This window comes from Saccoglossus kowalevskii, chromosome 7 (assembly GCF_978046115.1).
Source record: "Saccoglossus kowalevskii chromosome 7, keSacKowa6.1, whole genome shotgun sequence".
NCBI lineage: Eukaryota > Metazoa > Hemichordata > Enteropneusta > Harrimaniidae > Saccoglossus > Saccoglossus kowalevskii.
In genome coordinates, this window is record NC_140647.1 from 34,117,630 (window position 1) to 34,249,905 (window position 132,276).

At 35.2% G+C, this 132,276-nt stretch overlaps 2 protein-coding genes and 1 long non-coding RNA gene across 3 annotated transcripts in view; 2 read left to right on the top strand and 1 right to left on the bottom strand.

Moving 5' to 3' along the window:
- LOC144352811 (uncharacterized) overlaps positions 1-353 on the top strand; it is a 551-nt gene extending 198 nt beyond the window's left edge. The window contains exon 2 of the long non-coding RNA XR_013420683.1: positions 223-353. This is a non-coding gene — a long non-coding RNA (uncharacterized LOC144352811). The remainder of the gene's footprint in view (positions 1-222) is intronic.
- A 4,442-nt stretch (positions 354-4,795) lies between these two features.
- On the bottom strand, positions 4,796-22,125 carry LOC102804777 (SH3 domain-containing YSC84-like protein 1). The gene is made up of 8 exons (XM_085501503.1): positions 21,982-22,125; positions 21,538-21,651; positions 19,925-20,044; positions 18,684-18,748; positions 18,177-18,418; positions 16,222-16,460; positions 7,260-7,439; positions 4,796-7,139 (listed from the first exon to the last, which is right to left on the bottom strand). Coding segments are annotated over exons 1-8 (1,170 nt in total). The 5' UTR covers positions 21,983-22,125; the 3' UTR covers positions 4,796-6,930.
- Positions 22,126-25,899: 3,774 nt separating this feature from the next.
- LOC100374274 (uncharacterized) lies at positions 25,900-72,334 on the top strand. Its single transcript, XM_006817117.3, has 24 exons — positions 25,900-25,978; positions 49,640-49,797; positions 50,299-50,516; positions 50,959-51,036; positions 52,832-53,023; positions 53,543-53,636; positions 53,838-53,901; positions 54,637-54,752; positions 55,055-55,194; positions 55,848-55,977; positions 56,371-56,540; positions 56,994-57,042; positions 57,188-57,284; positions 57,739-58,025; positions 58,243-58,333; positions 58,596-58,759; positions 59,057-59,215; positions 59,789-64,005; positions 64,137-64,280; positions 64,670-64,821; positions 64,937-65,116; positions 68,084-68,278; positions 69,165-69,332; positions 69,747-72,334. The coding sequence occupies exons 2-24, from the start codon at positions 49,758-49,760 to the stop codon at positions 69,901-69,903; spliced, it is 7,302 nt and encodes a 2,433-aa protein (XP_006817180.2). The 5' UTR covers positions 25,900-25,978; positions 49,640-49,757; the 3' UTR covers positions 69,904-72,334.
- Positions 72,335-132,276: the final 59,942 nt, after the last annotated feature.

A 132,276-nucleotide genomic window follows, 5' to 3' on the forward strand; every position in this document is an offset into this window, starting at 1 on the left:
GTAGTTACATGTGTTGCCAAGTCTGGCGGGGGGGAGGGGTACTCATAGATTTTTTTTTTCACGATGGGCTAATCAATTATTGCATCATAAATCAAAGACAGTGCAAACCACTCTTCTGTGAATGCCATCTCAACCTGTGCTTTTTCGGTCCAAGACCAGTTAACTTGGAAAACAATTTTATAAAGTAGTGTATTCTAAAATCTCACCTTTTATTTTTTTCAGGTTTGTGCCATCGGTAGAGACAGTTGTTGTTGGATGTACATGTTTGATCGATACCAGTTAGAGCGGTTTTCACAACGCTAAGTTATGGCTACAAAAAAAATGCAAATGTTGCACCAACATTTTGATGATAAGGAATATTGTCTTAATTCATTATTAGTACTTCTGTCCAGAAGAAAAAACAAATGTTGCCGATACAACTACACATAATGTGAAATACCACGTATTCAAATATTGTAATTTTCGACATTCGAAAAAAGTATATATTTTATATCATGTTTAATATAGTTATTTTTTGTCTTCTCTCTATTTTTTGGTGTATTTTTCTTAACTAAGTTTGTTCATGGAATAAAAAAAGCTATTGTTAATTGCAGTAGAAGTGTAGTGAATAGGTAGAAATCAAAATAACACTAGGATGAAATGGTTATGGACAAAACATCACTCTGCAATCAAGATAATGGGTGCTTTGTTTATTGTTCAAACACCGCCACCCCGTACGATTTGGTATCTGGACCTATATCCATACTTCACCGATATCCAAAAATAGAATGGCAGAAATGCCTAAGTTCATCATTAAAATGCATGTGCACACGCTTGCTATATGATATACATGTATATGCAAAGTTTAATCGTTAAGGCTCCAGAACCGACTTTCTTAAAACAAAATGACGTGCACAAAATGTTTGAACAATATCTGTCAATGCATGAACAAGATTTGCTTGAAATGACAAAAACGCATGATTTGGATGTATTTTTGACTCTCAAGTGGTGTGCTTATCACAAAATAGAAGTCCTTGAAATTGGTCATATAGTTGTCAACTTATAAAACAGAGTTGTCAACTTATTATAAATTCATCTCGATGTCAATGTACATGTATTATGAATTAATATAAACAAATGTTTGCCGACACCTTAGTCAACTAATTATTAATAGTCAAAATCACTGCCAAAAATAACAAATAAAAATTATGTGGAGGGGGGCATTTAGCTTGATACCAGTAGTAGTATGTGTGTGTGTCTGTTCCATCAATATCTCAACGAATGCTCATCAAACTTCAATGATAGGTGCCCAGGACAATGCACACAGCCTAGTAGTTTTTGCTTGAAATGATGCATATTTATAACCTAATTTTCATAATAATTAGCTAATTTGCAGGGTTTCCAACAATATCTCAAATCACTTGACATATTTCAATGAGAGTTAGCATTAATATGCCCTGGGACAAGGCACATGCCTTCTTAGTTTTGGGTTGAAATTGATGCATATTAATTACCTAATTTACATAGTATAGTATAGTATAGTATAGTATAGTATAGTATAGTATAGTATAGTATAGTATAGTATAGTATAGTATAGTATAGTATAGTATAGTATAGTATAGTATATTTTATTTGACACTAAATAATATATTTTGTTACATTATCTGTGGTCAAAAGACATTAAATATAAACATAGTTGAACTCTGGTGACCTTGCCCTTTGTTATATAATATAATTCCCTTTAACATAGTTTGTTTCAATATAAATATACATTGTCATAATTAATTTTGAATACAAAAAAGTTTTGGGGTTGAACTAACAGTGGGGAATCAGTCTACCGAATGTCCTTTAAAGATGTAAATATCTTACAAAAACATTGGTGCCTTATTTGTTTAATTATTTTAAGGGACATAATTTCCAGCTTTATTCAAAGTAATTCAGATATTTTAGTATAAAAACAAATGCCTCATTGCAAAAAAAAAGTGCTGCATTTAGACGTGAATAGATTCATAAAACATGCAAGATAACAGAAAATCTTAGCTGGCTTTTGTCCAAGTATTTTGTACAGGTGTCTGTCAAAAATTAATGATTCACTGAGACAAATATGAACTGCCTCATTGTGTGACTACTGTATTATATGAAAAGTAAAAAAAAAAACACCCTTTATGAATAGCTATCATGTTGCAAGCTCTGCTTTAAATAGTTAGTTGGTGTCCAGTGGAGGGAGAAGTCAACAGTACTGTTGCCTCCTGAGAACCTACATCTTCAAACACTGTTTGAAGTGAGTTTTTAAACTAGTATTATAAAAACTCTATCATTCTGTTCTAATAGCTGAAACATATTCCTGTGAGTTTTCATTTGTCGAATGAACTGTTTGTCAAATACAGAATACATATATTTTAGAACAATTTTCTTTTTAAAATGTGGATGAAATGTTTTGCTTTTTATGTATTTTTTATGTATTGTTTTTGATTTGATAACTTTGAACTAAACAGATTTTCTATTAGCTTCAGATCTTGATCAAAGTTTGGCACCCAGTTCATAGCAGTGCTTATATTGATTTTCTGACATCTTGTTTTCTGTAAAGATTTATTGGTAGGTTTGCAAATGTGTATCAGACTGTGCAATCTCTCCATGAGTTGGTTTTGAAACCCAGTAAGGGATTCTGAGATACATTACCAAGGATATTATTACAAGATAAATCATTTGCTTCATTGAACACATACAACAATGCATATTTCCACTGAGATCAGTGACCTTTGATGTGTATCACCAGTGATCAGTCAAGTAGAAACAGTCGAAATATTTTATCAGTTTTTCTCAAATTTTGCATGATATTTTCATACAGGACATCTGTTGTTCAAACTCAGGGAAGACTTTATACTGATGAACAAGGTGACCAAGTTTGATGAAGTTTGGAATAGAATTAGTAAAGTTATCATGCACACAATAACAATTATTAACGACGACAACGACGACGACGACGACAACGCCGGACAAAATCTTTCCTTTAATATACCTTTCCCTTCCATCTTTGATGGTACGGGCAAGGTAATAAAACACAAGTACACACACAAGACAAAGAAAATACATAAATAACTAAAGTCTAAGTAAAATTACTTATAGTAAAATAGTATGCTGTCAATAAATTTGCTAGCACTATTGGCAATGAACCCATCTCTCGAACTTAAAATTTTTGTAAACATTTGTTGTTTTGATAGTTTAAGGATACTTTCATTATAAATGCTAACTACATTCAGAAATTCAGTACGAGCATTTGTTATTACAGTATGGTTACAGTCTAAAAGTGCATGGATTTCATTGCCAATAGCCCCATTGTTACAAAGTTGGCACTTTCTTTCCTCTGGAGGTATCCCTTGATATCTAAGTTTTTCAATTGGTAGGGTATGTGCAGATATCCTAAATTTGGTGAAGCTGGTTCTATGTTGTGCATTTTTTACTTGATTCAAATATGGTTCAAATTTATATGTAGGTTTGAACTGAGTGTATGTACGTAATTTATTGTTTTGGGTTGTCTGGACTGTTGGTAGCCAAACTTTTTCAACATAGATTTCTTTTAATTTTGACTTAAGCAGAGTATTGTCATCAGCATCACCAGTTTTAGTTATCTCCTGTAATTTATTTACAAATGTTGCCCATGTATTACCTTTGATTTTGGTTTCTGAGATGTAAGCACAATGTACTAAGTGACTGCAATTGCTGGTGTTGTTTTCAATTCTTTTCTTGTATTTAAATAATTGTGCACATATTTCAGTAATAACAGGATAACTTCCAAGTTCAGCTCTAGAAGCAATATTACTTGAACGTCTGTGCACTCCTAATACACTCTTACAGAACTTAATGTGAAGTTGCTCAAATTGTGATCTGTCATTAAAGAGATTATTAACAAATCTTTTTGTATCAATTTGATCATCCTGTTTAGATTTGTAAATCTTGAAGGTAAAAGCCCCCCAAATTTCTGAGCCATACATTAAGATCGGTAAGACTGTACTTTTAAAAAGCTGTAAAGCATTACTAATAGAAAGAGTTTGGTTATGTAAAGTGATAGTTTGCCTAAGAATACCTAATGCACGTTGTGCTTTCATCACCAGATTTTCAATGGCAAGTTTAAAATTACCATTACTTTGAAAAATGATACCAAGATAGTTATATGATGTAACTACTTGGATTTTGTTATCATTTAGGTAGAAATCCATTTCAATTAGCCTACCTAATTTATTAAATACAATAATTTTTGTCTTATTGATATTGACTTGAAGTTTCCACTTTTTGCAGTACTGTTCAAGTTTATCAAGACTATTTTGCATTCCTGCACTTGTATCTGAGAGTATCACAACATCATCAGCAAAGAGTAATGAATTGATTGATACACCTTCCAGATTCACAGGATTTGAATAAATATTTTTAGAAAGATCATTAATAAAAATGTTAAACAGGAGTGGGCTTAGATTGCACCCCTGTTTTACACCAGTTGATGATAGAAATCTATCAGTGCAACCATGTGTTGTTTTGATTGCATATTTTGTGGTAGAGTACATTGATCTTATCAAGTGGAAAAATTTACATATATATCTCAATTACCATATTGAACTAAACTCAAGGACACACCTTTATTACCCAATATGCATCTGGTTTAAATTTGTTTTAATTTTAAATATTCTATATTTGCACTCAAATATAGGCTTAGCACGTAGAAGTTGTTTTTAAGTTTTTTTTGAATAGTTTTAAAATAGTCATGGGGCAGCCATCTGGAATTTAATCATGAAGCAAGTGCATATTAAAGGGACACAAGATGTATATATGAATATATTTAATTAAACGGAATTGAATCTACTATTGTCATGTTTGGATTTTGTACATAGAAATAACTAATTTGATTTGACTGTGAAATAACACTGACATTCCCCATATGCATAGCGAGTTAAATCAAGGCATTTATAAGTACTATCAAATAATCAGTACAGCAGAAATAAAATGTAATATTTATTAATTACATTTAATATATCATTAATTTTTAATTACATTTTGAAAAAAGAAAAAAATATGTTCTTATTTGCATATTCAAAATACTTTGCAAAAGTTGCTGAAGACTTTCAAAATGGCAAGTTTTTGTTTACATATATACACATTAATTCACATATTGTTAATATTTCAGGTGTCAGAATAGAAAATCAAAGATTTTATCAAATCTGCAGTGACTACAAAATATAGATTGTGTATCAACAATCAAAATTGCAAAATAATACCAAAGCCTGGGTGTAAGAGTATACAGGTGCCAGGCTATTATAGCAATCAGTCAATTATGATTAAACATGTTTTATTTTTTTAATTTAACAGCTTTTAACTTGAATAGGAAAAGAGACCACATCATAATACTGACATATGTTTTCGGTATATACATCTTCTAAAAGGAAGTATGTATGCAGCAGCCATTTTGAATCATAGATTTGGTATGATGACATCACAGATTATAGTGCGCAACTTGAGGCACAATAAATCTGAAATATTTCACATTTGTAAAAAAAAAATTGTAAATTACCAAAAACGTATTGATTTATTCATTGGTATTTAATTTCACTATTTTGACAGCTTGAGCAAATTCATTGTGTTTTAAATTCATGTATTTTCCAGTGAAACAATTATCAGGAATTTAACATCTGAATATTAATACAGAAGTAGCATGAATAAGTTACAAAGAAGGCTAAAAAATACTTTTCTAGTTAATTTGTTTAAAATTGTTGTACATGAGCAGCTTTTTTATTCTGAAATTGTCATTAAAAAATTGTAACACGCATATGGTTTCCGCTGACAAATGCAGTGACCAGAAACAAACAAATATTTTTGAGAGGGTCTAATCCATCAACATTCATATATGAAAACATTTATTCATTTAGTATTTACATCCACATAGTTGCCATAACGATATTCCAATATAAAAGAATATATTGAAATTTATTCATAAATAATTACATAAAAAACTTATGTATGCAAACAATTTTCCAATTTTTTTTATAAAAAAAGAAATAGCCTTGGTGTATATATGATGCAATATTTGTCTAATTAGTAGAGCATACACTTACAAAAATGAGTTATGTCTATGGTCAAAACAGAATGATTCAGTTTACAATACACATACAACTGGTTTTATACATGCTGTATTTATTGGAATTGCTCTTCTAATGGAGCAAATACAGCATTGTTTGATATGACTGCCTTTTATTGAAACCAAAATGGCTGCCACACATTAGTGCAACTTACAGCCATTCTGAGAATTATTTGGACAGTCAGCTAGCGACTTGCAACTTGGCGACACACTTTAGATTTTGTCCATTACATTGACATGCCCATAGTTTAGGTCATTCAATTATCATACTACGTGAGGGTAAAGTGCAGTTTTTCAAAATGAAAAAATATTCATTAAAAAAAAAGAAACAGGTTATTATGAAGTGTTTTTAATATTTTTCCTGAATTACGTACAATGTAGCTGCATAAGAAATGAAGAATAATTATTGAATATGTACACCAAGTTTTCAAATCATAATATTGATCACCCTATGGAGTAGTGAATCATTCACAGAGCGCCATCTGTCAAGTCTAGAACAAAGCAAACGTCTAAGTGTTTTGAAAAGTTGCATGTTATCTTGGTATCTGACTGTCCGAATAATTTTGAGAAAGGCTGTAAATGTGAATATCTTGAGAACAACAGTTAATACCTGTAAATGCAGATACAATTTTAACAAAAATGAAATTTAATTCTTTGAAACAATGAGTTATGGCTTTCTCCACAGCATAATATTCTACTCATTTTGAATCTAAAAACTAGTTCTGTTTCATTTTTCAGACTTCCAAAAATGGAATAACTTTCTAGAAATACCTTTATCAAAAATGTAGTACCTGCGTTGAATATTTTTCAACTTAATATACAAGACCCTAGAGAAGTTTGACGTAGTTGGCTGGAAATATGCCAGTTTTACCATGTATAGTGCCTTCCCACCAGTCATTCTGTGTAGAGGTTCTGGTCAGTATAGTGATGACGTTGCCTTTCTTGAAAGTCAAATCACATGGCAGCAGTGCTACAAAATCAAACATGGCAATGCAAGTAGGTGGACTGTTCCAATCGGTTTCTGTCAGGGCAGCACCTGAAATATCAGAATTCAAGTTTGACATCAATCAAATATTTTTAAATTAGTATTTTACATATTTGTCTGAAATAAACAAACTCATGAATAATGATGAGGTGATGAAACACATGTACAAACCTAGCGAAGTTCGGTTACTTCTAGATGCACCCGGAGCCGCCATTGCTGATCTTGTCGAGTAAGTACGTGAAAAATTATCTTGTGATTTTCTTTTTTCTGGTGATGAGGGCGCACTGCCTGTTGATGCACCTGAACCTCGCCTTGACACCTCAGGTTTCTTTTGTTTGTCTCCAGAGCTTCCTATTGATTAAATAAATATTCATGAATATTTAACACATCGCTTGGCCTCCATGGATAATCAAAATAACTGTTGAGGGGGGGGGGAGTCTACTAATGAAGTCAAATAAGTTGTACATTAACCCCAGTAACATTCACCTTTTCACATGATATGAAGATCCAATGGGAACCATACAATATATATGTGTAAAATTTTATTTTCAAATGGACAGTTTTTCTGCTTCCTACGCTGCGTGCCGAGACTGACTGCAAATCATTTTTCAAGGGCATAAACCAAATTTTTTTCAGTGGTACTGTAATGCATTAATTGTTCAGTAGGATTTAATTTTGTTGTTTTCACTGATAAAAACTCACTAACTAAAATAACTCATCGTTTCACTGACAACCTGAAAGTATAAACAAAGAAAGCTTAGAAAGAACTCCTGTGTGCTAAGAGTATTGAAGACACATTAAAAATTAATTCAAAATTACTTGTACTTGAGATATTGATGGAATAGCTGAAAACTAATTATGTAAATCAGGTAACTGATATGAACAGATTTGAGTGTAAGACTAAATAGGCCTGAGTAATGTAATATCTATGTACCAAGTTTTATTGAAATGTGATTAGAACAAAAAAACTATGAATTATTATTAGAGAATTAATATGAACAAATTTCAACCTAAAATTAATCAGGCCTGTTTATTGTCCTAAAGCATTTATGTACCAAATTTTATTCAAATGTGATGATCAGTAATTGAGATATCAGTGTTAATTAATTATTTTGATTAGGTGATTAATGAACATAAATATTTACCAAAAACTAATTGGGTCTCTGCTTAGCCCTAGGTTCATTGAAATGTGATGATGAATACTCATTAAAAGTTTTATTAAAATCCAATTAGTGGTTCTTTATATATCAGTGGAACATTCATGGAAAAAAATAACTAATTATGCAAATTAGGTAATTAATATGCACAAATATTTACCCCAAAACAAATCAGGTCTCTGCACAGTCCTAAAGTAACTATGTATCACATTTCATTGAAATGTGATGATTACTACTTGAAATATCAAAAGCTGAAATTAATTAATTATGCAAATTAGGTAATTAATATGTACTGATATTACCCTAAAAACTATCAGGTCTGTGCAGTGTCCTATGACATCTATGTACCAAGTTTCATTGAAATGTGATGATTACTACTTGAAATATCAAAAGCTGAAATTAATTAGTTATGCAAATTAGGTAATTAATATGTACTGATATTACACTAAAACTATCAGGTATGTGCAGTGTCCTATGACATCTATGTACCAAGTTTTATTGAAATTGTGATGATTAGTACTTGAGATATCAGTGGAAAAGCCAAAAATTGATTAATCATTATGCTAATTAGGTAATTAATATTGCACAGATTTTTACCCAAAACTAATCAAATCTGCACATTAGTTCAGAGCATCTATGTGCCAAGTTTCATCAAAATCCAATGAGTGGTTCTTTAGATATCAGTGGAACAGTAATGGAACAGCTAAAAATCAGCTAATTGTCATGCAAATTAGGTAATTAACATGCATGAATTTTTACCTAAACCTAATCAAATCTGCGCATTGGCCCAGAGCATCTATGCACCAAGTTTCATCAAAAATCAATGTATGGTTCTTGAGATATCAGTGGAACAGACACACAGACACACACACAGACACACTACCGGTAACTGCAAAGACTCCCTTCTTGTGCTTCGCACATGGGATTCAAAAACCATTCATTGGATATAAAACAATGAAATTAAATCAAAGAAAGCTTAGAAAGAATTCTCAGGTGCTGAAGGTATTATAGGCATTAAGTACAAATAATGAATACTATATTTACTATATTAGAAGCACATTTTCAATACACATATCAAAAGTTGTATTTAATGCATGCAAAATAATTTAAGTAGGTCTTTTTTTGAACACAGACTTGCTTCTGTCATTAACATTTGAGCAGATGTGATTCTAACAGAGCAAATACAGCATTTAAAAATATAACTGTAAGGAACGATCAATGTGGTTCCAAGTATCTATGGTTTAACAATTACTAATTAGTATAACAATTAGTATAAATATTTAATGAAATAATGACTTGATATTATATATTGTTTGACAACACAATTATAGCCCTAGCTGCATGTCCATATCTGCAACAGTACTTAAGATATTACAGTTATGAATATAAATGAGGTCACATGACCACACATTAGTCAAGAAATATCATAAGTATACTAAGTAATAAAGGAAAATAGCCTCGACTAGTTTTTCTTTAGCTAACTGCTGTTTCCCAGCCATGTACATGTATGTTAATACTGCTATTTACCGTAGTCACTCATTTAGCTGTTTGTTTATTTATGTACTTATTTATTTGTATTTAGCAATCAGTTTTATTTGCCCAATTTATTTATTGATTTACATCTGTTATTTTCTCTGTTACTGCATATATATACATTATTCTTATTAAGTCATATCTTTTGTCTGATGTCCTCACTATAGCACTGAATGCATTTTACTGACTGTAACGGTCACATGACCATATATGATCTTCTGATATGCTAGTAATATCTCTTGTCAAATGCCTCAACTATGGCACTAGTTGTATATCTTTATCTGCAACAATGCTTGAGTGATCAAATGTATGCATAATTTATTCTTAATACTTTTAATATACCAACTAGTGCAATGCATGTGTTAACAACAACTGCCTTGATACCCAGTGAGTTTGCCTTGATACCCAGTGAGTTTGCCTTGATACCCAGTGAGTTTGCCTTGATACCCAGTGAGTTTGCCTTGATACCAGTGAGTTTGCCTTGATACCCAGTGAGTTTGCCTTGGTGCCCTCTGATATTCCCTATATGCCATATTCAAGACCATTTTATAAATTTTAGTCTTAAATATGGGTGTCCTCTTAACTTCAAAGTTCAACCCCTTGTAATGGAACAACAAAAAATACAGCATGCTGAAGGCGAAATTGTTTTCCACTTTTTGCATGAGAGAAATTAACTTAAACAAATGTGTTTTATATCTACATCAGAGAATTCAAGAGAAAATACATAATAATTAAATAATTAAAAAAAAACAATAAACATAGTAAAACATTGTAAATCTTACTCATTGATAGTTTGGAAAGTTTGAACACATTCAAACCTTTCAAGGATTGGAGCAGAAAATTAGATAACTTACTCAACAATTTTTGTTTTGACTAAAGGAAATAAACTATTATGTACACTGTTCAGTCCAGTAAAAGCCTATAAACTTATTCAAAATATAGTTTTCTTTGGAAATGACTAGTACGAAGAGTAATATTTGAATTGAAGGAATCTTCTTTAGTCAGAACCAAAGTAGTTGGCGAATTAGTGAGTAAGTTTGCCAATGTTTCCCAGACTAGCTGAGTAATGACAAGAACAAGAATATTAATAACAAGACCAACAAGATATAAAAATTCCCAGCAAAAAAAAATCATCACAATCACTGCACTATTGCTTTGAAAAAATGGACCAGCAGAAAGTAATTAAAAATCACTACTGATAAGTTCTGAGCTTCTAGTGAGCAGAGCGTTTTATCTTTTTTGACCTTGAAAAAAAACAAAAAAACTCTTCTGGTGGAAATTCCAAAATGTGAATACTATATTTTGTTAAAATCTAAAGACCAAGTCATATTGTAAAATACTTTATTTTCACTGAAGGAAGTATTCAATGGAAAAAAAATCAGCGAATATACCTTTTTTCTTACATTTTACATTTCGTACAGCCAAAATTTCTTTACAGCAAAAAATTAATTTCAGGTAAAATAAAGTATTTTACAGTAGTACAAAAGAGAATCAATAAGAACTTCTACATTAGTATTGGTAACAATAGGATAGGTACTGGAGACAAAATAAGATGGTATGTAAATTATGCAAACATGTAAATATAGAGAAAAGGCAATAGCATACCTGCATTAAAAATGGTCGCAGCTCATTTTGCTAAATTCAATCAAAAGAAAAAATTGGGGTACGAAAACTAGTTGTTTGGAATTGTGAACCTCAATTGTACACATTTTGCCAATTTTTGCCAAAGTGAAGTTAAACGCTATAGAAAAATCACACAGCCATTGTTTCTATAGAAATGTGTTTGGTTACCCCACGGTTATTAAAATAAGATTTTAGTAACCACGGTTACACCAGATTTTCATTTCACTCAGCAAAATATCAAGTTTCATGGCGCTTTTAAAATGTTCACATTTGTTATTACTAATTTACAGCCACGTCAATCCTTAAATAAGGCAAGAAAGACCAAAAGACACTGTTGCATCATGGGAATGTGCATGAAATAAAACACCACTAGAGAAGGTGCTTTCAACAAAACACACCACTGAGGGCGCTTTACAAAGTAAACTAGCATGCCACAGTTGTGATCTGTTGAAAACAGTAGAAGTCTAATCTACAACAAGTATTCAGAAATCTAACCAAGAGTGCTAAAATTCTTGAAATGTTTTTAAAAAAAAGACGAAGACATGCTTAGATTGATGCAGGAAGAGAAACCCACCGTGCGGACGTATATCCTCCATATACAGCTGAGTGACATGTACCAAGCCAACAGCTGGGTCAGCAAAAAATGAAGAAAGACAATGAAAACAAAGACATGACAATCAGTGAAGACAAGCAAGATGAATAAACAAAAATAGGAGAAAATTAGAAGCAAGAGGATGGACCAGCTGCAAAGATGAAAAGTTGACAGGGAACTGATTTCAAATCTAAAGCTTCTGGTTTGACTCTCACTACAAACTAATGTAGCGCAAAGATGAAGATGAACCACACTATTAGAAACATGTAGCATTGCTTTGCAGGAAAAATGTAGTTCTGAATTACGAGTTTTTAAATAACATAAAAAAATGATAAACAAATTTTCTGATCATTATGTACCTCTCAGCATAAAAATAAAATTTTCAGGAAAATCAAAACAAAAGAACAATTCTTATATAAATAAAAAAAACTGAGCATGTACATAGATTCTGGAAAACAAATTGACCTAATTGTTTACAGGATAAATACAATGATAATGTAATACAGAATGAGTCTTGATTATATTATTAGACTTGTTACATAATAGTCATTATGTGTAGTTTCATGTAGATATGGCATTCTGTTTGGGTGAATTTTAATATTGGCATGGTGTTTGAACACACTACAAAATTCAGCAGACACTAACATTGTATAACAAATCATCCTGTAAAAACCACGCCTTAACAAATTTTTAACATTTTTTCATAGGTTTTATAGAATTCCTGCTACATGAAAAGTACAGTATTAGATTAACATGTATTAATAATACAATGGTGAACCAATAGTATTGTTGAAATTAATTCACCGTTCAATGATTGGCCCTAAAATGAATAAAATCACATCAATCGGTACTGTTTTATCATTCAGAACAGCTGGAGACTGAAGTTAGAAAAGGGGTTACCAGTATTTTAAACATGCACAAATAAAGTAAAATGCAAAATAACATGCAAACAAGTAATTGTTAAGGATATAGCCCATCAGTTTTTAAGAGTCAAGTAAGAAATCTGTGAATAAGCTTAAAATCAAAGAAAGCTTAGAAAGAACTCCCATGTGCTGAGAGTATTGGAGACACATTAAATATAATTTGAAATTACTTAGCTGAAAACTAATTATGCAAATCAGAAAATTAACATGAACAGATTTGATTGTAAAACTAATGAGGTCTGCGCAATGTAACAAAAACTCTATGTACCAAGTTTAATTGAAATGTGATTAGAACCAAAAAATTATGAATTATTATGCTAATTAGGGAAATAATATGAGTTTTACCCCAAACTAATTAGGTTTGTACATTGTCCTAGAGCATCTTTGTACTAAGTTTCATTAAAATGGAAATTAGTACTTTAGATATCAGTGTGAAAGCTTAAAATTGGTTAATTATGCAAATTGGGTGATTAATATGTACAGATTTTAACCCACAATTATCCAGGTCTGCCTATTGTCCTACAGCATCCATGTATAAACATTCATTGATATGTGATGATTAGTACCCGAGATATCAGTGTGAAAGTTGGAAATTGGTTAATTATGCAAATTAGGTGATTAATATGCACAAATATTTACCAAAAAACTAAATGGGTCTCTGCATAATTCTAGATTCATTGAAATGTGATGATTAGTACTTTAGATATCAGTAGAAAAGCTGAAAATTAATTATGCAAATTAGGTAATTAATATGCACAATTATTTACCCTGAAACTAATCAGGTCTCTGCATAGTCCTAAAGGATCTATGTACCAAGTTTCATTGAAATGCGATGATTAGTACTTGAGATACCCGTGGAAAAGCTGAAAATTAACTAATTATGCAAATTAGGTGATTAATATGCACAAATATTTATCCGAAACAATCAATCTCTGCATAGTCCTTGAGTATGTAAGTACCAAGTTTCATTGAAATGTAATGCTCACTACTTATATCAAAAGCTGAAAATTAATTAATTATGCAAATTAGGTAATTATATGTACTGATATTACCATAAAAACTAATAGGTCTGTGCAGTGTCATATGACATCTATGTACCAAGTTTCATTGAAATGTGATGATTAGTACTTGAGATATCAGTGGAAAAACCGAAAATTGACTAATCATTATGCAAATTAGGTAATTAGTATCCACGGATTATTACCAAAAACTAATCAAGACCTAGCATTAGTTCAGAGCATCTATGTACCAAGTTTCATCAAAATCCAATGAGTGGTTGTTTAGATATCAGTGGAACAGTCATGGAACCACTAAAAAATAGCTAATTATCATGCAAATTAGGTAATTAATATGCACGGATTTTTACCAAAAACTAATCAAATCTGCGCATATGTTCAGAGCATCTATGTACCAAGTTTCATCAAAATCCAATGAGTGGTTCTTTAGATATCAGTGGAAAAGTCATAGAACAGCTAAAAATTAGCTAATTGTCATGCAAATTAGGTAATTAACGAGCATGGATTTTTACCAAAACCTAATCAAATCTGCGCATTGGCCCAGAGCATCTATGCACCAAGTTTCATCAAAAACTGATGTATGGTTCTTGAGATAGCAGTGGAACAGTCGGACACACATACACACATACACACACACACACACATACAGACACACTAACTGCAAAGACTCCCATTTTGTGCTTCGCACATGGGAGTCAATAATAACAAGCAGCCTCTTGGCTGAGATAGCTCCGCTGTTTAGCAATGCACATTTCAATTAAAGAACAGAAGATATCATTAGAAAATGAACAATATGTATAGTATCAAAGCAATGGGACTTGCTGTTTTCAACAAGAATTCAAAAATATCATTTTTCACCATAAATGATTGTGGTTTTTAACAAGAAGAAAATATCACTTTTTACCAAAAATAATAAAAATATTCATCAAAATTAGAGAATTTAAAATATCATGAAATAAACAAATTTGAGAGTGGTCCACATGTAGTACCTATATATGTAATATCAAAGCAATTGGACTTGCGCTTTTTAACAAGTCGAAAATATCACTTTTTACCAAAAATGACAAAAATATTCACCAAAATTAGAGAATTGAAGATATCATTACAAAATGAACAAATCTGAGAGAGATCCACATGTAGTACCTATATATGTAATATCAAAGCAATTGGACTTGGAGTTTTTAACAAGAAGTCGAAAATATCACTTTTTACCAAAAATGACAAAAATATTCACCAAAATTAGAGAATTGAAGATATCATCATGAAATGAACAAATCTGATAGAGGTCTACCTAAGGTACATATACACCAAGTATCAAAACATTCAGGCTTGTAGTTTTCAAGAAGAAGTTGAAAAAGTAAAACATTGACGTGGACGATGGACGACGGACGCCGACGAACGAACAATCACTCATATGATAAGCTCCGCTCGACAAAGTCGACAGCGGAGCTAAAAATAAAACAAACTGATTTAAATATCCAATGTTTAATCTTTGGTGCTTTTTGGAACAAAACAGCCATGACATGGTCAAGCATCAACAAAATGAAACGTAAAACAAATCAATGTGCATTTGTGTTATGATTTGTCTTTCAACCTTGAACTAAATTGGTTCAGGCATGTCTGAGAAATGACATTGGATGGATAGACAAACATTAAAACACAAATCCCAGTTTTGGACTTCGTCTAACCACAGTCTCTCTATCATTGTGGTCTAACATGGACTAAAATAAGCTGCTTATTATACAAGAACTTGAAGTGAAAATTGTTATCAGCTTCACCTCTCAGTGTACTAGGTTATATGAATAAGTTCTTAAGATAACAATACACATAAAGTAAAGGCAAAGCTGGAGCTTTGCTTATAAATTTATTTATAGAAACTTGTACCGATCATCAGCTTTCATTCAAATATTTATTAACAATTGGCTCAAGAGATAAACATTGTTTACAACCATTATGCATGTGCATGTCTTCATGTGACATAGCAACTGTGAACGACTTATTCAAAATGAGGCTCTTGCTGATGGGATAATGTTGAAGTAACTCATTAATATTAACTAGATTTAAATGATGATGTCACAGTACCATTTCTGGATTGGTCAACTTGAACATCCATTTTGAATCATAAAAATGAATATTAATAAAAAAATTTTATAACAACCCCAGCTTTATACCCTCCACTGTATTGACCTAGCTCTAGTAAAGAGAACATATTCATTGTTATCTACCCTAAAACTATTTTGAAAATATTGTACATGAAAACTCACTTGCATATAAATGATGAAAACTCACCTTTACTTCTGAAACTCATACTCTTCCAACGTGAGAACCCACTGCCACCACCTCCTGCTTCCAATTTCTGCATTTGTTTAGCTGTTTCTTTTCTGGCCTCCCTTTCAGCCATTTTAAGAGCCGCTTTCTTACCAGCTGAGATGTGTGAATTCAAAGCATCATAGAGAACATCTGCCTCAGGTGGTGGTGCGATTTTTCCTCCTAATATGTCTACAGCACGAATGTCCGTACCATACAGTCTGCCCAAACAAGCAATAATAAACATGTTAGTCACACCAAAATTTACATTTTGAATGTATCCAGTTAAGAAGATGATCAGATAAAAATTATTGCAACTTTAAGCTATCCACATTTTCACCATTATTCAAACCATAATTAAGCTTGGTCAAGACTCCATATAACCAAGTTTGAATACAAATTGTTTGAGTAATTACAACCACAAGAAAATAGTTGACAACAACACCCCCCCACCCGACCCCCCACCCCCCCACCCCCGCTGATATACATTTCTTTCAAGTCAGTAACAAGTAAGCTTTTGCTTTTTTAATCTGATTTAATTAACCCTTCACTGCTTGTTCATTTTGTTCAAATTATTCAAAATTCGCTACTTTTTCAATTGAGAATCTAGATTGAATAAAAAATGGATGGGATATACACAAACTATACATTTTATCCCATATCTTGAAAATTGCAAGTTACACCAAAATTTGTTAAAATTCTCAAATTCAAGATGATCAGATCAAAATGTTTACTTAACCAAAGAAAAAAACAATTCTTGTGAAATTTATCCAATATATTACAACAAGCAGCCTGTTGGCTGAGATAGCTCCACTGTTAGCAATGCACATTTCAATTAAGAACTGAAGATATCATTAGAAAACAAACAATATGTATAGTATCAAAGCAACCAGTTTTCAACAAGAAGGCAAAAATATCACTTTTTACCAAAAATTACAAAAATATTCATCAAAATTAGAGAATTGAAGATATCATCATGAGATGAACAAATCTGAGAGAGGTACACCTATAGTACCTATATAAGTAATATCAAAGCAATTGGACTTGTGTTTTTTAACAAAAAGTTGAAAATATCACTTTTTACCAAAAATGACAAAAATATTCATTAAAAATTAGAGAATTGAAGATATCACCATGAAATGAACAAATCTAAGAGAGGTCTACTCAAGGTACATATACACCAAGTATCAAAGCATTCAGGCTGGTAGTTTTCAAGAAGAAGTTGAAAAAGTAAAACATTGATACGAACGACGGACAATCACGCATACGATAAGCTCCGCTCGACAAAGTCGACAGCAGAGCTAAAAATATATAGAACACAAAACATGATCTCAAACTGGTTAACATAATATCCAAGTTTGAAAGAAATCAGCTAACAAGTTTAGGATGGAGTTGACAACAATGACAACAAAAATGAGGACAGACAGTTTCCCCTCAACCCCTCATATCCTTGACTTTCATCTATGATCATGGTATGGTCAAGGTAAAAATACAGACAAATGTGTTCAAAGCATTAAAATTACATAATGGATGTACTGTTGATACTGTGGAAAATTATTAGTTGGGTTTTATTTTCACATTGAAACTCAAGTGAAAATTCAAATTTAATGTACAGTTTCCTTCACAAACCAAAGAATTTAAAATATAGTGAAAATCCCAGCAACATGAAATCTTAGAAGATTAAACCTTGTAAATATGTCTCACCTAGCTTTTCACCACCAGAGTTTCTTGCACAAATCTTTCTGCATTTTTTTTTATATTCTTCAACATTTCTGAAAATGAATTCTAATTTTGGAGCCAACAGACATAATTTGAGTCAATTTTCAGTTTTTACTCAAACTCTTTGGCTATTTTTGTTTTGCAGACTATAAACGAGACTATTTTGTGAATTTGAGATGTAAAGAGGGAACTGGTGGTGAAAATATTAAAGTACTTACTTAGCATTGGAGGCTTTTCTTTCTATAAGACCTGCCCCTTCAACTGAGATGCCAGCGTACAATCCTTTGGTTTTACTGTATGTGTAGATGGCAGCAGTACTTCTAGCTGAAACATCCCCCTCAACGCTTCTACCCATTGGGCCTGCTGCCACTGAAAAATTGGCTCCCAAAGTGACATTGCTACCTTTGGAGAAAGCATCAACCGAGCTTTGGGTATTGAGAACGAAGATAAAATCAGTCACCTACAAAGAAGAGATTTATATGCATCAATTAGTTGCCCAGGGTAAGGGTCAATTCCTTTTTTATTTTTCATGTTCAGTTCAAGGCAGGATTTGAATTTGAGACCAAACAATCATGGGGCCAGTGAAACAAACACTACATCATCTGTGCTCATCTATGCATCAATTGTTAGTCTTACTACAAACAGTTATTACTAAATCAAATAATTCCAAGCAAAGTTGAAAGAAAGTAAAAATAGTGACTGATTGTATTGATTTTTTTTCTCACCTCAGCTCCAAATTCCAATCCTCCACCAATACCAACCAATCCAATGGCAGACGGAGCAGACCATCCTGTAGAATTTTCAAGAATAAACAGAATAAATACATTTGTTATATGCATATGACTGTCACATTTTAAATGGCAGCGGTCCTTTCAACGTGTCATGCTCCATACTTGTCCAATGAGATGCATATAATAATCGTTTACTCAGAACTTGAATGCATATTGCATGAAGGCCACAGCCCTTTAATTTCTGTCATAAAAACCTATTGAGTACAGTACCCCCACAACTCCAAAAATGTTGTTTTAAGGCTTTCTGATTATAAAGGTCACTTTCACAGGTGTTGACAACACCTTCCATGACATATTCAATGTTATGTCAGAAATAATTTTTTTCCTGCCAAAATTTTGATGGCAAATTTTTATTTACATTTATTTACATTTTTATTTTTAAATAATATTGTCGTTAATTTTAGATTAATCAAAAGTTATGTTGGTCTACTTTGTTAATGGTATCGAAAAATGAATTTTTGTGTGCAAAGAATTAACCCAAATATAGAAACAAATGTGAAATTAATTTTCGCTACATTCACCAAAGAAATGATTCAGTGAAAATAAAATCCAGCGAATTTACCCTTTTACCTATATTTTACATTCAACTGGTCAAAAATCAGTGAAAATAAAATACAAAACAAACACCCAAAAAGCCTTTTTTAGCGAAAATTAATTCCAGTATTGTAAATATAGAAGGTCATGTGTATTATTGGATCTGAATCATATTGCTGTGATGATAAAAATGGCATGAGGTGAACTGTTTCAAAATATGTAAAATCCTGAAATTTTAGCATGGAGATCCTGATATCAATCATATAAATAACAGGTGAGACATTTTACACTAAATGTCACAACCATTGTCATGTTAAGAAAAATACAGGTATTTAGACCATTTCACTGCAAGATCCTGTGTTATGCATAAACTTGAACATAAAAGCAGGACAGACAAAGGTCATATCATCATATTTTTGGGGTATTTCCATGTCTAACTATGTGCTAATTTGATGACAGTCAATGTAATATTTCTTTCTGAAAGATTGGCATTTCAACATTGAAGTATAGAAAAAAAATTCAAAAAATCAATTTTCATGTTAGACGTTTGATCCAGGCTTTTCAAGCATTACGCAAGATCTCACAGTAAATGAAAAATAATTTATTGAACAAAGATGAAGAAAACAAAGCAAATTGCTTACTATTTGTAAATCTGTCCAATTTGCAGACCACCATACCACTTCCACCTCTGGCACCAAAAAAGAATGCCGCTCGGAACACTGTGATTACAGCAATGCCATAGCAGTTCATAATAATCCCAGCTGTTATGTAATAAAGATAATCATTTGGTAATTAAAAACAGTACAGTAAAGCATGTGTTTTCTGTTGGTATTTTTAATTCCATTATTTGCTCTATTAGAAGTGCATCCCCAACAAAAGCACAAATAAACAAACATTTAACATATGCTTACAGTATTAAAATATGACTTATTTTGACAATAGATAAACCTCTGTCATTTATGGCAGTGTGTATATGGGCATACATAACAAATAGAAGCATATTTCAACTTTATTGTGGGTGGTTGTTAACCTTTTTTTTACTTATCTATGGCAAAGTAGACTTACACTGTAAATAATTAACTTTTTTTACATTGGAAATGTTTTCAATTCCATAATTTAGGAATGTTTGTTAGGAAATTTCACAACATTCAATATTTTGTGATTTTTCTCTTGACTCACAAACTATTTTTTTCTCTCAAAATTAATGCAGTTTTGAGTATATTCATTAAAAAAAATTATCGAAAGAAGTACAAAATGTTTACAGCTACAAGAAGAGCTATACATCCATTATTAACACTTAGATTTGAAAAAAAGAAAATTCTACACAAAGATAATTTTGGCAAAAATACAGAACAAAAACCACTATATTTGAAAAAACTTATCAATCATTTTGAATGCACAAATAGTTGGAGCTTGTTTTATGTTTTTTGAGGTTGTGTTTTCAATGTAAATATAAACACACTTGTGAAATCAATGCAACAAATAATCAACAGCTGTATAGTCTAAGTAACAAACATGGTGGCCATTCTGGTGACCGCAGTGTGACTTTGTCAAAGTCATGACTCAATATTTCCCTGAATAAACTTTTTGTTGAAGTGAAACAATCATTGTATTACATGGTATATAAAAAAGAATTTTGTCCAGAACAATCATAGTTCATACAGTAATTTTGCCAGCCTGGGCAGTACCGCAGTTAGTATCAAACTAATATTAACACCCCAAAATTATCAGGTAAATAACAGTTACTAGCATGGTCAAACAACCTTTTCTGAAAGACACATATACCAATGAACATTTGTAGATTTTTTATTAAAACATGTGGTTTAACTTAAAACAGTTGATACATCGCCATGTATGTATGAATAGCTATTTTATTGTCAATTTTTGCTATTTGCTCAAAATTTACAAATAGCTATCTAGAAGTCTACATTGGCTATGCATATGCCATGTGCAAATAGTGTAAGCCATTATTATATGCCTTTATAAGCCTTTATTATATCATCAAAATACCGTAAAACATATATTTTTTCCACCAAGGAATTAAAATTAATGTGGTTTACGTAAATTAAAATAGGTGTTTCCATGGACAAAATTAGCAATATTTTGATGATGCAGTAGACAACAAATGCAATTTGGGATTCATATACATGTATGTGCTTCTATTGAAGATTAACTTGTAAATGTGGTATACCTTATTTTGACCACAGACATAGTTATTTACATAAGCACACTGGTTACTAATTAGGTTCTGTACCTGGGATGATTTTATCTGGTCCAACTGCACTTGAAGGTACTGTAAATTCTGACAATATCTTTGCCGCCTTCTTGCATTCAGACTTGAGCTTCTTGGGAAATGGAGAGTGGACCACTGAAAAGTGCATAAACAAAAGTGAAAGATCATAGCATACAGGTGAATTAGCGGCTATCACGAACAACTTTATAACACTGTTTTTTGTAATTTTTCTAAAAGATAAATTTAAATAAATCTCTGAAGGCAATTGTATTTTTTCTCATCAAGATCACGTCATGCCCAGCTAAATCGCCAAGCCCCTATAGAATGTATTTATCACCAGACAATTAAGGTAAACAATTATTTCTATTTCCCAATCAATCCTAATCAAGGAATGATTCCTACTCGATCTCAGACCAGACACACCCGTTTTGTGCAAATACAAATTAATGACAAAGTTATACTTACTCGTGAATTATCTCCTGGATATTTCAGGAGTCAATATGTGAATTTTCTTGAAATAATGTCTGTTAGGCATTAACCTTTTCGGTTATTTTCCGTTCGAGTATAATGTTGACATTCTACGCTCCAATCACTTCCGCCATTGCAATCGCGTTTGTTTGTTGGTTACTATTTACACCACCTGTTCAGACTCGTACCTTGGGGTAGGAGTCACGCAATGCATTTAGCAAAGAGAATTCCAGGGCCATAGTTAGGGTGGACCACTTCAAATCCTAGGGTTGAACTTAACATTCCAGGATTAAAAAAAAAATTGAAAACATATATTGGTCTGAAAAAAATGCAAATAATGACAGTGAAAAACAATGCAAATAAAATGTGCAAAAATATTCCTTTCTGTTTCTGATGCCACACGTTAAACTTGTTATGAAATGTTTCATTTTTTCTTCCGAATTGAAGGTATTATACAAAATCAGTTGTACTATATTTACGTAGCCGGTGAGAATGATGAATTCGGTTGTCGTCAATTATATGGCAGATGTAAAACAAATGAGGCCACATGTATAGCCTCAATTAATATACAAAACAGCTAGGTAAACCGCCTCATACAAATAGACTATATTTTAAAGGGCGGTGGTCGTTGCGCCATGCATGCGCGAGATATTGGTCTTGAAAAAAGGAAGGTTACCAAGATTTAACTAGCTAATTTTTTTTATGGTTGAGAGACATGGAAGGAGTCAACAACGTGATGGTGATTAGTGCATGTTACGCCAGGGTAAAAACAAATGTGCGTATTGGATTGTGGGAAAATCAATGTGTATCAACACAAATGTCGCACATGCGCGACGCGACGACCATCGCCCTTTAAAAAACTGATCCATAAATCAACAAATACTTTGTTGTATGAGTCAGTGTAAACGAAAAAGTAACGTTTCAAATCCCCAAAACAAAAACAAAAAAACAAAAAACAAAATATATAAAAATGTTTGTACTTTTTATTGAAATTGCAAAAAAGTAGATGCGTCGTTTCGACGGGTGATAACCCATTATGTCTCAGAGACGACTGTCCAATCCATTTCGCATTTTTAATGCTGAATACTATTATGTTTCGAGAATTATTTTTGAAAATGGTTAGTTGGAAGGAAACTGTAAAAATCGCAAAAAGATACATCTATCGGAGCTTTAAATGTATAATATGGTTGAAAACATATATATATTTTTTATATTGATGTTCGATACTAAAAATAAAATTAGATTATGATTTAGAATAAAGTGAAAAAATGACGAGTTTTTCTCACACACGACAGTATTCGTTTGATAAAAAATCAAAACCAATACCTAATATGTGCAGTGATTGCTAATGTACGTACCATAATAACCAGTGCGCATGCGTATTATTTTTCAGATATATGCCAAATAATAGTGTTTTCAGTTCACGATAAATCAACATCCAATGTATTTATCAACATATAGTATTAAACAACAACCACTCCAGGAATGCCTTCGTTCTAAAAGAAAAAAAATATCACTTGCAAATATATATCTTCTCCCACCACGTTTTTTTCAAACAAATACTTTACATGTAAATAATTTCAAATGTATTATAAAACATATAAAACGCAATGTTTTATTCCAAAATCGTTTACCCATGCTTCAAATATCGTATGCAATACGACACCCACACACTTTCGTATTCAAGCCATTGATATTTTCAGATCAATTTAAAAGTAAAAAGCGGCATGTACTGAATTAATTTCCTTTAAACTAAAGCTGTCGGTTTGAATTTAAATCCAGATGATTTTCACTAAGAGCGCCCTCTACCTATTCACTTGTTTTTATGTTTTCTTATCAATTCCAGCCATTTTTATCACATGGTTTTTGTTTCAGTGTGGTAATATGCCCTGTAATTCTCTGCTATTATTACTAGCATCAACATTTAATATATTTATGTTTGCCACCATACTACTACTACAACATGATATGTACTTTATGCTTACTATTTCATAAACACTCCGCGAAGCTCTTTTTAAGTCAATTACAAGGTTCTGTTTTCTCATACCCTTTCTAGAAGAAAAAAAACACATACACAATCGAGAAGTGCAACAATGAAAAGCAAGTAATAAACGACCGACAAATATTGCTGGAAAATACATGGTAAAATCCGTAAGAAAAAGTATATATGGACGGACATGAAGGCACACACACGCCCGATTGATGTCAGGTGTTTAGAAAAGAATAAGCACATCGCAACCGGCTTTCACATCGCCTTTGCTCATTTTCATATGTTTATGAATATATATTTATATATTCCGTTGTAGGCATGTGAGTATCCCTTTATCATATGTCTATTAATCAGCTGGGCCGAGTGTTGACAATAAAGTCTACTTAATACGTTATTCCGAGTGAACTTTTGCGTGAATCAGACATCTCTCGTGTAAATATTATATTGGACGTAAGGCAAGTAACGTTGAATTCTTCTGCAATAACCATTGTTACAATAGAATACTACATCAAAAACATTTAAAAACAGATCTGATCAATAAAATGTATTTGTTTTCGTTATTTTTTACATAATTACTATGTTTAAAATGTTTTTCTTTTCAATAAACTCGTTTTCATATTATAAGTATATGACGCATTCAACGGATAGCCTTCGTTTGCCACCTAGTTGACCAGACTTAAACATGTGTGTAAAGTTTTCATATTATAAGTATATGACGCATTCAACGGATAGCCTTCGTTTGCCACCTAGTTGACCAGACTTAAACATGTGCGTAAAGTTTTCATATTATAAGTATATGACGCATTCAACGGATAGCCTTCGTTTGCCACCTAGTTGACCACCTAGTTGACCAGACTTAAACATGTGTGTAAAGTTTTCTAGAGGTCAATAAACACATATTGAAATGCCAAGATATAATATTCTAGCATAATACATATTTCGTAAAAAGAGGAATTTTTTATCGGGTACAAGTACATCTACTTGACCGCTTTCACAGGTTTACTATTTAGTATTATAAGACCCGAGAATCCAAATATCAGTGTTATTTATTATACAACAGTGTAGCGCATCAGTAAAAAAAATAGTACTGGTCTTACTATATGAATGTTAAACCTCTCATTGACTATCGTCTATCACTGGATTTTTTGACTGTCGGAATCTAATGGAAATTCTTAAAACTTTTGAAACTATTGACACATACCTAACACACGCAAAAAATGACGAAGTGTAATAGTGTGAAAGCATACAATGCACTGGCACATACCTAACGAAAATAAAAAACACCAAGACACGGACCAAATAAATACATGTTATAAGCAAATTCATACAGTTCTAATTACATACATGATTACGCCAAGTCTCTTTAAATATCTACAGTATTCGATAGATTGCTCCATCCATGTTGATAGGTAAACAGTCGAGTTCATCTCACAGCTTGATTTTTGAAACGTTATCCCATTTTTGCACGAAATTCTTATCGGGTAAGGTTTTACATTTTTAACAATTTCTGAAGAATTAAGGTACCAACATACATTGTCTAAGCATGCTACCATAACAACTTATATATTGTCTGAAAGCATAAATATAAGCAAATACAGTAGTGCATGATAAACGAAACCAGTGTTTGTCAGTCTGACGGCCAGTATCCTATTATGTTTTATTTTACTATTCCGAATATTGAATACACCATTTTATAACTCTATAATTTGCATTCGTGTGAATTACACGTGAATTGCACAAAATGTTGACTTTTAGAGAATGTCTGAATCACAGTACAATTTTTAACATATTTTACCCCTGTTGCTCGTGTTTTCTCCTGTGTATCTGTTTTAGATTTGGCTCAAGAGGGCGCCCTCTCTAAAAAATCCAGCTGATTTGTTATGACCTACATCCCCGCCCACAAATGGTAACGTCCAAAATATTTTGACTTCAAAAATGGCGGTGCCAGTAATCGAATGGAACGCCTTGTTGGTTATTTCGTCTCCTAATTCTGGGCGTTAGAAGGTAAGTACCAATAGATTATACAAATATTCACACTTATATATAATCGATCATTTGTACAGGCGACCCTGAATCGAAATGCACTTTCTATGAACGATGGAAACGTGCATTCTTTGAGACCACTCGCGTCGGACGCGCGACGTAATTTCCAATTCCTTTAGATGAATACCCAACGATGACGCCTCTCGTTTACCCGTTACCATAGCTGCGGAGCCTTGATCTTGTCAATTGCGCATGGCCTTGCATTGCTTAATCATTGCCTCAACTTGTCACTATACGTATTCATATGTTATTATTTATGATTATGCGTGGTTTGTTTATGGATTGTTATCGTCGGGTGTTTAACGCAAACGTAACTTGATTAAGTTTGTTTATGTACGTGTGTTGAAAATAATATTTATACAATGGTGTCGTGAATTCGTACCGGTACTTGCATGGTCATCGTGATCACAGTTTTGTTGATGTTTTACGCGTAACTCTATTGTGTCAGTTGGATAAGTAACGTTTTTTGTTAGTAGTACCGTGTGAATCACTTTATTTTTAACACAATTTAAAAATGACGACCCCTACCCCGACCCAGATGAAAAGCCAGATCTCGGGTCCAATTTTCCTATAAATTACGTGTATGAAAATAGAGTATCTAGAAATCATGATTAGTTCTAGCTTGTTTTCTGTGAATCGTTATGTTTGCGGATAGCGAAACACGCTCTATAAGGTCTATGGTTATTCTTTGACACTACCACTTTAAATGGCTAGCTTTCAAGTTCAAGTTGAGTAGCAGTAGCCCCAGAACATGGCCATGCTCAGAACAAAGGTTGAAGCTGGTCCAAATGAGAAATAGTGAAAAATATAATATCCCAGTAATGATAATGGAGGGTAGACCCAAACATTTTTCGTGATAGTACTGTAACCCAGAGTGCTAACCTTGAGTTAATTGGTCTCCTTTACTCATATTGCCATCAGCTGACCAATGTCTGCAAAGACAGGTTTATGTACTGTAAAAGGATTAATTATTCACTGGATTTCAATTTTGCTTATTTTGCTGTCTGGAAAATGCGCTAAATTAAAACCCAGTGAATATGTAAAATTTAGCATAGAACACCATGAGCGGATTTAGAGGGGGCCGAGGGGGCTGCGGCCCCCCTATTTTTAACAACCAACAGGGCTTTGCGCAATCGGCGCTCGCGAACCTGGCCTTTGGCTAACTTATCACCCCCCTATTCCAGAATCCTAGATCGACCCCTGAACACATTATCTAAATGACGAATCCGTGAATTTAAAACCCACTGAATATGCCTGAAGTGGTAAATCAGCGAAATTTAAACCCAGTGAAAATTAGTAATTTTACAGTATATAATGTTCCCATACATACAAACTATTTTAGATGTAAATTCAAATTCAAACTCAAATAAGAAGGTATGATTTTATTTTGATTTTTCTAAAATTCAAAAATTTTGGAAAAAAAATTAAAAATTTCCTATAAACCACATCCATAGGTAACCTGAAACTAATGGGCCAGTTTTGGTTTTTATTATTTTAGCTTAGCATGTTAAATCAGTTAGATTAAAACTTGCATGAAAATAATAATTAATTGTTCTATATTCTAATTTTTATTGTTAATTGTTAATATTGTTGATCTGATTATCAGGCTGTATAGCATGCTTTACGCTGTGTCTACACCTAGCTTTGTAATGGCTTTCTGCATTACTACAAAACTCTGGTATTTGGAGTATGTATATATTTGTACTTTTCTAATAGAATCAGCAAGCACCCATAAACCAAAATTGTCTTTAATTAGTTTGAACAAAGACTTCAGAGCAAATATGGTGCACTATGTCTATATGTTTTGTGGGAGATGCAATTATTATAAATGAGATATTAGCATCTGTTTATTTTTTATTAACTGCTGTTTGAACCTGTAGTTTTACAGATAGCTGTGTATGTCTGTAATTACATTTCATTAACGAAATGAACATGATTAATGAATCACAGTGTGTCTGGAGTTAATTTGTCACGTGTCAATTAACATGGCACTGAGGGGATTTCCTCAATTCACAGAATCTAACTCTGACATGCGGCTTGCAATTTTACCAGGACATGTGTATGTCTCTTTCATCTTGTTCTATCTATCATTGTCCTAACAGTCTTAATGAAAACATCATCAGATTTTCCTGCCTAAATTTTTCTGCACTTTTTGTTTATATTCTTCAGTATTTTCGGAAGTGAACCCTAATTCTGTGGAGCCAACAGACAAAATTTGCGTCAATTTTCAGTTTTTACTCCAAAAAATTGGCTATTTTTGTCCCAATATTCTGAAGGAAAGTGCAGACTATAAATGGGACTATTTTGTGAATTTGTGATGAAAGGAGGGAACTGGTGGTGAAAAGGTCAATTGTGCATTTACTATGTGGTTACAACTTATGAGAAGTTATTTGTGAGTTATAACAATATAGTTGTTGACTTATTAAATCATCTGTGTTTATTAATTAATTACTACTAGACACTAGTGGCTTTCCTTGTCCACAAAGTCTCTTTAACTGCCTATTTTTCTAAATACTGTGTATGAACATTACTGTTCACCTGTAAGACCAAAACAGGTACTTTTGCAGCTGGTTTGGTGAAAATAAAACTTACATGCATGATATCTTGTAGTTTGGTAAAATGGTGTGCTTCAATAAAAATCAAATGTCATTCATTGTATTGAGAACAAATCAATATAAATAATGGTAACCATGGATATGGAATCTATTAAATCAATCTTTTTGATATTGAGGTGAATTTAGCAAGCAGTACTATACTTGATGTATATCTGTACTACTGTAAAATACTTTATTTTAGCTGGAATTAATTTTGCTGAAAAGATATTTTGGATATTTTGTATGGAATTTATTTTCACTGATTTTTGACAAGTTAAATGTAAAATATAGGAAAAAAAAGTATATTTGCTGGGTTTTATTTTCACTGAATCATTCCTTCAGTGAAAATAGGGAAAAATTAATTCCAAGCAAAAATAAAGTATTTTACAGTATTCTCAAAATAGTATTTTTTCATAATATTTTGTTCATTAACCACACAACAGAATATTGTTTACTGTGATGCCAATAAATGGTTACAAGTAAATGTTAATTTGAAGTGAGTCGATTCAAGATTTGTAGAAGGCTCATCTTTTTGGCACAGGTTCAAAATTGTAAAATCGTTAACACGTACATTTCAGATTGCATCTCTGGTAGTTTACCCAATTATAATATGCAAATGAGAGATTGTATATTTGTAGCTAGGTTCCCTTTCAACCAAGAAATAATGTTGTTTTTTTGTATTGCGCATGTAGGAGTTCAATGATGCGTTTTCTATACTGTTGCCAAGTTCAATCTTTTGTTGTTGCTTACTTGCCAACTGTGACAGTGATCTGGGACAGGTTTCGAGGCTTATCCATTGACTGTGCATAGTTTTCATATTTCTACCATACATGTATATATACACTGATACAAATGTACATGTATGAAGGAATAAGGTATGAATTTGTAATCTAACGTAATGATGGGTCACTGCTCAATGCGATACTACTGCGGCATTACTGCTGTTTGACACTCTTTTATCACTGGACATCAATCTGTTTTTATATTATATGTTGACAAACAAGCTGAAATCTAAGTATATTTATTTACACGATTTTAGGTCTTTTGTATACATGATTTTCTGATTTAGGGTTTGTAATGCAGTCACTGTAGGGAGGGGGTGTCTAAAGGGTTGGGTGGGGAGGTGGTGGTTTGCTTTATTCTCTGTATGTGGTCTCTGTGAGGGTCAGTACATGTAACTGCAGTCATTATTTTATTTTTTGACTTCTTCTTGAAAACTACAAATCTGATTGCTTTGATACTTGGGCAGACCTCTCTTTGATTTGTTTATTTCGTGATATCTTTAATTCTGTAATTTTGATGAATACTTTTGTTATTTTTGGTAAAAAGTGATATTTTCGACTTCTTGTTAAAAAACAGCAAGTTTGATTGCTTTTATACTATACATATAGGTACCCCCAGGTAGACCTCTCTCAGATTTGTTCATTTTCCAGTGATATCTTCAGTTCTTTAATTGAAATGTGCATTGCTAACAGCGGAGCTATTTCAGACGAGAGACTGCTTGTGTCAATATAGTTTTTAGACAGACACTATTTATTTGAAGGTCAGTCACTGTAGGGGATGGGTCGCAGGTGTGGACACTATATGAAGTAATGTAGTGACTCTACCTGTACATGGATTAGTTAGTTTTCTACCACTGCAAGCTTTCCTATTTTAACATTTGATAATCTGTGTTAATGACAACTGACTGTGACAAAATCAGTGAAATTCCTCATATATAACATTTTTCCATCTTAAAGTTGTTTACACTAAATTTACATTATCCCAAAATGATGGCATCTTTAGTTTTGGCATGAATAATGAGTACCTAAAATGCAATGCACAACAGCATAACAATTGCAATGCCGATATGGGGGTCCAAGTGCAATGCACCATGGGATATAAAAATTGCAACGCGTTTTTGAGACATGTATCTGACAATTGGGCTCTTGCTTGAATCCATAGTAGCATTATGGGTCAACCAAAGAAGTCTTTCGTGATTGCCATATCTCACTAGATAACAAAAAGCGAAAATAACAATAGGTTTTCAATACTTGTCTAGAAGTCATATGTTGAACTGCTTTAGTAATGTTAAGGTTGCACATAACAATACCAATTGTTCGTGGTTTGTTCCCTGTGGTTTCATGCTTAACAACATATCGAGTCTCAAGGTAGAAATTTATTTGTTTGCAGATCATCGCACTATACATGCAGTGTGTGACTTATATGCACGATTGAATTCATTGATTCATTGATTGATTTTAAATAAGTTACGTAACATTTGTTTATGCGAATCCAGCTTCATTAACTACATACCCTCACATTATGCATGATGAAATATACTTCCCAAACTTTGAACTTTGGAGTGCCAAAATTTAATTTCTGTGTTCTCTCACACATAAACCTGCCCACAACTTATTTAATGGTTTTTCATAAATTTTAATCAAGACCTGTATTCAATAGGAAATTATATCCATATGGTCCAAAATTTGCTAAGAAATTTGAGAAAAATGGAAATAAATGGGCAAATTGTGGCACATAGTTTGTTATAAGTTATAATTTGATGTGTGACATCAAAACAAGATTTAAAGCACAGTCAGTGCAGTTTAGACTAGTTGGCACAGTGCCAGACGAATTGTTAGCGATGATTGAAACTCCATACATTGTTTGAACTAGACTGACAGGTGTAAAGGGATGTACCCTCCCTGGATCAGGTACTTGGATAGGTAGGCAACATTTTTTTTTTTTGCACGTTGTCAACTTTGTAGTAATAATTAATGGAATTGCTATTAATAAAATTCTTTAGTACATGCAGTAAATCACGTACTACCGGTATCTCTGTATCTAGCACATTCTAGTGTGGTGAGGTATTTGATACAATATATTGACCCGTATATGTGTATATACAAAGACTAAATAAGAGAGCAAAGTAAAGGAGTGGAATGTTTTAAAATACTGACCTAGAAATAACATACATAAGTTGTAATTATTTAATTAAATAAACTTGATTATAGGGAACTAAATAGAAGTCAAAGAGAAAGAAAATGGCCTTGTAATCAAAGTTGTTGGATTTAGATAAATTTATCTGATTAATGTATTTGTGATAGTGTGTTAGCATGGCAACGACAATTCTTAATTTCTCAGTTAACATATCTTCATTATACAAATTAGGAATACGTTGTAAGAATAATATTATGTGCGTATCTTGTCTACGTACTACTAATATTGGAGTTATGACCTTTGACATCGATAGTTTCTCTATTGTTCTTTTGTTTCTGTTTGAGGTGAACATAGCTCGGTATTGCAATAAAATTGTCCACAGTTAAACCGGTATTCCCATTTTGTTTCTGTTTGAGGTAAACATAGCTCGGTATTGCAATAAAATTGTCCACAGTTAAACTGGTGTTCCCATTTTGCTGTAATTGTCCAATGACCGTGACTCTGCAAATCAGATTCTTGCTGCAGCTTGCTCTGAAATTTTGAAATGTACATTTTGTTGATTACTTTGTATTTACACCTGGATTTACCATATTGTCTCTAATAGAAGTGCTTGATTGTCCAATAGAAATGGCACGGCTCGACGACCACCGTGTTTTAAGTTATGTAAATGTGGTATTGTACATATGTTTATGATCAATTAATCATGTATGTTAATTCAATATACGAGAAGTACTGAGGTATGTCACACTTCAAACATATATAGTGCAATAATTCACATTATATAAGCACCTGTTTTGGGCTGGTGTTAATGGGGACAGAAAGAAGTAACCTAAAATGTGGCGGTCATTGCTCTATAAAACCATGCCAAAATAAATGCAACTTTAAGACATATACTGTGCATGTACTAGATGACCTGCAAAAGGTCACACATCCTGGCACTTTTTTGGGGGGGGGGTACAAATCGACTGTCTATGAAAATTTCTCAATTATTTTCTCCCAAAAGGTCACACATCCTGGTACTTTCTGGGGGTAAAAATTTCTTGATTATATTGCCAACAATTGCAGGAAAATTAAGTCACTGAAGTTCAAAAGCATTTTAACAATTGAGGTAAAATATTGAAAATCATTGCCATTATAGGACAACAGTACCCCCAAAAGTACCAGGATGTGTTACCTTTAGAGAAGGTATATTGGTTATCTATTTTAGTAACTTAATGTCCCAGTGAATGAATAAGCAGAATTTTGTTAACTCGCTCTAATCAATTACACCGATGTGTTCTAGCTCGCCTAGTATTAGATTCTATAAAACAATAGAAAGAATTTACATCACAATGGTATCTATTGTTTGAATAACAATGGATTAAATTATTATATCCAATTTTATTGCAATTTAGGTAATATTCTCAGCATTCATTTGAATTAATGACATCACTGATGACATATAATAACCATAAAAGTTGTCTAGTGGCTACTATGAATAACTATACCATCCCAAGCATCTCCACAGCTGTTTATCCCTGTATGGTGAGTACAGTTGTATTAGAAGCCTCATCCCTAGTAGAAGCCACACCCATTCATTTTGAACATTTGAGAACCAAAAAATTCACTATTTCTCATATGTGTAGATGCTCTAATATAAGCCACATCCCGCATTGTACCATTTTAATAGAAACATCGGCCTCTAATATATATTTTAGAGTAAATCATTTTAATGACTTTATACCAATACTTTGTAATACTATTGTTCAGGATATTTCTGATTTCGAACTGGTAATGGTGAAACCGCTTTCTCAATGTGCACTTCATTATATAATCAACTCATCCATCCCATCGCATTCTCTTATTTTGAATTTGTAATTAAAATATTTTGTTCCAAATATAGTAAGATGCAGGTACCCCAGTCAGCATCATCCAATTACAATGCAAATGTTGAGAAAACTTTTCACTTATATTGTTCAAGTGTCCAGGTGCATGCATTTTTTTGTCAACCTTTAAAGCAATATATAAAAAAAATACCATTAAATAGTAATTAGGTTTTAATCAACAACAAAGTGGATACAGCGTATATACATATATATTGTGTGTGACTCATAATTTAAGCCTGGTAACCACACCCTGTGTAGTGTGTAGACAGATATGTGAAACTCAGCAACATATATTAAGTGACCTACTTTAATGATATAATAAAAACATTTTATATCGTATAATATGAAAAACACCAATGATAAGTAAGAAGTTTGCAGGAAAATTTTAATAGCTTACATGATTTTTAAAGTTTTTTTTTGTGTTTTCATCAAAATTTAATGATTTTTTCTTTTGATTATTTTTAGATGCATGAATGGTGTTACCCCCACCTCCATTGTTAAAAATAGATTAATCAGAATGCAAATCATTTTCCCTTTTATGCAAATTAGCCATTCTTTTAGTTCAAAAATAATAAAATGAAAATAAAATAAATATTGTTTAAAAAAACATCTAACTGGGAAAACTTTTTTGAAAATTAAATTAAATCAACTTGAGGAAACAATTATTATTGTTATAAATTTAACAGAAAAATATGAAATACATGTTTGATGTAAATACTGTGGATACAGGGGCTGCATCTACATGTATAGCTTGAGGAAATCGGTGTGGGTGTGTATGACGGAGATAAGAAATTGACTTTTACCTACTGCTGAAGATAACTCTTAAGGCAATAATTCAATTTGCTTGGCACACGTCATGTACAATATACATGTGATGGAGCATAATTGCTTTTTAATATTGACAGTGCACTGAATGTGGATATGTAGATTGAAATGGATGTTTTCAAACTATGGTTTCAACTTCTGTACACATCATCAACTGAAAGCCTCCAGGAATGACCAAAATTGTCGGCAGGGGATGGGTTATAAAGCATTGATTGAAACCAATGAGTACAACTACTGTTTTTAATTTTGTTACATACATATAAAGGACATATGTTAATTTATAATGTATTTTTATGTGATATTAATAATATTTTGTTGAAAGGCATGAAAACAATTTCAAATGTTCACAGAAGATTTGTGACAAATGTTAGTAAAATATTGGCTTTCAATAAACCATTCATGTTCAAATTATTATACATCTGTCACCGTAACGCCATAAGTTACAGCGTGCCAAAATTTTGTGAAATTTTACGGGGTATTTTCATCCGACCATATCAGGTAATGCAAATTCCAAATATGAAATGATTACGCATGTACTAGTAAGTGTCTCTAAAAATAAAAATTTGATCGAACTCCACGCAAAGAAGTTTGCTTATTCTGTTCAAAATTTTTTGGATTTCAGCATTCCCATGATGTATCTTTTGAAAAGATGTATAATAATCAGGTTATTACGAGGATACCTCAAAGTATGCACTCAGACAGTTTGCTGTCGCATCGACCTCCGCTGCACATCTGTCGATACTCCCACTGTACTGTCTTTGTGCATACTTTGAGCTATCCTAGTAATAACCTCATATTATTACAAGTGTGTTACATCAACATGTGTAAAATATATTTTTTTTTTTTTTTTTAATTTGAATGATAATTATGTTGCTTTATATTTTTCACATCTTCAAAAAAATAATAAATCTTGCATAGTAGAATTGATGATTTCATGTGTTGGACCAGAATGCTGCTCTACTGCCTTTCTTACATGCATGTGTGAACTGCTTGGTTTTAAATCTCGAGAACTAGAATTAGGCATTGATTCTGCACATGGTACAAAATACTGCATGTCAAATGTATATAGTGAGATGATTATCACTCTAAAGAATAAATCCTGAAAAATTCCAAATTTTATTTTAATTATATAAATTATATAACACCTAAATATCTGACACATTAATTCCAGTTGTTTCATCTGAATAAACATTAACCTGCAATTAAAAGATCTTTGTGTTTAATTCTTCAAATAATTCAAAATGTCTGCTGTATGCATTTGTTACCTAGGTGACAGTTTGTGGTCACCTAGTAACCGTAGGCAGCTCAGTTATTGTGATAATGAGGTTGTTTGGCAAATTGCCAGTTATTTAAAAGTATTGGTCTAAGCATTTAGTACATTCTGTATCACAGTCTGAAGACTGGATTTTATTTAATGTATTTGATCAGCAATTGATACAACTACGATTCATCTTTTCAGTGGTATTTATTCATTTTATTTCATTGTTATAACAAAAATGCCATCATTTCTAGTATCTTATCTTTGAAAAGCAATTCATATATAGCATTTTGCAATTGCACCATAATAATTTTCCATAATCATTTACGTAATAATAACAATACTTTCCTATTGGCTACAGGCACTGACCAAAATAAAGGAAAAACAAGTTTGGAAATAATTATTCAGATTTATTTTGTGAAAGTGACAAAATTTGACATTGGCATTCAAAGTTGTTGTAAATCATCTCATCTGAAATTTGTGTTAGAAGAAACATTTGAAATGTAAGAATTGAGAGTTGTTTTAATCTGATTAAAAAGAGATCTTTGATTATTGAACTATTTTTTTTGTGTGTGGTCAAGTCAGTGAACAGTGAACTTGTAGAGAAAAAGTGTGTCTTAATTAATATTAATTTTTTAGCTCTGCTGTCATCGTGTCAACTTTTTTTTAAACGATATCTGTTTCAAAATAATTGATTTTATTGCATTTATACTTGTTACATATTTTTCTCCATGAGATTCGATCATTTTGTGATGATATCTTCTATTCTCTATTTTTAATGAATATTTATGTAATTTTTGGTAGTTATTCTCTGATAATATCGAATAAAATTTGATAATAACTCTAATGGTTTTTATTGGGTCTAATAGAGGATATTATTAGAACCACCTTCCAAGTGGAAATTGTCTGTTTGATTTAATAGAAACCATTAGAGTTATTATCGATTTTTATTGGATATTATCAGAGAATATCTACCATAGGTGATAATAAATCTAATTAGATATTTTCGTGTTCAATGCTAATGCTGTCTTTGAAAGTACCATTGAAAATTCAATCAATGATTTTGTTTTCTTGGCAGTGCAATTGACTTCTCTCCTAGCCATCGTTGTTGTGATTGAGTACAGGTAACAATTTTCATGAATATATCCATATTTAGTCAATGATAGTGACAAATACATAATACTGGCTCTTATTCATACTGTAGTTATAGGCCAGGCTACCTTGGGGTTAAAATTAGGGTCAGCACTGGCACCCCTTCCCAGGCATCACTTATTTGGGCTCGGGTTCACACAAGAAATTTAGTCAAGCCTAAAATTTGGGTAAGCCTAAGGCCTGCCTTTTTTCCAATGTAAAAACCACTTATAATGCATGCACTTAATATTGACAGACTGTGCTTTGCTGAAACAGAGGAGTTATTTTGACTGTCAGACCGCTTGTTTTTCTGACAGTCTTTTTTAATGCCTCATCATTGTTCCCGTAAGATTGGTTTCTGATTGTTGTACTACAAATACTATACACATACTGGAGGGTAGAGTTTAAAAACTACACATGTATACACAATTTACATAGTGACAGTGGCAAAGTGGCAAAAATCATTTCCAGTTAATGGTTTTACCTTGACAAAATGTAGTGTTGTTTTGTTGGTTGGTTGAAAACTTTTGATAGAAGGAAAAAAATAGAAAAAGAATGTACCTTTTTAAAAAGGAAGCTATTTGTTTTTTTGTTTGCATAAATGGGGTGCATCATGGGAATACAACGTTGCAAGATTGGGCTCCTTTATCAAATAGTTCACTGGATTTAATTTTAGAAGAGTTTTAGATTGACTGGTTTATATTCACTTGATTTTTAAATTTTAGCACTTTAGCCATCAGCGATACAAGACAAAATTAAACCAAACTATTAAATAATTATTTAAAGTAAGTGTACCAACAATTTGAGATATCCATATAACTTTTGAAATTATCCTCTCAATGAGACTTGGTGCATTATTGCTAACACTTTCGTTGCATTGACCCAATTAATTATACTACCCCGGTACATTTAATATGACAAGTAATTATGGGGCAAACTTTTTTTTCAAGAAGAAAATAAAATTTGTTTGTAACATTTGATGGTGTCGAAAGGATTAAAGATTTATCCCTATATATATAAAATTAAACCTTAAATCCTTGCAGACTTAGTTAACGTGGTATCCATGAAACCTAAGGTGTGTACCATTGCATATAGACCTTGAAAATCCTGAGTTGTTCAGAACTGTGCCATTCACCCACAACATACAGACCTTAGTTGTGTGGACACGTTCATTATTTTTGGTTTGATTACTGACTTGGCTTGATTTTCCCCAAAAATTATACTTGTTCATTTCAAATTCTCAGGCAAAAGATAAGCAGCCCACTTTCTTCTTGATGGAAAAGGAGGACCCAATCCTGCTACACATATCCACATATTTACACGTACTGAAAATATAAAACAGGCTTTGATCAAAATGAATTTATTTATATGACGTTTTGTTTTTGAACTGTGTGTGTTTCCAATACTAAACTCAAATCCAGCATGCCGGTGTCGTAAGTTAAATGTCCAGTATATATTTGCATTTAACGACATAATCTCTGCCATTTTACTGTAATCTACTTCAGCAAAGTTTCATATACACTAGGCTTTCCTTGTGTATTTTTATTACTAATCACTACTCCACTGTTCGCGATTACAACATGACATCAAAACTTTTATGTCCTTGTACAATAATACTGTCTGTTCTTTTAGTTTGCTTCCTGTGTTTTCGTCTTCACTCGTTTCTTCTATTGTTGTAATAATTGAGTCACTCATGGTGTCATTTCTTTTCAACAACCATTGTCACATTTCAATGTCTGAAATAAAACAGTAAATTTTTTTTTTTTCGCCAAATGCTTGTAATAGTGGGCAATCATGTTTTGGAAACAATTTCACATAATGTAGAATTTAAGCACCTTACCCTTCACAATATAGCAAGCATTTGTTGTGAATTTTGTGTAAATATACAATGTATTTTGTGTACGTTTTATATGTTGCATGAGACCCTTGGGATTGAACAGGAAGCAGCACGTTGACTATGGTGCTACGATCGTTTTTTCATCCCATGGGCAATGACCTTTTTAACACCAAAGTTTTGTCACTTTTTCGAAAACATTTGAGTAACCTTTCAAACTGAGCTCCAGATTTTGTTTCCTTCCAAAATTTAGTGCAAATATTTTCTAATTACCACTAAATTTCATTTTGGACAATATAGACAAGTTCAGATATTGCTTTTAGTTTTTGATCAATTTTGATCAACATTTCATGTGGAGAGAAGCAGAATACAAAATTGCAAAAAGTTGACAATGGCCCTCAAAAGATTGTGACCTGTAGGCATTGAGAAGTTATGTTTATGTACAAAATGATACTCATGTGTCAAATTTACAGCAGAAAAGGTTTAATTCAGTCATTGCCAAGTGTCCTAGGTGATTTGTAGTATTGATTAGTTCATCTGCTAGACCAGCCAATGTTGAACCATACATGTACATATTGTTTGAAGTATTACTTTAAAAAAATCAAAGCTATCACTTTTCATTCTTTAGATCCAGATCTAGATCCTCCATTTTTATTCTTCTGCAAAGGATTATGGGTAAAGTATGACATCATATTCACTGCTGTAAGAAATTGAGAAACGTTTTTTCAAAGTTTTGCATCAAGAATGAATTCCACTGACCCTGTATGTGCAGCTTCCAGCAATTGCCAGTAACGTGAACCCACAATTGGACCCTCCAGTTTATTTGCATTTTTTTAATTTCAGTTTTTTTCTAGTTTATGAAAATAACAAAATTAAAAATACATGAATGTTTTAATGTTTCTATATTTGTTTGATGTTTTGTTAGTTGTATTGTATATCAACTTTTTTGAGTCAATCCATCCAACATGGTTAAAAAGTTTGACTTAATATTTTTCATAACCCCTGGTACTTTATTACAAACATTTTATTGCTTTCCACCAATGAAAATTATTTCTGAGGATGCAATAAATTCATTATTATATTATATATAGATACAGTACATCTGATTTTATTGGAATGGTTAAAACAAAGAAATATCCCTATTACATGTAGTAAAATTAGTCAGGTAATGAACGTTTATTTTGGTGATTTTAGCAACCAAAGTTGCTCTGTATTTTTAGCACCTGATAAATTGTGAATAAATTCAAATTTTGTGTTAATGATAAACTCGTAATGACCCGGTCCCAATAAACTGAATGCACACATCAACCATCGCCATTTAATGTTGTTTTCAACCACCCTGAAAGCTGTGATCATATTTAAAAGGTTTCAGCAAAAGCACTGTGCATTTCTTGATAGTTTTAAGTAAAAGAGTTGGTATGTGTGTGAAAAAAACAAAACAAAAAAAAACAACAGAATTGCTCATTTATAAGTACTTAAAAAAGGACTGAGTATAACACTGAAGAGACTGAAGACATGTCTCTGTTATGATTGCCTTCATGCATACTGACCTTAGTTCAATCTTTAAATCTATTGTAGTGGCCGAGCTCTTTTTGTGACATGCATGACGACAATATGACAATAGGGGCCGAATACAAAGAAGTCGGTGTATTCTCTAAAGGCATGCAGTTGTATTGCCTATAGTTACAGCTGACCAAAACATACACAAACGACACAATATAGCAGAAAATAGAAAACACTGCTCAAAATTACCTAGTCTTATAATGGTACATTGTCTCAATTTTTCTAGACAAGTTGTTGCTCAGAAAAAATTAACTTTTCATGCCCCTTATGCCCTCGTATATCAACAGCATTATAAATCATGCTTTAATCTCACCCCCACTCCCCAAATATATACAATGATTCTACAATGATAAAAGCTTTATTGAAATTTAGTTTTTGTTCACAAAATGTTATGTCTATTCTACTTACCACATTTGGGAAATTAATTTTTTGAATTGATGAAAATAAAACGCTGGAGGAAAAGCAGCTATATTTTTATATTGCTTAGTATTATTACAAATATTGTCTGAACTGAAATAAAAATATAATAAAATATTTGTGGAAATAAACATATTTACAAATGCAGTATTTTTTATTATAAATTGAATACACATGTACAAGAATTAATTAAGTGTATCAATTTTCAAGTACCATTTTAGTACATTGATATTTTTTTTCAATAAAAAAATAGGATGCACATACCTGATAATTAATTTCCACATAGAGTAGTGTGAACTTTAAATATACATTTTGGTACATGTACATTTAAGTAATGTGTTAATCTCCATACTCTTCTTCTTTTTAGTTATTGTACACTATCACATGCACCTGAAAAGAAATCGATTATTTAAGTCCATTATCCAAAAATAAAAAATTTAAAATTGACTCAAATTTTGTCTGTTAGCTCCAAAATTAGGGTTCATTTCCAGAAATATTGAAGAAAACAAGAAAAATTGCTGAAATATTTGGATGAGAAAACCTAGTGATGAAAAGGTGAACACGTTTACTGCTGTTTTTTTCCCATTCATTTTGGCTTTCTACTTTCAGTAGTGTTAATAACAGAAAGTCACAGTGAAATTGCTGAAAATTTGTCTTTGCACATTGATTTCTTATTATAAAATGTTATATAGGGCTTAATCTTCACTTATTTCGCTGATAGCTAATGTGCTAAATTAAAACGTAGTGAAAATGCGAAGTTAACAAAAGAATCTATTGTTTTCTTTAGAAACAAGTGAATTTATCCCTGTAATGCAAAATACAACTACGATTAAACATGTACACAGCACTTTTAATTTAAATCATAAATTTTAAGATGTCAAAATACTAAATAGGATCACCCCAGCTTGTTACCAAATGAAATATCTAAGCAACTTTTAAAAGCTAATTTACATAACAATAGGTAATGGCTGTTGCATTGTTTTGCTATAGTACATTTATATAGTGTATTAAACTACCTGTCGTTACATGTATACTGATAAAACTGAGCTGACACGACAAGATCAAATAAGTAAGTGCACGTATAAAATCACATCTCAAAATCATTTCTTGAACTTTAAATGTCACATTGACAATAGGTCAATCGTCGTTTTATCCTTGGCCGAGTAACCAAGATATGTATGATCAGCTGATCGTGATAATTGCCGTTTTGTTTGTCGCTGACCGCCAAGTGATCCTGAAGTACAGTCCTTTATAACTGTATGTGTTGTCCTATCGTTAAATTTGGAATGTGTCCAAGAACAAAGTTCGGCTCGTATGTCATTATACCGAAGTGAAACCTCACAACAGGTAAAGATAAGACCGGACACAGTCCCTCTATGTGATAGAGGGACTGTGGACCGGATTACTATATTGTCTTTAAAGTTTGTGATAACAGTCTTGATAGTCCACTCAGTATCTCGCACAACTACACACAGTTTTGTTTTGGCAAAATGCCATGTTATTTTCTCCATTTCCTCTCAGTATGACAATACACCATGTAGGAGGCTATTGTTACAGGTAGTCACTTGTATCAGTCATACATATAGGCAAGACAAGAGACTGGATACAATTTCTAGTTTATACTATAATTAGACATGCTAATTGTAGCAACATCAAAGTAAGTTTATAATTATTAACCAGGAGTACTATTATACTATAATTTGTAAAATATTAATAATTATACTAATAATAACATAATCGGAACTTTTTTTATTATTATGTGAAGAATACTAGTGAAATTTGTTTTCAAAAATTATACTTCTGTATTGAGTGCTAGATTCTGTCACGTCAGCTGATGTTGAATCAGTGCTTACGACCCATTGAGCACCGATATTGTTTCTCCCCAAATTAACTTATTTTTATGTTTAAAATTGGGAAGTTGTCACCTGCGTATGTAGCAGACGGCCATAGCGTGTTGTTGTTTACAAATGTCTACCCATGAGCCTTTGTCTTAGTGTGTATTGTTATCTTTGCTTGGGACTTGATTTCTGCATGTGTGAAGATGACGACCCCTCCTCTTTCAATGTTTTATGGCGGTGGTGGTGGGGTGGATATATTTATTTATTTATTAAGCTTAAAGATTAGGTTCTATTCAAGTACAATTTGTAACTGTTTATCAAATGTTACTGTGTGAGGAGAACTGAGTTGTGGTTATTCATTCCTACTCTGCTTGTTGTTTTGCCTTAGTAGACCCCTTCCCTCCCACAGTATTGTCAGACTCTACAAATATGATTACTGTAATATCTATCCCTAATAGAAGTTGCATCCATTCTATTTGAATAATTGAGAACCAAAAATTCATCATTTCTCATATGTGTAGATGCTCTGATAGAAACCGCATCCCCTCTGTTGCATTGTATCATTTTAATAGAAGCCATGGTTTCTAATATTCTAATAAGATTTTACAGTATCTTTTACTTGTTACAGTTCTCTACCGTCTCTGGTAAACATTTTGGCCATTGGCCATCACTGGTCAGGTTTCTTGTTTGTTTTTGCTCACATGCAGGACATTGTTCCAGTACCTGTTACCATTGTTTGTTCACAGCAAATGTGACATTGGCCGTATAGTGATGTTTTCCCGTTAGATGCCAATAATGTACAATGGCACTATGGGGAGTCTGTCCTTAACTGAAGGTTGTCAAGGTGTATTTCTTTTGTGTTTTTCAATAATAAACTTGACCTTATCTATTGTTTGTGAACTGTACGTGACAAATTAGGCACCTAATGTTATATTAATAGTAGTTACGAAGGGAGTGTTCACTTTGATAATATGCAATACACATGTACGTACAGGCAGCTTCTTGGGATGATTTTGAGGTCTGCGTTAACGTTCCATGTTTGTAGGACATATGCAGTATATTTCATGTGAGTTATGACCACCAGGTGATCAGGTAGGTAATGTCCATGATGTTCATTGTTTGAACTTTATTTGTAGATGGTCATGGTCACTTTGAGTTGTATGGGTAGCTATGTTACAGCTATGGTCACTACATTGTATGGGGGTCAGTCTGTGGGTGTATGGTCACTGAATTTTATATACATATGCAGCTATGGTCACTGTTTTGTGGACTAAGAAATGGTCACACTGTAGATGTATGTTCACTCTGTGGGTGTATGGTCACTCTCGGTGTATGGTCACTTTGTAGATGTATGTTCACTGGGTGTATATGGTCACTTTGTGGGTGTATGTTCACTTTGTGGGTGTATGGTCACTCTGTGTTTTGTGCAACAGCTATAGTGACTCTTTTGTGGCTTGCTATACATATATTGATGTTGAGTGCCGTGTGGGAATGGGTTAGCTTGATCTGATAGTATGGATTGTGCACTGGAAAACACAGCATTACAAATTCAAACACAAAACCTGGTCTAATTGAATGATTTAAATCATGTACATCTAAGAACTATTCTGTATGGTTGTTAGGTATGGTACTAAAATCAAAAACGCTGCTATTCCAACAAGAACTGCTGGTACTACCCGGGGGAACCTATTTTGCAAATGCAAGATATAATAATAAAAAAAAAGCATTTGAACAAAATATATGTTTTTGGAATTTATTAAACATAAAACGTTATGTACTGGTGATATTGGAGTTTCACAAAAAAATATCACAAGGGATTATTGGTAATTTCATTAATCAATTTTTCTTTGAGAAATTGAATTCTTAATTTTGGACACATGAATATACAATCTTGTTCAACATGCAGTAAAGAATTATTTCCAGTCGCAAAAACCACTATAAAATTGATATATTATAATAATACCTAGCATACAATTGATTGAAGCACTTCTAATTGCTCAATATGCCTACAGGTAAAAGTAAAAGCAAGAATGATATAACAGTAATTTATAACTTCCAGCACTACACCAATACAAGTTTCTGCCTGGTATCCGATGTAAATGATATTGCCTATACCTTTGCTTTCACAAAATTAATCTGAACAGAATACTTGATATATGTAGATGAAGACAGTGATTGAAATGATGAGAAATTAATTTCTAGCAAGGCCATAACCACACAATGTACTTCCGTTGTTTACAAACTATACCATGTGCTTTTACCACATGAATTGTTGCATGCCTAGGGTGTCAGCAAGGTCAGTGTGAGTGCAATTCTAACTAAGCTAGGGGATCTCTATGAATGAGTTCTAATCTCCTACCACTGCACAATAGCATACATTTGGGTTTTATTATTATACTGGCAGAGTGGGCATCTGTATTTGGATACTGATGGTTTATTTGTTTTTGTGTGTGGATGTCCCAGGTTTGGGGTTTGTAGCTCCTTATGTAGACTATTTTGTAGTCTCGCTGGCGTTACTCTTTAAGCGTTTTTAAAGTTATGGGGTTGAATTGCATTTCTCAAAGTAAGTACAATAGCTTTATATTTAGAATATTGTTCCTGAATTTAAATTCTGATAAATATATACATTTTATTTTAGCTAGGCTAAAAGAAGAAACTTTGCAGTTGTTTTCTACTCTTAAATTATAATTTGTTTTCCCCAAAATAATGTTGATGTATGATAGGCAGTTACAAAATTTATAAAAAAAAATTATATTATTTATTTTTTTGCACTATGAATTCAACTTGATGAAAATTTCCCATCTGTACATTAGATGTTGAGTTTTTTTAATGAAATTACATACATGATAAAGACACTTAAAAAATGAATAAGGGCATCCTTTGGAACATTCATAATATATTTTTTTATATTTTTTTTTTTCATTTCATTTCATTCATTTCATTCACATCAGAATATCAGAATTGAAAAAATATTTTCGTAGTTTGAATATTTGCATTAATTTATTTCATCATGTTATGCTTTTTATTATTATTTTAAATTGTATATATTCACGTAAGGATTATGTTACGTAATTTTAGACAAAACCATGTTAAGTGTGATAATGTTCAATTTCCCCAAATTTTGCACCAAATTTGTATTGGGAAATTAATATTGAGGAAGATAAAAACACTGAAATATTATAAACAATCTAACTCTTCTTTATGTTAAATTATATGAAAATTGTCCATCCACCTTAATAATGTTCAAAAAAGACAATTTCCTGTGTAACTTCCCTCACCCAAAACATTTTTTTAAAAATTACTTTTGTTATACAGCAACATTTTCTCAAAATGTCAACTACATAAAACCAACTCGAAGTAAAATTATTAGAAAAAAATTGTGCAAAATTACAACTTTTTATCACATTCTATTGTTTGGTACAATTTAAAAAAAAAATATTTTTTTTTCCTGAAATAAACATTCAGTCCTATAATTTAAGGTATCACCATTTTTGTTTAATTTTAATTATTGTACAATTTAGATGGTGGTTTGGAAACTGTAGAATAATCTTTGCATATTTAATTTCCTTTGTTCCCTGTTATTAAATTAGTCTCATATTTAAATTTACCCTCTAAGGTACGCTGTTTACAGAAAAGCACGTGGTCTATAGCTGTTGAAATTTCTGATATCAACTTCCGGGTCAGACAGATGTTTTCATATATTAAAAATAGGAAAGTGTGACAGTATCTTTATTAAAATGGGGGTGAAAAAAAAACACAGAGATGATGCAAAAATTGTTGCTGCTTTCACTGTCATTAAATATGAGTACAATCATTGAACTGTGGTGTAATTTTGATATTATTCAATTTTTAACTCATACCGTTAGAAGCTGCATCCCCTATTTCGGAATGGATGCTCCCAACACATCCTGCTACATTAATCTTGCATAAATTATTCAAATTATATGCAAATTAGAATTGTTGCAAAGTCATGCACATCCATACAGGTGCTTTTTTTCAGTCCCTGCACATAGACTAAAACACTTTAAATTATTAACGTGGATTTCCTGGCATTTTCCTTCAAATATTATTAGTCCCTGGTATCACAAAAAAAATCACAATGAACAATAACAAAAAGAAGCTCTCTTCCATCTGCTGTTTTCACAATTTATTTATTTCAATAGAGTTAAAATGATTATTGAACCATAATCAAGTGTTCTTTATTGGCATTTATGAAAGTATTTAAATGTTATTTTTTGACGTCCCAGTGTGGTAGCTTTGTTTTCTTTTTGTAAATTATTATTGTATGAAGAAATCTTTATGTTAAGGTATGGGTACCGGTACTTCTATGTGAAACCTTCTTTTTGAGTTCAGATATTTTTGAAATATGTTTTAGTAAATGTACAATTTCTTTTCGTTACTTTTATTTTTTTCATGATAATATAAATCAACATTTTTTTTTTAATTATTTTTTTTTCTTCTTGTGTAGTATCTGTACACACAAAGCGCATTTATACATAATTAAATTTCTTCTTTTGTTTCCATGCTTTACTGTTAATCTCTGGGTATTCAGGATTTCCTGCTGTGACCATTTTGTTATTAAAATTTACCAAAAATTAAAATTCTGAGAAGAGTCAGCTGATACAAAAAATCAAGCTGAACGTCAACAATACTGGTGTCTTATATAACTATGTACTGTATAGATTACTTTATTTTTTCTAAATTTATTTCTCTTTTTTCATGGAGAAATAAATGATTGAAAAAATTAAAAACAGATTTCAATATAAAACGTTTTTACAGCAAGAATTATTTCACATATTTCAAAATACACTTTTATTTTCAACACAAAATTATGCTGCTGCAAACCAGAGAATTTTTTTTTGTAGCAGTTTGTTAATTTGTTTTGACGTATTAATCTCTTCCTGTACTGTTATTCACATTTACAGTATAAAAAACATGTGCAATCAAGTAGCTATGTGGTATCATTGTACTCTTTGTTAATTGAACTATTGTTTTGATGCAAAGCTTTTTTTGTATTTTACTGATTAAGTTACCTTGCTAGCCCTCCATGGTGCTGATGCCTAATTAATGACATACACTATTGTTTTGCAGGTTGTTAATGCTGAAAATTGTCATATAACTCCTTGTTGAAAACATTAATGCTTTCTTCCATTGTCTCAATGAAACCTACGCAAACACCATCTGTATTAGTAGGATTTTGTAAGCAAACATTTGCATGTGTTAACAAGATCATTAAAAATACAACTTATTTAGACCCTAGACCCATAGACATGTGTCTTTTACGTAAGTGCATACACTACTAATAGAGCAAGTACAATTATCACCTGAAAACACCTGCCTTGCAAGAATATCATACATTATTTAAAGTTCATAGTCACATATGTTTTTTTTTTTTGAGAACATTATTATACATGAACTTAACTAAAATAAATTTGTTGTTCCTATGGGACAGTCTTGCAGTGTTGCAGAAACTCAAAAAATATGAGTGAGAACATTGGAGAAAACTTACTGTGTAAACATTTTAATGAAATATATTTCAACAATCAACAATGTAGTAAATACTTTCATGCTTTTAAAATTCTATTTAGGGGGGTAGGTCTAAAGCTAAATGAAGAAATTATGTTTTCTCAGTTTCTGTAACAATTTGAGACCACCTTGAACAAGTATTTTTTTTTTTAATAATAAAATGTTTTTTTTTTTTTTTTTATTACATTTAATAAATTATTACAAAGTAATTATTCCTCATTTTTTGATTTTCTGTAAAATATAACTTAAAAACTGAAATGGTATCTTAATTGTTTCAATTGCGATGACAATTTATATCTCAGCATCAAAGAAAGGTAATTTGGTAATTAAAAATTGAAATACAACATGACTTGACTCAAGCACAATTCCCAAATACAAGTATCTGTATGTGTAGTCTTATACACAGACATTGAAGTGCTTATAGTGCTTACACTGATGAATATCTAATGATAACCGCACCAAAGCAAATGAGAAAAACAAACTAAGAACATATCGGCTAATCAAATCAGATTTAAAACTTGAGCCATATTTAGTCAAGCTAAAAAACTTTGGACTGCGTAGTGTGCTTACCAAATTTCGTCTTAGTGACCATAGTCTCAAAATTGAAATGGGTCGTCATAAAAAAATCCCACTAAACAACAGGGTTTGTGACATGTGTAACAAAGGTCTAATTGAGGATGAAATGCATTTTCTGCTGGAATGCAATAAATATAATGAGTTGCGTGCCAAACTGTTCAATAAAGCTAAGGATATGATCCCAGCATTTGAAAATAAACCTGCAGAGAAAAAATTCATGGAATTGTTACAGAATGAAAACATTATTATACCAGTAGCACAGTTCATAAGTAAAAGCTTTGAAGTCAGGAAGCAGGGTCTTACTTGACATCTTAATGCCTGCTGTCAATTTTGTAATTTTATATTAGATTGTATTTTAGAGATTTTGTATTATTTAGTAATTTAGTGATTGTATTTGTTATTTGTTATTTAGTATATTGTGTTTTTGTTTTTTGTTTTTTTATATATATATATTTCTCCTTGTACTTTGTGACCATTTTCTTTCCCTCCGGGGATTGTGTAAGAGTCAATAAGTAAATAAATAAAAATAAATAAATAAATAAATAAATAAAAAATATCCTGATACTGAAGGTTGTAAATTGTACAATACGACTTCATGAGTGCCTGCTTACCATTTCCCAATTACCGAAAACGACAATGTCTGATGCCTTCCTTGTCTGGACCACCAACCTACCCTTTTCCCAATTAGTTTCTTTCTCACTGATTGTTGAAAAATGGGGAAATAATTGTAGAACTGTGCTATTATTCCATCACAACCTTGACTTCCGGGTTCATAAAGTGGAGCTATTCACCTGAAATGATTGTACAATGGATGTTATTTGCATAATGTACGTCTGAGTACAATGTTGCCAGTTACATTGGTTATTGCGTTCTATTGTGCTTTTCTTTTGTTCTTATTGTTTCTCAACAACTATTGTACTTTTTTGATTTCATATATCTGTGCCATGTTGCTTGTCAGCCATGGTTGTAGAACATTTTTCTATCTTATTAATGTATGCTTGTGAATGCTATGGTTCAAATTTGTTTTATTCATATGCCCATATGTCTTAAAGTCCATGTATTGTCAATTTCACCTTGCCTATATCATAACCATTTCAGTAGATTGGAAAAAAATTGTCAATTTGTTCACTACATAGTTTCTTCTATCAGGATTAAATCACAGTGAATGTGTGGAATGTATTCATCTTGAACAAATTATGTTAATTTTGTAGTTTTTCATTACTTTTTTGTTCTTGAACAACTTATTAACTTATTTCATTTGTTCTATTTTTTTCAGATATTTTTAATGGGTTGTGTAATATATAGCAGGGAATGGTGAAAATGGACATCAACCTGACACACAAAAACTGTTTTTATTTACATTATTTACATAGAAGGTGAAAACAAACCAAAATATGCCCAACATGGCAGATGAATTACTACGAGTTCAAACAGGTGAGAATTTTTGCCCATTTTAGTTAAAGGAGCAGTCACTGCACTGAAGCATTGCAATATTTTTTTTTTCAAATTGTTTTTTCCATGATGAAACAATTCCTACATTTACTACATGTACGAGTATGCATTGAACAACAAAATACTAAAATACAAGTGTGCTTTAAAATTTTTGTTTTTTGTAAACAAACAAACAAATAAACAAACAATGTGTTGTTGTATACTAGTACATTGCATGGATACCATATTGAACCCTCATTAAAAATGCTTGTAAATTGACCGATTGTGTGTCATTCCAGAGTCATTTCATAACTCATGAAATCGTTTAAGATAGTTTTGCCATGTTTTTACAAAAGTATTGTATTCATTTTAATGCAAGAACAATCAAGTATCATATTTTAGATTCTGTATCTTTTGACTGTATGGGTGGATTGGTTTGGAATTCAATAAAATATCAATCAGTGTGTTGTCATACCCAGGGATATTTTTTTTGTCAATTTACAGAAGGCCGCCCCACATCTGGTTCTGGTCATAGTAGAGGGTCAAGTGCTAGTTCCAATGGCTCACACAAAAACAAGGAATTACTGAAATCATACCATGACTTAGCTGCTCATTTATTCCATGACGGGAAAACACCGGATACGGACACGCAGTTCCTAATGGCTGCTAGGGATGGAAATTATGAAAAAGTTTCAGAATTTCTACATCGAATGAGCCAAGAGGTGAGAGGTATATTTTATGCATCAACATCATTGTTGATATGCAAGGCATATTAAAGCACTTTAATTGTGAGACAAATACTTGGGAATTATTGAAACCACACGATTTTCTTTTAGGAACTATTGACAGTACAGTACATTGTAAGTCACATTGAATTTTACTGGGGAACTAGGGAGTCACAGTGAATTTCATTGGGGTTCTAGTGTGTCACAGTGACTTTCACTAGAATCACAAAGAGTCACAGTGATTAAATCACAGTATGCCCTCTAATTCATCAACCCTTTCTAAAAAAAAGTCCAGTCATATATAATGCATGTAAATATGTTTTGAGATGTAGTATGTTCAACTGGTAGCTCTCCTCTTACCAAAACACACAATAAAAACAAACGAATCCATTTCTTTTTGATTTATGACATATCTTCAACCATTGTCTTTATTTCTCAGTATATAAACATAGATGGTAAAGATGAAAGAACAGGTAACACTCCAATAATATGGGCAGCCAAGCGAGGACATACAAAAGTAAGTACTTTTAAAAGTTAAATCTGTTGTTCTAAATATAATCAGATGGTGTCCTGGTTGTGTCTGAAAACAAAACCACAAATGTACAGTAATAGCCAAAGTTCTAAACATCGCAATAATTTGACATTTAGGGAAATTTGAAAACTTTAATCTTGTACAAAGTAAGAGCGTCGTCATACACGAATTGAACTCTGAATCACCTCGCAGTCATGCATGCGTGAATTCCACTCATTTACATTTTGTCGTTGTAGTCTTTGATCTCTGACACTGTGCAGATCCAGTTTCTCATTTTTTACGAAGGGGTACAAACAGTAGAATGCACAGCAACTGTCTCAACAGGCTTTGTCTTCTGGTATAAACCTCCCACACCCCTGTCTCTCTTATACTGCTGATGTAGCAGCCTATGGCTACAGATTCTCCTTATTAACATATGGTGATTGGCAGCGTGAACCATTGAAAACCAAATGACAATAGAATCCTTGTTCATTTGTCATTACAGGTGCCCCGTGTATACCCTCATTTTGTCCTTGTTCATTTTTAGATTCATTCTTTTCTTCTAATGCATTTCTTTTTAAATGACAATGACATACATTTTGGTGTGTCAAGGTTGCTAAGTTTTGTTCACTATGCATGAACTGACCTACTATCAAAGCCTCTAGCACTTATACTATAATTGCTCTGCCCCCTTTAAAAAATACAAATTGCTGACAACTTTTGAGGTTAGCGCAGCCTTGACTCACTTACTTATAATCAATGATTGAGAGAATTTACTAACTTCTTGATTTAACAATGAAATTAACTGTAAAGTTCCATTTTCACCTGTACTTTACACAGTAAAACATTCTTCCCCATCCATACACACATCCTATTCGTACAGTAGTATATGCAACTGGGTTCATACCTTGCTTATCTTTTACAGTCATTATATAAATTCATAAATCAAGATTTTGTATTGTATTATTGGTTGAAATATTGACACAAAACCACTGACCTATTAAACAACAAAATTTGCATCAACTCAATAGTGTCATAACAGTTGTGCCTGTGTCAAGTATAGCTGCTTAAAATAATACTAATTTATAAGGATAACTAAACAATTGATAAAACCACTATCATATTTATAGGTGGATTATGAAATATGGAGCCTTATCATTTATACTTTAATTTAGTTACCAGTTGCAATTTAGTTTAGTATTAGTATTGTTGTTTTAGTTTAGTTTTGTTAAGTTATAGTTTAAATTAGTCAGTTCAGTTGAATTTAACTTTAGTAATAGTTTTTGGTTTGGTTGCTTTTCAACATACTGTTTTTATAGCAATAGATGGAAAGTCACACTTTTACACATTTTATATTGCTTTGTACTCTTTTAATCATACCTTATTTGTTCCATTCACATGCACTACACAATAATATGACCCAAATTAATGCCCGAAATGAACAAGTGATTGCTAGCTGCGAAAATTTAACGCTTCACTGATAGTCTATTGTAAAGCAGGTTTGGGGATTAGAGTAATTGTCTGAAAGTCAAGGCTGCTTTGAATCTTTGAGTACCGGTACTTATATGTAGAAGGAGTTGCTCAAAACCATACAGGCCTTCAGTATATGTGTTAAATGGTCAAATAATTCTTGGTTGCTAAGATATTTCCAAGGTTAGCATGTGACATGCAGTTGGAAAGCACCACTTTACCGGTACTGAGGTTGATTTTTCACTTTTACTTATTACATGTACTTATTTTATTTTTCATTTACCAAAAACAAAATGTTGACATTAAATTTTGTACATTTTGTTTGTTTCAGATTGTTCAGATATTATTAAAGTATGGTGCTGATATCACTTTACGTAACTATGACAACGAGTGTGCTTTGGAGGTAGCGTCAAACAGTATTAGACATATTTTATTAGATTCTGTTGAGAGAACGGGTTGTACCCCTCGACATTTATTACAAGCTGCATGGCAAGGGAATGTCAAAGTTCTCAGGAGACTTTTGGTGAGTAGTTATTACTGAACACTAGGGGGCGCTGTTGGAACAATGTGACAACATTAGTATTATTTTTATCATAATAACTCTTCACTATTGTCTGATATATAAATTTCTTAATACCACTGTTGTTATTAAATTTTTAATTCAAATTACTTATTGTTAATTTTTTACTGTTCAATGAAAATATATGAAAAGTACTGTAAATGCATTAATTAATCACTGGGCTGTAATTTTGCTATTTTCGCTGACAGGTAAAATCCGCTAAATTAAATCTGTGTGAACATGTAAATTAACAATAAAACTCATTGTTTTCTTGACAAATTCGTGAAATTAAAACTCAGTGATTATGTTCAAAACATCAAAATAGTAAAATTAAATGTCAGTGAAAATAAATAGTTCTACAGTATGTACGGTAGGGTATAGTTACTGCATTTATATATGGTGACAGGTATCTAAATTTGTCACCCAGTTTTCATGGATCCACACAAATCAACAAAATAATTATATATTTTTTCTTGATTTCAGAGTGAAAGCAAGATGTTAGACATAAATTGTCGTAATGCTGATGGTTACACACCTCTGCTTCTTGTCACAAGGGATATTGACCTGTTTGAGAAAAGTAAGCTATTCTTCAATACTTTGGTCTTTCTTTAATTCAATAGTTTGTGCCACAGTCCACATTATATACTATGGTTTGTTGCTAAACAACACTTTTACACAGAATCCTGTGAAAAAAAATGGTGTTGTAACAGCTATTTCTTTTAATTTGAATGCTAAGGCTAATGTTATTTGAATGTTTTTTTGTGGTTTTTTTCGCTAGTTGGTACGATCGTTAAAGGCTACAACCCTGCAGAAGTAGTATCTATTTTAGTAAGAACCAGAGCGTACGTATAAATATTTTGTTGTATTTCAGTTTAGATTATTGGAACAGTGTACTATTGGTCGTTTTGTTATTGAGGTCATGCATTGTCCCGCAACCATCCATTTATTCGTGACTTCTTGTCAAATACTGTGGAATACTTTATTTTTGCTGGAATTAATTTTCGCTGAAAAGGCTTTTTGGGCGTTTTGTATGTAATTTATTTTCACTGATTTTTGATGAGTTGAATATGAAATATATGAAAAAAAAGTATATTTGCTGGATTTTATTTTCACTGAATCATCCCTTCAGCGAAAATAGCGAAAATAAATTCCAAGCGAAAATAAAGTATTCTACAGTAACTCTTTAACTATTTCAGTCACTTTTTAATGTCTATCGAGGAGTGTAAATGGGAATTTGCTCATGAGAAGGTGATGTACCCCATCATTATGCAAATGACCTAACAGAAACTATAGTGATCTTTTCACCACCAGTGCCTTCTTTTCATCACATAGTCTCCTTTATAGTCTGCACTTTCCTTCAGAAGTCTGGAACAAAAAAAAAAAAAATTTTTTTGGATAAAAACTGAAAATTGACTTGAATTTTGTATGTTTGCTACAAAATCAGGGTTCAGTTTTCAAAAATATACATTACAGATGTATGTATATCGAAAGCAGTGTATTTTATATATAGTTGCAATATCCAACACATAGATTGTGCGTTGACTATGATGATTTAATTTGACATTTTGAACTTTCAGAGATGTGTCGGCATCTGATTTAGAAGGCAAGACTCCAGTACATTTTTTATCTGGATCACGTAGTAAAATATCAGGAGGAATGGTTTCTATGTTGCTAAAGGACTGTCCCGTTGTAGGTGAGTCAGACAATTTTTTTGCTAATTGTGAGTAATTGTTTCGTATTCAGGGAATGTTCCCAATGACAATTTGATCATTAATTAACAAAACAATCATAGAAAATAACGTAAAATTAACACATTTATGGTATACAAAGACACAACAGTGATTGAAATGAGCAAGGTCATCATCTTTTTCAAAAAGACGCGCTCTGTAGACACAACCCGAACTTGCGACCTTACAAGTTCTTTTACTCACTTGTTTCCATTAGTATTTCAAGAAATGTTTTTGTTTATTATTTTAATATATTTGTTCATTTCAGATTCGCGAGATACTCGTTCTTTTGCGCCCATCCATTCAGCTTCTCAAAGTGGTCAGGCTAATATTGTAGTAGCGTTAATTGGTCGTGGAGCCGACGTTAACTGTAGAGGTTTCGCAGGTGCCACACCACTACATGTTTCGGTGAGTTATGATTGCCATTTGTGTTTTTGATTTCAGTGACTAAGACAAATTTACTTTAACTTGCCACACCATTTACAAAGCACATTTTGTGTACAAAATATGTGTTTTACATGTTTGCCTCACATGGGACCTGTATTAAATACATAATGATATCACGCTTTGTATGACTGTCAAAATATAAATTACGAATAGTGTTCTCTATTCTTATTCCATTGTGGCAAGTGTGAATTAGAGGTGTGGCTATGCTAATGAGTGTTGTTAATCACTTGCATAGCCCATACCTATGACGCATCCTGTTTCAGCAGTCCAACATCACATGACTTTGATTGACAGTAGTTAACTATTCAAGATTACTGGTAGTAGCGCGTCTCTTTCCCCGGTTCGTGTTTTTGACTTTTATCTGCCAAAATCTCAGCTTGTACACTATTTATTGTCATAAATACTACACACAGTCACTTCTGTGATATTCATAGTCACATGCATCCAATTTGGCACGACATAATCAACCTGTAAGTTTGAGAAAACGCGTTTTTACCAGAGCTTGGCTGGAGCTGTTTACTACAACGTGACAAGCAAGGAAATAATCCCTATTGTTTAGAAGCGTATTTATAGTATACTTGGGCCTTTAAGTGATCTTGTCTTTATGTACACAGGCTTCATCAGGTCATGAAAAAGTGGCTACAACATTACTGGAACATGGAGCTGATATATTACTGGTAGATGATAGTGGTAATACAGCAGTTGATGTAGCTAAAACTAAAAAAGTGAAATCCACATTAAAAGGTGAGTCAAACTGCTGTTATCATGTGTATTATATTATTTAGACACAATACAAAACATTTTTTTTTGACGTCAGAAATTTTTATTTGTAATAAGAAAAATCAAATTTGCATAAAAAATCAAATTAGATGCAAAACTGTTAAAGAGTGGGACTGCTTAAAATTTGGAAAACAAATTGACTAAAAACATTTTTTTCTGAGCCTTTACTACTATGAAATATAATGTCTTGCTGATAAGAAACTTTTTGAAATTTTCTGGGCCTTGGTTTAGAAGATTCGATAATTTGAAACTACCGACTTTTTATGTAATTTTTATTAATTTATTTTTTTCATTTTTAAATGACAAAATATTGTTGGCTGCATAGATATAAAAAACTTCTTAATTTCTTATTTCCAGAAGCATGGGCTGAGGCTGCTGAAGCAAAGCGAGATTCTATCAGTTTGAGTCCAGTCAAACCCCCGTCCAGAGCGTCCATGTTACAGTCATTTGATGAAAGTTTTATACTATCACCAACGCCTACACAATTCACAAGGAAAAGAATGTCGGAGGTTATCTTCGATGTTGATGTAAGTTTACTTGCTTGCAATATTATTCTGGATTAAATCAAAAGTTGACACCATTTTATAATACTAGCTTCACATTTGTAGGGAGTATGACCAATAGCTGGAAGAGCTAAGTGAATTATTCAAGTCTTGAGCCAGGTTGAACTAATTGCATGTCTGAATTTGTAGTTATCTTCAGTGTAGACAAAACACAGTTACAGTAAAATATCTTATTTTACCTTGAATTATTTTTGCCTATTTTGTATAAAGTTTATTTTTCACTAATTCATCCCTTCGGTGAAAACATAGTGCTTTACAGTATTATTACCGTCTACTGATAATGAAGTGACTATAATTACAATGTCTGTCAATGTCATTGACAATTTCTTGTGTTCAATTGTTTTTAAAATTGGTTGTATTATTAATAACATTGTGGTTGACATATTTCTCATTGAAATTATAACTTTTATATTGTAGGATCTACCTCATGGTGACTATCCTTCACCAAGAAACATATCTCCAGGAAGTAAGTGCTGTTATTTGTACTCTTCTCTGAAACCGTCGGTCAACTATCATCAGCAGATATGAACAACTAACAATTTAGATGATCCCTTTCAAGATTGATTTTATGCTTTATTGATTATAATTATTTAATTTGATCTCAATTACAGAGAAAAAGATGATTAAGAGGCTGAGTGATGCAGAGAAGGCAAACAGAGCAGAAATAAAGATGATGCAGGAGATTGAGAATGGTAGATTTACACCAAGGTAAAGTAACTTTTATTTACATCCATGCCTTGTGTTCATAGCCAGAAAAGAAAACAGTCATTTATCATAATTGTCAGTATTGTTTTTAGCACACATTAGTCATGTTTGGTATACTGATTAGGCAAGATTGTGATAGTTTCACTATGTTTTCACTATGTCTATGATTAAAATATTAGACATAGTTCTTCCCACTAAAATGTAGGTGCATCATTTTGCACATTTTTTTTTATTTTTTTTTATTTTTTATACAATTTCTTTGTTAAATTTGATGCAAATAATGTCATATTGGCTACAAGTCTCAAAATATTTGAAAAAATATTTTAAAATTATGCTGATTTATATTACGAGAACTAATAAACGTCAAAAAAAACCTGGTGTAAATAAGTGAATATGAATTGATTGTGATATATTTTCTGTATAATCCTCACTTTAATATTTATGATTTCATTATTAGGCCAAATCCCAGGAAGCTAGGGATGTCACGTGCCTGCTCTCGTTGTGACTCCAGAAACAGTATGGTAATAACACCTATGACATCCACACCTGTGATACCACCTGGATCCCCTAACTCACCTGAAAAAATGCCACCAATTAGTCCATTTGTATCCTCTGGCTCCCCCAATAAAAGCACTGTGAGACAAATTGGTGATAAGAAATATCGGGCCCTGAATAGGAGTTTTGAGGAAGACGTGATTAAAAGCAGTAAAGTTAGGGCACATCAGAGGCTGACACAGAAATTGTGTAAGTATCTGGTATAAAATTATGAAATTTCTATACTAATACATTTATTGAAAAGTCATCATGTTTTTATGTTTTAAAGATTTCAACTGATGCATATGACAACCAGATATATTTTGAATATTTGTTTTGACCAGAACAAAAAATGAATTTTCATGTACGGTATTACGTATGTTGAGTGAAGTACATATAAATGAGTGTATGATTGTTTTTTTTTCAGCTGACCCAACTAGGAAGTCCACTCCACAGTATAGTCCCATACCTGTCACTGTATTGGGGCTAGAACTGGATGACAATATGCAAGAAATAAAGTAAATACATGTTTTTTGTGATTCAACTTTTGAGTAGCTTTTACAGATTTTGATTTTCTCAGTAAAATATATATAATAGTCAAAAATATAATACTTCATTTGTCGGTGCGAGTTCATGGCTGGATTAAATTTTAGAACATAATGTATTATGGGTGATTATGCAAATATTTTCTGTATATGAAATCCAAGATTGCTGGAACATTTGTGCACTGATATAACTTAAATTTCTAAATTAAGTTAAATTTTCTGATTTTCTTGCCAGATTACAAAGAGTTATCCAAGGTCCAAAGAAGTCTGTTTATCAGAGTTATTCCGACACTGAATCATCATCTTACCTCAGGACGTATCCACAGAGAACCAGGCGGTCTTTATCGAATCCAAGCTTTACAGACGTCACTGAAGCTTGCAATAATTACATCAGGAAAGGTATGGCTAGTGTAATAACTCTCAGGAGAGCAGAGTAAAATCTGCCTGAGCTGAAAAGCAAAAAGAACTGTGAAACTTGTGGAGATGTTGCTGTAGATACATTTTTTCTGCAACTCTTTCTAGATTGGACAGTTTTAATGTATTTTCAATATCTGTATAAAAGTTTTGTATGATTTCTTAGAAACCTGCACCACCATTCTTGTATCATGTGCACACACATTTTGTAAAAAATAAAAAAGCAATATCAGGATTTTGCTGTTGTTCGAAAAATTTCTCATTTGTTCTTTATTTTTTTAGGTAAAAGATTTTCCAAATCCCTGTCTACTCAAGACAGTCGAGATGATTCCACAACACCGTCTCCTTTGCTGTCGTCAGGACAACCTACTGATAACCCACGATTGAATATACCATACACTATTCAGGAGGGAAAGTCCACGTCTGTTATTCTTGATTTAGGTAAGAGTTTTGACCTTTGGCCTTTACAGTGTGTGTATTGTCAAGGCTTTAGCATAAGGGTTATGCAACTTTCTCAAGAATCAAATCTAACAATTTGAAAGTGATCCCATACCATACACGTCAATTGCGTGCATTTCTGACCAATAGCGCCACAGTACACAGTGTGATTCACGTGTGATGTTCATTACATATTAAACCCTTGGATACCCTAATCTTAATTAACTTTTACATGGTGATATTCAATGCATATCCCTTTGATCACCAAAGTCTTTTTTTACCATCTTTCACATGCTCATGTTGAATAAATAGCATTTAAATTTTGTAAAAGTCTCTGTGACTCGGTGTCTGTAGTGAGATTTTCACTGCTCTACAATTGTCATGATTGGCACTGTCCGCTGAAACTTGTGAAAATGTTTCTTTCAATAAGTTTACAGTGCTAACAGATTCTTATTTATCTACTCTTGCTTTCATATACTACTGGTAAAAGTGAAATACTGGATCTAATAATAAAGCACTAATGAAATAAATAAAACAACATGGTTAATGAAGTTCTTTTTCATTCTTTTGTTTTAGGTCAAATGAACGTCCGTCTGAGTACAGAAGTTTCATTCATTAGCAACTCCATGTATCCAAATTCCAAGTCTTTGCTTCCACCGTCCCCAGCTTTCAGTCAAAAAGTCGAGACCGTTGCTCATGACCCTGTGTTGTCATTTCATCCAGAGGACGTTGAAGGCGAAGCAGAACATTCAACGAACGGTGTACACAGTAATGGAGTATCGAAAAATCAAAATGATCAAGTGAAATTAGCGGTACCGAATCACTTGAAATTATCAAGGTCGAAATCCATCCTAGATAAGACAACTCATTTTAATATTGAATCGTCACGTGTCAAAACGGATCAGCAGGAACCAATATCAGTAAGATCAAATGAGAGCAACAGTTATAGTTCAAGTATCAGTTCCATGTCAACCTCGCCAAGCCCACAGAGTTCTTTTGACATAGCCGATCCAAGTTCTCCAACTCATTTGAAAAAGAATCAGATGACGCCTGCTGCTACTCGGATATTGGAGCGACCAGTGCCAATGTCACCTGTAAAGAAAAGTGCAAATCACACAACACTTGTAAAAACGTCTGTTGTTAAGAAAAATGATGTTGAAAAAAACCTTTCCAGTTCTGAACCAGTCATAAATCGGGGTGCTTCTAGTCTGGGGCAAGGAAAGATCACTGTTAATAGACGCCCAAGTGATGGAGATAACAATTCACAGAGAGTTGTGAGGCGATTAAGCAATAGTGGGCCCATGGTATTAGAATCTGTTCATAAACGGGAGAGCCTGATATCTTCACAAACTCCAGTCAGCAACAATGACAGTAGTAATAAAATCACTCAGGTTGTTTCATCAAAACCGTTGACTGCTAATAAACAGACTGTAGTTTCTAAGCCACATGCTCAGGTAACAGTTGTTCAGCAACAAGCTCTTCCAGCATCAACTGCTCCTCAGGCCAAAACAGCGACGACCCCAAAGACTGTACATTTAGGAACAAACCAAACGAATGTGACAGACAACAACAAAAATACAAGTGTCACTACTGTTAACAAACCAAGTAACCAGCCGACCACTAAAGTTTCTGAAAAAAAGGATGCTGCTATATCACGAGAAAAAACGGAACCCACAACAAGATTGCTTTTTTCTAGGTTGTCCAATAAAGAAGTTTCTAAAACCCCTGCAACACAGAGTATGAATACCCCTAGATCAGCTGGACAGCCAAGTAAGAATAATGAACCTGCTAAGCAATGCAGCATGGGTAATTCATCTAGAAAAGAAAGTGCTGGTAAAAGTCCCTCACAGCCTACTAACAGGTCTGCGGGTACCTCACTTGCTTCAAAATCTGTAGCAAATCAGTCAAGTGTGAAGTCTGGGGGTAAAGTTACTGTGGCTAAATCAGCAAATACACATATGCAAGATGCTGCTAAATCAGGGCAGAAGTACAATGGTGCCATAGCAGAGACTAAAGCATCTACAGATAAGAAAGGTACTCTCACACCTCAGGATACATTTACTCCTCGAGCATTGGCACAGCTGATGCAGAGTGATGGTAACCTCAGACCCGCAGGTGCTGCCACCTTGGATAGCAAATCAGGCGCTGTGACAAGCGAGCCGGCTAAACATGCAACTGTAGTTAAGAAGGCAGAAACGAAGAAAGATGTTGAGAGTTCACAGACAAAAGATGTGTTAGCCAAGTCTAAGGAAAGCCAGATAAATAAATGTGCCAAGAACACTGATGAAAAGTTATGCCTTAAAGATGCACAGACTAAAGAGAGAAAAAGTAGTGAAAAAGAGAACATCGTAGATAATGGTCTGAAAGTTTCTGAGAATCATCATGCTGTAAAAGCAGAGTGCGGTGGAGCAGCTGAGGGAATAGTATCAATGTTACTGGAGAAACAAGAAAAAATACCAGTTAAAGAACAACAGAAAGAAGCTCCAGCCTGTAGTAAAGATATGACAGCTACAAAAATTGATATGGTGAATACACAGACATTGAAAATGGACAATAATGCTAGTAAGCTCAGAAATGATTCTCAAAGTTCGGACTCTAAATTGCCTGTCAAATCTGGTGGTGTGGAAAATAAATTTGCATCTAAACCCAAAACTGAGGAATTGCTCCGTAAAGCAGCTGAAACTTTGTCACCATGTTCTAAAAACTCTGCTGAGGTCACGCCAGTCATCTATGATATGATGGAATCAAACTATATGCAGAAAGTTGCAAATGAAAAGCAAGAACAAGTGAAACTTAAAGTCGAAGTTCCTGAATCTAGGGAAAACTCAGCTGGAAAAAGAGCCCAACTTGCACTGCCTAAAAATGTTTCCCATCAACGCAGAATCTCAAGTGCCAAGGAGACCACTCCAGGAAGTGCTAACAGAAAAAGTAGTGCAAAGAGAGCCTGTGCCCAGGGATCAGCTCAAAAATCTAATCAGAATCCGAAGACTCCAGCCTCAGCTGGAAAAGTTCGGAAAGTTTCAGCAAATAAAGTTCCTCCAAAACCAACAAGTGGTAAGAATCGAGAAAAAAGTGCAAAAGTAGATAAACCAAAAAGTGCAAAGGGGAGGAGTAAGCCAAAATCAGCTAAGCAAAATCCTGATGTTGTGACAAAAGGTCGGAAGGAAAGTGCTCAGATTATAAGCGATGAAGATGTGAAATCTACAGCTTTTATAACGGGACAAGGATGGCAGATTAAAACTGGGAGGAATGAAACTGATGATGTGATAATAAACAAGGACCTAATGATGTTTGATTCGTCAGATTCTGATATGGACATGCAGAGCGAGGACATTACACCGAGAATAATAAACAATGATAATGTTATTCACGATAAAATGCCAGAAACTTTTGATACTATCAAAGAATTTGCCGATTCAATAAAAGGAACTGCAGAGGATCAGTATGATTCAATGAATATGTCCATTAACGATAAAATTATTCATGAAATTCGACGTACTATTGGAAGTAATACGTCAAGCTCAAAAAGTGCTAGGAATAAAAAGACAGTCCCGGTTTTGGAAGCCCCGGCTGGTGATGGTGGGGGTGAACTGACCCCACGGTGTGGATTCACAGACGAAAGCGATGATGCATCAAGTTTCATCTCTGATGCTTCTTATGAGACTAATCCCGATTTGATGAAGGTTTTTTGCATACCTGATCAAAATTCAGAGGTGTCGTCCATCTGTAGCGATGACATTGAAGGATGTGAGAACATGGAAGATGAAGTCAAGTTTGAAACTGATTGGCTCCCCGATGAAGCTGAAGTAAATGTCAAAGAAAATGCTGAAGTGAAAGTAACTGAAGATAAAAAGAAAGTTAAATGTACATCATCAAATGTTACAGAGAAAATCCAAAAAGAAATGGGAAAGAATGAATTGCAAAACAAAAATTCAGAAAAGGTGAAAAATACAAAGACAGCTTCTGCCAAGAAACCACAGCCAAAAGTGCCAACATCTACTCCTGAAAATAAAGTTACAGCACAAAAGTCTGCTGAAAGCAGGAGACAGGGAACTGTTACTCAGCAACCAAAACCTGTTACTCAGCAACCAAAAAATGTTGTCCTGAAAGAGAAACCAGTGGATGAGATTGTGAAAAAGAAGACTTCAGAAAGTTTGCAGAAGAAATCAACGAGTGAAGCTCCAATAAAACTGATGACAGAAAATGCAGAGAAAAAATCTGTTAGCAAACCAGAGACAAATAATACAAAGGTTGAAAGAGCTACAAATGAGGAGGTGAAACAAAAGGTATCTGTAATCAAGTCATCTGCTGAATCGAAGAAGACTGATTTGAAGGATGTTTCAACAAAAGTGGTTCAGAAACCACCATTACCAAAGAAAGATGGTAGTGAATCAAGACCAATGAGTGAAAAAACTATGAATAAATCATCTATCAATGAACAGAAAGTTGTTAAAAGCACCACTGCTAAAAATGAACCTTTGCAAGATAATGTAGATGAGCTTGGTGATGATGATGTCTTTGGCAGTGATGAAGTTCTATCGCCTGAACAACATGCAGCAAAACTGTCAGCAATGAATGTTGAAAAGTTACAGACACTATTATTGAGTCAAACTCAGGAAGGTGGTGATCACTCCCCGGCAGTTAAATTACACAAACCAAGCCAGAAGGATTTTGAATCTATCGATTCTATGAACTCATTAGCATCAGAATTTTTTTCTAACAGTCTTGTCCAATCAGAGGCCAGTGATTTATCAGACAGAACGTTAACAGACACAATCAAGTCTGAAACAAGGGTGAGTATGTACTCTCATTTCAGTCAAGATATGACTCTATTGCTCTTTGTTCTCACTGTCAGTTTTACATTTTTTTTTTTAGAAAGATAACATGGTTCATTGTGATTGACTTTGTTTTTTCTGTCTATCAGACAATTACAAGTTCACTTGGAAAAAGAAGATCTGCTGCTAGTAGTATTCGTAGCGTCTGTTCCACAAATTCTCATGCTGATTTTGATGACCAGTTGATACATTGGAAGAAGGGACATGTGCTCGGCAGGGGAGCTTATGGAACAGTAAGTTGGCAAATTTCATAAAATTGAAAAGTCTTATGAGAGCCCCTGTGCATGACCTTCTAAAGGTCACACATCTTGGTTCTTTCTGAGGTTACCTGTGATTGAAGTTTATTAACAGTGAAACATGGCAAAACTTGAAGCATAAATTTGGAAATTATGCTGTTATGGTCACTGAGCAACAATGTCTCCAGAAAGTTCCAGGATGTGTGACCTTAAGGGGTCATGCATAATGTGTTGAACAATGTCACAAATGAAATTGTACTGTACACAAAGATTTATTTATTTTTTATACCTCAAATTGTTTAAAATAAATATTGTACAGGTGTTTGCTTGTAGATTTAGGGGTGAGCTGCCATGATTTATAATTTGACCACACTGTTGTTGTTTAGGTATCCTGTGGATTGACTAACACCGGTCAGCTGATTGCTGTCAAACAAGTTGAACTGAGTGTCCGTGACAAAGAAGATGCAGAGAAACAGTATGAGAAACTCCAAGAAGAAGTTGACTTACTGAAGACCCTTCAGCATGAAAACATTGTCGGGTAAGTTTGAAAATGAAACATTTTCACTGTAAAATATATTTTGTTTGATAATTCACTCCAAGGCAGTCATTTTAGTTTGCCTCAGCTTCTCATAAAATAATTATACTTTATTCAGATTCCTCGGCACTTGCTTAGAAGACAATGTAGTAAATATCTTCATGCAGTTTGTTCCCGGTGGATCTATAGCGCAGTTATTGGCGAGGTTTGGCGCACTCGAAGAACCTGTCTTCTGTCGATATACAAAACAAATACTGAAAGGTGTAGAATATCTCCATGACAACAGTGTTATACACAGGTAGGTAGTGATTATTGAGGTAAAACAGGATTTGTGTGAAAATTACACAGATGAAGCAAGCAGTCTCAATTTGGGCTACAGATATACTTTCAGCTGTGAGGGCGCCATTTCTTGCATGCATATTCATTCTCCGGGGTCTGCGCACCATTACAGGTCTCATGCCACTAATTAACCAATGGCTGCTCGTAGCCCTCAATTTAAATGCCCAGCAAGAACCAATGAAATTTTTTAAATATTATTTTTCTCAGGTGCTCCCTGTTTGAGGGCGTAATCACCTGGGTCAGAGGTGAGACCAACATGTGGTCTTTTGTTTACTACTTAGCGGCTGTGTACCTGTGGGTTTATTCTGTGTGTTAATGGATGTTCTAATCTTGGTGTTTTTCCAGTGATTTCTCTTGGTGCAATCCAAATACAGTAGGTGTGTCTTGTTTACCTGAGATTTGCAAGAGTTTGAGCTGGCCAACATGTTAGTTTTTTTCATATGGTTGATTACTGGCATGTTGATTTCCCATTTTTGAGCCATATTTTCAACTTTCTTCGTCATTTTCATATAGCAATCATATGTTAACATTGTCGTCTATGGAAATTCAATTAGTGGTATGAGCCCTGAAGTAACAGTTTGCCTAGGACCACCTGAGGTTGTTGTTTTAACCATAATTATGGCTCTATTCACTGGAATTTAGTCATTTTTGGCAGATCTCATCTTACATAACCAAAGTTTACCTTGACCTAATTATTATAATTTTTGACCTCTCCTGACCTTGCATAGATCTGATAATTATGAGGTTGTGTGTTCAAGCACACATTTCATGAGATCAGCTCCATTGATTTGGCAGGTATAGTGCAAAGTAACTGGGAATCTTTTTTATTTTTATTTTACCACTTTTCTTGCTTTGTATTCAACTATTTAGACACAATGGAGTAATTTTTTATCCAGAAATGTTATATTTTGCTCTGCGTTTCACCCATTTCTGTCAATCTCTTATATCTTGGTTGAAGATTTTGAAAATTTGTAATTCGGTATATTTTTTGCCCTAATCTTATTAATTGGCTGTGGTTGGGCTGTGGTCTGTAAATATAAATGTTTTTATTAAACTGGTCCAAAAATTGTATTCATTCATCAATGAATTATTCATGTCACCACTAATTTCAATGGCTCTAGAAATTCTGAGAAAAATGCTTAACCCCATTTTATGGGTTTTTTGTCTTATTTTCACATTATGGCAGACAAACTTAACAATTTGTAGTGCGGTCATTTCTAATGTACCGTATTCAAAGTTTAATGAGGTCAAAATCCCAAATATTTAAATAAATTCTCAAAATTGTGTTGTGTATCTTGTCACTGACAAGAGATTTGCATACTGTCAGTATATTAGCCAAGTAGTACAACTCTTTCAATTTCACAATTATTGCTCTTTTCTCAGAATTTTTGTGAATAGTTAGCTAATTAATCCCATCTTGAGTTTATTATTGAACAGTGCATGTACCCCCCCCCCCCCCAATTAATCAGAAATCCTGTTGATTTGAATTTAATTTGATCAGGGATGTGTAATACAAGTATTTTATATTTAGATCCTTTTCTTGTTTGTATATTTTTATTTTTATTTCTTTTTAAATCATAAAATTGTTTCGTTGAACTACTTTTTTTCACATAAGATTTGATTAAGTATTTTATGTTGAGCAAATTCTATGTGTGGCCATGGTAAATCAAACCACTGTTGTGTTTTGGTATATCCAAGGTTGCCCGTCACAGGTCTCCGGCCTAAATGCAGATACCGTGGAATTGTTTTTTTTGTTTTTAATTAATTGGAGAAATAATGAGCTGATGAATTGAGACTTTTGATTCAGTAGAATTTTTTTTTTTTAAATTATAGTGATAAACTACTTTTAATTGTCATTATTCTATGTATTATTTCTAGAAATTAATTAAAATTACTAATCATGCCAAACGTTGGTCTGTACTTGTTTGTGGTGAATGAGAACATTATATTTTACAGTACTGCATCTAATAATCAGGCTTATATTCATTGCCTACCATCTATTTTGGTGTTATGCTGAGTGTGTATGTTGCCACTTTCTACAACTAATTGTCTGGGTATAGGGCGCCACCAAGTGGTAGATTTTGATAAATAACTCCCAGGGTTTAAATTTTGGGGATTTTTTTTGCATGGGAAATTACTCGTCTAATGATATTCCATCATATATAAGATCAACAAGAACTTTATTAAACCTTCTTATTTCTCTGAAGGTCTCATGCCACTAATTAACCAATGGCTGCTCGTAGCCCTCAATTTAAATGCCCAGCAAGAACCAATGAAATTTTTTAAATATTATTTTTCTCAGGTGCTCCCTGTTTGAGGGCGTAATCACCTGGGTCAGAGGTGAGACCAACATGTGGTCTTTTGTTTACTACTTAGCGGCTGTGTACCTGTGGGTTTATTCTGTGTGTTAATGGATGTTCTAATCTTGGTGTTTTTCCAGTGATTTCTCTTGGTGCAATCCAAATACAGTAGGTGTGTCTTGTTTACCTGAGATTTGCAAGAGTTTGAGCTGGCCAACATGTTAGTTTTTTTCATATGGTTGATTACTGGCATGTTGATTTCCCATTTTTGAGCCATATTTTCAACTTTCTTCGTCATTTTCATATAGCAATCTCGTCATATGTTAACATTGTCGTCTATGGAAATTCAATTAGTGGTATGAGCCCTACAGGATTCAGTTTTGTATTATAAGCCAACACTAAAAATGTTGTCACTCTTCAGAAAAATAAACTTACCGGTAGATTTTTCTCCATATTTTTCAATTTTCAAGACTGCAGTCAATGGAAAATTATCTGGTCCAAATTTAACCAGAAATTGTAGAAAAATTTATACAAATTTGCATAATGTTTGACCAAGATGTAGGTGTTCTGTTATGCCATAATGTTCATAATGCCGGAGAATGAAAATTGTCTTATGTCGTCTGCAGAGACATCAAAGGAGGCAACGTAATGCTGATGCCAAATGGTGTTATCAAATTAATTGATTTTGGATGTGCCAAGAGGCTTTGTATCAACCTCAGTCAAAGCCAAGCAAGATTGCTAAAGTCTATGCGAGGAACGCCATATTGGATGGCCCCAGAGGTCGTCATGGAAACTGGGCATGGAACTAAATCTGATATATGGTGAGTGGTGATTAAGATTTGTTTCCATACATTTCAGATAAATGTCTTAAGGAGACCTTCCAAAACAATTTTGCTCAAAAAACTTGTTATTGTCGAGTGTGAGGCACACAATGGGAGTCCTTGCAGTTACCCTGTCTGTGTGTATATGTACATGTATGTAAGTCTGTTCCACAGATGTCTTAAGAACCAATGGTTAGTTTTCAAAGAAACCTGGTACATATGTGCTTTGAAACAATACACAGACCTAAAATCTGTGCATATTAATTACCTAATATGATATTTAGTCAATTTTCATGCATATTAGTATCTAATTTTTAGATAAGTAGCTCATTTCTAAAAAAATCAGATTTAAATTGAACTTGTGCTAGAGGTACTCTGGAATATTTCAGTCTGCAAACCACTGATGTATAATCAAGTTTATTTTCTGTATTACAAACTTCAATACTGTGGATCAGTACTGAGAAATAATTCTGAACTCATAGTAGTTGCTGACAGAAAAGCTAATCTTAAATTTGGAATTAATTTTAAATTTAAAGTTCTTTCTAAACTTTCTTTGATTCTGTTCTATTGAGAGTCAGTGTTCTTCTATGTAATTTGCATATTTATAATATACTAGTAATTGATTAACATAAAAATCATTCATATTCAAAGAAATTAATTCATATTACAATGCACTCTTTTTCCATGGCATTCTGTGGTCAAAATTAATTCATATTACAATGCACTCTTTTTCCATGGCATTTTGTGGTCAAAATTAATTCATATTACAATGCACTCTTTTTCCATGGCATTCTGTGCTCAAAATTAATTCATATTACAATGCACTCTTTTTCCATGGCATTCTGTGCTCAAAATTAATCCATATCATTTTTGTCTACCCTTACAGGAGTATTGGATGTACTGTATTTGAGATGGCGACAAGAAAACCGCCTTGGTCTGAGATGGCTCCAATGGCGGCCATATTTGCCATCGGTTCTGGAGACAAGCCAAAACCAAAACTGCCTGAAAGGTTTTCCCAGGAAGCCAGGGACTTCGTAGCTGCGTGTATGCAAAGGTAGGTCATGAGATTGTATGCGAGATCGAGAGAACCACAAAACTTGTTTTTTGTTCTTCAGTGGTTAAGGTGAATGGTGTTCCATTCTTTCTTCGTTATTACTTCAACTGTAACCATGATCCTTGGAACAGAGAGAGGATGAACGGTATTAGTTAGTCAAGTTCAAGTTCTATGTTCACTGTACAACATGCTTTTGAATTTCGCAGATGACTGCAGCGTTTTAATGTCTTCTTGTTCGCTGATTATCCTTTGTTGAATGAACAGTTATAACAAAATAACTAATAACAGATTTTGTGACTGTGGTGGTACGACATATTCATGTACATCTGTCAATTTATATTTGAAATAATGAAAGCAATGTAGTAGTCCTGGGTGCTTCATGAGAAGGTTATTGATCTTGTTTCTTTTATTTAGGGACCAAGATGCAAGGCTGACTGCCAAAGAATTACAGAGTCATCCATTTATATTACGGAAACGTGAAAAAACATCGCTGTCCGATCCTGCAGATGGAAGAATAACTGAGCGTAAAATTTTGAGGGAAGGAAACGAATTTAAAGAAAAGAAGTCATGACAGAAATAATAGGTTATTTATTGCTTGGATGTGTCTATTTATTATGGAGGGGGTTCAGCTAATTGGACTAGTCCACTTCCCATAGGGCTTCCGTTTCAGCAACATGGGCAGCTCATTTCATGTTCTCATTTGCATATCGATGCAGTCAAGGATCACACATAATTTTATACAACACTAAAAATTCACTCAGATTTATTTCACAAAACAGTACTCCCTGACTAAACTGTTACTACCCAGACTCCGGAACTTCTTGGGTATTCACAGTGCCAAAATGAACCTATCCTGTTCCTTGTAACTGGAGCATCTTTTAAATTCATAATTTTAAGTTTTATTATTTACTGAAAGTAACCATGTGCTAAGTTATGTCATTTTAGTGCATTCTGGGGCATTTATTGATTTGTTAGTGTCACTGATTCCGTAGTGATGCTATTCAAAATGGCTTACAAGTCTGTGTGGGTATTGTATATTCAGACTCAAAATTGATATTAGATGAAACAGGCCAGTCTGTTTTTTGTTGGTTAACCATCATTGTTAATTGTAGAAATATTCCCAAACTTCAATCATTCATTCCATCAGATGTGTGGTTTTTAATCATGCATTCCCGTCCACTATCAGTGATTTAATTAAACAGATTTGGATATTTTTATTAAATTTATTGAGGAGAGATATGTATCAGACGGATACATATACATATATAATATCACCTTGCACATCACTGTTCTTGATCCGGAAATGCTTTTAGAGAAATATATATACATTTTTATATCAAGCATTCCAGCATGACCAATTTTTGTTTTTTTCACATTTTGTAAATTTAGAAGTTGTGCCCTCTATTAGTATAAATTACACATCTTTAACGAGAGGGTGCACTTTGAAATGTTGGCCAGAAACTCATATGTTCACAAATTTAGGTCTATCAGGTGTTAATTATAGGTTAAAAAAAGGAATTTTATGTCTATTTTTTTTTCAAAATAAGAATGTATGTTGTGATTACACACACACTATCTGGCATGTCCATTTTCCTGCTGAATCTGATGATTAAATGGCGTTATTGTGGACAAAGTTTTACGAAAATTGCTGTCTTTGAAATCATACAGAACTTTTCACTGCTACAAAGTTTCTTGATTTTCACTGGCTAAATGCAAAAATTTGTCTTTCTGGTTAATTAAAGTGGTTTACAGTATTTTGATATTGTGTGATACAACTGTGTTCGTTAAATAAACGTTAAAATTATCATTTTAAAATGTGAGTTATTGCAAGAATTACAATTAAATTGTAAATTTCACTTATGTTTTACTCCTATTCAAAACTTGAAATTTTTATGTGAGAATACATATTATGCAAATTATAAATGTTTTACCTGTATGCAAAATTGTCAATATTTTACTGTTTTAAACAAAACATCAGCATTTGTTAAACCGTCCAATTAAACTCAGAATTGTTCTTTATTAGGCCCTACAATATTGTGATAGGGTAACTTAATTTATGAATGTTGCAGCTGTAAAATAAATACTTTGTTCAATGCTGCTTTTACTAGAACGAATGCAGAGGCTGTAAAAGTACAACTGTTTTTGTGTACAGTGCTGCATTTTTAGTGTAAATGATTATTACATATGCAAAAGAGTTATAACTAGCTTTTTGTGGCTGTCTTTTTATTTAGCAGCAAGTCAAACCATACAGCAATATCCAAATATGCATTTTAGTAATTTTTTTTATTTAGTGTTGGATTGTGATTCTCAGTCAATAGATTGGGACTTTTGTACAGAATTTGTTCTTCAATTCTCCCACAACTAGTCTAGTAGTTGGAATGAGCCTTCAGTGATGCTTTGTGATAGATTCTTCATTTTTTTTAAATCAGGGGTGTTTTTCTTGTGAACTGTTTGAAGAGAAGCTTTAAATATTACACTCAAGTTGAGTATGGTTGTCCATTACTGAGTACTGTACTGTTGAATATTAGTATATTTATATTTCACTACTTTCCATGACACATCTCAGCGAAAGAAATCATTTCTGTTTGAAGCTGTGTTAGTTCGTGTTTGTTTTCTTTGTACAACTTTTTTATACAAAAACAAGATTTGAATATAAAAATGGCGATAATTATGTATATATACAAGCAATGAAACAAAGTCATTAAAATCAACAAGCATGATGTAAACTCATTTAAAAAAATTATACAAATGGTGACAAGCAAAGCAAAGCAAAAAATGTTGTGTGAGTTGATGTTAATAATTTCGCTAATTTCGTCAAAGAGTGCTTCCATAGAAAACTAACAATTGTGTTTAGGTTTTTGTTTTTGCTGTTTTATGTGATTAAAAATGTACATATTTTCATAGTATAGAAGCCAAATTGGTATTTTTGTACAGAAATTTATTGAGTTTTTATTTGAGATTAAACATTCCATGTTAAATAAAGATTGTGGTAAAGTGTGAAAGTTTTGTTGTTCAATTCTTGGTGTCACTGTACAGAAAAATGGCTTTTATTAAAAACACACATTTATTTTCAATAATAATAGAGGAACTGTGATCAGTTATAATGAAAAAGCTTTATATAATATCTTGCACTCATATATGTGTGTTATTGGCCACGCCCAAATATTATTGTTTTATCCAATTTCTTGTTCCTGTGAGTAAACAACAATCATAATCCCGACTTTTGAAATATGTGGACAGCACATATCAAGATAACAATTGCATGTGTTGAATTCTATCTGGACAAAAGAATAAAAGTGCATGTAACATAACACAAAACTGTTCAATTGCTATATGTCATGCCCTCTATAGTTTGATATTGTTTTTATATAAGTCATTTTCCACCATTAAAAATGTTTTTTATATACACTTTCGCTTACAAAAATTGTTTTCACCTCTTTATTGTTTGCTAGGAAACTATAAAAGGTAACCCAAATAGGATTGTTCAAATGATTGTCAGAGAATAGTGTTTATACCCGCAAACACGTAATCTTGTATATTGAAAATTTTAGACATTGAACAAAATATTTTTACTGAAAACATATCAAATGTCTTCCACATCAACCTCACCCTTCTAATCAAATAAAACATGAGAGTAGTGTCCAGATCTTGTGCACGGTCAATAACAAACGGTTAATCTTTCAGTTGCCCGGGTGTTGTTTAAATGTGTATCGTTTTTTAGGCACTGTTTAGATGTGAATATCTGGTACATGCAACCTAACAAGCAGTATTGCGATACAGCTCACTGTTTAACAATATTGATATCAGTCAGTTATATTGCAGTACTGCTGGCTAGCATGATTTTGCATTCACAGTAACTTTATTCAATTTATACTACTGTTATTGTGGCTCACTAAAATTACATAAATTAGAAAATACGCAACAATTAGCGCGTCCGGATGTCCGCCCCCGAGGATAGGTTTTCTTATCCTCGGGGGCGGACATCCGGGCATTTTCTACCGCCTGGCAACCCTCGCGGTGAACACAAAGACCAACAACTCGCAGAAAACGGTACTTTGCGATGGTTGTTGAGAGTCCCCTGAACAGTGTAACAAGATTAGTCCTACGTGTGTAACATATATGAATTTGGTTGTTCAGGATTACTTCAAAGTTGAGTTTGTGTTGTTTTCTCGAGTTTTGACCGGCTCCACGGCGTTCCACAGCAGCGCGCACAAAGCCCCATAGAAATACGTGGTGCAGTGGTGCGCGTCTTAGCAACGTAGAACGTCCGTGACGTAGCTCCGCCCCCGAGGTATCGATGTATGAGGGCGTACTTCAATTACGTCAGCTGATAGACCAGTGTGTGAAGCTTTGTTCATTTGTTTAAGTGCCAGTGGGTCTGTGCAACTTTCGATTAGACACTGCTAAACTAGCTGCGTTTCTGAGAATATTGAAGGTAGAAAGCCTGACAAATCTGTGTGAATTGTTTACATCCACGGACTGGCCAACATGTGTTCTACTGGCAAGAATTATATTACACACATGTGGTTTTGCCAAACTAAAACAATATTTTGATCTTTGTAACCCTATTTATTTTGGAGAAATTCACCCAAATGCTAATATTGTAGTCCATTGAGTTCTAATGCGTTGTACCGACCATGGGTATCCAAGTATCCATCGGTGATTTCATTTCCAAAGATACAACGAAACTGTTTCAATTTGGCTGTTGAGATCAAAGATGACTAGGTGGTTAGCGGCATTTACGATACTTAAGATGGACACCAAGGAATACCATCGGAGAATGAGGGAGATAAAGAAAGGTAAATACATATTACGTAATCCATCCACGCCCCCAACTTTTCGCAGTTTCTTCATCGTTATAACAATATTGCATTGGGTTATTATAACTAGTGACGGTGAAATAACGCCTTTAGCCGTTAGCACTTACGACATTACTGTTACATTAATTGTGATTCTTTTTTTTCCAGCCGAACTACCTAAACCACCTACTTCCAAATCTGTGCATAATTTAAATATTATCCCGAAAATTGACGGCAGTCCAGAGGTAAGACGATACAAATAATTTCCAGTTATAATATGACCAATCAAGTTTAAGCAGGCGACATGAACACTTATTAAACTAAACAGACACAAGGAACTGTATAATCTATTGTGCCAATGTCTCGTTGCGCCGCTACGGTCACAAAACAGGTAGATTTCGCGTTATATGTCTTATCTCTGTCAGAATTCGTATACATGTGATATTTTAGAGAGCAATCGTTTTGTCAAAGACTTTATGCGCCGACATGTACGATTAACATACACGAATCCCTGATATAGTGTTTATTTAATTAATCAATTCGATTTATAATTGCAGTTTCGCGAATGGCTTGATGCATATTGTGAACACGGATTTAAGATGCTAGAAGAACAAAACAAAATTAGGACCACGAACTCCGGCACCAAGACATTAGATTGCAACAATAACCAAAAACTTAATGCAGCTTCTATGACACAGGTTAGTATGGGGAAAAAGTTAGGTCATACTGATGAGCCATCATTAAACATGAGGCTATGATTCGTGACGATGTTTCATATGTATTTTGTACTACGTTATAGTGGATTACATTGATTGATTGATTGATTAATTAATTAATTTATTTATTTATTTCTTTATTGATATTGCGCAGACGCCCGTAACGGAATACCTCGGTCACAATGGCTTCGAACAACCTGATCTTGAACGCATTCGTACGACAGTGATCGAAAGCGTCACCACCGACGCGGAAGCTAGTGAAGATATAGGATTGACAGACGGTGCTGGGGACAGTTGCCAGGCAGATGACTTGGAAGGTTACAGTAATTCACAATCACGTCATCGGAGAAGATGGTGGCATACATTACTACGTAGACGGATCTCATTCTCGCCTGATATAGAACACTAGATACTGCTTACTTTTCTTACTACATGTATTTTTATATTTTTTTTGTATTTTTAAATAATTTTAACAAAATACATATTACCGTTTATCAACACGTAGCGTCATCAGTACTACTTTCAAATCTTACAGTCTTTATATTCGTTAGATTAATCTGTGTACAGCTCTCGTGTACACACACTATGTAAACAACGGGTCGGTGTGTCTCACGGACCAAATTAACCAGTTTTTCATTTCCAAAGATACAACGAAACTGTTTCAATTCGGCTGTTGTTTTCAGTAGAACTTAATTTTCAATGTACTATTACCAATATACCAAACTTTGCCTCATCCGACATTTTGGCAATTTTGTGGATACAAACGGCGGCAAATCATGGCAGGCTTTATCGGCCGAGGGGCTTATACGTAAATTTTCGAAATATGTTCGTCTTTTATTACTGTATGTATATATATATAGTATGAGTGTCACATAATGTTACCCCTGGTGATGACGTAACGCCACCTAATAAGATCGTCAGAGTGTGGGCGAATTTAACAAATCGCAAATATGTCCCACAACGTCAGCAATTTCACAAAAATAACCCCAACCAATTTCGTGGGATGAACACCAATAAAAAAAGTCACTAAAGCAGTATGAATGCAAAGATCACATCTTTATTTTACTCAGCCTTTGGTTGATAATATCAAAAATTACAACACGATTCTGCGAGATAAGCACGATTAGTGTCCCAATTGAAACACTCATCCAACATTCATATATTTTAATGGAAATTGATTCCAGTAATTTCAAGACAAAAGCGGCGGCTTTAAAAAATGTTGAAATTACCGAATCTAATTAGATTAGATTGAGTGTCTCTCCTTCGGTGTAGCCAACTTGAATCAGTTGAAATTCGGTGATCAACAACAAATTGTCATTTATTTATAACCCCAATATTGAAGGCACATAAATTAAGGTTTAATTGATTTGTGTTTTGTTTTAACACGTTCAATGACAAGATCTTAAATTATATTAATTTATCAAATTGAATACCATACTCAATTTAGACAAATCACTGCAGCGTTCATCAACATCCGAGTAGGCCGGCAAACACCACTGGAGAAGGGCGCCATCTGTGGCCGCAATCAACATCGCACTTGATGCGGGGGCCTGTCCCAAAACTTGACGCCGATCACCTGTAATAACACATGTCATCGATGCATTTGCTCATATTTAGCTGTATAATAATACTGAAAGCATAACATATCACGGCTAAACCAGCAGAACACGCATCGGCTGTTCACCGCTTATTCTCGCGTGACTTGGCGTAGTCCGTGATAGAACGCGTAGAACAGCGTCTGTGGCGTCATCAATGAGCGTCGCTGACAGCAACCAGCGCAAGATGCGTTCCATTCCCAAACTCACTTCGTATAGTACGGACGTAGAAGTCAGATTGTCCAGCGTTTAACGAGTGTTTTGCGGTGCATTCTGAAGCAAGAATCATAAAACCTACATAAAATGGCGGATAAAGTACTGGAAAGTTATATTACAGAGTTTGTAAGTATTTCGGTTCGTTTGAACGTGACTTTTCGCCACTTCCAAATATTCAATAAATTCGACTGAACACACGTCACCACTACGACTCGCCGTCGCATTATGCCAGCACTACTGCCGTTTTTTGCCACGTTCCATTCCCATTTATAACAGGTTTTCATTATATTTCAGTTGCGAGAAATGTACCGACCATCGGTATCCAAGATAGACGGAGGCTTTCTCGTCAGATTACTCGAGGGAACAGTTTCTTACATGACGTCTTCATGTCCCGTTTGGATGAGGGTCAAAGCTGTTGTTCGGTTCCCGTTCTTTCTTACCGTGCGCAGAAAGGTAACGTTTTGTCTACCCTTCGTCTAAGACTCGTGAAGTATTGTGATTTTGTATTCATTGTTATTCATTTCAATTAATTACTATTTCAGGGTAGTTTATCCGATCAACTCATCACACTTGAAGACTATGAAATAGTGACCAAACCGAAACTGCCTACGGTGGCTTCGAAAAAATCAAACATGTTTGCACTCGTCTCAAAGGTGAGTTTACTTCTACGATTGGAAAACTATTAGTTTCATTCTGCTGCCACTACCTTTATTTACATAACGCGAAGAAAATTACAAAGTATATTTTTTTCAATCTCTGGCAGAAAAAGTCATTGTACTTTTCATCTCGAAAGAGATCAAAGATGACTAGGTGGTTAGCGGCATTTACGATACTTAAGATGGACACCAAGGAATACCATCGGAGAATGAGGGAGATAAAGAAAGGTAAATACATATTACGTAATCCATCCACGCCCCCAACTTTTCGCAGTTTCTTCATCGTTATAACAATATTGCATTGGGTTATTATAACTAGTGACGGTGAAATAACGCCTTTAGCCGTTAGCACTTACGACATTACTGTTACATTAATTGTGATTCTTTTTTTTTCCAGCCGAACTACCTAAACCACCTACTTCCAAATCTGTGCATAATTTAAATATTATCCCGAAAATTGACGGCAGTCCAGAGGTAAGACGATACAAATAATTTCCAGTTATAATATGACCAATCAAGTTTAAGCAGGCGACATGAACACTTATTAAACTAAACAGACACAAGGAACTGTATAATCTATTGTGCCAATGTCTCGTTGCGCCGCTACGGTCACAAAACAGGTAGATTTCGCGTTATATGTCTTATCTCTGTCAGAATTCGTATACATGTGATATTTTAGAGAGCAATCGTTTTGTCAAAGACTTTATGCGCCGACATGTACGATTAACATACACGAATCCCTGATATAGTGTTTATTTAATTAATCAATTCGATTTATAATTGCAGTTTCGCGAATGGCTTGATGCATATTGTGAACACGGATTTAAGATGCTAGAAGAACAAAACAAAATTAGGACCACGAACTCCGGCACCAAGACATTAGATTGCAACAATAACCAAAAACTTAATGCAGCTTCTATGACACAGGTTAGTATGGGGAAAAAGTTAGGTCATACTGATGAGCCATCATTAAACATGAGGCTATGATTCGTGACGATGTTTCATATGTATTTTGTACTACGTTATATTGGATTACATTGATTGATTGATTGATTAATTAATTAATTAATTTATTTATTTCTTTATTGATATTGCGCAGACGCCCGTAACGGAATACCTCGGTCACAATGGCTTCGAACAACCTGATCTTGAACGCATTCGTACGACAGTGATCGAAAGCGTCACCACCGACGCGGAAGCTAGTGAAGATATAGGATTGACAGACGGTGCTGGGGACAGTTGCCAGGCAGATGACTTGGAAGGTTACAGTAATTCACAATCACGTCATCGGAGAAGATGGTGGCATACATTACTACGTAGACGGATCTCATTCTCGCCTGATATAGAACACTAGATACTGCTTACTTTTCTTACTACATGTATTTTTATATTTTTTTGTATTTTTAAATAATTTTAACAAAATACATATTACCGTTTATCAACACGTAGCGTCATCAGTACTACTTTCAAATCTTACAGTCTTTATATTCGTTAGATTAATCTGTGTACAGCTCTCGTGTACACACACTATGTAAACAACGGGTCGGTGTGTCTCACGGACCAAATTAACCAGTTTTTCATTTCCAAAGATACAACGAAACTGTTTCAATTCGGCTGTTGTTTTCAGCAGAACTTAATTTTCAATGTACTATTACCAATATACCAAACTTTGCCCCATCCGACATTTTGGCAATTTTGTGGATACAAACGGCGGCAAATCATGGCAGGCTTTATCGGCCGAGGGCCTTATACGTAAATTTTCGAAATATGTTCGTCTTTTATTACTGTATGTATATATATATAGTATGAGTGTCACATAATGTTACCCCTGGTGATGACGTAACGCCACCTAATAAGATCGTCAGAGTGTGGGCGAATTTAACAAATCGCAAATATGTCCCACAACGTCAGCAATTTCACAAAAATAACCCCAACCAATTTCGTGGGATGAACATCAATAAAAAAAGTCACTAAAGCAGTATGAATGCAAAGATCACATCTTTATTTTACTCAGCCTTTGGTTGATAATATCAAAAATTACAACACGATTCTGCGAGATAAGCACGATTAGTGTCCCAATTGAAACACTCATCCAACATTCATATATTTTAATGGAAATTGATTCCAGTAATTTCAAGACAAAAGCGGCGGCTTTAAAAAATGTTGAAATTACCGAATCTAATTAGATTAGATTGAGTGTCTCTCCTTCGGTGTAGCCAACTTGAATCAGTTGAAATTCGGTGATCAACAACAAATTGTCATTTATTTATAACCCCAATATTGAAGGCACATAAATTAAGGTTTAATTGATTTGTGTTTTGTTTTAACACGTTCAATGACAAGATCTTAAATTATATTAATTTATCAAATTGAATACCATACTCAATTTAGACAAATCACTGCAGCGTTCATCAACATCCGAGTAGGCCGGCAAACACCACTGGAGAAGGGCGCCATCTGTGGCCGCAATCAACATCGCACTTGATGCGGGGGCCTGTCCCAAAACTTGACGCCGATCACCTGTAATAACACATGTCATCGATGCATTTGCTCATATTTAGCTGTATAATAATACTGAAAGCATAACATATCACGGCTAAACCAGCAGAACACGCATCGGCTGTTCACCGCTTATTCTCGCGTGACTTGGCGTAGTCCGTGATAGAACGCGTAGAACAGCGTCTGTGGCGTCATCAATGAGCGTCGCTGACAGCAACCAGCGCAAGATGCGTTCCATTCCCAAACTCACTTCGTATAGTACGGACGTAGAAGTCAGATTGTCCAGCGTTTAACGAGTGTTTTGCGGTGCATTCTGAAGCAAGAATCATAAAACCTACATAAAATGGCGGATAAAGTACTGGAAAGTTATATTACAGAGTTTGTAAGTATTTCGGTTCGTTTGAACGTGACTTTTCGCCACTTCCAAATATTCAATAAATTCGACTGAACACACGTCACCACTACGACTCGCCGTCGCATTATGCCAGCACTGCTGCCGTTTTTTGCCACGTTCCATTCCCATTTATAACAGGTTTTCATTATATTTCAGTTGCGAGAAATGTACCGACCATCGGTATCCAAGATAGACGGAGGCTTTCTCGTCAGATTACTCGAGGGAACAGTTTCTTACATGACGTCTTCATGTCCCGTTTGGATGAGGGTCAAAGCTGTTGTTCGGTTCCCGTTCTTTCTTACCGTGCGCAGAAAGGTAACGTTTTGTCTACCCTTCGTCTAAGACTCGTGAAGTATTGTGATTTTGTATTCATTGTTATTCATTTCAATTAATTACTATTTCAGGGTAGTTTATCCGATCAACTCATCACACTTGAAGACTATGAAATAGTGACCAAACCGAAACTGCCTACGGTGGCTTCGAAAAAATCAAACATGTTTGCACTCGTCTCAAAGGTGAGTTTACTTCTACAATTGGAAAACTATTAGTTTCATTCTGCTGCCACTACCTTTATTTACATAACGCGAAGAAAATTACAAAGTATATTTTTTTCAATCTCTGGCAGAAAAAGTCATTGTACTTTTCATCTCGAAAGAGATCAAAGATGACTAGGTGGTTAGCGGCATTTACGATACTTAAGATGGACACCAAGGAATACCATCGGAGAATGAGGGAGATAAAGAAAGGTAAATACATATTACGTAATCCATCCACGCCCCCAACTTTTCGCAGTTTCTTCATCGTTATAACAATATTGCATTGGGTTATTATAACTAGTGACGGTGAAATAACGCCTTTAGCCGTTAGCACTTACGACATTACTGTTACATTAATTGTGATTCTTTTTTTTTCCAGCCGAACTACCTAAACCACCTACTTCCAAATCTGTGCATAATTTAAATATTATCCCGAAAATTGACGGCAGTCCAGAGGTAAGACGATACAAATAATTTCCAGTTATAATATGACCAATCAAGTTTAAGCAGGCGACATGAACACTTATTAAACTAAACAGACACAAGGAACTGTATAATCTATTGTGCCAATGTCTCGTTGCGCCGCTACGGTCACAAAACAGGTAGATTTCGCGTTATATGTCTTATCTCTGTCAGAATTCGTATACATGTGATATTTTAGAGAGCAATCGTTTTGTCAAAGACTTTATGCGCCGACATGTACGATTAACATACACGAATCCCTGATATAGTGTTTATTTAATTAATCAATTCGATTTATAATTGCAGTTTCGCGAATGGCTTGATGCATATTGTGAACACGGATTTAAGATGCTAGAAGAACAAAACAAAATTAGGAACACGAACTCCGGCACCAAGACATTAGATTGCAACAATAACCAAAAACTTAATGCAGCTTCTATGACACAGGTTAGTATGGGGAAAAAGTTAGGTCATACTGATGAGCCATCATTAAACATGAGGCTATGATTCGTGACGATGTTTCATATGTATTTTGTACTACGTTATATTGGATTACATTGATTGATTGATTGATTAATTAATTAATTTATTTATTTATTTCTTTATTGATATTGCGCAGACGCCCGTAACGGAATACCTCGGTCACAATGGCTTCGAACAACCTGATCTTGAACGCATTCGTACGACAGTGATCGAAAGCGTCACCACCGACGCGGAAGCTAGTGAAGATATAGGATTGACAGACGGTGCTGGGGACAGTTGCCAGGCAGATGACTTGGAAGGTTACAGTAATTCACAATCACGTCATCGGAGAAGATGGTGGCATACATTACTACGTAGACGGATCTCATTCTCGCCTGATATAGAACACTAGATACTGCTTACTTTTCTTACTACATGTATTTTTATATTTTTTGTATTTTTAAATAATTTTAACAAAATACATATTACCGTTTATCAACACGTAGCGTCATCAGTACTACTTTCAAATCTTACAGTCTTTATATTCGTTAGATTAATCTGTGTACAGCTCTCGTGTACACACACTATGTAAACAACGGGTCGGTGTGTCTCACGGACCAAATTAACCAGTTTTTCATTTCCAAAGATACAACGAAACTGTTTCAATTCGGCTGTTGTTTTCAGCAGAACTTAATTTTCAATGTACTATTACCAATATACCAAACTTTGCCTCATCCGACATTCTGGCAATTTTGTGGATACAAACGGCGGCAAATCATGGCAGGCTTTATCGGCCGAGGGCCTTATACGTAAATTTTCGAAATATGTTCGTCTTTTATTACTGTATGTATATATATATAGTATGAGTGTCACATAATGTTACCCCTGGTGATGACGTAACGCCACCTAATAAGATCGTCAGAGTGTGGGCGAATTTAACAAATCGCAAATATGCCACACAACGTCAGCAATTTCACAAAAATAACCCCAACCAATTTCGTGGGATGAACACCAATAAAAATAGCCACTAAAGCAGTATGAATGCAAAGATCACATCTTTATTTTACTCAGCCTTTGGTTGATAATATCAAAAATTACAACACGATTCTGCGAGATAAGCACGATTAGTGTCCCAATTGAAACACTCATCCAACATTCATATATTTTAATGGGAATTGATTCCAGTAATTTCAAGACAAAAGCGGCGGCTTTAAAAAATGTTGAAATTACCGAATCTAATTAGATTAGATTGAGTGTCTCTCCTTCGGTGTAGCCAACTTGAATCAGTTGAAATTCGGTGATCAACAACAAATTGTCATTTATTTATAACCCCAATATTGAAGGCACATAAATTAAGGTTTAATTGATTTGTGTTTTGTTTTAACACGTTCAATGACAAGATCTTAAATTATATTAATTTATCAAATTGAATACCATACTCAATTTAGACAAATCACTGCAGCGTTCATCAACATCCGAGTAGGCCGGCAACCACCACTGGAGAAGGGCGCCATCTGTGGCCGCAATCAACATCGCACTTGATGCGGGGGCCTGTCCCAAAACTTGACGCCGATCACCTGTAATAACACATGTCATCGATGCATTTGCTCATATTTAGCTGTATAATAATACTGAAAGCATAACATATCACGGCTAAACCAGCAGAACACGCATCGGCTGTTCACCGCTTATTCTCGCGTGACTTGGCGTAGTCCGTGATAGAACGCGTAGAACAGCGTCTGTGGCGTCATCAATGAGCGTCGCTGACAGCAACCAGCGCAAGATGCGTTCCATTCCCAAACTCACTTCGTATAGTACGGACGTAGAAGTCAGATTGTCCAGCGTTTAACGAGTGTTTTGCGGTGCATTCTGAAGCAAGAATCATAAAACCTACATAAAATGGCGGATAAAGTACTGGAAAGTTATATTACAGAGTTTGTAAGTATTTCAGTTCGTTTGAACGTGACTTTTCGCCACTTCCAAATATTCAATAAATTCGACTGAACACACGTCACCACTACGACTCGCCGTCGCATTATGCCAGCACTACTGCCGTTTTTTGCCACGTTCCATTCCCATTTATAACAGGTTTTCATTATATTTCAGTTGCGAGAAATGTACCGACCATCGGTATCCAAGATAGACGGAGGCTTTCTCGTCAGATTACTCGAGGGAACAGTTTCTTACATGACGTCTTCATGTCCCGTTTGGATGAGGGTCAAAGCTGTTGTTCGGTTCCCGTTCTTTCTTACCGTGCGCAGAAAGGTAACGTTTTGTCTACCCTTCGTCTAAGACTCGTGAAGTATTGTGATTTTGTATTCATTGTTATTCATTTCAATTAATTACTATTTCAGGGTAGTTTATCCGATCAACTCATCACACTTGAAGACTATGAAATAGTGACCAAACCGAAACTGCCTACGGTGGCTCCGAAAAAATCAAACATGTTTGCACTCGTCTCAAAGGTGAGTTTACTTCTACGATTGGAAAACTATTAGTTTCATTCTGCTGTCACTACCTTTATTTACATAACGCGAAGAAAATTACAAAGTATATTTTTTTCAATCTCTGGTAGAAAAAGTCATTGTACTTTTTATCTCGAAAGAGATCAAAGATGACTAGGTGGTTAGCGGCATTTACGATACTTAAGATGGACACCAAGGAATACCATCGGAGAATGAGGGAGATAAAGAAAGGTAAATACATATTACGTAATCCATCCACGCCCCCAACTTTTCGCAGTTTCTTCATCGTTATAACAATATTGCATTGGGTTATTATAACTAGTGACGGTGAAATAACGCCTTTAGCCGTTAGCACTTACGACATTACTGTTACATTAATTGTGATTCTTTTTTTTTCCAGCCGAACTACCTAAACCACCTACTTCCAAATCTGTGCATAATTTAAATATTATCCCGAAAATTGACGGCAGTCCAGAGGTAAGACGATACAAATAATTTCCAGTTATAATATGACTAATCAAGTTTAAGCAGGCGACATGAACACTTATTAAACTAAACAGACACAAGGAACTGTATAATCTATTGTGCCAATGTATCGTTGCGCCGCTACGGTCACAAAACAGGTAGATTTCGCGTTATATGTCTTATCTCTGTCAGAATTCGTATACATGTGATATTTTAGAGAGCAATCGTTTTGTCAAAGACTTTATGCGCCGACATGTACGATTAACATACACGAATACCTGATATAGTGTTTATTTAATTAATCAATTCGATTTATAATTGCAGTTTCGCGAATGGCTTGATGCATATTGTGAACACGGATTTAAGATGCTAGAAGAACAAAACAAAATTAGGAACACGAACTCCGGCACCAAGACATTAGATTGCAACAATAACCAAAAACTTAATGCAGCTTCTATGACACAGGTTAGTATGGGGAAAAAGTTAGGTCATACTGATGAGCCATCATTAAACATGAGGCTATGATTCGTGACGATGTTTCATATGTATTTTGTACTACGTTATAGTGGATTACATTGATTGATTAATTAATTAATTAATTAATTTATTTATTTATTTATTTATCTTGCGCAGACGCCCGTAACGGAATACCTCGGTCACAATGGCTTCGAACAACCTGATCTTGAATGCATTCGTACGACAGTGATCGAAAGCGCCACCACCGACGCGGAAGCTAGTGAAGATATAGGATTGACAGACGGTGCTGGGACAGTTGCCAGGCAGATGACTTGGAAGGTTACAGTAATTCACAATCACGTCATCGGAGAAGATGGTGGCATACATTGCTACGTAGACGGATCTCATTCTCGCCTGATATAGAACACTAGATACTGCTTACTTTTCTTACTACATGTATTTTTATATTTTTTGTATTTTTAAATAAATTTAACAAAATACATATTACCGTTTATCAACACGTAGCGTCATCAGTACTACTTTCAAATCTTACAGTCTTTATATTCGTTAGATTAATCTGTGTACAGCTCTCGTGTACACACACTATGTAAACAACGGGTCGGTGTGTCTCACGGACCAAATTAACCAGTTTTTCATTTCCAAAGATACAACGAAACTGTTTCAATTCGGCTGTTGTTTTCAGCAGAACTTAATTTTCAATGTACTATTACCAATATACCAAACTTTGCCTCATCCGACATTTTGGCAATTTTGTGGATACAAACGGCGGCAAATCATGGCAGGCTTTATCGGCCGAGGGCCTTATACGTAAATTTTCGAAATATATTCGTCTTTTATTACTGTATGTATATATATATATAGTATGAGTGTCACATAATGTTACCCCTGGTGATGACGTAACGCCACCTAATAAGATCGTCAGAGTGTGGGCGAATTTAACAAATCGCAAATATGTCCCACAACGTCAGCAATTTCACAAAAATAACCCCAACCAATTTCGTGGGATGAACACCAATAAAAATAGCCACTAAAGCAGTATGAATGCAAAGATCACATTTTTATTTTACTCAGCCTTTGGTTGATAATATCAAAAATTACAACACGATTCTGCGAGATAAGCACGATTAGTGTCCCAATTGAAACACTCATCCAACATTCATATATTTTAATGGAAATTGATTCCAGTAATTTCAAGACAAAAGCGGCGGCTTTAAAAAATGTTGAAATTACCGAATCTAATTAGATTAGATTGAGTGTCTCTCCTTCGGTGTAGCCAACTTGAATCAGTTGAAATTCGGTGATCAACAACAAATTGTCATTTATTTATAACCCCAATATTGAAGGCACATAAATTATGGTTTAATTGATTTGTGTTTTGTTTTAACACGTTCAACGACAAGATCTTAAATTATATTAATTTATCAAATTGAATACCATACTCAATTTAGACAAATCACTGCAGCGTTCATCAACATCCGAGTAGGCCGGCAAACACCACTGGAGAAGGGCGCCATCTGTGGCCGCAATCAACATCGCACTTGATGCGGGGGCCTGTCCCAAAACTTGACGCCGATCACCTGTAATAACACATGTCATCGATGCATTTGCTCATATTTAGCTGTATAATAATACTGAAAGCATAACATATCACGGCTAAACCAGCAGAACACGCATCGGCTGTTCACCGCTTATTCTCGCGTGACTTGGCGTAGTCCGTGATAGAACGCGTAGAACAGCGTCTGTGGCGTCATCAATGAGCGTCGCTGACAGCAACCAGCGCAAGATGCGTTCCATTTCCAAACTCACTTTGTATAGTACGGACGTAGAAGTCAGATTGTCCAGCGTTTAACGAGTGTTTTGCGGTGCATTCTGAAGCAAGAATCATAAAACCTACATAAAATGGCGGATAAAGTACTGGAAAGTTATATTACAGAGTTTGTAAGTATTTCGGTTCGTTTGAACGTGACTTTTCGCCACTTCCAAATATTCAATAAATTCGACTGAACACACGTTACCACTACGACTCGCCGTCGCATTATGCCAGCACTACTGCCGTTTTTTGCCACGTTCCATTCCCATGTATAACAGGTTTTCATTTTATTTCAGTTGCGAGAAATGTACCGACCATCGGTATCCAAGATAGACGGAGGCTTTCTCGTCAGATTACTCGAGGGAACAGTTTCTTACATGACGTCTTCATGTCCCGTTTGGATGAGGGCCAAAGCTGTTGTTCGGTTCCCGTTCTTTCTTACCGTGCGCAGAAAGGTAACGTTTTGTCTACCCTTCGTCTAAGACTCGTGAAGTATTGTGATTTTGTATTCATTGTTATTCATTTCAATTAATTACTATTTCAGGGTAGTTTATCCGATCAACTCATCACACTTGAAGACTATGAAATAGTGACCAAACCGAAACTGCCTACGGTGGCTCCGAAAAAATCAAACATGTTTGCACTCGTCTCAAAAGTGAGTTTACTTCTACGATTGGAAAACTATTAGTTTCATTCTGCTGCCACTACCTTTATTTACATAACGCGAAGAAAATTACAAAGTATATTTTTTTCAATCTCTGGCAGAAAAAGTCATTGTACTTTTCATCTCGAAAGAGATCAAAGATGACTAGGTGGTTAGCGGCATTTACGATACTTAAGATGGACATCAAGGAATACCATCGGAGAATGAGGGAGATAAAGAAAGGTAAATACATATTACGTAATCCATCCACGCCCCCAACTTTTCGCAGTTTCTTCATCGTTATAACAATATTGCATTGGGTTATTATAACTAGTGACGGTGAAATAACGCCTTTAGCCGTTAGCACTTACGACATTACTGTTACATTAATTGTGATTCTTTTTTTTTCCAGCCGAACTACCTAAACCACCTACTTCCAAATCTGTGCATAATTTAAATATTATCCCGAAAATTGACGGCAGTCCAGAGGTAAGACGATACAAATAATTTCCAGTTATAATATGACCAATCAAGTTTAAGCAGGCGACATGAACACTTATTAAACTAAACAGACACAAGGAACTGTATAATCTATTGTGCCAATGTATCGTTGCGCCGCTACAGTCACAAAACAGGTAGATTTCGCGTTATATGTCTTATCTCTGTCAGAATTCGTATACATGTGATATTTTAGAGAGCAATCGTTTTGTCAAAGACTTTATGCGCCGACATGTACGATTAACATACACGAATCCCTGATATAGTGTTTATTTAATTAATCAATTCGATTTATAATTGCAGTTTCGCGAATGGCTTGATGCATATTGTGAACACGGATTTAAGATGCTAGAAGAACAAAACAAAATTAGGAACACGAACTCCGGCACCAAGACATTAGATTGCAACAATAACCAAAAACTTAATGCAGCTTCTATGACACAGGTTAGTATGGGGAAAAAGTTAGGTCATACTGATGAGCCATCATTAAACATGAGGCTATGATTCGTGACGATGTTTCATATGTATTTTGTACTACGTTATAGTGGATTACATTGATTGATTGATTGATTAATTAATTAATTAATTTATTTATTTATTTATCTTGCGCAGACGCCCGTAACGGAATACCTCGGTCACAATGGCTTCGAACAACCTGATCTTGAACGCATTCGTACGACAGTGATCGAAAGCGCCACCACCGACGCGGAAGCTAGTGAAGATATAGGATTGACAGACGGTGCTGGGGACAGTTGCCAGGCAGATGACTTGGAAGGTTACAGTAATTCACAATCACGTCATCGGAGAAGATGGTGGCATACATTACTACGTAGACGGATCTCATTCTCGCCTGATATAGAACACTAGATACTGCTTACTTTTCTTACTACATGTATTTTTATATTTTTTGTATTTTTAAATAATTTTAACAAAATACATATTACCGTTTATCAACACGTAGCGTCATCAGTACTACTTTCAAATCTTACAGTCTTTATATTCGTTAGATTAATCTGTGTACAGCTCTCGTGTACACACACTATGTAAACAACGGGTCGGTGTGTCTCACGGACCAAATTAACCAGTTTTTCATTTCCAAAGATACAACGAAACTGTTTCAATTCGGCTGTTGTTTTCAGCAGAACTTAATTTTCAATGTACTATTACCAATATACCAAACTTTGCCTCATCCGACATTTTGGCAATTTTGTGGATACAAACGGCGGCAAATCATGGCAGGCTTTATCGGCCGAGGGCCTTATACGTAAATTTTCGAAATATGTTCGTCTTTTATTACTGTATGTATATATATATAGTATGAGTGTCACATAATGTTACCCCTGGTGATGACGTAACGCCACCTAATAAGATCGTCAGAGTGTGGGCGAATTTAACAAATCGCAAATATGTCCCACAACGTCAGCAATTTCACAAAAATAACCCCAACCAATTTCGTGGGATGAACACCAATAAAAATAGCCACTAAAGCAGTATGAATGCAAAGATCACATCTTTATTTTACTCAGCCTTTGGTTGATAATATCAAAAATTACAACACGATTCTGCGAGATAAGCACGATTAGTGTCCCAATTGAAACACTCATCCAACAATCATATATTTTAATGGAAATTGATTCCAGTAATTTCAAGACAAAAGCGGCGGCTTTAAAAAATGTTGAAATTACCGAATCTAATTAGATTAGATTGAGTGTCTCTCCTTCGGTGTAGCCAACTTGAATCAGTTGAAATTCCGTGATCAACAACAAATTGTCATTTATTTATAACCCCAATATTGAAAACACATAAATTAAGGTTTAATTGATTTGTGTTTTGTTTTAACACGTTCAACGACAAGATCTTAAATTATATTAATTTATCAAATTGAATACCATACTCAATTTAGACAAATCACTGCAGCGTTCATCAACATCCGAGTAGGCCGGCAAACACCACTGGAGAAGGGCGCCATCTGTGGCCGCAATCAACATCGCACTTGATGCGGGGGCCTGTCTCAAAACTTGACGCCGATCACCTGTAATAACACATGTCATCGATGCATTTGCTCATATTTAGCTGTATAATAATACTGAAAGCATAACATATCACGGCTAAACCAGCAGAACACGCATCGGCTGTTCACCGCTTATTCTCGCGTGACTTGGCGTAGTCGTGATAGAACGCGTAGAACAGCGTCTGTGGCGTCATCAATGAGCGTCGCTGACAGCAACCAGCGCAAGATGCGTTCCATTCTCAAACTCACTTCGTATAGTACGGACGTAGAAGTCAGATTGTCCAGCGTTTAACGAGTGTTTTGCGGTGCATTCTGAAGCAAGAATCATAAAACCACATAAAATGGCGGATAAAGTACTGGAAAGTTATATTACAGATTTTGTAAGTATTTCGGTTCGTTTGAACGTGACTTTTCGCCACTTCCAAATATTCAATAAATTCGACTGAACACACGTCACCACTACGACTCGCCGTCGCATTATGCCAGCACTACTGCCGTTTTTTGCCACGTTCCATTCCCATTTATAACAGGTATTTATTATATTTCAGTTGCGAGAAATGTACCGACCATCGGTATCCAAGATAGACGGAGGCTTTCTCGTCAGATTACTCGAGGGAACAGTTTCTTACATGACGTCTTCATGTCCCGTTTGGATGAGGGTCAAAGCTGTTGTTCGGTTCCCGTTCTTTCTTACCGTGCGCAGAAAGGTAACGTTTTGTCTACCCTTCGTCTAAGACTCGTGAAGTATTGTGATTTTGTATTCATTGTTATTCATTTCAATTAATTACTATTTCAGGGTAGTTTATCCGATCAACTCATCACACTTGAAGACTATGAAATAGTGACCAAACCGAAACTGCCTACGGTGGCTCCGAAAAAATCAAACATGTTTGCACTCGTCTCAAAGGTGAGTTTACTTCTACGATTGGAAAACTATTAGTTTCATTCTGTTGCCACTACCTTTATTTACATAACGCGAAGAAAATTACAAAGTATATTTTTTTCAATCTCTGGCAGAAAAAGTCATTGTACTTTTCATCTCGAAAGACATCAAAGATGACTAGGTGGTTAGCGGCATTTACGATACTTAAGATGGACACCAAGGAATACCATCGGAGAATGAGGGAGATAAAGAAAGGTAAATACATATTACGTAATCCATCCACGCCCCCAACTTTTCGCAGTTTCTTCATCGTTATAACAATATTGCATTGGGTTATTATAACTAGTGACGGTGAAATAACGCCTTTAGCCGTTAGCACTTACGACATTACTGTTACATTAATTGTGATTCTTTTTTTTTTCCAGCCGAACTACCTAAACCACCTACTTCCAAATCTGTGCATAATTTAAATATTATCCCGAAAATTGACGGCAGTCCAGAGGTAAGACGATACAAATAATTTCCAGTTATAATATGACCAATCAAGTTTAAGCAGGCGACATGAACACTTATTAAACTAAACAGACACAAGGAACTGTATAATCTATTGTGCCAATGTCTCGTTGCGCCGCTACGGTCACAAAACAGGTAGATTTCGTGTTATATGTCTTATCTCTGTCAGAATTCGTATACATGTGATATTTTAGAGAGCAATCGTTTTGTCAAAGACTTTATGCGCCGACATGTACGATTAACATACACGAATCCCTGATATAGTGTTTATTTAATTAATCAATTCGATTTATAATTGCAGTTTCGCGAATGGCTTGATGCATATTGTGAACACGGATTTAAGATGCTAGAAGAACAAAACAAAATTAGGAACACGAACTCCGGCACCAAGACATTAGATTGCAACAATAACCAAAAACTTAATGCAGCTTCTATGACACAGGTTAGTATGGGGAAAAAGTTAGGTCATACTGATGAGCCATCATTAAACATGAGGCTATGATTCGTGACGATGTTTCATATGTATTTTGTACTACGTTATAGTGGATTACATTGATTGATTGATTGATTAATTAATTAATTAATTTATTTATTTATTTATTTATCTTGCGCAGACGCCCGTAACGGAATACCTCGGTCACAATGGCTTCGAACAACCTGATCTTGAACGCATTCGTACGACAGTGATCGAAAGCGCCACCACCGACGCGGAAGCTAGTGAAGATATAGGATTGACAGACGGTGCTGGGGACAGTTGCCAGGCAGATGACTTGGAAGGTTACAGTAATTCACAATCACGTCATCGGAGAAGATGGTGGCATACATTACTACGTAGACGGATCTCATTCTCGCCTGATATAGAACACTAGATACTGCTTACTTTTCTTACTACATGTATTTTTATATTTTTTGTATTTTTAAATAATTTTAACAAAATACATATTACCGTTTATCAACACGTAGCGTCATCAGTACTACTTTCAAATCTTACAGTCTTTATATTCGTTAGATTAATCTGTGTACAGCTCTCGTGTACACACACCATGTAAACAACGGGTCGGTGTGTCTCACGGACCAAATTAACCAGTTTTTCATTTCCAAAGATACAACGAAACTGTTTCAATTCGGCTGTTGTTTTCAGCAGAACTTAATTTTCAATGTACTATTACCAATATACCAAACTTTGCCTCATCCGACATTTTGGCAATTTTGTGGATACAAACGGCGGCAAATCATGGCAGGCTTTATCGGCCGAGGGCCTTATACGTAAATTTTCGAAATATGTTCGTCTTTTATTACTGTATGTATATATATATATATAGTATGAGTGTCACATAATGTTACCCCTGGTGATGACGTAACGCCACCTAATAAGATCGTCAGAGTGTGGGCGAATTTAACAAATCGCAAATATGTCCCACAACGTCAGCAATTTCACAAAAATAACCCCAACCAATTTCGTGGGATGAACACCAATAAAAATAGCCACTAAAGCAGTATGAATGCAAAGATCACATCTTTATTTTACTCAGCCTTTGGTTGATAATATCAAAAATTACAACACGATTCTGCGAGACAAGCACGATTAGTGTCCCAATTGAAACACTCATCCAACATTCATATATTTTAATGGAAATTGATTCCAGTAATTTCAAGATAAAAGCGGCGGCTTTAAAAAATGTTGAAATTACCGAATCTAATTAGATTAGATTGAGTGTCTCTCCTTCGGTGTAGCCAACTTGAATCAGTTGAAATTCCGTGATCAACAACAAATTGTCATTTATTTATAACCCCAATATTGAAGGCACATAAATTAAGGTTTAATTGATTTGTGTTTTGTTTTAACACGTTCAACGACAAGATCTTAAATTATATTAATTTATCAAATTGAATACCATACTCAATTTAGACAAATCACTGCAGCGTTCATCAACATCCGAGTAGGCCGGCAAACACCACTGGAGAAGGGCGCCATCTGTGGCCGCAATCAACATCGCACTTGATGCGGGGGCCTGTCCCAAAACTTGACGCCGATCACCTGTAATAACACATGTCATCGATGCATTTGCTCATATTTAGCTGTATAATAATACTGAAAGCATAACATATCACGGCTAAACCAGCAGAACACGCATCGGCTGTTCACCGCTTATTCTCGCGTGACTTGGCGTAGTCCGTGATAGAACGCGTAGAACAGCGTCTGTGGCGTCATCAATGAGCGTCGCTGACAGCAACCAGCGCAAGATGCGTTCCATTCTCAAACTCACTTCGTATAGTACGGACGTAGAAGTCAGATTGTCCAGCGTTTAACGAGTGTTTTGCGGTGCATTCTGAAGCCAGAATCATAAAACCTACATAAAATGGCGGATAAAGTACTGGAAAGTTATATTACAGAGTTTGTAAGTATTTCGGTTCGTTTGAACGTGACTTTTCGCCACTTCCAAATATTCAATAAATTCGACTGAACACTCGTAACCACTACGACTCACCGTCGCATTATGCCAGCACTACTGCCGTTTTTTGCCACGTTCCATTCCCATTTATAACAGGTTTTCATTATATTTCAGTTGCGAGAAATGTACCAACCATCGGTATCCAAGATAGACGGAGGCTTTCTCGTCAGATCACTCGAGGGAACAGTTTCTTACATGACGTCTTCATGTCCCGTTTGGATGAGGGTCAAAGCTGTTGTTCGGTTCCCGTTCTTTCTTACCGTGCGCAGAAAGGTAACGTTTTGTCTACCCTTCGTCTAAGACTCGTGAAGTATTGTGATTTTGTATTCATTGTTATTCATTTCAATTAATTACTATTTCAGGGTAGTTTATCCGATCAACTCATCACACTTGAAGACTATGAAATAGTGACCAAACCAAAACTGCCTACGGTGGCTCCGAAAAAATCAAACATGTTTGCACTCGTCTCAAAGGTGAGTTTACTTCTACGATTGGAAAACTATTAGTTTCATTCTGCTGTCACTACCTTTATTTACATAACGCGAAGAAAATTACAAAGTATATTTTTTTCAATCTCTGGCAGAAAAAGTCATTGTACTTTTCATCTCGAAAGAGATCAAAGATGACTAGGTGGTTAGCGGCATTTACGATACTTAAGATGGACACCAAGGAATACCATCGGAGAATGAGGGAGATAAAGAAAGGTAAATACATATTACGTAATCCATCCACGCCCCCAACTTTTCGCAGTTTCTTCATCGTTATAACAATATTGCATTGGGTTATTATAACTAGTGACGGTGAAATAACGCCTTTAGCCGTTAGCACTTACGACATTACTGTTACATTAATTGTGATTCTTTTTTTTTCCAGCCGTACTACCTAAAACACCTACTTCCAAATCTGTGCATAATTTAAATATTATCCCGAAAATTGACGGCAGTCCAGAGGTAAGACGATACAAATAATTTCCAGTTATAATATGACCAATCAAGTTTAAGCAGGCGACATGAACACTTATTAAACTAAACAGACACAAGGAACTGTATAATCTATTGTGCCAATGTCTCGTTGCGCCGCTACGGTCACATAACAGGTAGATTTCGTGTTATATGTCTTATCTCTGTCAGAATTCGTATACATGTGATATTTTAGAGAGCAATCATTTTGTCAAAGACTTTATGCGCCGACATGTACGATTAACATACACGAATCCCTGATATAGTGTTTATTTAATTAATCAATTCGATTTATAATTGCAGTTTCGCGAATGGCTTGATGCATATTGTGAACACGGATTTAAGATTCTAGAAGAACAAAACAAAATTAGGAACACGAACTCCGGCACCAAGACATTAGATTGCAACAATAACCAAAAACTTAATGCAGCTTCTATGACACAGGTTAGTATGGGGAAAAAGTTAGGTCATACTGATGAGCCATCATTAAACATGAGGCTATGATTCGTGACGATGTTTCATATGTATTTTGTACTACGTTATACTGGATTACATTGATTGGTTGATTGATTGATTGATTGATTAATTAATTAATTAATTAATTAATTTATTTATTTATTTATCTTGCGCAGACGCCCGTAACGGAATACCTCGGTCACAATGGCTTCGAACAACCTGATCTTGAACGCATTCGTACGACAGTGATCGAAAGCGCCACCACCGCCGCGGAAGCTAGTGAAGATATAGGATTGACAGACGGTGCTGGGGACAGTTGCCAGGCAGATGACTTGGAAGGTTACAGTAATTCACAATCACGTCATCGGAGAAGATGGTGGCATACATTACTACGTAGACGGATCTCATTCTCGCCTGATATAGAACACTAGATACTGCTTACTTTTCTTACTACATGTATTTTTATATTTTTTGTATTTTTAAATAATTTTAACAAAATACATACTACCGTTTATCAACACGTAGCGTCATCAGTACTACTTTCAAATCTTACAGTCTTAATATTCGTTAGATTAATCTGTGTACAGCTCTCGTGTACACACACAATGTAAACAACGGGTCGGTGTGTCTCACGGACCAAATTAACCAGTTTTTCATTTCCAAAGATACAACGAAACTGTTTCAATTCGGCTGTTGTTTTCAGCAGAACTTAATTTTCAATGTACTATTACCAATATACCAAACTTTGCCTCATCCGACATTTTGGCAATTTTGTGGATACAAACGGCGGCAAATCATGGCAGGCTTTATCGGCCGAGGGCCTTATACGTAAATTTTCAAAATATATTCGTCTTTTATTACTGTATGTATATATATATAGTATGAGTGTCACATAATGTTACCCCTGGTGATGACGTAACGCCACCTAATAAGATCGTCAGAGTGTGGGCGAATTTAACAAATCGCAAATATGTCCCACAACGTCAGCAATTTCACAAAAATTACCCCAACCAATTTCGTGGGATGAACACCAATAAAAATAGCCACTAAAGCAGTATAAATGCAAAGATCACATCTTTATTTTACTCAGCCTTTGGTTGATAATATCAAAAATTACAACACGATTCTGCGTGATAAGCACGATTAGTGTCCCAATTGAAACACTCATCCAACATTCATATATTTTAATGGAAATTGATTCCAGTAATTTCAAGATAAAAGCGGCGGCTTTAAAAAATGTTGAAATTACCGAATCTAATTAGATTAGATTGAGTGTCTCTCCTTCGGTGTAGCCAACTTGAATCAGTTGAAATTCGGTGATCAACAACAAATTGTCATTTATTTATAACCCCAATATTGAAGGCACATAAATTAAGGTTTAATTGATTTGTGTTTTGTTTTAACACGTTCAACGACAAGATCTTAAATTATATTAATTTATCAAATTGAATACCATACTCAATTTAGACAAATCACTGCAGCGTTCATCAACATCCGAGTAGGCCGGCAAACACCACTGGAGAAGGGCGCCATCTGTGGCCGCAATCAACATCGCACTTGATGCGGGGGCCTGTCCCAAAACTTGACGCCGATCACCTGTAATAACACATGTCATCGATGCATTTGCTCATATTTAGCTGTATAATAATACTGAAAGCATAACATATCACGGCTAAACCAGCAGAACACGCATCGGCTGTTCACCGCTTATTCTCGCGTGACTTGGCGTAGTCTGTGATAGCACGCGTAGAACAGCGTCTGTGGCGTCATCAATGAGCGTCGCTGACAGCAACCAGCGCAAGATGCGTTCCATTCCCAAACTCACTTTGTATAGTACGGACGTAGAAGTCAGATTGTCCAGCGTTTAACGAGTGTTTTGCGGTGCATTCTGAAGCAAGAATCATAAAACCTACATAAAATGGCGGATAAAGTACTGGAAAGTTATATTACAGAGTTTGTAAGTATTTCGGTTCGTTTGAACGTGACTTTTCGCCACTTCCAAATATTCAATAAATTCGACTGAACACACGTTACCACTACGACTCGCCGTCGCATTATGCCAGCACTACTGCCGTTTTTTGCCACGTTCCATTCCCATTTATAACAGGTTTTCATTTTATTTCAGTTGCGAGAAATGTACCGACCATCGGTATCCAAGATAGACGGAGGCTTTCTCGTCAGATTACTCGAGGGAACAGTTTCTTACATGACGTCTTCATGTCCCGTTTGGATGAGGGCCAAAGCTGTTGTTCGGTTCCCGTTCTTTCTTACCGTGCGCAGAAAGGTAACGTTTTGTCTACCCTTCGTCTAAGACTCGTGAAGTATTGTGATTTTGTATTCATTGTTATTCATTTCAATTAATTACTATTTCAGGGTAGTTTATCCGATCAACTCATCACACTTGAAGACTATGAAATAGTGACCAAACCGAAACTGCCTACGGTGGCTTCGAAAAAATCAAACATGTTTGCACTCGTCTCAAAGGTGAGTTTACTTCTACGATTGGAAAACTATTAGTTTCATTCTGCTGCCACTACCTTTATTTACATAACGCGAAGAAAATTACAAAGTATATTTTTTTCAATCTCTGGCAGAAAAAGTCATTGTACTTTTCATCTCGAAAGAGATCAAAGATGACTAGGTGGTTAGCGGCATTTACGATACTTAAGATGGACACCAAGGAATACCATCGGAGAATGAGGGAGATAAAGAAAGGTAAATACATATTACGTAATCCATCCACGCCCCCAACTTTTCGCAGTTTCTTCATCATTATAACAATATTGCATTGGGTTATTATAACTAGTGACGGTGAAATAACGCCTTTAGCCGTTAGCACTTACGACATTACTGTTACATTAATTGTGATTCTTTTTTTTTCCAGCCGAACTACCTAAACCACCTACTTCCAAATCTGTGCATAATTTAAATATTATCCCGAAAATTGACGGCAGTCCAGAGGTAAGACGATACAAATAATTTCCAGTTATAATATGACCAATCAAGTTTAAGCAGGCGACATGAACACTTATTAAACTAAACAGACACAAGGAACTGTATAATCTATTGTGCCAATGTCTCGTTGCGCCGCTACGGTCACAAAACAGGTAGATTTCGCGTTATATGTCTTATCTCTGTCAGAATTCGTATACATGTGATATTTTAGAGAGCAATCGTTTTGTCAAAGACTTTATGCGCCGACATGTACGATTAACATACACGAATCCCTGATATAGTGTTTATTTAATTAATCAATTCGATTTATAATTGCAGTTTCGCGAATGGCTTGATGCATATTGTGAACACGGATTTAAGATGCTAGAAGAACAAAACAAAATTAGGAACACGAACTCCGGCACCAAGACATTAGATTGCAACAATAACCAAAAACTTAATGCAGCTTCTATGACACAGGTTAGTATGGGGAAAAAGTTAGGTCATACTGATGAGCCATCATTAAACATGAGGCTATGATTCGTGACGATGTTTCATATGTATTTTGTACTACGTTATAGTGGATTACATTGATTGATTGATTGATTGATTAATTAATTAATTAATTAATTAATTTATTTATTTATTTATTTATTTATCTTGCGCAGACGCCCGTAACGGAATACCTCGGTCACAATGGCTTCGAACAACCTGATCTTGAACGCATTCGTACGACAGTGATCGAAAGCGCCACCACCGACGCGGAAGCTAGTGAAGATATAGGATTGACAGACGGTGCTGGGGACAGTTGCCAGGCAGATGACTTGGAAGGTTACAGTAATTCACAATCACGTCATCGGAGAAGATGGTGGCATACATTACTACGTAGACGGATCTCATTCTCGCCTGATATAGAACACTAGATACTGCTTACTTTTCTTACTACATGTATTTTTATATTTTTTGTATTTTTAAATAATTTTAACAAAATACATATTACCGTTTATCAACACGTAGCGTCATCAGTACTACTTTCAAATCTTACAGTCTTTATATTCGTTAGATTAATCTGTGTACAGCTCTCGTGTACACACACTATGTAAACAATGGGTCGGTGTGTCTCACGGACCAAATTAACCAGTTTTTCATTTCCAAAGATACAACGAAACTGTTTCAATTCGGCTGTTGTTTTCAGCAGAACTTAATTTTCAATGTACTATTACCAATATACCAAACTTTGCCTCATCCGACATTTTGGCAATTTTGTGGATACAAACGGCGGCAAATCATGGCAGGCTTTATCGGCCGAGGGCCTTATACGTAAATTTTCGAAATATATTCGTCTTTTATTACTGTATGTATATATATATATAGTATGAGTGTCACATAATGTTACCCCTGGTGATGACGTAACGCCACCTAATAAGATCGTCAGAGTGTGGGCGAATTTAACAAATCGCAAATATGTCCCACAACGTCAGCAATTTCACAAAAATAACCCCAACCAATTTCGTGGGATGAACACCAATAAAAATAGCCACTAAAGCAGTATGAATGCAAAGATCACATCTTTATTTTACTCAGCCTTTGGTTGATAATATCAAAAATTACAACACGATTCTGCGAGATAAGCACGATTAGTGTCCCAATTGAAACACTCATCCAACATTCATATATTTTAATGGAAATTGATTCCAGTAATTTCAAGACAAAAGCGGCGGCTTTAAAAAATGTTGAAATTACCGAATCTAATTAGATTAGATTGAGTGTCTCTCCTTCGGTGTAGCCAACTTGAATCAGTTGAAATTCGGTGATCAACAACAAATTGTCATTTATTTATAACCCCAATATTGAAGGCACATAAATTATGGTTAAATTGATTTGTGTTTTGTTTTAACACGTTCAACGACAAGATCTTAAATTATATTAATTTATCAAATTGAATACCATACTCAATTTAGACAAATCACTGCAGCGTTCATCAACATCCGAGTAGGCCGGCAAACACCACTGGAGAAGGGCGCCATCTGTGGCCGCAATTAACATCGCACTTGATGCGGGGGCCTGTCTCAAAACTTGACGCCGATCACCTGTAATAACACATGTCATCGATGCATTTGCTCATATTTAGCTGTATAATAATACTGAAAGCATAACATATCACGGCTAAACCAGCAGAACACGCATCGGCTGTTCACCGCTTATTCTCGCGTGACTTGGCGTAGTCCGTGATAGAACGCGTAGAACAGCGTCTGTGGCGTCATCAATGAGCGTCGCTGACAGCGACTAGCGCAAGATGCGTTCCATTCCCAAACTCACTTTGTATAGTACGGACGTAGAAGTCAGATTGTCCAGCGTTTAACGAGTGTTTTGCGGTGCATTCTGAAGCAAGAATCATAAAACCTACATAAAATGGCGGATAAAGTACTGGAAAGTTATATTACAGAGTTTGTAAGTATTTCGGTTCGTTTGAACGTGACTTTTCGCCACTTCCAAATATTCAATAAATTCGACTGAACACACGTTACCACTACGACTCGCCGTCGCATTGTGCCAGCACTACTGCCGTTTTTTGCCACGTTCCATTCCCATTTATAACAGGTTTTCATTTTATTTCAGTTGCGAGAAATGTACCGACCATCGGTATCCAAGATAGACGGAGGCTTTCTCGTCAGATTACTCGAGGGAACAGTTTCTTACATGACGTCTTCATGTCCCGTTTGGATGAGGGCCAAAGCTGTTGTTCGGTTCCCGTTCTTTCTTACCGTGCGCAGAAAGGTAACGTTTTGTCTACCCTTCGTCTAAGACTCGTGAAGTATTGTGATTTTGTATTCATTGTTATTCATTTCAATTAATTACTATTTCAGGGTAGTTTATCCGATCAACTCATCACACTTGAAGACTATGAAATAGTGACCAAACCGAAACTGCCTACGGTGGCTCCGAAAAAATCAAACATGTTTGCACTCGTCTCAAAGGTGAGTTTACTTCTACGATTGGAAAACTATTAGTTTCATTCTGCTGCCACTACCTTTATTTACATAACGCGAAGAAAATTACAAAGTATATTTTTTTCAATCTCTGGCAGAAAAAGTCATTGTACTTTTCATCTCGAAAGAGATCAAAGATGACTAGGTGGTTAGCGGCATTTACGATACTTAAGATGGACATCAAGGAATACCATCGGAGAATGAGGGAGATAAAGAAAGGTAAATACATATTACGTAATCCATCCACGCCCCCAACTTTTCGCAGTTTCTTCATCGTTATAACAATATTGCATTGGGTTATTATAACTAGTGACGGTGAAATAACGCCTTTAGCCGTTAGCACTTACGACATTACTGTTACATTAATTGTGATTCTTTTTTTTCCAGCCGAACTACCTAAACCACCTACTTCCAAATCTGTGCATAATTTAAATATTATCCCGAAAATTGACGGCAGTCCAGAGGTAAGACGATACAAATAATTTCCAGTTATAATATGACCAATCAAGTTTAAGCAGGCGACATGAACACTTATTAAACTAAACAGACACAAGGAACTGTATAATCTATTGTGCCAATGTATCGTTGCGCCGCTACGGTCACAAAACAGGTAGATTTCGCGTTATATGTCTTATCTCTGTCGGAATTCGTATACATGTGATATTTTAGAGAGCAATCGTTTTGTCAAAGACTTTATGCGCCGACATGTACGATTAACATACACGAATCCCTGATATAGTGTTTATTTAATTAATCAATTCGATTTATAATTGCAGTTTCGCGAATGGCTTGATGCATATTGTGAACACGGATTTAAGATGCTAGAAGAACAAAACAAAATTAGGAACACGAACTCCGGCACCAAGACATTAGATTGCAACAATAACCACAAACTTAATGCAGCTTCTATGACACAGGTTAGTATGGGGAAAAAGTTAGGTCATACTGATGAGCCATCATTAAACATGAGGCTATGATTCGTGACGATGTTTCATATGTATTTTGTACTACGTTATAGTGGATTACATTGATTGATTGATTGATTAATTAATTAATTAATTAATTAATTTATTTTTTTATCTTGCGCAGACGCCCGTAACGGAATACCTCGGTCACAATGGCTTCGAACAACCTGATCTTGAACGCATTCGTACGACAGTGATCGAAAGCGCCACCACCGACGCGGAAGCTAGTGAAGATATAGGATTGACAGACGGTGCTGGGGACAGTTGCCAGGCAGATGACTTGGAAGGTTACAGTAATTCACAATCACGTCATCGGAGAAGATGGTGGCATACATTACTACGTAGACGGATCTCATTCTCGCCTGATATAGAACACTAGATACTGCTTACTTTTCTTACTACATGTATTTTTATATTTTTTGTATTTTTAAATAATTTTAACAAAATACATATTACCGTTTATCAACACGTAGCGTCATCAGTACTACTTTCAAATCTTACAGTCTTTATATTCGTTAGATTAATCTGTGTACAGCTCTCGTGTACACACACTAAGTAAACAACGGGTCGGTGTGTCTCACGGACCAAATTAACCAGTTTTTCATTTCCAAAGATACAACGAAACTGTTTCAATTCGGCTGTTGTTTTCAGCAGAACTTAATTTTCAATGTACTATTACCAATATACCAAACTTTGCCTCATCCGACATTTTGGCAATTTTGTGGATACAAACGGCGGCAAATCATGGCAGGCTTTATCGGCCGAGGGCCTTATACGTAAATTTTCGAAATATATTCGTCTTTTATTACTGTATGTATATATATATATATATAGTATGAGTGTCACATAATGTTACCCCTGGTGATGACGTAACGCCACCTAATAAGATCGTCAGAGTGTGGGCGAATTTAACAAATCGCAAATATGTCCCACAACGTCAGCAATTTCACAAAAATAACCCCAACCAATTTCGTGGGATGAACACCAATAAAAATAGCCACTAAAGCAGTATGAATGCAAAGATCACATCTTTATTTTACTCAGCCTTTGGTTGATAATATCAAAAATTACAACACGATTCTGCGAGATAAGCACGATTAGTGTCCCAATTGAAACACTCATCCAACATTCATATATTTTAATGGGAATTGATTCCAGTAATTTCAAGACAAAAGCGGCGGCTTTAAAAAATGTTGAAATTACCGAATCTAATTAGATTAGATTGAGTGTCTCTCCTTCGGTGTAGCCAACTTGAATCAGTTGAAATTCGGTGATCAACAACAAATTGTCATTTATTTATAACCCCAATATTGAAGGCACATAAATTATGGTTTAATTGATTTGTGTTTTGTTTTAACACGTTCAACGACAAGATCTTAAATTATATTAATTTATCAAATTGAATACCATACTCAATTTAGACAAATCACTGCAGCGTTCATCAACATCCGAGTAGGCCGGCAAACACCACTGGAGAAGGGCGCCATCTGTGGCCGCAATAAACATCGCACTTGATGCGGGGGCCTGTCCCAAAACTTGACGCCGATCACCTGTAATAACACATGTCATCGATGCATTTGCTCATATTTAGCTGTATAATAATACTGAAAGCATAACATATCACGGCTAAACCAGCAGAACACGCATCGGCTGTTCACCGCTTATTCTCGCGTGACTTGGCGTAGTCCGTGATAGCACGCGTAGAACAGCGTCTGTGGCGTCATCAATGAGCGTCGCTGACAGCAACCAGCGCAAGATGCGTTCCATTCCCAAACTCACTTTGTATAGTACGGACGTAGAAGTCAGATTGTCCAGCGTTTAACGAGTGTTTTGCGGTGCATTCTGAAGCAAGAATCATAAAACCTACATAAAATGGCGGATAAAGTACTGGAAAGTTATATTACAGAGTTTGTAAGTATTTCGGTTCGTTTGAACGTGACTTTTCGCCACTTCCAAATATTCAATAAATTCGACTGAACACACGTTACCACTACGACTCGCCGTCGCATTATGCCAGCACTACTGCCGTTTTTTGCCACGTTCCATTCCCATTTATAACAGGTTTTCATTTTATTTCAGTTGCGAGAAATGTACCGACCATCGGTATCCAAGATAGACGGAGGCTTTCTCGTCAGATTACTCGAGGGAACAGTTTCTTACATGACGTCTTCATGTCCCGTTTGGATGAGGGCCAAAGCTGTTGTTCGGTTCCCGTTCTTTCTTACCGTGCGCAGAAAGGTAACGTTTTGTCTACCCTTCGTCTAAGACTCGTGAAGTATTGTGATTTTGTATTCATTGTTATTCATTTCAATTAATTACTATTTCAGGGTAGTTTATCCGATCAACTCATCACACTTGAAGACTATGAAATAGTGACCAAACCGAAACTGCCTACGGTGGCTCCGAAAAAATCAAACATGTTTGCACTCGTCTCAAAGGTGAGTTTACTTCTACGATTGGAAAACTATTAGTTTCATTCTGCTGCCACTACCTTTATTTACATAACGCGAAGAAAATTACAAAGTATATTTTTTTCAATCTCTGGCAGAAAAAGTCATTGTACTTTTCATCTCGAAAGAGATCAAAGATGACTAGGTGGTTAGTGGCATTTACGATACTTAAGATGGACATCAAGGAATACCATCGGAGAATGAGGGAGATAAAGAAAGGTAAATACATATTACGTAATCCATCCACGCCCCCAACTTTTCGCAGTTTCTTCATCGTTATAACAATATTGCATTGGGTTATTATAACTAGTGACGGTGAAATAACGCCTTTAGCCGTTAGCACTTACGACATTACTGTTACATTAATTGTGATTCTTTTTTTTTTCCAGCCGAACTACCTAAACCACCTACTTCCAAATCTGTGCATAATTTAAATATTATCCCGAAAATTGACGGCAGTCCAGAGGTAAGACGATACAAATAATTTCCAGTTATAATATGACCAATCAAGTTTAAGCAGGCGACATGAACACTTATTAAACTAAACAGACACAAGGAACTGTATAATCTATTGTGCCAATGTCTCGTTGCGCCGCTACGGTCACAAAACAGGTAGATTTCGCGTTATATGTCTTATCTCTGTCAGAATTCGTATACATGTGATATTTTAGAGAGCAATCGTTTTGTCAAAGACTTTATGCGCCGACATGTACGATTAACATACACGAATCCCTGATATAGTGTTTATTTAATTAATCAATTCGATTTATAATTGCAGTTTCGCGAATGGCTTGATGCATATTGTGAACACGGATTTAAGATGCTAGAAGAACAAAACAAAATTAGGAACACGAACTCCGGCACCAAGACATTAGATTGCAACAATAACCAAAAACTTAATGCAGCTTCTATGACACAGGTTAGTATGGGGAAAAAGTTAGGTCATACTGATGAGCCATCATTAAACATGAGGCTATGATTCGTGACGATGTTTCATATGTATTTTGTACTACGTTATAGTGGATTACATTGATTGATTGATTGATTAATTAATTAATTAATTAATTAATTAATTAATTAATTAATTTATTTATTTATCTTGCGCAGACGCCCGTAACGGAATACCTCGGTCACAATGGCTTCGAACAACCTGATCTTGAACGCATTCGTACGACAGTGATCGAAAGCGCCACCACCGACGCGGAAGCTAGTGAAGATATAGGATTGACAAACGGTGCTGGGGACAGTTGCCAGGCAGATGACTTGGAAGGTTACAGTAATTCACAATCACGTCATCGGAGAAGATGGTGGCATACATTACTACGTAGACGGATCTCATTCTCGCCTGATATAGAACACTAGATACTGCTTACTTTTCTTACTACATGTATTTTTATATTTTTTGTATTTTTAAATAATTTTAACAAAATACATATTACCGTTTATCAACACGTAGCGTCATCAGTACTACTTTCAAATCTTACAGTCTTTATATTCGTTAGATTAATCTGTGTACAGCTCTCGTGTACACACACTAAGTAAACAACGGGTCGGTGTGTCTCACGGACCAAATTAACCAGTTTTTCATTTCCAAAGATACAACGAAACTGTTTCAATTCGGCTGTTGTTTTCAGCAGAACTTAATTTTCAATGTACTATTACCAATATACCAAACTTTGCCTCATCCGACATTTTGGCAATTTTGTGGATACAAACGGCGGCAAATCATGGCAGGCTTTATCGGCCGAGGGCCTTATACGTAAATTTTCGAAATATATTCGTCTTTTATTACTGTATGTATATATATATATATATAGTATGAGTGTCACATAATGTTACCCCTGGTGATGACGTAACGCCACCTAATAAGATCGTCAGAGTGTGGGCGAATTTAACAAATCGCAAATATGTCCCACAACGTCAGCAATTTCACAAAAATAACCCCAACCAATTTCGTGGGATGAACACCAATAAAAATAGCCACTAAAGCAGTATGAATGCAAAGATCACATCTTTATTTTACTCAGCCTTTGGTTGATAATATCAAAAATTACAACACGATTCTGCGAGATAAGCACGATTAGTGTCCCAATTGAAACACTCATCCAACATTCATATATTTTAATGGAAATTGATTCCAGTAATTTCAAGACAAAAGCGGCGGCTTTAAAAAATGTTGAAATTACCGAATCTAATTAGATTAGATTGAGTGTCTCTCCTTCGGTGTAGCCAACTTGAATCAGTTGAAATTCGGTGATCAACAACAAATTGTCATTTATTTATAACCCCAATATTGAAGGCACATAAATTATGGTTTAATTGATTTGTGTTTTGTTTTAACACGTTCAACGACAAGATCTTAAATTATATTAATTTATCAAATTGAATACCATACTCAATTTAGACAAATCACTGCAGCGTTCATCAACATCCGAGTAGGCCGGCAAACACCACTGGAGAAGGGCGCCATCTGTGGCCGCAATAAACATCGCACTTGATGCGGGGGCCTGTCCCAAAACTTGACGCCGATCACCTGTAATAACACATGTCATCGATGCATTTGCTCATATTTAGCTGTATAATAATACTGAAAGCATAACATATCACGGCTAAACCAGCAGAACACGCATCGGCTGTTCACCGCTTATTCTCGCGTGACTTGGCGTAGTCCGTGATAGCACGCGTAGAACAGCGTCTGTGGCGTCATCAATGAGCGTCGCTGACAGCAACCAGCGCAAGATGCGTTCCATTCCCAAACTCACTTTGTATAGTACGGACGTAGAAGTCAGATTGTCCAGCGTTTAACGAGTGTTTTGCGGTGCATTCTGAAGCAAGAATCATAAAACCTACATAAAATGGCGGATAAAGTACTGGAAAGTTATATTACAGAGTTTGTAAGTATTTCGGTTCGTTTGAACGTGACTTTTCGCCACTTCCAAATATTCAATAAATTCGACTGAACACACGTTACCACTACGACTCGCCGTCGCATTATGCCAGCACTACTGCCGTTTTTTGCCACGTTCCATTCCCATTTATAACAGGTTTTCATTTTATTTCAGTTGCGAGAAATGTACCGACCATCGGTATCCAAGATAGACGGAGGCTTTCTCGTCAGATTACTCGAGGGAACAGTTTCTTACATGACGTCTTCATGTCCCGTTTGGATGAGGGCCAAAGCTGTTGTTCGGTTCCCGTTCTTTCTTACCGTGCGCAGAAAGGTAACGTTTTGTCTACCCTTCGTCTAAGACTCGTGAAGTATTGTGATTTTGTATTCATTGTTATTCATTTCAATTAATTACTATTTCAGGGTAGTTTATCCGATCAACTCATCACACTTGAAGACTATGAAATAGTGACCAAACCGAAACTGCCTACGGTGGCTCCGAAAAAATCTAACATGTTTGCACTCGTCTCAAAGGTGAGTTTACTTCTACGATTGGAAAACTATTAGTTTCATTCTGCTGCCACTACCTTTATTTACATAACGCGAAGAAAATTACAAAGTATATTTTTTTCAATCTCTGGCAGAAAAAGTCATTGTACTTTTCATCTCGAAAGAGATCAAAGATGACTAGGTGGTTAGTGGCATTTACGATACTTAAGATGGACATCAAGGAATACCATCGGAGAATGAGGGAGATAAAGAAAGGTAAATACATATTACGTAATCCATCCACGCCCCCAACTTTTCGCAGTTTCTTCATCGTTATAACAATATTGCATTGGGTTATTATAACTAGTGACGGTGAAATAACGCCTTTAGCCGTTAGCACTTACGACATTACTGTTACATTAATTGTGATTCTTTTTTTTTTCCAGCCGAACTACCTAAACCACCTACTTCCAAATCTGTGCATAATTTAAATATTATCCCGAAAATTGACGGCAGTCCAGAGGTAAGACGATACAAATAATTTCCAGTTATAATATGACCAATCAAGTTTAAGCAGGCGACATGAACACTTATTAAACTAAACAGACACAAGGAACTGTATAATCTATTGTGCCAATGTCTCGTTGCGCCGCTACGGTCACAAAACAGGTAGATTTCGCGTTATATGTCTTATCTCTGTCAGAATTCGTATACATGTGATATTTTAGAGAGCAATCGTTTTGTCAAAGACTTTATGCGCCGACATGTACGATTAACATACACGAATCCCTGATATAGTGTTTATTTAATTAATCAATTCGATTTATAATTGCAGTTTCGCGAATGGCTTGATGCATATTGTGAACACGGATTTAAGATGCTAGAAGAACAAAACAAAATTAGGAACACGAACTCCGGCACCAAGACATTAGATTGCAACAATAACCAAAAACTTAATGCAGCTTCTATGACACAGGTTAGTATGGGGAAAAAGTTAGGTCATACTGATGAGCCATCATTAAACATGAGGCTATGATTCGTGACGATGTTTCATATGTATTTTGTACTACGTTATAGTGGATTACATTGATTGATTGATTGATTAATTAATTAATTAATTAATTAATTAATTAATTAATTTATTTATTTATTTATCTTGCGCAGACGCCCGTAACGGAATACCTCGGTCACAATGGCTTCGAACAACCTGATCTTGAACGCATTCGTACGACAGTGATCGAAAGCGCCACCACCGACGCGGAAGCTAGTGAAGATATAGGATTGACAAACGGTGCTGGGGACAGTTGCCAGGCAGATGACTTGGAAGGTTACAGTAATTCACAATCACGTCATCGGAGAAGATGGTGGCATACATTACTACGTAGACGGATCTCATTCTCGCCTGATATAGAACACTAGATACTGCTTACTTTTCTTACTACATGTATTTTTATATTTTTTGTATTTTTAAATAATTTTAACAAAATACATATTACCGTTTATCAACACGTAGCGTCATCAGTACTACTTTCAAATCTTACAGTCTTTATATTCGTTAGATTAATCTGTGTACAGCTCTCGTGTACACACACTAAGTAAACAACGGGTCGGTGTGTCTCACGGACCAAATTAACCAGTTTTTCATTTCCAAAGATACAACGAAACTGTTTCAATTCGGCTGTTGTTTTCAGCAGAACTTAATTTTCAATGTACTATTACCAATATACCAAACTTTGCCTCATCCGACATTTTGGCAATTTTGTGGATACAAACGGCGGCAAATCATGGCAGGCTTTATCGGCCGAGGGCCTTATACGTAAATTTTCGAAATATATTCGTCTTTTATTACTGTATGTATATATATATATATATAGTATGAGTGTCACATAATGTTACCCCTGGTGATGACGTAACGCCACCTAATAAGATCGTCAGAGTGTGGGCGAATTTAACAAATCGCAAATATGTCCCACAACGTCAGCAATTTCACAAAAATAACCCCAACCAATTTCGTGGGATGAACACCAATAAAAATAGCCACTAAAGCAGTATGAATGCAAAGATCACATCTTTATTTTACTCAGCCTTTGGTTGATAATATCAAAAATTACAACACGATTCTGCGAGATAAGCACGATTAGTGTCCCAATTGAAACACTCATCCAACATTCATATATTTTAATGGAAATTGATTCCAGTAATTTCAAGACAAAAGCGGCGGCTTTAAAAAATGTTGAAATTACCGAATCTAATTAGATTAGATTGAGTGTCTCTCCTTCGGTGTAGCCAACTTGAATCAGTTGAAATTCGGTGATCAACAACAAATTGTCATTTATTTATAACCCCAATATTGAAGGCACATAAATTATGGTTTAATTGATTTGTGTTTTGTTTTAACACGTTCAACGACAAGATCTTAAATTATATTAATTTATCAAATTGAATACCATACTCAATTTAGACAAATCACTGCAGCGTTCATCAACATCCGAGTAGGCCGGCAAACACCACTGGAGAAGGGCGCCATATGTGGCCGCAATTAACATCGCACTTGATGCGGGGGCCTGTCCCAAAACTTGACGCCGATCACCTGTAATAACACATGTCATCGGTGCATTTGCTCATATTTAGCTGTATAATAATACTGAAAGCATAACATATCACGGCTAAACCAGCAGAACACGCATCGGCTGTTCACCGCTTATTCTCGCGTGACTTGGCGTAGTCCGTGATAGAACGCGTAGAACAGCGTCTGTGGCGTCATCAATGAGCGTCGCTGACAGCGACTAGCGCAAGATGCGTTCCATTCCCAAACTCACTTTGTATAGTACGGACGTAGAAGTCAGATTGTCCAGCGTTTAACGAGTGTTTTGCGGTGCATTCTGAAGCAAGAATCATAAAACCTACATAAAATGGCGGATAAAGTACTGGAAAGTTATATTACAGAGTTTGTAAGTATTTCGGTTCGTTTGAACGTGACTTTTCGCCACTTCCAAATATTCAATAAATTCGACTGAACACACGTTACCACTACGACTCGCCGTCGCATTGTGCCAGCACTACTGCCGTTTTTTGCCACGTTCCATTCCCATTTATAACAGGTTTTCATTTTATTTCAGTTGCGAGAAATGTACCGACCATCGGTATCCAAGATAGACGGAGGCTTTCTCGTCAGATTACTCGAGGGAACAGTTTCTTACATGACGTCTTCATGTCCCGTTTGGATGAGGGCCAAAGCTGTTGTTCGGTTCCCGTTCTTTCTTACCGTGCGCAGAAAGGTAACGTTTTGTCTACCCTTCGTCTAAGACTCGTGAAGTATTGTGATTTTGTATTCATTGTTATTCATTTCAATTAATTACTATTTCAGGGTAGTTTATCCGATCAACTCATCACACTTGAAGACTATGAAATAGTGACCAAACCGAAACTGCCTACGGTGGCTCCGAAAAAATCAAACATGTTTGCACTCGTCTCAAAGGTGAGTTTACTTCTACGATTGGAAAACTATTAGTTTCATTCTGCTGCCACTACCTTTATTTACATAACGCGAAGAAAATTACAAAGTATATTTTTTTCAATCTCTGGCAGAAAAAGTCATTGTACTTTTCATCTCGAAAGAGATCAAAGATGACTAGGTGGTTAGCGGCATTTACGATACTTAAGATGGACATCAAGGAATACCATCGGAGAATGAGGGAGATAAAGAAAGGTAAATACATATTACGTAATCCATCCACGCCCCCAACTTTTCGCAGTTTCTTCATCGTTATAACAATATTGCATTGGGTTATTATAACTAGTGACGGTGAAATAACGCCTTTAGCCGTTAGCACTTACGACATTACTGTTACATTAATTGTGATTCTTTTTTTTTCCAGCCGAACTACCTAAACCACCTACTTCCAAATCTGTGCATAATTTAAATATTATCCCGAAAATTGACGGCAGTCCAGAGGTAAGACGATACAAATAATTTCCAGTTATAATATGACCAATCAAGTTTAAGCAGGCGACATGAACACTTATTAAACTAAACAGACACAAGGAACTGTATAATCTATTGTGCCAATGTATCGTTGCGCCGCTACGGTCACAAAACAGGTAGATTTCGCGTTATATGTCTTATCTCTGTCAGAATTCGTATACATGTTATATTTTAGAAAGCAATCGTTTTGTCAAAGACTTTATGCGCCGACATGTACGATTAACATACACGAATCCCTGATATAGTGTTTATTTAATTAATCAATTCGATTTATAATTGCAGTTTCGCGAATGGCTTGATGCATATTGTGAACACGGATTTAAGATGCTAGAAGAACAAAACAAAATTAGGAACACGAACTCCGGCACCAAGACATTAGATTGCAACAATAACCAAAAACTTAATGCAGCTTCTATGACACAGGTTAGTATGGGGAAAAAGTTAGGTCATACTGATGAGCCATCATTAAACATGAGGCTATGATTCGTGACGATGTTTCATATGTATTTTGTACTACGTTATAGTGGATTACATTGATTGATTGATTGATTAATTAATTAATTAATTAATTAATTAATTAATTAATTAATTAATTTATTTATTTATTTATTTATTTATTTATCTTGCGCAGACGCCCGTAACGGAATACCTCGGTCACAATGGCTTCGAACAACCTGATCTTGAACGCATTCGTACGACAGTGATCGAAAGCGCCACCACCGACGCGGAAGCTAGTGAAGATATAGGATTGACAGACGGTTCTGGGGACAGTTGCCAGGCAGATGACTTGGAAGGTTACAGTAATTCACAATCACGTCATCGGAGAAGATGGTGGCATACATTACTACGTAGACGGATCTCATTCTCGCCTGATATAGAACACTAGATACTGCTTACTTTTCTTACTACATGTATTTTTATATTTTTTGTATTTTTAAATAATTTTAACAAAATACATATTACCGTTTATCAACACGTAGCGTCATCAGTACTATTTTCAAATCTTACAGTCTTTATATTCGTTAGATTAATCTGTGTACAGCTCTCGTGTACACACACTATGTAAACAACGGGTCGGTGTGTCTCACGGACCAAATTAACCAGTTTTTCATTTCCAAAGATACAACGAAACTGTTTCAATTCGGCTGTTGTTTTCAGCAGAACTTAATTTTCAATGTACTATTACCAATATACCAAACTTTGCCTCATCCGACATTTTGGCAATTTTGTGGATACAAACGGCGGCAAATCATGGCAGGCTTTATCGGCCGAGGGCCTTATACGTAAATTTTCGAAATATATTCGTCTTTTATTACTGTATGTATATATATATATAGTATGAGTGTCACATAATGTTACCCCTGGTGATGACGTAACGCCACCTAATAAGATCGTCAGAGTGTGGGCGAATTTAACAAATCGCAAATATGTCCCACAACGTCAGCAATTTCACAAAAATAACCCCAACCAATTTCGTGGGATGAACACCAATAAAAATAGCCACTAAAGCAGTATGAATGCAAAGATCACATCTTTATTTTACTCAGCCTTTGGTTGATAATATCAAAAATTACAACACGATTCTGCGAGATAAGCACGATTAGTGTCCCAATTGAAACACTCATCCAACATTCATATATTTTAATGGAAATTGATTCCAGTAATTTCAAGACAAAAGCGGCGGCTTTAAAAAATGTTGAAATTACCGAATCTAATTAGATTAGATTGAGTGTCTCTCCTTCGGTGTAGCCAACTTGAATCAGTTGAAATTCGGTGATCAACAACAAATTGTCATTTATTTATAACCCCAATATTGAAGGCACATAAATTATGGTTTAATTGATTTGTGTTTTGTTTTAACACGTTCAACGACAAGATCTTAAATTATATTAATTTATCAAATTGAATACCATACTCAATTTAGACAAATCACTGCAGCGTTCATCAACATCCGAGTAGGCCGGCAAACACCACTGGAGAAGGGCGCCATCTGTGGCCGCAATAAACATCGCACTTGATGCGGGGGCCTGTCCCAAAACTTGACGCCGATCACCTGTAATAACACATGTCATCGATGCATTTGCTCATATTTAGCTGTATAATAATACTGAAAGCATAACATATCACGGCTAAACCAGCAGAACACGCATCGGCTGTTCACCGCTTATTCTCGCGTGACTTGGCGTAGTCCGTGATAGCACGCGTAGAACAGCGTCTGTGGCGTCATCAATGAGCGTCGCTGACAGCAACCAGCGCAAGATGCGTTCCATTCCCAAACTCACTTTGTATAGTACGGACGTAGAAGTCAGATTGTCCAGCGTTTAACGAGTGTTTTGCGGTGCATTCTGAAGCAAGAATAATAAAACCTACATAAAATGGCGGATAAAGTACTGGAAAGTTATATTACAGAGTTTGTAAGTATTTCGGTTCGTTTGAACGTGACTTTTCGCCACTTCCAAATATTCAATAAATTCGACTGAACACACGTTACCACTACGACTCGCCGTCGCATTATGCCAGCACTACTGCCGTTTTTTGCCACGTTCCATTCCCATTTATAACAGGTTTTCATTTTATTTCAGTTGCGAGAAATGTACCGACCATCGGTATCCAAGATAGACGGAGGCTTTCTCGTCAGATTACTCGAGGGAACAGTTTCTTACATGACGTCTTCATGTCCCGTTTGGATGAGGGCCAAAGCTGTTGTTCGGTTCCCGTTCTTTCTTACCGTGCGCAGAAAGGTAACGTTTTGTCTACCCTTCGTCTAAGACTCGTGAAGTATTGTGATTTTGTATTCATTGTTATTCATTTCAATTAATTACTATTTCAGGGTAGTTTATCCGATCAACTCATCACACTTGAAGACTATGAAATAGTGACCAAACCGAAACTGCCTACGGTGGCTCCGAAAAAATCAAACATGTTTGCACTCGTCTCAAAGGTGAGTTTACTTCTACGATTGGAAAACTATTAGTTTCATTCTGCTGCCACTACCTTTATTTACATAACGCGAAGAAAATTACAAAGTATATTTTTTTCAATCTCTGGCAGAAAAAGTCATTGTACTTTTCATCTCGAAAGAGATCAAAGATGACTAGGTGGTTAGCGGCATTTACGATACTTAAGATGGACATCAAGGAATACCATCGGAGAATGAGGGAGATAAAGAAAGGTAAATACATATTACGTAATCCATCCACGCCCCCAACTTTTCGCAGTTTCTTCATCGTTATAACAATATTGCATTGGGTTATTATAACTAGTGACGGTGAAATAACGCCTTTAGCCGTTAGCACTTACGACATTACTGTTACATTAATTGTGATTCTTTTTTTTTCCAGCCGAACTACCTAAACCACCTACTTCCAAATCTGTGCATAATTTAAATATTATCCCGAAAATTGACGGCAGTCCAGAGGTAAGACGATACAAATAATTTCCAGTTATAATATGACCAATCAAGTTTAAGCAGGCGACATGAACACTTATTAAACTAAACAGACACAAGGAACTGTATAATCTATTGTGCCAATGTCTCGTTGCGCCGCTACAGTCACAAAACAGGTAGATTTCGCGTTATATGTCTTATCTCTGTCAGAATTCGTATACATGTGATATTTTAGAGAGCAATCGTTTTGTCAAAGACTTTATGCGCCGACATGTACGATTAACATACACGAATCCCTGATATAGTGTTTATTAAATTAATCAATTCGATTTATAATTGCAGTTTCGCGAATGGCTTGATGCATATTGTGAACACGGATTTAAGATGCTAGAAGAACAAAACAAAATTAGGAACACGAACTCCGGCACCAAGACATTAGATTGCAACAATAACCAAAAACTTAATGCAGCTTCTATGACACAGGTTAGTATGGGGAAAAAGTTAGGTCATACTGATGAGCCATCATTAAACATGAGGCTATGATTCGTGACGATGTTTCATATGTATTTTGTACTACGTTATAGTGGATTACATTGATTGATTGATTGATTAATTAATTAATTAATTAATTTATTTATTTATTTATTTATCTTGCGCAGACGCCCGTAACGGAATACCTCGGTCACAATGGCTTCGAACAACCTGATCTTGAACGCATTCGTACGACAGTGATCGAAAGCGCCACCACCGACGCGGAAGCTAGTGAAGATATAGGATTGACAGACGGTGCTGGGGACAGTTGCCAGGCAGATGACTTGGAAGGTTACAGTAATTCACAATCACGTCATCGGAGAAGATGGTGGCATACATTACTACGTAGACGGATCTCATTCTCGCCTGATATAGAACACTAGATACTGCTTACTTTTCTTACTACATGTATTTTTATATTTTTTGTATTTTTAAATAATTTTAACAAAATACATATTACCGTTTATCAACACGTAGCGTCATCAGTACTACTTTCAAATCTTACAGTCTTTATATTCGTTAGATTAATCTGTGTACAGCTCTCGTGTACACACACTAAGTAAACAACGGGTCGGTGTGTCTCACGGACCAAATTAACCAGTTTTTCATTTCCAAAGATACAACGAAACTGTTTCAATTCGGCTGTTGTTTTCAGCAGAACTTAATTTTCAATGTACTATTACCAATATACCAAACTTTGCCTCATCCGACATTTTGGCAATTTTGTGGATACAAACGGCGGCAAATCATGGCAGGCTTTATCGGCCGAGGGCCTTATACGTAAATTTTCGAAATATATTCGTCTTTTATTACTGTATGTATATATATATATAGTATGAGTGTCACATAATGTTACCCCTGGTGATGACGTAACGCCACCTAATAAGATCGTCAGAGTGTGGGCGAATTTAACAAATCGCAAATATGTCCCACAACGTCAGCAATTTCACAAAAATAACCCCAACCAATTTCGTGGGATGAACACCAATAAAAATAGCCACTAAAGCAGTATGAATGCAAAGATCACATCTTTATTTTACTCAGCCTTTGGTTGATAATATCAAAAATTACAACACGATTCTGCGAGATAAGCACGATTAGTGTCCCAATTGAAACACTCATCCAACATTCATATATTTTAATGGAAATTGATTCCAGTAATTTCAAGACAAAAGCGGCGGCTTTAAAAAATGTTGAAATTACCGAATCTAATTAGATTAGATTGAGTGTCTCTCCTTCGGTGTAGCCAACTTGAATCAGTTGAAATTCGGTGATCAACAACAAATTGTCATTTATTTATAACCCCAATATTGAAGGCACATAAATTATGGTTTAATTGATTTGTGTTTTGTTTTAACACGTTCAACGACAAGATCTTAAATTATATTAATTTATCAAATTGAATACCATACTCAATTTAGACAAATCACTGCAGCGTTCATCAACATCCGAGTAGGCCGGCAAACACCACTGGAGAAGGGCGCCATCTGTGGCCGCAATAAACATCGCACTTGATGCGGGGGCCTGTCCCAAAACTTGACGCCGATCACCTGTAATAACACATGTCATCGATGCATTTGCTCATATTTAGCTGTATAATAATACTGAAAGCATAACATATCACGGCTAAACCAGCAGAACACGCATCGGCTGTTCACCGCTTATTCTCGCGTGACTTGGCGTAGTCCGTGATAGCACGCGTAGAACAGCGTCTGTGGCGTCATCAATGAGCGTCGCTGACAGCAACCAGCGCAAGATGCGTTCCATTCCCAAACTCACTTTGTATAGTACGGACGTAGAAGTCAGATTGTCCAGCGTTTAACGAGTGTTTTGCGGTGCATTCTGAAGCAAGAATAATAAAACCTACATAAAATGGCGGATAAAGTACTGGAAAGTTATATTACAGAGTTTGTAAGTATTTCGGTTCGTTTGAACGTGACTTTTCGCCACTTCCAAATATTCAATAAATTCGACTGAACACACGTTACCACTACGACTCGCCGTCGCATTATGCCAGCACTACTGCCGTTTTTTGCCACGTTCCATTCCCATTTATAACAGGTTTTCATTTTATTTCAGTTGCGAGAAATGTACCGACCATCGGTATCCAAGATAGACGGAGGCTTTCTCGTCAGATTACTCGAGGGAACAGTTTCTTACATGACGTCTTCATGTCCCGTTTGGATGAGGGCCAAAGCTGTTGTTCGGTTCCCGTTCTTTCTTACCGTGCGCAGAAAGGTAACGTTTTGTCTACCCTTCGTCTAAGACTCGTGAAGTATTGTGATTTTGTATTCATTGTTATTCATTTCAATTAATTACTATTTCAGGGTAGTTTATCCGATCAACTCATCACACTTGAAGACTATGAAATAGTGACCAAACCGAAACTGCCTACGGTGGCTCCGAAAAAATCAAACATGTTTGCACTCGTCTCAAAGGTGAGTTTACTTCTACGATTGGAAAACTATTAGTTTCATTCTGCTGCCACTACCTTTATTTACATAACGCGAAGAAAATTACAAAGTATATTTTTTTCAATCTCTGGCAGAAAAAGTCATTGTACTTTTCATCTCGAAAGAGATCAAAGATGACTAGGTGGTTAGCGGCATTTACGATACTTAAGATGGACATCAAGGAATACCATCGGAGAATGAGGGAGATAAAGAAAGGTAAATACATATTACGTAATCCATCCACGCCCCCAACTTTTCGCAGTTTCTTCATCGTTATAACAATATTGCATTGGGTTATTATAACTAGTGACGGTGAAATAACGCCTTTAGCCGTTAGCACTTACGACATTACTGTTACATTAATTGTGATTCTTTTTTTTTCCAGCCGAACTACCTAAACCACCTACTTCCAAATCTGTGCATAATTTAAATATTATCCCGAAAATTGACGGCAGTCCAGAGGTAAGACGATACAAATAATTTCCAGTTATAATATGACCAATCAAGTTTAAGCAGGCGACATGAACACTTATTAAACTAAACAGACACAAGGAACTGTATAATCTATTGTGCCAATGTCTCGTTGCGCCGCTACAGTCACAAAACAGGTAGATTTCGCGTTATATGTCTTATCTCTGTCAGAATTCGTATACATGTGATATTTTAGAGAGCAATCGTTTTGTCAAAGACTTTATGCGCCGACATGTACGATTAACATACACGAATCCCTGATATAGTGTTTATTAAATTAATCAATTCGATTTATAATTGCAGTTTCGCGAATGGCTTGATGCATATTGTGAACACGGATTTAAGATGCTAGAAGAACAAAACAAAATTAGGAACACGAACTCCGGCACCAAGACATTAGATTGCAACAATAACCAAAAACTTAATGCAGCTTCTATGACACAGGTTAGTATGGGGAAAAAGTTAGGTCATACTGATGAGCCATCATTAAACATGAGGCTATGATTCGTGACGATGTTTCATATGTATTTTGTACTACGTTATAGTGGATTACATTGATTGATTGATTGATTAATTAATTAATTAATTAATTTATTTATTTATTTATTTATCTTGCGCAGACGCCCGTAACGGAATACCTCGGTCACAATGGCTTCGAACAACCTGATCTTGAACGCATTCGTACGACAGTGATCGAAAGCGCCACCACCGACGCGGAAGCTAGTGAAGATATAGGATTGACAGACGGTGCTGGGGACAGTTGCCAGGCAGATGACTTGGAAGGTTACAGTAATTCACAATCACGTCATCGGAGAAGATGGTGGCATACATTACTACGTAGACGGATCTCATTCTCGCCTGATATAGAACACTAGATACTGCTTACTTTTCTTACTACATGTATTTTTATATTTTTTGTATTTTTAAATAATTTTAACAAAATACATATTACCGTTTATCAACACGTAGCGTCATCAGTACTACTTTCAAATCTTACAGTCTTTATATTCGTTAGATTAATCTGTGTACAGCTCTCGTGTACACACACTAAGTAAACAACGGGTCGGTGTGTCTCACGGACCAAATTAACCAGTTTTTCATTTCCAAAGATACAACGAAACTGTTTCAATTCGGCTGTTGTTTTCAGCAGAACTTAATTTTCAATGTACTATTACCAATATACAAAACTTTGCCTCATCCGACATTTTGGCAATTTTGTGGATACAAACGGCGGCAAATCATGGCAGGCTTTATCGGCCGAGGGCCTTATACGTAAATTTTCGAAATATATTCGTCTTTTATTACTGTATGTATATATATATATATATAGTATGAGTGTCACATAATGTTACCCCTGGTGATGACGTAACGCCACCTAATAAGATCGTCAGAGTGTGGGCGAATTTAACAAATCGCAAATATGTCCCACAACGTCAGCAATTTCACAAAAATAACCCCAACCAATTTCGTGGGATGAACACCAATAAAAATAGCCACTAAAGCAGTATGAATGCAAAGATCACATCTTTATTTTACTCAGCCTTTGGTTGATAATATCAAAAATTACAACACGATTCTGCGAGATAAGCACGATTAGTGTCCCAATTGAAACACTCATCCAACATTCATATATTTTAATGGAAATTGATTCCAGTAATTTCAAGACAAAAGCGGCGGCTTTAAAAAATGTTGAAATTACCGAATCTAATTAGATTAGATTGAGTGTCTCTCCTTCGGTGTAGCCAACTTGAATCAGTTGAAATTCGGTGATCAACAACAAATTGTCATTTATTTATAACCCCAATATTGAAGGCACATAAATTATGGTTTAATTGATTTGTGTTTTGTTTTAACACGTTCAACGACAAGATCTTAAATTATATTAATTTATCAAATTGAATACCATACTCAATTTAGACAAATCACTGCAGCGTTCATCAACATCCGAGTAGGCCGGCAAACACCACTGAAGAAGGGCGCCATATGTGGCCGCAATTAACATCGCACTTGATGCGGGGGCCTGTCCCAAAACTTGACGCCGATCACCTGTAATAACACATGTCATCGGTGCATTTGCTCATATTTAGCTGTATAATAATACTGAAAGCATAACATATCACGGCTAAACCAGCAGAACACGCATCGGCTGTTCACCGCTTATTCTCGCGTGACTTGGCGTAGTCCGTGATAGAACGCGTAGAACAGCGTCTGTGGCGTCATCAATGAGCGTCGCTGACAGCGACTAGCGCAAGATGCGTTCCATTCCCAAACTCACTTTTATAGTACGGACGTAGAAGTCAGATTGTCCAGCGTTTAACGAGTGTTTTGCGGTGCATTCTGAAGCAAGAATCATAAAACCTACATAAAATGGCGGATAAAGTACTGGAAAGTTATATTACAGAGTTTGTAAGTATTTCGGTTCGTTTGAACGTGACTTTTCGCCACTTCCAAATATTCAATAAATTCGACTGAACACACGTTACCACTACGACTCGCCGTCGCATTGTGCCAGCACTACTGCCGTTTTTTGCCACGTTCCATTCCCATTTATAACAGGTTTTCATTTTATTTCAGTTGCGAGAAATGTACCGACCATCGGTATCCAAGATAGACGGAGGCTTTCTCGTCAGATTACTCGAGGGAACAGTTTCTTACATGACGTCTTCATGTCCCGTTTGGATGAGGGCCAAAGCTGTTGTTCGGTTCCCGTTCTTTCTTACCGTGCGCAGAAAGGTAACGTTTTGTCTACCCTTCGTCTAAGACTCGTGAAGTATTGTGATTTTGTATTCATTGTTATTCATTTCAATTAATTACTATTTCAGGGTAGTTTATCCGATCAACTCATCACACTTGAAGACTATGAAATAGTGACCAAACCGAAACTGCCTACGGTGGCTCCGAAAAAATCAAACATGTTTGCACTCGTCTCAAAGGTGAGTTTACTTCTACGATTGGAAAACTATTAGTTTCATTCTGCTGCCACTACCTTTATTTACATAACGCGAAGAAAATTACAAAGTATATTTTTTTTTCAATCTCTGGCAGAAAAAGTCATTGTACTTTTCATCTCGAAAGAGATCAAAGATGACTAGGTGGTTAGCGGCATTTACGATACTTAAGATGGACATCAAGGAATACCATCGGAGAATGAGGGAGATAAAGAAAGGTAAATACATATTACGTAATCCATCCACGCCCCCAACTTTTCGCAGTTTCTTCATCGTTATAACAATATTGCATTGGGTTATTATAACTAGTGACGGTGAAATAACGCCTTTAGCCGTTAGCACTTACGACATTACTGTTACATTAATTGTGATTCTTTTTTTTTCCAGCCGAACTACCTAAACCACCTACTTCCAAATCTGTGCATAATTTAAATATTATCCCGAAAATTGACGGCAGTCCAGAGGTAAGACGATACAAATAATTTCCAGTTATAATATGACCAATCAAGTTTAAGCAGGCGACATGAACACTTATTAAACTAAACAGACACAAGGAAATGTATAATCTATTGTGCCAATGTATCGTTGCGCCGCTACAGTCACAAAACAGGTAGATTTCGCGTTATATGTCTTATCTCTGTCAGAATTCGTATACATGTGATATTTTAGAGAGCAATCGTTTTGTCAAAGACTTTATGCGCCGACATGTACGATTAACATACACGAATCCCTGATATAGTGTTTATTTAATTAATCAATTAGATTTATAATTGCAGTTTCGCGAATGGCTTGATGCATATTGTGAACACGGATTTAAGATGCTAGAAGAACAAAACAAAATTAGGAACACGAACTCCGGCACCAAGACATTAGATTGCAACAATAACCAAAAACTTAATGCAGCTTCTATGACACAGGTTAGTATGGGGAAAAAGTTAGGTCATACTGATGAGCCATCATTAAACATGAGGCTATGATTCGTGACGATGTTTCATATGTATTTTGTACTACGTTATAGTGGATTACATTGATTGATTGATTGATTAATTAATTAATTTATTTATTTATTTATTTATCTTGCGCAGACGCCCGTAACGGAATACCTCGGTCACAATGGCTTCGAACAACCTGATCTTGAACGCATTCGTACGACAGTGATCGAAAGCGCCACCACCGACGCGGAAGCTAGTGAAGATATAGGATTGACAGACGGTGCTGGGGACAGTTGCCAGGCAGATGACTTGGAAGGTTACAGTAATTCACAATCACGTCATCGGAGAAGATGGTGGCATACATTACTACGTAGACGGATCTCATTCTCGCCTGATATAGAACACTAGATACTGCTTACTTTTCTTACTACATGTATTTTTATATTTTTTGTATTTTTAAATAATTTTAACAAAATACATATTACCGTTTATCAACACGTAGCGTCATCAGTACTACTTTCAAATCTTACAGTCTTTATATTCGTTAGATTAATCTGTGTACAGCTCTCGTGTACACACACTATGTAAACAACGGGTCGGTGTGTCTCACGGACCAAATTAACCAGTTTTTCATTTCCAAAGATACAACGAAACTGTTTCAATTCGGCTGTTGTTTTCAGCAGAACTTAATTTTCAATGTACTATTACCAATATACCAAACTTTGCCTCATCCGACATTTTGGCAATTTTGTGGATACAAACGGCGGCAAATCATGGCAGGCTTTATCGGCCGAGGGCCTTATACGTAAATTTTCGAAATATATTCGTCTTTTATTACTGTATGTATATATATATATATAGTATGAGTGTCACATAATGTTACCCCTGGTGATGACGTAACGCCACCTAATAAGATCGTCAGAGTGTGGGCGAATTTAACAAATCGCAAATATGTCCCACAACGTCAGCAATTTCACAAAAATAACCCCAACCAATTTCGTGGGATGAACACCAATAAAAATAGCCACTAAAGCAGTATGAATGCAAAGATCACATCTTTATTTTACTCAGCCTTTGGTTGATAATATCAAAAATTACAACACGATTCTGCGAGATAAGCACGATTAGTGTCCCAATTGAAACACTCATCCAACATTCATATATTTTAATGGAAATTGATTCCAGTAATTTCAAGACAAAAGCGGCGGCTTTAAAAAATGTTGAAATTACCGAATCTAATTAGATTAGATTGAGTGTCTCTCCTTCGGTGTAGCCAACTTGAATCAGTTGAAATTCGGTGATCAACAACAAATTGTCATTTATTTATAACCCCAATATTGAAGGCACATAAATTATGGTTTAATTGATTTGTGTTTTGTTTTAACACGTTCAACGACAAGATCTTAAATTATATTAATTTATCAAATTGAATACCATACTCAATTTAGACAAATCACTGCAGCGTTCATCAACATCCGAGTAGGCCGGCAAACACCACTGGAGAAGGGCGCCACCTGTGGCCGCAATCAACATCGCACTTGATGCGGGGGCCTGTCCCAAAACTTGACGCCGATCACCTGTAATAACACATGTCATCGATGCATTTGCTCATATTTAGCTGTATAATAATACTGAAAGCATAACATATCACGGCTAAACCAGCAGAACACGAATCGGCTGTTCACCGCTTATTCTCGCGTGACTTGGCGTAGTCCGTGATAGAACGCGTAGAACAGCGTCTGTGGCGTCATCAATGAGCGTCGCTGACAGCAACCAGCGCAAGATGCGTTCCATTCCCAAACTCACTTTGTATAGTACGGACGTAGAAGTCAGATTGTCCAGCGTTTAACGAGTGTTTTGCGGTGCATTCTGAAGCAAGAATCATAAAACCTACATAAAATGGCGGATAAAGTACTGGAAAGTTATATTACAGAGTTTGTAAGTATTTCGGTTCGTTTGAACGTGACTTTTCGCCACTTCCAAATATTCAATAAATTCGACTGAACACACGTTACCACTACGACTCGCCGTCGCATTATGCCAGCACTACTGCCGTTTTTTGCCACGTTCCATTCCCATTTATAACAGGTTTTCATTTTATTTCAGTTGCGAGAAATGTACCGACCATCGGTATCCAAGATAGACGGAGGCTTTCTCGTCAGATTACTCGAGGGAACAGTTTCTTACATGACGTCTTCATGTCCCGTTTGGATGAGGGCCAAAGCTGTTTTTCGGTTCCCGTTCTTTCTTACCGTGCGCAGAAAGGTAACGTTTTGTCTACCCTTCGTCTAAGACTCGTGAAGTATTGTGATTTTGTATTCATTGTTATTCATTTCAATTAATTACTATTTCAGGGTAGTTTATCCGATCAACTCATCACACTTGAAGACTATGAAATAGTGACCAAACCGAAACTGCCTACGGTGGCTCCGAAAAAATCAAACATGTTTGCACTCGTCTCAAAGGTGAGTTTACTTCTACGATTGGAAAACTATTAGTTTCATTCTGCTGCCACTACCTTTATTTACATAACGCGAAGAAAATTACAAAGTATATTTTTTTCAATCTCTGGCAGAAAAAGTCATTGTACTTTTCATCTCGAAAGAGATCAAAGATGACTAGGTGGTTAGCGGCATTTACGATACTTAAGATGGACATCAAGGAATACCATCGGAGAATGAGGGAGATAAAGAAAGGTAAATACATATTACGTAATCCATCCACGCCCCCAACTTTTCGCAGTTTCTTCATCGTTATAACAATATTGCATTGGGTTATTATAACTAGTGACGGTGAAATAACGCCTTTAGCCGTTAGCACTTACGACATTACTGTTACATTAATTGTGATTCTTTTTTTTCCAGCCGAACTACCTAAACCACCTACTTCCAAATCTGTGCATAATTTAAATATTATCCCGAAAATTGACGGCAGTCCAGAGGTAAGACGATACAAATAATTTCCAGTTATAATATGACCAATCAAGTTTAAGCAGGCGACATGAACACTTATTAAACTAAACAGACACAAGGAACTGTATAATCTATTGTGCCAATGTATCGTTGCGCCGCTACAGTCACAAAACAGGTAGATTTCGCGTTATATGTCTTATCTCTGTCAGAATTCGTATACATGTGATATTTTAGAGAGCAATCGTTTTGTCAAAGACTTTATGCGCCGACATGTACGATTAACATACACGAATCCCTGATATAGTGTTTATTTAATTAATCAATTCGATTTATAATTGCAGTTTCGCGAATGGCTTGATGCATATTGTGAACACGGATTTAAGATGCTAGAAGAACAAAACAAAATTAGGAACACGAACTCCGGCACCAAGACATTAGATTGCAACAATAACCAAAAACTTAATGCAGCTTCTATGACACAGGTTAGTATGGGGAAAAAGTTAGGTCATACTGATGAGCCATCATTAAACATGAGGCTATGATTCGTGACGATGTTTCATATGTATTTTGTACTACGTTATAGTGGATTACATTGATTGATTGATTGATTAATTAATTAATTAATTAATTAATTAATTAATTAATTAATTAATTTACTTATCTTGCGCAGACGCCCGTAACGGAATACCTCGGTCACAATGGCTTCGAACAACCTGATCTTGAACGCATTCGTACGACAGTGATCGAAAGCGCCACCACCGACGCGTAAGCTAGTGAAGATATAGGATTGACAGACGGTGCTGGGGACAGTTGCCAGGCAGATGACTTGGAAGGTTACAGTAATTCACAATCACGTCATCGGAGAAGATGGTGGCATACATTACTACGTAGACGGATCTCATTCTCGCCTGATATAGAACACTAGATACTGCTTACTTTTCTTACTACATGTATTTTTATATTTTTTGTATTTTTAAATAATTTTAACAAAATACATATTACCGTTTATCAACACGTAGCGTCATCAGTACTACTTTCAAATCTTACAGTCTTTATATTCGTTAGATTAATCTGTGTACAGCTCTCGTGTACACACACTATGTAAACAACGGGTCGGTGTGTCTCACGGACCAAATTAACCAGTTTTTCATTTCCAAAGATACAACGAAACTGTTTCAATTCGGCTGTTGTTTTCAGCAGAACTTAATTTTCAATGTACTATTACCAATATACCAAACTTTGCCTCATCCGACATTTTGGCAATTTTGTGGATACAAACGGCGGCAAATCATGGCAGGCTTTATCGGCCGAGGGACTTATACGTAAATTTTCGAAATATATTCGTCTTTTATTACTGTATGTATATATATATATATAGTATGAATGTCACATAATGTTACCCCTGGTGATGACGTAACGCCACCTAATAAGATCGTCAGAGTGTGGGCGAATTTAACAAATCGCAAATATGTCCCACAACGTCAGCAATTTCACAAAAATAACCCCAACCAATTTCGTGGGATGAACACCAATAAAAATAGCCACTAAAGCAGTATGAATGCAAAGATCACATCTTTATTTTACTCAGCCTTTGGTTGATAATATCAAAAATTACAACACGATTCTGCGAGATAAGCACGATTAGTGTCCCAATTGAAACACTCATCCAACATTCATATATTTTAATGGAAATTGATTCCAGTAATTTCAAGACAAAAGCGGCGGCTTTAAAAAATGTTGAAATTACCGAATCTAATTAGATTAGATTGAGTGTCTCTCCTTCGGTGTAGCCAACTTGAATCAGTTGAAATTCGGTGATCAACAACAAATTGTCATTTATTTATAACCCCAATATTGAAGGCACATAAATTATGGTTTAATTGATTTGTGTTTTGTTTTAACACGTTCAACGACAAGATCTTAAATTATATTAATTTATCAAATTGAATACCATACTCAATTTAGACAAATCACTGCAGCGTTCATCAACATCCGAGTAGGCCGGCAAACACCACTGGAGAAGGGCGCCATCTGTGGCCGCAATCAACATCGCACTTGATGCGGGGGCCTGTCCCAAAACTTGACGACGATCACATGTAATAACACATGTCATCGATGCATTTGCTCATATTTAGCTGTATAATAATACTGAAAGCATAACATATCACGGCTAAACCAGCAGAACACGCATCGGCTGTTCACCGCTTATTCTCGCGTGACTTGGCGTAGTCCGTGATAGCACGCGTAGAACAGCGTCTGTGGCGTCATCAATGAGCGTCGCTGACAGCAACCAGCGCAAGATGCGTTCCATTCCCAAACTCACTTTGTATAGTACGGACGTAGAAGTCAGATTGTCCAGCGTTTAACGAGTGTTTTGCGGTGCATTCTGAAGCAAGAATCATAAAACCTACATAAAATGGCGGATAAAGTACTGGAAAGTTATATTACAGAGTTTGTAAGTATTTCGGTTCGTTTGAACGTGACTTTTCGCCACTTCCAAATATTTAATAAATTCGACTGAACACACGTTACCACTACGACTCGCCGTCGCATTATGCCAGCACTACTGCCGTTTTTTGCCACGTTCCATTCCCATTTATAACAGATTTTCATTTTATTTCAGTTGCGAGAAATGTACCGACCATCGGTATCCAAGATAGACGGAGGCTTTCTCGTCAGATTACTCGAGGGAACAGTTTCTTACATGACGTCTTCATGTCCCGTTTGGATGAGGGCCAAAGCTGTTGTTCGGTTCCCGTTCTTTCTTACCGTGCGCAGAAAGGTAACGTTTTGTCTACCCTTCGTCTAAGACTCGTGAAGTATTGTGATTTTGTATTCATTGTTATTCATTTCAATTAATTACTATTTCAGGGTAGTTTATCCGATCAACTCATCACACTTGAAGACTATGAAATAGTGACCAAACCGAAACTGCCTACGGTGGCTCCGAAAAAATCAAACATGTTTGCACTCGTCTCAAAGGTGAGTTTACTTCTACGATTGGAAAACTATTAGTTTCATTCTGCTGCCACTACCTTTATTTACATAACGCGAAGAAAATTACAAAGTATATTTTTTTCAATCTCTGGCAGAAAAAGTCATTGTACTTTTCATCTCGAAAGAGATCAAAGATGACTAGGTGGTTAGCGGCATTTACGATACTTAAGATGGACATCAAGGAATACCATCGGAGAATGAGGGAGATAAAGAAAGGTAAATACATATTACGTAATCCATCCACGCCCCCAACTTTTCGCAGTTTCTTCATCGTTATAACAATATTGCATTGGGTTATTATAACTAGTGACGGTGAAATAACGCCTTTAGCCGTTAGCACTTACGACATTACTGTTACATTAATTGTGATTCTTTTTTTTTCCAGCCGAACTACCTAAACCACCTACTTCCAAATCTGTGCATAATTTAAATATTATCCCGAAAATTGACGGCAGTCCAGAGGTAAGACGATACAAATAATTTCCAGTTATAATATGACTAATCAAGTTTAAGCAGGCGACATGAACACTTATTAAACTAAACAGACACAAGGAACTGTATAATCTATTGTGCCAATGTATCGTTGCGCCGCTACAGTCACAAAACAGGTAGATTTCGCGTTATATGTCTTATCTCTGTCAGAATTCGTATACATGTGATATTTTAGAGAGCAATCGTTTTGTCAAAGACTTTATGCGCCGACATGTACGATTAACATACACGAATCCCTGATATAGTGTGTATTTAATTAATCAATTCGATTTATAATTGCAATTTCGCGAATGGCTTGATGCATATTGTGAACACGGATTTAAGATGCTAGAAGAACAAAACAAAATTAGGAACACGAACTCCGGCACCAAGACATTAGATTGCAACAATAACCAAAAACTTAATGCAGCTTCTATGACACAGGTTAGTATGGGGAAAAAGTTAGGTCATACTGATGAGCCATCATTAAACATGAGGCTATGATTCGTGACGATGTTTCATATGTATTTTGTACTACGTTATAGTGGATTACATTGATTGATTGATTGATTAATTAATTAATTAATTAATTAATTAATTAATTAATTAATTAATTTATTTATTTATTTATCTTGCGCAGACGCCCGTAACGGAATACCTCGGTCACAATGGCTTCGAACAACCTGATCTTGAACGCATTCGTACGACAGTGATCGAAAGCGCCACCACCGACGCGGAAGCTAGTGAAGATATAGGATTGACAGACGGTGCTGGGGACAGTTGCCAGGCAGATGACTTGGAAGGTTACAGTAATTCACAATCACGTCATCGGAGAAGATGGTGGCATACATTACTATGTAGACGGATCTCATTCTCGCCTGATATAGAACACTAGATACTGCTTACTTTTCTTACTACATGTATTTTTATATTTTTTGTATTTTTAAATAATTTTAACAAAATACATATTACCGTTTATCAACACGTAGCGTCATCAGTACTACTTTCAAATCTTACAGTCTTAATATTCGTTAGATTAATCTGTGTACAGCTCTCGTGTACACACACTATGTAAACAACGGGTCGGTGTGTCTCACGGACCAAATTAACCAGTTTTTCATTTCCAAAGATACAACGAAACTGTTTCAATTCGGCTGTTGTTTTCAGCAGAACTTAATTTTCAATGTACTATTACCAATATACCAAACTTTGCCTCATCCGACATTTTGGCAATTTTGTGGATACAAACGGCGGCAAATCATGGCAGGCTTTATCGGCCGAGGGCCTTATACGTAAATTTTCGAAATATGTTCGTCTTTTATTACTGTATGTATATATATATAGTATGAGTGTCACATAATGTTACCCCTGGTGATGACGTAACGCCACCTAATAAGATCGTCAGAGTGTGGGCGAATTTAACAAATCGCAAATATGTCCCACAACGTCAGCAATTTCACAAAAATAACCCCAACCAATTTCGTGGGATGAACACCAATAAAACTAGCCACTAAAGCAGTATGAATGCAAAGATCACATCTTTATTTTACTCAGCCTTTGGTTGATAATATCAAAAATTACAACACGATTCTGCGAGATAAGCACGATTAGTGTCCCAATTGAAACACTCATCCAACATTCATATATTTTAATGGAAATTGATTCCAGTAATTTCAAGATAAAAGCGGCGGCTTTAAAAAATGTTGAAATTACCGAATCTAATTAGATTAGATTGAGTGTCTCTCCTTCGGTGTAGCCAACTTGAATCAGTTGAAATTCGGTGATCAACAACAAATTGTCATTTATTTTTAACCCCTATATTGAAGGCACATAAATTAAGGTTTAATTGATTTGTGTTTTGTTTTAACACGTTCAACGACAAGATCTTAAATTATATTAATTTATCAAATTGAATACCATACTCAATTTAGACAAATCACTGCAGCGTTCATCAACATCCGAGTAGGCCGGCAAACACCACTGGAGAAGGGCGCCATCTGTGGCCGCAATCAACATCGCACTTGATGCGGGGCCTGTCTCAAAACTTGACGCCGATCACCTGTAATAACACATGTCATCGATGCATCTGCTCATATTTAGCTGTATAATAATACTGAAAGCATAACATATCACGGCTAAACCAGCAGAACACGCATCGGCTGTTCACCGCTTATTCTCGCGTGACTTGGCGTAGTCCGTGATAGAACGCGTAGAACAGCGTCTGTGGCGTCATCAAGGAGCGTCGCTGACAGCAACCAGCGCAAGATGCGTTCCATTCTCAAACTCACTTCGTATATTACGGACGTAGAAGTCAAATTGTCCAGCGTTTAACGAGTGTTTTGCGGTGCATTCTGAAGCAAGAATCATAAAACCTACATAAAATGGCGGATAAAGTACTGGAAAGTTATATTACAGAGTTTGTAAGTATTTCGGTTCGTTTGAACGTAACTTTTCGCCTCTTCCAAATATTCAATAAATTCGAGTGAACACACGTCAACACTACGACTCGCCGTCGCATTATGCCAGCACTACTGCCGTTTTTTGCCACGTTCCATTCCCATTTATAACAGCTTTTCATTATATTTCAGTTGCGAGAAATGTACCGACCATCGGTATCCAAGATAGACGGAGGCTTTCTCGTCAGATTACTCGAGGGAACAGTTTCTTACATGACGTCTTCATGTCCCGTTTGGATGAGGGCCAAAGCTGTTGTTCGGTTCCCGTTCTTTCTTACCGTGCGCAGAAAGGTAACGTTTTGTCTACCCTTCGTCTAAGACCCGTGAAGTATTGTGATTTTGTATTCATTGTTATTCATTTCAATTAATTACTATTTCAGGGTAGTTTATCCGATCAACTCATCACACTTGAAGACTATGAAATAGTGACCAAACCGAAACTGCCTACGGTGGCTCCGAAAAAATCAAACATGTTTGCACTCGTCTCAAAGGTGAGTTTACTTCTACGATTGGAAAACTATTAGTTTCATTCTGCTGTCACTACCTTTATTTACATAACGCGAAGAAAATTACAAAGTATATTTTTTTCAATCTCTGGCAGAAAAAGTCATTGTACTTTTCATCTCGAAAGAGATCAAAGATGACTAGGTGGTTAGCGGCATTTACGATACTTAAGATGGACACCAAGGAATACCATCGGAGAATGAGGGAGATAAA

Coding starts and splice junctions, on each gene's coding strand:
- LOC100374274 (XM_006817117.3), top strand. CDS start 49,758: ATGCCCAACATGGCAGATGAATTACTACGAGTTCAAACAG. Junction 53,024..53,542: donor AAGTTCTCAGGAGACTTTTG/GTGAGTAGTTAT, acceptor TCTTGATTTCAG/AGTGAAAGCAAGATGTTAGA. Junction 69,333..69,746: donor GTAGCTGCGTGTATGCAAAG/GTAGGTCATGAG, acceptor TCTTTTATTTAG/GGACCAAGATGCAAGGCTGA.
- LOC102804777 (XM_085501503.1), bottom strand. Junction 16,461..18,176: donor AGAAAAGCCTCCAATGCTAA/GTAAGTACTTTA, acceptor TTGTTTGGGCAG/ACTGTATGGTACGGACATTC. Junction 7,440..16,221: donor TATGAGTTTCAGAAGTAAAG/GTGAGTTTTCAT, acceptor TTTAATCAATAG/GAAGCTCTGGAGACAAACAA.